At 42.6% G+C, this 142,848-nt stretch overlaps 6 protein-coding genes and 1 long non-coding RNA gene across 13 annotated transcripts in view; 4 read left to right on the forward strand and 3 right to left on the reverse strand.

The window, feature by feature from the left end:
* Positions 1 to 20,419: 20,419 nt before the first annotated feature.
* Positions 20,420 to 26,419, reverse strand: CRYGS (crystallin gamma S). The gene is made up of 3 exons (XM_055308404.1): positions 26,377 to 26,419; positions 21,228 to 21,470; positions 20,420 to 20,787 (listed from the first exon to the last, which is right to left on the reverse strand). Exons 1-3 carry the CDS (start codon positions 26,395 to 26,397, stop codon positions 20,515 to 20,517), a joined length of 537 nt encoding a protein of 178 aa, XP_055164379.1. The 5' UTR covers positions 26,398 to 26,419; the 3' UTR covers positions 20,420 to 20,514.
* Positions 26,420 to 28,136: 1,717 nt separating this feature from the next.
* TBCCD1 (TBCC domain containing 1) lies at positions 28,137 to 47,881 on the reverse strand. Of its 4 annotated transcripts, none has more exons than XM_055308400.1 (8): positions 47,736 to 47,881; positions 42,513 to 42,891; positions 39,377 to 39,532; positions 35,547 to 35,913; positions 33,588 to 33,774; positions 32,934 to 33,431; positions 31,538 to 31,688; positions 28,137 to 29,311 (listed from the first exon to the last, which is right to left on the reverse strand). In XM_055308400.1, the coding sequence occupies exons 2-7, from the start codon at positions 42,846 to 42,848 to the stop codon at positions 31,559 to 31,561; spliced, it is 1,674 nt and encodes a 557-aa protein (XP_055164375.1). In that variant the 5' UTR covers positions 42,849 to 42,891; positions 47,736 to 47,881; the 3' UTR covers positions 28,137 to 29,311; positions 31,538 to 31,558. The 4 variants fall into 4 exon arrangements, with proteins under 4 accessions (XP_055164375.1, XP_055164376.1, XP_055164377.1 ...); XM_055308401.1 differs by lacking the exon at positions 47,736 to 47,881 and adding an exon at positions 45,582 to 45,626; XM_055308402.1 differs by lacking the exon at positions 47,736 to 47,881 and adding an exon at positions 45,557 to 45,575.
* A 424-nt stretch (positions 47,882 to 48,305) lies between these two features.
* Positions 48,306 to 65,233, forward strand: DNAJB11 (DnaJ heat shock protein family (Hsp40) member B11). 2 transcript variants are annotated; one of them, XM_055308443.1, is made up of 10 exons: positions 48,306 to 48,581; positions 51,108 to 51,264; positions 55,092 to 55,189; positions 57,118 to 57,250; positions 60,627 to 60,769; positions 61,540 to 61,627; positions 62,297 to 62,349; positions 63,471 to 63,582; positions 63,872 to 64,031; positions 64,782 to 65,233. In XM_055308443.1, exons 1-10 carry the CDS (start codon positions 48,514 to 48,516, stop codon positions 64,844 to 64,846), a joined length of 1,077 nt encoding a protein of 358 aa, XP_055164418.1. In that variant the 5' UTR covers positions 48,306 to 48,513; the 3' UTR covers positions 64,847 to 65,233. The 2 variants fall into 2 exon arrangements, with proteins under 2 accessions (XP_055164418.1, XP_055164417.1); XM_055308442.1 differs by having other exon boundaries at positions 48,312 to 48,581; positions 61,540 to 61,622; positions 62,292 to 62,349.
* Positions 65,234 to 65,869: 636 nt separating this feature from the next.
* Positions 65,870 to 80,084, reverse strand: LOC129498860 (uncharacterized). Of its 3 annotated transcripts, none has more exons than XR_008662221.1 (4): positions 79,967 to 80,084; positions 79,363 to 79,585; positions 77,983 to 78,063; positions 65,870 to 68,412 (listed from the first exon to the last, which is right to left on the reverse strand). It is a non-coding gene; the product is annotated as an uncharacterized LOC129498860 (long non-coding RNA). The 3 variants fall into 3 exon arrangements; XR_008662219.1 differs by lacking the exon at positions 65,870 to 68,412 and adding an exon at positions 69,653 to 69,930; XR_008662218.1 differs by lacking the exon at positions 65,870 to 68,412 and adding an exon at positions 72,707 to 72,884.
* A 4,017-nt stretch (positions 80,085 to 84,101) lies between these two features.
* On the forward strand, positions 84,102 to 92,099 carry AHSG (alpha 2-HS glycoprotein). The gene is made up of 7 exons (XM_055308437.1): positions 84,102 to 84,409; positions 86,847 to 86,957; positions 87,333 to 87,417; positions 87,796 to 87,959; positions 89,423 to 89,524; positions 90,662 to 90,745; positions 91,378 to 92,099. Exons 1-7 carry the CDS (start codon positions 84,197 to 84,199, stop codon positions 91,714 to 91,716), a joined length of 1,098 nt encoding a protein of 365 aa, XP_055164412.1. The 5' UTR covers positions 84,102 to 84,196; the 3' UTR covers positions 91,717 to 92,099.
* A 28,556-nt stretch (positions 92,100 to 120,655) lies between these two features.
* Positions 120,656 to 135,302, forward strand: FETUB (fetuin B). Its single transcript, XM_055308565.1, has 8 exons — positions 120,656 to 120,707; positions 121,439 to 121,661; positions 122,000 to 122,110; positions 123,402 to 123,489; positions 125,377 to 125,546; positions 126,264 to 126,365; positions 133,707 to 133,790; positions 134,485 to 135,302. Exons 2-8 carry the CDS (start codon positions 121,440 to 121,442, stop codon positions 134,863 to 134,865), a joined length of 1,158 nt encoding a protein of 385 aa, XP_055164540.1. The 5' UTR covers positions 120,656 to 120,707; position 121,439; the 3' UTR covers positions 134,866 to 135,302.
* Positions 135,303 to 138,493: 3,191 nt separating this feature from the next.
* The window catches only part of HRG (histidine rich glycoprotein), a 10,290-nt gene continuing 5,935 nt past the window's right edge, over positions 138,494 to 142,848 (forward strand). Inside the window, exons 1-4 of the mRNA XM_055308566.1 lie at positions 138,494 to 138,733; positions 140,371 to 140,487; positions 141,311 to 141,401; positions 142,571 to 142,737. Of these exons, the coding sequence (XP_055164541.1) occupies positions 138,503 to 138,733; positions 140,371 to 140,487; positions 141,311 to 141,401; positions 142,571 to 142,737 (606 nt within the window). The 5' untranslated portion in view covers positions 138,494 to 138,502. The remainder of the gene's footprint in view (positions 138,734 to 140,370; positions 140,488 to 141,310; positions 141,402 to 142,570; positions 142,738 to 142,848) is intronic.

Here is a 142,848-nt window from a genome sequence, read left to right on the forward strand (position 1 = left end):
TACTCTGTTTGCCATGCTGTCAGGAAGCTCAGTTAGCCAAGTTGGAAAACCACGTAGAGAGAGAGATACCCTGTCAGCCCAGGGTGTTGCAGCCATCTCAGACAAGGTGATAGGCATGTGTGTGATGGAGCCATTTGGGGTGCCTAGACCAGTTGAGCCTTTGAATGGCTCCAGCCCCAGCTGCAACCTGTTACCCCACATGAGACCCCAAGTGAGAGCCTCCCAGGGAGCCCAGCTGACTCACAAAACTATGAGAGAATATAATGAATTGTTTTAAGCCATGAAGGATTGGAGTGGTCGTTACACAATAATAGATTTATGGAATAATTTCTTTCAAATACTCCATCCTCGGTGTAGAGACTGCAGAGCCCTGGGACAGAATGAATTGCCCTCTCCCATGTGCTCACAACATTTTGTGACTATCAAGGACGTATCATAGTCTGACACACAACCAAGGAAGGGCAAGGATTTTGCTCACTCATTTCCCTGGCACTGATGCCAATCACCATTCATGGTCTCGAATAGGTGCTCAGACAGTGTTTGCTGTATTGAACTGATTTGTTTTCCCTGTTCCAATGCCTCAAGGCAGGCAGCTTCAAGATGGCCTAGACACAGAGCATCAAGGAAACCCCAGAGTACATGGTATTGATGAGAGAAGTTGAATATAACAAATCAGTCTTGGCAAAGCTTCCCAAACCACAAGGAAGGAAAACTTTGGAGACAATTTCAAAAACTGAATGGAAGAGAGATGGAAGAGGCTAGAGGTAGCTGTCATTCTCGCTCACTGACAGGAGACAAACAGTTGAGGACTGGAGCCTTCTGTGCCAAGTGCCCACTTTCCCAACAGCCTGGAAGTCTCCCATCCATTCTGGTTCAGGGGGGTGGCCCTGGGTGTCTACCATGGGCCCAGCTGAGACAGCTGCTGCACACACTTTGTTCATTAGGCAATCCCAACCCAGGCCTTTTAACTATTGTGGAGCCTAGAGCCAGAAATCCATCGGAGCCCTCTTGTGGGCTGGGAAGAAATCTTGTAGGTAACCACTCACCCCTTTGAAATCATACTCGCCGACCTCCCTCCATCATCTTAATTCCCTTCCCATCAAATGACCCTTTCATTAATCTTGGCCATATTCTGCAAAACAATTTTAAGTATGTTTTATTCAAATTGCAGCTGTCACACTATGCAGATGGCAAAGTCTCAACTCTGTTACAGGACACGATTCTAATTAATCTACCCTTATCCTCTATGTCACACGTAGTAAGGACTTTTCTAAGGATTTGCCTGTTACACCAGGAGTTCCCTGTCCTGGTTGCGTGTTAAGATCCTGGAAGGCTTTAAAAAAAGTACCTCTGCCTCCATCCCATCCCATTCTAGCCTAGGGGCTCCAGGCAAACTCAGGCAGTTTCCTGCTCAGTCCTATTTCTCATCTTGGCTACCAATGATCTTTTTGTAAAATTGGCCTGTCCCTATAGGATAGGAGGGATACCAGACAGACCCTAACATGTCACCACGGAAATCATAATTAAATGCAGAACAGTCGTATTGCATAGTTCAATTCTGGGTCCTGGAAATTTGATTTATTGTCCAGCTACAGGGTGTGTTTTGTGTGTGTGTGTGTGTGTGTGTGTGTGTGTGTATGACAACACTGAAGACTGCAGCGTGAGGAAAAATCACTCCATTAAATGAGAAAGCAGAATTGTCTGTCCTCTGTGATTGCAGCTCCATAAAAAAACATATATTCTTGAAAGCCTGAACATGAAAGCACAAAATGATCATAATTAGAGTGATTTCATCCTTTTCTTTCAAAACTTCCTTTGTGTTGATCACCATACTTTTAAAAGTTCTTTAAAAAGCAATAAAAAAAAGCAATATAAAGTCTGAACACTTGGATTTATTTATAGAGACAGCTCTCACCGTTGACCAGGATAAAGAGAGGTAAGTGGGCAACTTGGACAAGTCTCTCTCCATCTTAGGCCACGGATTCCTGTCTGCAGATCTCACCAAAGGGGCTGTGAGGCCTCTTGACAGCACCACACTCTGGTTCAGGCTCCCGTGATGCTGTTTCTAGGAGACCAGTGAAGCTAATGCTACCCAGTATGCTTAGTTGGTGAGAAGCAGGGCCAAGCAGACTTGCAGCCAAGCTGTTTCACCTCCCCACCTCTGAGTGCACCTCCCAGCACTGGCCTCGCCTCCACCCACACCACGCCACCCCATTTGCCAACCTCCCTCTGCAGGCCCCGTCACCCACTCACAACGGCAGGGTCCCTTCCAGGCCGCCCAACAGGATGAGCAGTTTGCCAGCTAATATACATCAAGCTGCCACTTTCAAACAGCTCCCCATCTGTTTGGCAGGAGCGCGCCAACTAGAAGGGCCACCCACCACCTACCGCTGTCCCCCTAGTGCTGAGCATGGGGTCTCCTCTGCACCCAGCAGACTTGGTTCAAGGGAGTAAGAGGCAGGAGCATTGGTCAGAGCTGGTCCAAGGGCCCCACGTACCACCTAATAAGGACCTCCTTCTCACTCCTGAAGACTTTAGGGATCCAGGTCCAGCCCGAGCCACCCTGGAGACATCTGAGGGCTGAAGACCACACAACCCTTCATGTCAGCACACAGTGGGAAGAAATGTCACCTGATGTGGATCTGGAATGCTTGTCCTTTACAATAATCATAATTGCTGCCTCCCATTGCTTCCCGTGTGCTGACTGCTCCAGACTCCTTATCCCATGTAATGGTCTCAACAACCTGGAGGTAGGTACTGTTATTATGACCATGTTTGTAGGTAAGGAAATTGAAGCTTAGGCAAGTTGAATAATTTCTCCCAAATGTACTGCTAAGTGGTAAGACAGTGTGAAGTGTTGGCTTTAGATTCCAACTGCTTGAATTTGAATTCTGGCTCTGCCACTTACAAAGTGTGTGACTTTGGGTGAATTATCTCTCTGAATATCTGCTTACTCTTAAAGGGGGTAATAATATTTATTTGTCAGGGTTGATATGTGAGGATTCAAGGACATCATCCATGCCAATGCTTAGCACAGAGTCTGTGCTCTATAAATGCACATTATCATTCTTAGCTGGATCTGAACCCAGATCCCTCTTCCAGGTACTCAAAAATGGCTTTCTGTAAGTGTTGATTTTATCTGCTTTGCCCCTTAACATGGGGCTCTGGGGCACTGGGTTCCATGTGCCAGCAATGCTCTCAAAAGCCCCAGCTTAGGCCTCTGGGTGACTCAGCCGTTTAAGTGTCTGCCTTCAGCTCAGGTCATGATCACAGGGCTCTGGGATCAAATCCTGCTTTAGGCTCCTTGCTCAGTGAGGAGTCTGCTTCTCCCTCTCCCTCTCCTTCTCCCCCTTGCTCATGCTTTCCCTCTCTCTCAAATAAATAATTAAAAAAAAAAGTCCCAGCTTGAAGAAAGTAATAACCAAACACACATTTCATTTTAAAGCCCACCACTTCTGGATGTATCACCTCCTCTCTATTCTCAGAAACATGGTTGTCACATGCAGGGGGATGAGTTGGGGTGAGGGAAGTGAGTGGTATGTTTAAAAGAAATGAAATAAGACCACCCACCCAAGGACACACCCCAAAGAAGAAGAGTAGGATAGTTTCAGAGCCTCTCAAAACAGGTGGTCTTACATCCCACCTCCTTCTGCCCATACCACCCAATCCTTGCTCCAGTCAAACAGAGGTGGGAAGAATTTTTGCAGAGAAAATACAAAAATGCTTGGTGTGTGGATAAGATAAAATGTGAAAACCCAGTCAATCCCTCTGCCTTCGAGGCTGGAAAAATCTAGAAAGTGGATGAGTATTTTTCCTTCTCCAATATTCAGGTAGCACCAAGTAGCAGCAGTGGCCACTGGGAGCATTCCTCCCTTCAGGAACACGTGGATTTGCTCTGCCCAAGTATGGAGAATCATCCAGTAAAGGCATTTGCTTTATTCAGCTGGTGCTACTACAAATGACTTTCTCTAGACACCTCCCACACTAATTACCTTGAGGAAACTACCCACATGGGGAGTCAGGCCTGTGGGAAGTGTCCAGGGAACTGAGGATTTTCCGGTGTGGTTTGAAGGGCCTTAGAAGATGGTCATTCATGCTTCATCCTCAAACTCCTCCTGCAGACCTCTAAGTACCAGCTACTAAGTTGCAGGGGTGGTTGAGATGTGAATAAGACAGAGGCCTGACTCATAAAGCGCACATAGCCTGGAGGAGAAGAGGTGTTCGTAGGGAGAAAAGACAGTACCTTGTCATGGGCGTGGGTGTGCATGCATGTGGTGTTTCTTCACACGTGCACGTGTGTGTGTGTGAGAGATGGAAGTGGTCTTAGTGATCTCAGGATCCAGGCCACAAATAAATTGAGATGTGGGTGAAATCCCCACTGAAGGGGCCTCCCATCCTCTCTTTCTCCAGGCCATCAGCTTAGTGAATCAAAGTCAAGCTCATTTATTTGTCACTAAACGCTGCCGTGCACACCGCTTCCTGGCCCTTGGGAGCTGGGACTGGAATCGGTGAGCTCACTCCCACAGGGGCAGCTCTTGGGACCACTGAGGAAACTCTTTCCATTAATCTTGGACCCCAGAGCCCCTGGGGCCTGGGCTTCGGGGAACACAGACTCTGCGGGTACGGCTTCTACTGGAAAGACTTTCTTTTCTTTGCTGCACTTCACTCTGAGCAAGACTCGCTGGCTGGTGACAAGTGGATGCTCTGGGGAGGGACACACACCTTGTCCTCCTTTTGTTGTTCTGATGCAAGGAAGGCCGTCCTCCCTCCCACTGGGACCCTTCTTCTCCCAGGTGGCCCCTCCGGGGGGAATCCTCTTCCTCCTTTGAGATCAGGCATGTTTCCCTTCCTGCTCCCTCAGAAACAACTGGCCCTCCCTTGGCTGTGACCGATTGTTCTATGTGGCCAGCTGGCCTACTTCTGCCCCCTGGGAAGGCTTATACGGCCTGCCTTCCACAAAGTCCAGTCTTCATGCAGGTGTTCTTAGCTTGGAATTCTGGGCTCTTCCATTAGTCTTAGTCTGGCTCTCCATTCTGTTCTCTCATTCCAGTATCGCCTCCCCCTTCCTCCCTCTACCCTGCCATGTTCCCACATAGTCTTCCATAAGACTAGAGACAGCTGGTTTGGCGAGGAGGAGGTGGTTGAAGAGAGACAGACAGATAGATGGAATCAGAAAGAGATGGAGAGAAGTAAAGATGAGAAATGGAGAGAAGTCTGCTGCATGGGTTGCCTTTGGCCCTCTAAGTCCTGATTCTGGCATTTGCAAAACGCAGGTTTAATTCTGTGATTTTTTTTTTTTACTTGAGTTATCTCAATTTGCATTCTGTGTATTATCCCCCAAAGAGTCCTAATCAAATATCTCATGCCACCCCACCCCACCTCTCTAGGACTCTGCTGTGTGACCCCCTCCTCTCTGAAGTCCTCCCTGGTGGAATCACCTGTCCTTTCCTCTCCTCCTACAGCATTTTCCACACAGTTCTGTCCACAATCCACATGTGGTGATGATCTAAGGTGCCATTTGCCCATTTCCTCCCTCTGGGGCAGGGACTGAGTCCCTTTCCAGGCCAGAGACCAGGTATCATTTACTCAGCAAGGTATCTTCAGAAGCCCAGAACAGTGCCGCCAGGCATGGTGCTTCGTAGTGCTGGACAATGAATCAATGAAAGGATAAATTGTCAGTGCAGCCAAACACAAAAATAAGTATATCAAGCTTTCTAAAATGCCTCTGAAAAGTTTCATTCTAACTTAAGTTTTAAGCGAGCTTTTTGGCCCGAGAAACATTGGACCGCAGGGACATCCACCCAAAGAGTGATTGCAGGGGTCCATGGAACTGTTTGATGGGCCCCATTGCTGTTTGCTGGGAGAACTTCCCCTCCCCCTTTCCTGGGCATGCGTGCCATCCCCCTGGACCAGAGGGTGAGCACGGGACCCTGTCCCGGCCAATAGGAGTCTTGGCCTCACTATAGCACCTAGTTCCCCCAAATGTAAAGGTTCTACTTGCTAAGAGGGCAGAAGGAGACCAACATGCTCATGAACCAGACGTGCAGAGGAGAGGCTTAGAGAGAGTCAGAGGTAACTTTGGATCCTCCAGCTTGTTTTTTTTTTTTTTTTAATCCCCTTTCTACTCTTGGAACTGCCCCCAGCGTCCTTATTGGCTTTAAAAGACAGTAGATCCTCTTTCTGATTTAAGCCATTTTGGGTTCGACTTCTGAAACTGAGAACATCAAGAACTCTGATTAAGGGGCGCCTGGGTGGCTTAATGGTTGAGTGTCTGCCTTTGGCTCAGGTTGTGATCCTGGGGTCCTGGGACCAAGACCTGCATTGAGCCTGTTTCTTCTTCTGCTTGTGTTTCTGTATCTTTGTGTCTCTTGTGAATAAATAAATAAAATCCTAAAAAACAAAACAAAACAAAAAAAAACACCCTGATTAATTCAACAGTAAACCTCCTACAGGAATCTGAACCTGATGACAGGCCTATCCCTCCAAAACAGACCTGTAATGCTTGCACTTCCTTCTCGCCTTTGTCGGGTCAGGAGTTATTTGTGGACTTTACCTTCCTTCTCATGGTAGGTAGGCTAATGTCGGGGCTCAGGTGATTGCAACAGAAAAGCCCTTTGGGCTGGGTTTAAATGTGGCCTTTCTTTTTTTTTAAGTATTTTATTTATTGATTTATTCATGAGAGACACAGATTGAGAGAGAGAGAGGCAGAGACACAGGAGGAGGGAGAAGCAGGCTCCGTGCAGGGAGCCCGATGTGGGACTCGATCCCAGGACTCCAGGATCATGCCCTGGGCCAAAGGCAGGTGCTAAACTGCTGAGCCACCCAGGTATCCCCAAAACGTGGCCTTTCTTAACCTCATAAGTACAGTATTAAATGAAAAAAGCAAGGCACAGAGAAGTGTGTACAAGGAATAGTGACTGATGTACTGAAGCAGAAGCAGACCAGATGGAGAAAGCATAGAACATGTGTGTGAAAGGTAAGCATGGAAGTACCAGCTGGATGGCAGCTCTTTGAGTGCAAGAATTTTCTACTATTTTATCACTACTTATTTCTACTTGTCTTTCTACTGTTCTACTTCCAGAGCCTAGAATAGGTAAATGCTCTGAAATAAGCATTTCAGCGGTAGGAGAACAGAATGAAAAGAATATCCCTGAAGAGTTGCATGGGAACGTGGTATCGGCCGTAGCCTGTTGGTGAGAGAGGAGAGGGTGTCAGCCTGGAGGAGGGACGGGGGACCGAACACCTCTGTGTAGTGTGTGCGACCTTTGCACATGTGTACTCCCTCTAAAAACAAAATGGAGTAAGGATAGGAAAGCAGGACACCTTGGGTCTAAAAACAGGTGGAAAGAACAGAAGATCCGATCAAGAGTCTCTTCAGTGACCCCATGCTCCATTGCCCTGGGGGAGGAAGGGGTGACGTGGAGGCTGAGCAGCCCCCGCTCCCCCTTTGCTCAGCATCCCTGTGGGGCTCATCTGCCCCTGGTTGAAAATATGGCAAACTCTGAGTGTTTCCTGACACAGGCAAATAAGCTCCTATAAATAGCACAGCCTACTTGCTCCGAATACTGATGCAACAGGCTCTCATTTTGACAGCCAGCGCTTGACACTCTGTCAACCTCTTGGGAAGTCGTTTCTGCCTCTTCTCCACGTAGCCGATTTTACTGTCACCCCTGGAACAGGCAGGTGCCCTTAGACGGAAGAGGGGGGGGCGATGTGTTTCATTTGAGCCAAGTCCTGTAACGACACCCATTCTTTGGGTTCTCGCAATATTTCCAGGTGTCCCATTTCAGTGCTCCTTTCAAAAGGCGGGGAGCAGAGGAAAGGTAGAGAATTGGTAGTTTCTAACTTTGACAGAGAATTAAGAATTTTACATAAAATATCTCACTCAAGTGCCATAACAACTTTAGGCAGGAGATGGGGTCGTTGCATTTTGTAGAGATCAGGGCCCAGATAAGCAGGCGGGCAGCAAGGCTGCCCCCCAGGCCTACCTCTGAAACACATGCCTTTTCCACCCGACTCTGCTGCCCTGTGTGATTTCTGCAGCTTACAAAGCAACTCACATGACCTTCCCCCTTTCGTCCTCCCAGCCCTGAAATCCAGGAGTTCTTTTTCATTCCCGTTTGGGGTGGACTGAATGCCTGTGTTCACCCCCCTCCATTCATATGCTGAAAATAATCCTCAATGTGAGGGCATGTGGAAGGGGGGGCTTTGAAAAGTGTCTGGATCGTGAGGGTGGAGCCCTCCTTCCCCGGGATTGGAGACCTCCTCTCCTCTGTTCTCTGCAGCAGGAAGGTAACAAGTAGATGGCCAGCTGCAGGCCAGAGGTGGGCTCTCACCAGAAACTGGATCTTGGACTTGCCAGCCTCCAGAACTGAAAAATAAAGCCACCCAGTCTAAAATAACTTGTTGGGGCAGCCTGAGTGGTTAAGACACCATTGTAAGGGGGAAATTGAGGCTCAGGGATGGACACATGGAGGCCGTGTGGTGTGAGAGAGAGAGCACCAGTCTGGGAGCAAACAGACCTGGCTTCTACCCCTGGCTTTACCCCGGATGACCGGCTCTGGTGAGATATTTGCATTTGTTCCTATGCTGAAGTTCACACCTTCAAGTTTCTACAGTTACAGTGTCTTAATCATAATGACACTGCTTCTAGAGTGCCATCAACATTCCCATGGGAAATGGAAATGCCAAATTGCTAATAGCACCCTGGGGGCTTTGCTCCTCCTGCTACCATCACCTTCGATGATTTTTTTTATCATATTTAAGTTTATTAAAATATCAACCTTTTTTTTTCAATAAATGGACAGGCCTATGCCAGAGTTTTTACAGGGGGGAAATACTGCATGCACCAGAAATAAGCCAGCCCATATGAGCCACACCCCTGGCCCAGCAGGCTGCCCATGGGGCTGGGGCTCCCTTGGGTAGGGGGCATTGCCGGAGTGGTGACAGCAGCAGGAACAGTAGAGGTGGAGGCCAGGGCCCCAGTCTACTGCACGAAACTGGACAGGGGAGCATGGGTGTCTACACCGGGCAGGCCAGCTTTGACTCCAGGCTCTGTCACTTGCAGTCCTGTGCTTGTGCACCTCTCTCAGCTTGACTATCCTGGCCCGTAACTTCCCAGCTTTTCTGGCTGAGGATTGCTTTGAGGATGGAATGGGCTTCAGATGTGGAGAAAATGATGCTAGCTGCATAGCTAGTCTTACTGGTTGCATCCAGTAAATGAGGAAACTGAGGCCCAGAGAGATGAAGTAACTTGCCAGAACGTGAACCTGTGCCATCCAGCCCAAAGAACCTGTCCACTTGACCAGGACACTGCTGCCTGCATAAACAAAACAAGGTTCTCATGAGTAGCTCCGCAGCTACATTGTGTCCCCAGATATTCACAGAGCATCTTTCCTTGCCCGTAAGGAAAGATCTGGCCTCCAGCCCTGCAAGCCCAGAGGCTAGCATCTGTGCACACAGTGTAGATGGGCCCATCTGTGTCAGTAATTTACGGTGAGTACCAACCACCAGATCCAGACCCCTTGAGCCGTTATGACCAATGGTGGTCACGTTATCCTTGGAAGCCAGGTCAAAATCAGATAGATGTTTACCTGAAAGGCCTGGGCTCGGAATGAGGGGCGTTAAAGAATTTCAGTGGCTGGCAGCTGCAGGCTGGTGTCCCCCAGGCTCCACAGTTGTGCCTCTTTCCTGCTTCTGCCCTCGAGATGGTGACATCTGAAGGCCCTCCAAGGCTTCCTCTTCTGGGGACAGCATTTGGACGGACCCACCTTCTTGCCCAACATTTGACCCTAGGACTTGACCTTTCTTAGATTCCAGGGCTGACCATTCCACTCCTATTTATTAACTGATTTCTTCATGTAAAAAGTCTTTCTGCTTTCTGTCAAGGTACGGTAAAATTTGGAGGATGGGAAGCCTTTTTGTCTTTCTGAGATGACTTTGAAGATCTCTGCTGTGATTCTTTTTATTTTTATTTAAATTCAATTAACTAACATAATGTATTATCAGTTTCGGAGGTAGAGGTCAATGATTCATCAGTCTTATATAACAGCCAGTGCTCATGACATCACATGCTCTCCTTAATGTCCATCACCCAGTTACCCCATCCCCCTCCGTGGTGATTCTTAGGAAGTTATGCTTAAATTTAAGTCTTCAAGAGAAATCTTTCTCATAATTTCTAACTCACCAGTATTGGCAACAGAAGGCCCCCACACATAGTAGGGGCATGATAAATACCCATGTAACAATAGACACCTACCCAGACACAGTCCTTGACCTGGGGCAATTTCCCAGTCTAAAGAGGAAGACAAACATGGATAGATAACTCTGACCCAGGATGCTAGAACTGAGACAGAGGCAAGAGGGCGGAGTGTTACAGGAGCAAGGAAGAGCAGTGTGTCACTGTACTGGGAGGGGAGATGCCACAGAAGACTCCCCCAAGGGGACATCTGTTAAAAAGGATGATGAGAAGACTCACAGGCAAAAAGGCAGGGAGGGTTATTCCAGACAGGCTACATCATGGCGCCTTTGAAGAATTACCAGCAATTCACCAGGAGTGCAGTATATTGGGGGGGGGGGGTTGTTAATGGTGGTGGACAGTGTGTGTGAGGATCTGAGGGGGTAGAAAGAGATAAGACTTTGTCCTAGTTGGAAAGAAGGTGTCCCTTTCTCCAGCTGCACTTGAGTACCTCCCCTTGGCTGGATGGCCTTGTGCACACACCGCACAACTGTACGCTGAGGCCATTTTGGCACAGTGTACTCTAACACCAGGGACACGTGTCATGGTTCTAGATGTTTGGATTTTGTTCAGAACACCCAGAACCCAAATGATTAATGAGAAGGGTTTTCTTTTTTTATATAAGATTTTTTTTTATTTGCTAGAGAAAGAGAGCACCCACATGAATTGGGGGAGGAGCAGAGGGAGAAGCAGACTCCCCACAGAGCAGGGAGCCCAATGTGGGGCTTGATCCCAGGACCCTGAGATCAGGACCTGAGCCGAAGTCAGACACTTACCTGACCGAGCCACCCAGGTGTCCCATTAGAAAGGTTTAAATCAAGGAAGTGACACAAACCACAACTGTCCTTTGGAGAGAATACTCTGGAGACAGGGAGGCTGACCCGTTGATGAGGAGTTGAGGAGAAGGCTGAGGGACCTGGGCCAGGGGGACTACGTCAAGGACTCGGATAGAGGCACAGGCAGGGAGGTGGAGCAGAAGGAAGACCTCAGGAAATGCTTGGAGGGTAGACTGGTTCCAAAATCCAAGGGGACACAAGAGAGAGTGGGTGAGGACAGGACGGCAGCTTGCTTCTCAGGCTCAGGGGACACAGATGTGAGAATCCTACAGAGAGAGAGAAGAAATCAACCCATCCAAGAATCAGGAATGAAGAGGACCCGGGACAAGACGTCAGGGAGCCCAGATATATTTCTGGGCCAGAAAGAAGTGTGCTGGGAGCGGGGCTGGGGCTGGGTGCACGCTGGCCCTGTGGTCCTGCTCCTCCGGAGGTGGAGGTGTCTTGTAGACACCAGGGCACGGGGGGGCGGGGGGGGGGTGTTGGGGCCCGAGAGAATCAAACAGCTGCCTTGGGGGCGGTTGTATGAGGTTGTAGACGGAGGATACTGTGAAGAACTGCCAGGCACCAATTGTTTTCTCCTGGCCTGACAGCTGCCATCAGTTAAGGAACCAGATGGAATAATGAGGTAAGATTCTCCGGGCACAGAAGCTACCCTCCGGGAGCCAAGCAGGTGCTTGCAGATACAGAATTTATTCCGTGAACCACTAGAGGGCCACTGGCGCTAACGCTGTCATTTGCTCCCATATGCCCACCCCACTCACAACCAGGAGCCTGCCCTCCACAACCTTCGAAGGCCTGGTGCAAAAGGAGGCGCATATGCCAGATGTCTGAATATTTAGAAACTATAATTTTTTAAAAAGATTTTATTTATTTATTCATGAGAGATCCACAGAGGTAGAGACATAGGCAGAGGGAGAAGCAGGCTCCCTAAGGGGAGCCTGATGCAGGACTCGATCCCAGGACCCTGGGATCACGACCTGAGCCAAAGGCAGACGCTCAGCCATTGAGCCACCCAGGCGCTCCTAGAGACTATAGATTAAGCTATTGTGGGCCTGCATTCCCAGCCAGATCCTTGAAGCCTCTTCCCAAGCATCGCCCTTGCATCCCAGAGGCCCAAGATGCTGAGCCCACCCCTGGGCCAGGCCTGATGCATGACTCAGATCTGCTGGCTCATGACAGCTCTCACCAGACCCTCTGAACTCGGGACAGGGACTGACACAATCAAAGTCCCCAGGAAGCCTAGGCAGGCATGTACCCCTCCCTGTGTGTCATTTTGCCAACTCAGGATTTCCAGGCAGTTCTAAGCACCTCCCAATGCTACATCACCCGAGTAGACAGAAGGGAAAGAACAGAGTTATCCTGTGGAAATTTCTCTGGCTGGATACCACCTTGCATAATTTGAGGCAATTATAAACAAAGCAGGCCTTCTGGAAACAACCCAGTCTCTTTCCGCTGGTAAACGGTAAAACAAAATGTGCTACATCCAGACAATTGAATACTACCCAGTAATGAGAATAAACTACGAATATACGCAACAATGGGTAAAGAGCAACTCCTAAGGCACTCAATATGTTAAGTGAGAGAAGCCAGACCCGCAGAAGGCTACATACTGCATGATTCCACCTGTATGACATTCTGGAAAAGGCAAGCTACAGGGAGGGAAGGTAGACCAGCGGTTGCCAGAGTGGGACATGGGAGGGGATTAACTGCAAAGGGACAGGAGGGAATTTGAGCTATAAAAATGTTCTATGTGAAAAAAAAAATGTTCTATGTGCCGATCGTGTTGGCAGTTTGTCAAAACTCACCAAAACAAACACTTTAAAAAGGGTGAATTTTATAGTTAATAAATTATACCTTAATAAAGCTAACCCCCCAAATATGTATATCATTCAGACCATCTTTCTCTGGTTTCCCAGGACAGAGGCTGCGATTTTCTCCCTCCTCCATGGTCTATGGTCCGTTGCAACTCAAGTGACCCTCTCCTGTATTTACCCTTCACTCAGTTATTTACCAGAGTGACAGATGGACAGAGATTTAGATAGAAAATACTTGCGTATTTTAGAGTCTCTGAGATGTAGGATCCTCCTAAGTGGAGGCCCAAGGCAGAGAAAGGGTCATCTTTCCAGGGCCTAGGAACAGTGTGAGAATGTCACAGACTGAGAACATCTTTGATGAGTCTGGGTATGCCTCAACTTCTGACACCCCATAGATTTTTTTCTCAATTAACACACAACTCTTCAAGTTTATGTACTTATTTATTTTTAGTAATCTCTACACCCAACATGGTGCTCAAACTCATGACCCCAAGATCAAGAGGCACATGCTCTTCCCACTGAGCCAGCCAGGCACACACATACAATTCTTGAATAGTAAACCTCCTGTGAATGTTCAGTTTTGTTGAAATTTTATTTTTTCAAAAATATTTTATGTATTTATTCATGAGAGACACAGAGAGAGAGAGAGAGAGAGGCAGAGACACAGGCAGAGGGAGAAGCAGGCTCCATGCAGGGAGCCCAATGCGGGACTCGATCCCAGGACCCTGGGATCACTTCCTGAGCCAAAGGCAGATGCTCCACCACTGAGCCACCCAGGTGTCCCCAATAACTTCCTTTTCTCGTACCTCTATGGTGAGGGTCAGATCAACATGGGAAAGGGCTTTAAAAACTCTGAAACAATATGTGCCAGTGGGAGCTGCTGCTGAGTGGCTGTAAGCCACAGGCAGCCTGGCATGAAAATGTGATCCCGCCCAATGGCAAGGACCCGCTGGCCTTTAGAGGAGGCCCCAAAAGCTTGTTTGCAGTTGGGATATTTTTATTTCTGGTTTATAAGCAACCCGCAGGCTGTCCCCTTCCCCCTCCTCCTGCTTACAGGAACAGTCTAGAGATTCCTCCTTCTGTCCACATCCTGGGGTTCCCGCATCAGGGTCACCCAGTGTGCCGTGAGCTCGGGGCCACCAGCAGTGAGGCCTGAGAAACGTGGGGGTCAGCACTACAGCCAGGCCCACCATTGTCTGGCCCCGCGGGTCAGTGAACAGGCTAATGAGGCCTGTTCAGGGAGGTGGGGCGCGGACAATGGGAACAAATCTCTGCCGGCTGTGCTCCAGGGAGGCAGAGTGCTGGCAGGATTTCCCCCAGAGCTAATCAATTCCAGAACCACTCAACCAGGGTGCTGAGCCCCGATGGTTGCTGACTCACAAAGGGCCGCACTGGTGCGGGGTGGGGGGAAATGAGAAACCATTTCACCGAAGAGAAAGGAAATAAGATCGCTTAGCGGAGATAAGAGAAGATCAAGGGGAAGGCCCAAGCCCTGGCAGAAATGAGACAGGGAGACTAAGTTCCCTGCGTGGAGCTCTCTGCCTGCCTGTAGCTCCTACCACTGCCGCCCTCCGCCCTCTCCCCTCCTCCCCTCCACCTGCTGCCCAAACGCCTCACTGTTAGCCAGGGGCACCTAAGTCATAGATCTTTTAAGCAGAGAGAGGCTGGAGACACCACTGTCCCACTGATTCCCAAGCTTTTTACCAACCAAGTCTTCTCCAGCCACTTCTACCGGGATCCCATCTTTGGGAAACTTTAAAATAGCTGCCTTTACTGAGCACCTGCTCCTTTGGGTTGTTCGCTGGGCTGAGAATTCTTCCTTAATATTTCATCCAACGCCAACAAAACTACTGGGAAGGGAGGTACAGTTACATCTCTATTTGATGTAGGAGAAGGCTCAACCTAGGAGAGGTGTGTTTGGCTGAAATACTACAACTAGAAAATAGGAGAATCCAAATCAAAACTAGGTCTGTGTGGCTTCAAGGCCCCACAGGCTGCCAGCATTTAAGAAGAAAGAGCCCACGCCCCCAGCAGGTATACTCCTAGCTGTATACTCAAGAAAAAAAGGAGCATTAGGTCTACATGCAAACTTGTGCAAGTGTTTATAGCCATAGTCAAAAGGTAGAAATAACTCAAATGTCCATTGACTGACGAATGGGTAAGCCAAATGTGAAGCATCCATACCATGGAGTAGGATTTGGCCACAAAAAGAAATGAAGCACGATATATGCTACACCATGGATGATCCTTGAAAACATTTTGCTAAATAAAAGAAGCCAGCCACAAAGACCATGTAATATATGATTTCATCTACATGAAATATCTAGAATAAGTATATATATGTAACTACTGATATATAAGTAATTATATATGAATATATACAATACGTGAATTAGTAGAAGTAAGTCCACAGATGCAGAAAGTAGATTTGTGATTGCTCAGGACTGGGGGTGGGGGGAAGGAGGAGATAAGATGGTAATTCCTAAAGGGCATAGGGTTTCTTTTTGAGGTAATGAAAATGTTCTCTAATTGACAGTGGTGATGCTGGCACAGATCTGTGAATATACTAAAGTCTGGTGAGTCCTACACTTTGAACAGGTGCAGCATGTGGATTATATCTCAGAGTAGAGCTATTCAAGAGAAAATCTTTGAGGGGCATAGCATGACTCTCTTTAGCTGGGCCTTCTCTCTCTTTTTTTTTAAGATTTTATTTATTTATTCATGAGAGACACACAGAGAGAGGCAGAGACACAGGCAGAGGGAGAAGCAGGCTCCCTGCAGGGACCCTGATTCAAGACTTGATCCCAGGACCCTGGGATCACAACCTGAGCCAAAAGCAGACACTCAACCACTGAGGCACCCAGGTGCCTCAAACACAGACACTCAACCACTGAGGCACCCAGGTGCCCCTAGGCTGAGCCTTCTCATATGTCAATGTCATATGGTGGTTCTGTCTCATGAAGACTGAGAAGCAAAAGCTGTGTGGGGCTATGGAAGGAGCAAGAGCTTTGGAACCAGTGACCTCGGACAACTCCTCTAGGCTGTCTGGGCCCTGGTTCCCACCTTATCAAGCTACTGCAGTATATACGAAAGCCCCCAGCCCTTCCAATTCTAAAGTTTCCCAATTTTGAAGTGTGAGGCTTGAGGGAAGTGGGAGAGGTGGGTGGTGTCTGTCTGCGAACAGAGAGGTTCACCTTGCTGCCATGGGGCCTTCTCTCCTGTGGGGACCACAGGCTGGTCAGCCAGGGGGTTAGGGAAGTTTGGGGACTCACAGCTCCTGGGCAGATGAGAGCCCCCAAATAAGAGAGATGAGGTCAAAGTTAAGAAAACAGGGGGATTTGTGTGAACCCTAAGGAGAGCCCTGCTGCCCTTGGAAACTGGTGGGAAGTAGAACCAGGAATGAGGCAAATGAGAGAGCGAAGGGGAGGCCGGCCCCTATAGGAATGTAGCTCTTTCTTCAAGGCAATGGGATGGGCTGGATGACTCTGATGTATGCCTTCCCCGCAGTGAAGCATCTGCCAAAAATGCAGAGATGCTTTTCTGAAAACAACTGGAGGATAGAAAGAGATATAAAAAAAGCTAAGCAAGGAAAAAATAAAGCAAAAAACCAACAGTTTGGTAACAGAGGTACTTAAATAACCAGGAAAATGGTGCTAACGCACCAGCCATAGTGGTAAAGTACACGTTCTGTATTTGTGAATTTGCCCACTGGCTAAAATTTACTGGTAATTCCACAATCTCTCCTTCTGGTGCTTTTGAGGGCATTCAAGGGCATGAGTGGAGCAGCAAAAAAATTTGAGTCCCCCAGTGCTTGTGTTCCCAGCTGAGGTCAAATGAAGGCTTTGCCTTCTGGTTGCAGCTCTCGTACTGTAAACAAGTATTTTGTTTTGTTTTGTTGCTATTTAGTGCTGTGTTTTATGCCTTGTTTCCCTTTTGGTTGGTGATTTTGCTAGAGAAAACAACCCCCAGATGTAGTGCTGGAGTGCTGTCTGGTGTTCCTAAGCAAGTTTCCTAAGAAAGCTGCGATGTGCCCTGCAGAGAGAACCTGTTCATCTCATTCAGGCATGGGCTGTCAGTGAACTCAATGTTAACAAATCAACAATATACATTAAATAAGGTGTGAAACTGAAACACACATAAAAAAATAGTTAAGTATTGATCAGTTGACAAAATCTCTGTGACCAGAAATTCACAGGCACCTAACTCTGTATTTCCTTCAGGAACTGTTGGCTGCTATCTAGTGGTCAAGTCTTTTTTTTTTTTTTTAAGATTTTCTTTATTTATTCATGAGAGACACAGAGAAATAGGCAGAGGGGGAAGCAGGCTCCCTGCGGGGAGCCCATGCGGGACTCAATCCCAGGACCCTGCGATCACAACCTGAGCCAAAGGCAGACAGACGCTCAACCACTAAGCCACCCAGGTACCCCTAGTGGTCAAGTCTTTATAGACCACAACTGTGGCATACATGAGCATTGGCCATACATGCTATGTGTTTTTAATGCATGACATCATTTTAACACCCACAAAGTAGATGTCATCTTTGTGCTACAGATAAGGAAGTTGAGGTTGTGTATACTAACGTGACTTAGAGTGCACGTATGGAAGTGGTAGGATTCCATTTCTCTCTCACTCTCCAAAGAGGAAGCCCTGGAGCCGAAATGTGAGTTCTTAGAAAAGGGTGCCCAGGCCCACATCGGGGCTGGTGGGAGGGCACCAGGAAAGCTGAGCATAGTCAAGAACAGGGCATATCTGAGAAAGGAAGGTGAAAGAACTGGACACGATCCTCCAGATGTAGTCTGGTCAGGCTATGGCTGAGCACAGGGGAAAAGACCATCTACAACCAGCACAGAGGAGTTTGGGTGCCAACGACACCAAGAAAGAAGCGATGAAAGGAACAGGAATTGTTCAGCCTAGAGATGAGGGTGTGGAGACCAACAGGAGGGAATCTTCAAATACCTAATGGGCTATCTTGGGAACGAGAACTAGAAGGAAAACAGAACTAGGCTTTCAGGTTCAGAATTACTGTTGACTCAATGTAAGCAGTATTTTCTGATACTCAGAGCTCTCCAACAGGCCCAGAACAGGGACTGGTGGTCCATAGGCTAAATCTGGCTGCAGACACATTTTGTTGGTTCACAGTGCTTTCTGAAAAATTGTATTTAAATGCTCTGCTGTGGGACATGTGTCTTGTTTCCAGAGCCTATGCCAGTCCCTGTGTTTTAGTCCCACGTCATTCATGTGTAATTTGACTTGCCCTTCAGGTATAGGATGGACTGGGTTAGCAAATAAAATACAGGATGCACAGTTAAATTTTGAATTTCAGACAAACGACAAATGCTTATTTAGTGTAACTCTCTCCGATGCAATACCTGGGATGTACTTATACTGTGTCTATAGTTAGTTATATGCCAGTTCTTGTGATTTACTAACACTGTCCCATATTCAATCTGGCAGCCCTACCCCAGAGGCCTGAAATAGGAGCCCTGATGCTGCATTTTGAGGAAGTGGGTTCTATATTTGGGAAATATTCTAAGAGTTTTCTCAGAGGAATGCTAGAGATGAAAACAGGGCTCAAATGTCTAAATATGCCCTTGTCTTATCTTCTAGAGATCCTCCATTTCAGAGAGACAAAACAATAAAAGCTAGAGGGAGATAATTCTAAATAACAGCCCAGGTGCTACTCTGGTGTGCTTGACAGGTGGGATGCTGGCTTGTGCTGGAACAGCAGAATGTTCTACCAAAACGGGGATTGATGGACAGATAAGGACACAAAGTGTTTTTGACCTCTAATATCAATTGCTAGGAAAACTCTTGTTAAGTGCAAGTTGACTGATGTGTCTACAGCTGGGGAAAATGGTGGGCAATCCCTTTCTAGATCAGGGCATGAACCAAGAGGCCTATAACATCCCCAAACGATGATTCTGTCTTATCTGTCAAAAGCCATCTTCTACTTCTCTGAGACTGGGGTAAGTCATCCTGACGCTTAATTTCCTATCCTGAGGCCAGGACTGTGTTTCTGGTTGTTTTGAACAGACCATGTCCGACTCACCAGGGACTGGAACATGGCGGCAGTTGATAGGAGAGCAGAGGCTGGCCCTAATGCACTGCTACCCCAGCCTCAGTTTCTTCTGCAGAAAAGGAGGGGCTAGATCTGAGGTCATTTCCAGAAACTGTGCTGCTGAAAGTATCAGTCTTTGGTCATCAGCTGGCCTTTCTGCATCCTCCTCCTGACCTCCAAGGAATTAAGATGTTTATATTCAGTGGGACTTAAGTGAGCATTTGGTTCAACTCCCTCATTTTAGAGATAATGCAAGTTCGCCTCATGGTAGAGAGATGAGGTCCAGAGCTCATTGTGGCTCAGTGGGTGGCCTCCCATTCTTTGTCTATGGTTCATCTTGTCTCCCTCCCTTACTTTTACTCAAATTTCTCAAAGTCCCTCACTCAAAACGTAGAAATGACAAAAGGCAGGGGATGGTAACAAGTCAAATAAAAAATATTTAGGGGAGAGAATACATTTTGCTATGTACATTTTACATTTACTAGTGTATAGATGGAAGTGCACATGGAGGGAATATCCTTAGCAGTTCTAATTTGTCCTTTTCTGGAAAAGCTCCTACGAGACCTTGACTCTACCCTCTCTTTTAAAGACAAGTGCCTCCAGAACATCCCCAGGTTCACTCAGGTGCTCACCAAGTATCCCTAAAGACACTGGGTTTCCTTCACCATTCTCCTCTTCATCAAAATTAAACAAAGAAAATCTCAGGAGTTACTCAAAGTAAAAATAAACTCCATTTCAACTATTGTATAGTCAGGACTAATTAAATTTTTTTTTTTAACTGAACTTAAGGTTGAGAAGTAACTGACCCAGGAACCTCTGAAATCTTAAAAGCCTTCAGGTTTGGCCTGAAGTCCTCATGGCTCCACCATTTTCAAGCAATGGCTCTGTTTTCACTGTCCATTCTTGATAGCTAGTCTGTCTCTTCCATGAGACCTTCAGGGGACCCTGACCCTTTTCTCCTCTTAAATTCCTCAGGGTCTTGTACTGTCATTATGCACATGGACCCCCACCTGGCAGGTGTTGCATGAACAAGTTGGAAATGAAGGAAAAGAACAGGGGCTGTGGAAATGTAAATATCCTGGGTCAAACCCTGGTTCCTCCAATCACCAGCTGGTGAATTTGGGGAAGTTTTTAGTTTCTCTAAGCCTCTGTTTTCTTATTTGTAAAATGCAAATAAACCACCTCTCTTACAGGGTTGTTGTAGAGAGAAAATGGATTAATGAAGGCTCTCAACAGGCAGTAGCTGTTGTTATTATCGTACCTGTTGAATCAATACCAAACTCAAGCAATGAGAACCACCACATGGCAGTATGATTTTCTAGCTTTCTAATGCAGTCCCATTCAGTTTGGCACAAAGTTATAGATTGGTAATCTGAAGGACGAGTTGCTTTGTGTAACTGCCCCACCACGGGTGGGCATGATTTTACTGGTCCCTAAGAGTGTTTAAGGAGAGGCATTACAGTCAACACTGGAATGTATGCCAATTGTTTTATTTATGATGCCTATTTGTATGACAAGGCCAGCCAGCATGTGGCCCCCAGGGAGAAGCCCATGGCCCCATCCAAATCATTACTCCACAATGCGGCGGAAAGACTGCACAGCTGGGGAAGCTGCACCCCAATCAATGGGCTTCCGGTACTCCTTCTTGTCCAGGAGGTACTGCCTGCCACGGTAGTTGGGTAGCTCGTAGAAAATCCAGACACCATCCAGCACCTTACTGGAGTGGACCTCTCGCATGTGAAACTGCTCCATGATGGAAGGGCAATCTTCGGTGGTTTCGTACATTTGACCATTAAAATCTCCCTTCTCAAAGATCTGAATCTTATATTGGCCTCCACTAGACTGGAAAAACACAGGAGGAAATAAACAGCGACCATCATGAAAATCACCAACAGTTCAACAACTCAGAGAACAGCATGGTTCAGAACCCACCATCTTGAAAGCTAGATGATCTGATCTCCCATCCCCTACGGTGTACTGACTGAAACAGGTGATTTTCAGTAAGAGAAACTTGGTGCCTTAAAGTCCTCAGGAGGTAGAGAGAGTGCTCTGGATATAATTTGTCATTCAGTCTTGGGATGAACTGACATAAAGTTTTATGTAAGCCTCAGCAGCCAACAAAAGAAAACACCCCATTAAGAGTAGAGAAATGTTAAGAAAAGGCTTTCACATAAAAGTAAAAAAAAAAAAAAATGGGGCAGGGAGTAGGGAAAAGAGAGACAGAGAGAACCATAGCTTGGTAGGCAAGCAAACGAGCTAGGAGGGTCGGGCTCCAGACTCACCAGGTGAACAGCTCGGCAGGAGCTGAGGCGGTCGTTGAGGCCCATCCAGTGCTGGTACTCAGGGTACTCGCCCCGAGGTAGGATGTACATGTAGCCAGCGAAGTTGGGCCTTTCGTACACCGCCCAGGTACCTCCTTCCACTCGAATGGAGTTACAGCGACTCAGGTACATGTGGAAATCCGCACAGTCGCAGTCGCAGTCATAGTGGCGGCCTTGGAAATGCTTGTCTTCATAGAAAGTGATCTGAGGTGCAAGGCCGACAAAGAGAGGAACTGGGGAATTGGGTGGCTTTCTTCATAAACAAAATTAAAACCAAGAACACATTCCTCACTTTGGACATTCCTTTCTCTTCAGTTTTGAGGAGGAAATAAGAGAGTTCTACTTCACCTCACAACACCTATCCTCTGGCAGACAACGTTGGTTGTCAGCAACAGGAATGAGAACTTCCTGAAGGCTTAAAATGAAGCAAAACAAAAGATAAGCCAGATCCAAGTTCATTGCTTCTTCCTTTTTGTTCCCATAACTCACTGTACTTATCGCATTAGAAAGTAAATTACCTGCTTACATATCTCTTTCCCATCAGACTCCTATTAGATTTCTTCCATGGGCAAAGGCCCAGCCTTATTTAAGCTATGGACAAACCTTCAATAACTGTGAGATGAAGATGAGTAAGTTCTAAATGCATAAATTCATTCTAGGTGATATGGAAGATACATAGAGAAAAATAAAATGTAGACCTTTGCTGTAAAGAGCTTATTTTAGATGGATATATAGAGCATACACCTGACAATATTTTAAGTTCTGTATTATTTTATTGCCAACAGAGTAGTTACAAAGTAACAAGATGACAAGTCAAGAATGTTCTTTGCCTCAAACTCTTACCAAGTTTCTACCACAACCTTTGGGGTAAACCTGAGGCCTATGATGGCACTGTAGCATGCAGCCCGGAGAAACAGGAAATAATAAACCTGGGCTCTCAAGCTGCATCTCTACACTCAGCCTTACTACTTTAGGCAAGCTACCTTTCTGGGCTCCAGCTTCTCATATTTCAAATCAAAGGACTAGACTGGATTGGAAGCCCCAGCTAGCTATAAAATAAAATTTTTTGGTTTGCAACAGGAGATAAGAGTTCCTAGGCACTCCTGGGGCTTCATAGCGCAGTTTCTGAAAACCACTAGACCAAATGGACTGCAGAGGTTGCCCCTTCTTGTTCTGCAATTCCACAACCCAAGGTCAATGTTGGTTTATAATTTAAACTGAAATCACCAGGGGTAATGGATTCAAGCAGTTGATCTCCTAGCGTTATGCCGCCACCTTGTGGCCAATTTGCTTTATCGGTTTAAAAGAAGAAAATCATGTCAGGTGTTTTCATGCGAAGGGAGGTAGTCTAGAAAGGATCTTTGAGGTGAAAATTGAAGGATAAGGAGGGGGTTTTCAGAAGCAAAGGAAAATGGATTGCCTGTTCAAAGGAATTAAAAAAAAAAAACATGACCCACTATAGGGACAAGTAGTTCACCAAGTTTGGTGCACATAGAGTATGTGGTGAAGTATTCGGAAATAAAGTCACAGATGCCCTGCTAGAATCCGTTGGTGATGATTTGCGAGATGCAATGGAGTGGCCTGTGCGTAGAAGCAGGTGGTTGCTATGGATGTGGTGAGAGATGATGCCGGCCAGCCAAATGGCAACTACTAGATGAATGACACTGAGGAAACAGTCAAAGGAATGGAGGATTTGGTGACTGATTGGATATAAGGGTTGATGGACAGGCAGAAACCAAAAATGACTTGTAAAAGGGCATAAAAACCTCAATGTTTTCTACCGCAGGGGAGCCCTTCTAGATCATAGCGTACTGACTCATGGTTATTTCCTTCCACCTTAATCTACCCTTCCTGTTTCTCTCTCCACTCTTCTGTTTCCTGTTCTCCTACGAGCTCCCTTACCCCTAACTGCTACCCCTAAATCATCTACTTCATTTCCTTCCTTCCCCTCCCAAATCTCTCTTCCAGCTCCATTTCCCATTTTAGCATAGCACAGATTTAGAGATATATGGTGTCCCAGTTTACAGATGAAAACAAAATTGCAGCACTGCTAGTTACCAGCTCTGTGACCATGGAGAGGCCACCGGACCTCTCTCTAGAGCTCAGGCTCTACATTTGTAAAACTGGGTAACAATATCCACTGCAGAGGGTTGTTCTGAGGAGGGATAATGCCAATTAAACACTTATTCTGGTTCATAATTGCCAATAAACTTTTGTTACTATTATTACAGATAAAGAAATTAAATGACTTCCTTAAATAGCTAGTTATGAGTTAGTTGCAGGCAAGTGAGTCTTATCTCCCTTTTGCTGTTTTCCTGCCTACACACCCCATTCACTCTCTTAGTAATGGAACACGACTAAGTCTTAGACGCTTTTCCCAAAGCCTGTGGAAAGATCTTTAGGAAAACCAAGGTAACTTCACTAAGAATTAATTGATTCTAAACTCCTTAATTCAACTTTAATTTAATTTAGCTTTGGTTTTTGGTTAACTATTCACCAAAAAAGAGGCTTTGCAAGAGATATGCTATAGGAAATAACGTTATTATCTTTTTTACTTCAATGTTTCTCACACTTAGTGCCCTCTGCACATTTGCCTGGCTAAAATCTGTATTTGAGAAGTAGAAATATACACGATGTTTATAAAGTCTACCCTTCCAGCAGACTAGCCAACCATCCCAGGGCTGAAACAAAGTACAATGTTGCCATGGAGCCATTACTGAACCAAACTCTCCTGTCAGTGGAGACCTTCCAAATCTCAGAGCCCAGAGAATGTTGTACCTCTACTCAATTTCCATTTGCAAAAGGACCATGAAATCTACTCTATGGTCAGCTGAGATTCTTGGGCAAAAACATTTGTAGAGTAGGCTAAGAAATAGTGCTGGAGATTTCCCTAGAAATTATGACAAAATTTTTCTCATTCTCATTTGGTTTTTGAAAAATAGCCTACTAAACCAATACAGCAGAAAGAAAAATGTTGAGTATTCCAGAGGTAACAAAACCAAATTTAGTAAAATGCATTGTTTCTGCCAAGCCCACACAACTCTGATTAAATTGCTAGTAAACTGGAGGGAAAGGGAGAAGCAATAGACAAAGAGTAAGAGATTAACTTGATCTCTTGGCTCAGCAAGCAGGTGAGTTAACCACGTGAACAGTGCAGCTACAAGAAATAAGAAGGCACACTCTTACTACCTTGGAAATCTTTGAAAGTGGGATTTTTTTTCATCCAAGAGGGTTCTGTTTTCTTAAAAAGATTTTATTTATTCATTCATGAGAGACAGAGAGAGAGAGAGGCAGGCAGAGACACAGGCAGAGGGAGAAGCAGGCTCCATGCAGGGAGCCCGACATGGGACTCGATCCTGGGTCTTTAGGATCAGGCCCGGGCTGAAGGCGGCGCTAAACCACTGAGCCACCCGGGCTGCCCCGAAGAGGGTTCTGTAACAGTCTTCCTTCAAGGCACATGGATATTCCTCTAGGGGCTTACAGTTCTTTCCTACGGGATTTGCATGGCGTCCTTTCAAGAACCTCGGAGCACTAAAGACACTGTCTCATTCTTCTCCCACAATCTTTTAGATAATGAGTATGATGATTAGTTCTATTTTCCAAGTGAAAAAAAAAAATCAGGCACTACCTAATTCTGGAGCAAGTTAACAGGTGCCTCCTGACATGATGCGATGGGGAATACTTGACATTGCCTATGTAACTTTCTGGCCAAAGACAGTTTCGTCTGAATCTAAACACAGAGAAACAATCAGACAAATGCAGATTTCAGGATTTGCTACAAGACATCTGATCTGGACTTTGAAAAATGTCAATGTCTCAACAACAACAAAAAGGTAGGGCTGATTTTTCCATTATAAAAGAAACTAAACGAAGAAAAGCTTAAACCTGGCAACCAAATGCAATGCATGATCCTTGACTGGACCCTGTATCAAGGGAAAAGCCATCCATGAAGCACATTTGGGGGAGCAACAGGAAGGAATTTGAATATAGCCTGAATATTTGGTATTATATTTATGAGAAATTTAGGGGACAAGATAATGATAGTGTGGTTATTTTTGGAGATACATGTCTAAATACTTATGGCAAAAGAATTAAGTCTGCTATTTGTCAAGTGGTTTAGTACAAAGGGAGAGAGACAGACCTAATATAGCAAAATGTTAACAACTGGAGAATATAAGTAAGGGATATTCAAGTATCTGTTCAACATTTCTTTCTTATTAAGATTCAATGGGTTTGAAACTTTTCAAAGTAAAAAGTTAGGGGGGGTGGAAATCAGGCACCAATGGCTTTGCCTTACACTCACTGGTCAATGGAAGAGCTAAAATAAAGAATGAAGATAGATTCCCTCCTTCCTAAAGCCCTGCCTAAGAGATCAATTTCCAGTCCACCAACTGTGAATTAAGTATTTTAGAGGCAATTTTCCTAAGGTAAGTAAGCACTTTATTTTAGGAAATGGATAAGAGTAACCGCTTGAATGAAGGGGATATGTGGGACTTAATTCACTTCATTGGTCTAGAACATTACTGATTGATGCTTTTACAGAGCAGTTTTTTTTTAAAAAAGATTTTATTTTTAAGTAATATCCTACACCCAATGTGGGTCTTGAACTTAAAACCCCGAGATCAAGAATCACATGTTCTACCAACTGAACAAGCCAGGCGCCCCTCACAGAACAGAGTTTTAACCAAATACTAAATGTTTTCTACTCCATGTACTCCTTTTATCAGTATGTACTATTCCTGTGGAAATTCATAATGTATTGGTTGGTGGGAGGTAGAAATCATGATGACATTTGCACGCTATATACCTATACAGTATTGAACGTTCCCCCCCCCCCACAAAGATAAACCCTTAATACAACTGTTGGGTAATTCTGTTACAGTAAAAAACATAAGGAGCATTTCCTAATCTCCTCTCCCAATCCCAGCCTTCAAATCACTCATACTTACCTCCAGGCAAGGAAGCAAAAGTTTTTCTCCACATTTCTTTCAATGTATCTTTAGGTACATTGGAAAAGAGGAAACGTTCCAAACGAAAGAAAATACTGTAAAAGAAAGGCACAAAGGAAAAGAAAGTGGTAGGGTAAAAATCAGCATGACCGCTTACTTACCTTGGTTCCAGATTTAGACATTTTGGTGCATAGATTGGTTTCCCCGGTGCTGGAATCCAGAATAGCTACAGAGAGTTAGAGGCACAGAGACATTTATACTGGGCTGGTTTGAAATCAAACATTTGCTTAGTCATGAGAATAGGATCCAAAAATTGAGTCAGTCATTTAGAGGCTATTGATGGTTTCTAGAAAAACAATTGGGATTATGAAATAAAGGAAAGCTTCAGTACCCCTTCTAATGCTTACCAAGCCTTGCTGCATTATAGACTTTGCTGAGTCAAGGCACCAAAACCCAGCCAAAGTTTTCAAAATTAAAAACAAAAACGTCCCTCTTACCTGGGCAATTTGGTTTTCTAGCAAGCAGCCACCTTGAAATCCCCAATGTCTTCTTTTTTCAACAAGAGCTTATAGGAGAGTCAAAAGACTACCCTCTAATTCTGAATAGAAGTGACACATTCCAAAGGAACAAAACTTAATGACTACTAAACACAATGTGTGGTCTTTTGTTTGGATAATGTCACTACAAAGGATATTTTTGAGAATGATTAGCAAAAATTGTTTACAGGCTGTGTATCATGAAATTGTGTAATTTCCTGAATTTAATCAATTTAATAATTTGTACTATGATTACACAGGAGAATGTCTTTATTTTTAGGAAATACATGCTAACATCTTTAGGAGTAAAGGTTTAAGATGTCAGCAACATACTCTGAGATTGCTGAGCAAAAATACTACTACCGTCCAGAGTGGTCAATGTGGCAACACATTAGCAAGTGGTAAATCTAGACAAGGGATGTGTGGGGATTCAGATTCTTGCAACTGTTAGGTTTGAAATTTTTTCAGGACATACATGCAAGTTCTAATCCACAGAAAGGGCTCTTCAGTATGCAGCCTGAGAGACAGAAAGCAACCATGGGAATTATCCTGCAAAGGTTGAGCTAAGCCCAACTTGCTGCCTGCTTGGTGGCATTTTTCTGCCATGATATCGTAGGATGACCTGTTTAGAGGACACTTCTTGGTACCTACTACACCTCTGACTTTTAGATGAGATTACATTTTAGGTAGATTCTTTTTTTTTTTTTTAAGATTTTATTTTTATTTATTTATTTGAGATAGAGAGGAGAGAGAGCATAAGCAGGGGCTAGGGGAGAAGCAGGCTCTCTGCTCAGCAGGGAGCCTGATGCAGGGCTTCATCCCAAGCACATGCTTAACTGACTGAGCCACCCAGGTGCTCCATTTTAGGTAAATCCAAAGAAATAGCAATCCTTCTCAATTTTCATTTTCCTGGTCAAACATATTCTTAAAAGTCCATCTTCCTCATGTTCACTAATAAAGCTATGCAACAAATGGGATGCCCCAAGATATATTACGGTTGATTCAGAAAATGGGAAACGTGCCTTGATAAGAAGATTATTGAGAAATTATTAAGCTATGCTTAGCTTTGAATTTGATAAACTGGAATATATCTAAGTAATATCATTAATTTCCAAGTAACCAATAGCAATTTCCAAAATACTTGTTACTCCAGTGTTTCTTTATTGAATTCTCTCTTGAATTTCATCTTAAAATAAAAATGATGAAAACCTCAATTAGAATACACATTCTAAGAGTTAATTTTTCACTTTAGAAATAAAAGATCAAGACTTTTTTGATAATAATTACTAATTCAATGACCAGTGAGCATAAGAAACAATGTTCATCACCAGATTCATTTAATAATTTAATAATTATTTAATAATTTAATAATTCTTTTTCATTTATCTTAAAGAATACAGCTTTTCCAATCAAATGTAAACTTTATTTTCATATAACATCACAGGATGACACTGGTAACTAAGAGGGAGCAGAATACATGACCCCAAAAATGTGCTACTGTAGCATGTGGGGATTTTGAGCTGAAAATGATCAAGACCTCTCAGGTTCAAGAAAAACATTTTCCCTCCCTTAACCACCTAAAATAATTCAGATATGGGGCCTGGCTCAGAAGGGGCGCCATTACCAGAGGGAATTTTTAATCTGAATGACCCAACTAACTGTATGACATGGCAAACATCTACCTGCCTCCCATCTGTTCTTCTTAACATCCTGTGAATTACCCTCTTCCTCTTTGAAGCCCTAGGACGATATTCCATTCCTTAGTTCAGGGTGGCATATATGCCAACTGCCTGACTTGTTCCTGGGACTCATGTTCTTATGAGGCACCCAAAGATATGTAATTAAAATTGTTTCCTCCTGTTAATCTGTCTTATGGCCATTTAATTAGTAGATCAAAGCCAAAAGAACCTAGAAGGATAGAGGAAAAATTCTTTCCTCCCTCATAAAACCTTTTCTAAAATTAAAAGTAAAGCTTTATCTTTTTATCAAAAGAAGAAAATTACTGTTCAGAGTTTGCTTATTGAAAAATTGGAGCAGAAAATGAAAAATAGAGATTTTACACAATTTCATTGTTTCATACTTTTAAGGACTAAAATATCTTTGTATAAAACTATTTCTGCTATATTTATACACCAACAAACTATGCTTTCATTCCAATCATTTTTTAAAAGGAACAGCAACTTCCTTTTAAATAGTTACAAAGAACTAGAAAACTCTTACTTAACTCTAGAAAGGATGATACCCTTTCATCATACAAATTGAAATGTGAAGTTTACTTGCAAATCTACACTCAATCACTTTAATAGTAACATACAATGAAACTGCCTTTATCAACTTCATTTTGGTTTTCTGATGTGCTATAAACAATACGTTTATATGACAGTCAGAAGCTCATCTAAAATCCGACCTAAGTAGTAATATATCAGCATGGAATGAAAATCAAGGAACGGTCTTAAACAGGAAGGAAAGAGCACCAATGTCTCTTAAGCAGCAAGAGCATCTTCCCAATGTATCTTCAAGATGTGTACCATCTTCTATCCATCCTCCTGTTACCAGGGCCCTGAAAATAACCAAAGAAAAATATTAATAACTGAATTTTCTACTGTCTTCATGCAAGTAATGAGGAGAAAACTTATATTTATAAAATCACATAAATCAAGGTCAGGTGAGAGTTTAGACTGACAAAATACATAACATTTAAGATTAATTGTATTCCTTTTTTCTGAGGGTCGTATCAGTTCAAAATAGAAAAAAAGACATTCATATATAGACATGAAAAAGTGACAGGCTATCAATATTAGTCTCAACTAAAATTTCACATTCTTATAGTTCCCATTTGTTTTGGATAATCTTTATCAGATTTCTGATTCTTAATCTCAGCATTTATTAAATATTATAAAATTCTTTTTTTTGTAAGAAGTAATATACACTTTAAAATGCGAACAACCTATAATGATAAAGAATAGTTTTTTACAGTTTTGGAAAACAGTTCAACATTTCCTCAACAAGTTAAACCTATAACCTTGCAATTCTACTCCTAGGTATATACCCAGAGAATTGAAAATGTAGGTCTACACCGAAACTTTTACACTAAAGTTACACAACATTATTCACAATAAAAGTGAAAACAACTGAAAAAGGGAAACAACTCCAATCTCAGATCCACTGATGAACAGATAAATTGTGGAATATCCATACAATGGAGTATCAACCAGCCATAAAAAGGAATGACATACTGACACACGCTACACTCATGACCCTAAGATCATGATGTGAAGTGAAGGAAGCCAGGCACAAAGGCCACATATTATAGGATTCCATTTATAGGAAATGTCCAGAGTTGACAAATCAGGGGACAAAGAGTAGATTGGTGGCTGTCAAAAACTGGAGAAAAGAGAAGATACTGAGAGTGGAGGAATGAGGAATGACTATGTGTATGGGGTTTGTTTTTAGGGTGACGAAAATGTTCTGGATTTGTCAATGGTGAAGGTTGCACACACTTTTATTGTCATTGAATCCTTCACTTTAAAAAAGATGAATTTCATGTTATGTGAATTCTGTATCAAAAAAAATTAAAAGTTTTCTTTAACCCTAGACATATTGTATCTTTTCAGAAGTTTTTAAGGCATATAATTAGCATATAAGTATATGTAATAATCCCTCTCCTTTTTCAAACATACAAGGCAATAATTTACCCCTCCTCTTCTGCCTTAACACCTCCAAACCCCCAGCTTCAAGATGATTCATATCAACACCTACAGATATACCTCATTCTTTTTAAAAATGCATCCTTTACCTTGGATGAACCAATGCTTTAGGCACCAGCCCTCTCCTGGGAAGCACTTGGGTTGTTTCTGGGCTACAACTATTTCAAACAATGCTGCAATGAACACATTTTTTAAACAGATCTTTACATACATGAGTGTATCTAGAAGATAAATTCCAAGAAGTAAAATTGCTAAGTCAAAGAATGTGCATTTACAATTTTCGTTTTGTCAAACTATCCTCCAAAGATTTTGCACAAATGTACACTTCTTCCAGCAGAAAATTATATGTCTTACCAGTGTTGTATACCAGCTTTTGAGTCTTGCCAATCTGATGGAAGAAAAATGGTATCTTACATTTCTTTAAGTAAAAGTATCGTTATAAGTATCTTCTGCTAACTATTGATGTCCTTTGTTTTTCTATTGGCTATTGTCTATTAGTCTTTTAAAAAGACTTCAAAATAGAAAAGTAAACTAATTTCTATTTTTTAAGAGAATATTTTACATTTGGATTAAAGAACTTCTAGTAAATTTGTCTGTATCAAGATTCTCTTGTATTGGATCTGTGACCTTCCAGAGTTTAGTATTCAAATCTTCATTTGGATTAATTCTAGTAATTTATTAATGTTTATATGTGCAATTTACAAAGATCAGTTAACTTAATGGATTTGTGTGTGGGTGATGGGAAAGATGAAAGATGTGTTAGAAAGGTGGAAATAAAACTGAAAGCTATGTATGGGGAAAGTAGTATATTTAGACAGTACAACCTGTACTAGGCAAGAAGCAAATAAGGCAAAACTTGGCTTTTATATTTGCCCATTATTCCATAGGTGGAGCCTACCGTTGGTCTTCTCACTATAAAATGCAGTAAAAGTGGGTATGTAAAGTCTGTACATGCTGGTAGGTCTGGTGGAGAAAAAGTGGCAGTGGCCAGTAACATAATATCCTGCACAGCTTGTTTGTATGCTTGTCAGCTTTTCCCAAGAAATATGTTCTAAGAGGCATATGTTATAAATACCCACCAACGTTTCCACGTAGGAGTCTTATCCTGCTGCTTGTTTGGAGCCTGCTGCAGGGGGCACAAGACTGTCCAACTGTTGGCGATGTCCCGTATTAATCAACCACTCATAAAACTTGTTCTCCACAAGTACCTGGAACTGCTTCCTTTGATCCCTAAAAATGCCATTAAGAATAAAAAAAATGTAAGAACGCTAATTCATGTTCATTTTACTCCAGGTGATTATCCCATGAACACTTTCATGGGATAGACATTATTTCTAGTTGTCCATTTGTTCCCTCCAAATAACTGCTCTGTTGAGTTCTGTACATCAGAGCACCGCCACCAAAACAGCAACAACAGAACGATTGGTCAGATACAATAGAAGTACTCTGCTCAGTCTTCAACTCCTATCCAAACGCTGCTAATTCTTCCAGGCCCAACACCAATTCTGCTTCCTCCACAGACCTTCCCTGCCTACCCACACTGATGTTTTCTGAATCTCTAGTAACCATACAGCATGTCCCTGGCTTCTAGAGTTCAGACTAGTACCCTTGAAATAAAATTTTGCAGTGAACTTAATAAACCATGACCATCTACTATCACAAGCATGGAATTTATTTTTTTTTTTTTTTTTTTTTTTTTTTTAAATTTATTTATTTATGATAGTCACACAGAGAGAGAGAGAGAGGCAGAGACACAGGCAGAGGGAGAAGCAGGCTCCATGCACCGGGAGCCCGATATGGGATTCGATCCCGAGTCTCCAGGATCGCGCCCTGAGCCAAAGGCAGGCGCCAAACCGCTGCGCCACCCAGGGATCCCACAAGCATGGAATTTAAAAACAAGATATTTTAGCACCCAAGTTTAGGAAGGATATAATTTCAGAATAAAATACAGTATTTTCAGTGGACTAAATTTAGCTTTGTTTTAAAACACCACACTTATTTTTCACATTTTACCATGGATTAGGAAAAACTTTGACAAAAACTAGCATTAGTCCATGGAGTAGTATTAGGAAGCCACTCTTGGGAGTCTGTCTGTGGTGTGTTGGAGCCAGGAATCTGTATTTCTAACAAGCCCCTTGGATCGCTAATGCAAAACTAAGGTTGAGAACCACCAATATAGTTTAGAGAAATAAATTAAAAATGAAAACCAATTCATCAAGTATTGGATCATGTGGTATATTCTATATATGACCTTTCATAAATATAAGTTGTTTATCAACTAAAGTTTCTGAAAAGAAGGAAGTCTAATTCTTGAGTATCTACTTGTTCCCAACCCCAACCAAACAGCCTGGAATACTGACCTTAACAAAAGACACGTTGTATCTTTTTTATTACTTTAGTACAGCTGTAAACATGGACAGATTAATTTGTTTTCCCACGGAGTTTTATGTGAGACCAATTCTAGAAAACACTCACTTTGTCAAACGAGCCTCCTTCACAGTTTTCTGCCAGATTTGTATCTTCTGTTCTCTTTGAGCCAGTGCTTTCTGATAGGCAGCTGGAAGACCCCCAGGTATCTCTGTTGTGTCCCCTTCCATTTCAAAGGGGATAATAAATACATAGAATTCACAAGGTGGTAAGAGTCGGAAGACACTTGTGTTGCTAGTCTCTCTGCACACAATCATCGGATTATCCCAATAGTTAGGCACCGTAGCAAGGCCAGTCCTGGCCATATGATCCTCTAGCATTGGGTAATGGGTATGAAAAGGGGCAAAAGTTACTGTCTGGTTTCCAGAGAGAATAAGTGGGCGTGTAGGCGTCAGAATGTGAAAGATGCAACCTGCTGTGGAAGAGATGGACAAACGATGGCAAACAGCGATGACTTTAATGTTGTCACAGCTATGGAGGTGAAGAGCAGTCTGTACAGGGCCCAAGACAAAGGTGCTATTCCTACATTTCTCAATTGTCACAGATCTGAAAAATGAAAAAAAAAAAATTAGGCAAATTCTGCTGAATGAGAATTAGATAAAAGAATATTTGACTACAAAATTATTCTCTGATGGCAAAAAAGGATCAATCTAGTCCAAAGAAAATATCAAAATATCAGAACACTGTAAAGACTGTGCTTACCGTAAAGGAGACAGCAAATATATAAAAGATTCGTTGCAACGATGAATCTTTACATGTGCCCCCACCAGAGTATCTGAGCTCTTGGCCAAGGTCTGCTTGTAAACCTGGCTCATTACCACCATGCGGTACATCCTAGGGGCCACATGAGTATTACAAGCAATCTTAGCTCTTTTGGTCGTCCCTTCAACTATTTGAGAAAAATATAAATAAATGAGATTGTTTCAAATCAAAGACACACAATCAACCATATGAGGTTACATATGTCTACATGTCTACATATCTACAATTAGATACATGTAAGATTTGGAAAAATTTTAGATCTAGGCATGGGGTGAAGAGGTGTTTGCTATACCGTTCTCTGTATTTTTCTGTATGTTTGTAATATTTCATAATTGTCTGTCATAAAAGTTTTTTAAGGTCTAAGTTCATTCAAGGTTGTGGCTAAGGTCATATGGCTAGTGACAGAGCTGGCCCAATTCAAATAACTCAAATATCTTCTGCAAGTTTCCTTAATTTATCATCCCAATCCTTAATCTTTTGATATTGCCATAATACCAATTTCATAACCCTCTTAAGCTACTTACCACATCATTCCATGAATTCTATTTGGATTCATGTCTTTAATCCCTACATCATTAGTAAATGAGAGCACATCTTCCTTTCACACACAGTACCTTGCACAAACTGATACTCAAAAAATCTGTGAAGACCCTCCTAGTACAGTCTCACCATTATGATTGGCTTCTTAGTTAGACTATACTTCTCTGAAAGCTATCAGGACACGCTTGTAAAAAATACTAGCCAAATATGAGGTCACATAAGTATGCTATTACATTTTTTTGAAAAAACAATTTTTATTGCTTCCTTTTATAAAATAAGTAATATATGGCTATTGTAGAAAATGTTTAAATACTAGTGCTAAAAGAAGGTACAAATTATTTGTGATCCTATTATCCACTTGTGCTAATATTTCAGTATAATCCTAAGAGGTTAGATAGCCTCTTTTTCCAACTAGTGACTACTGTAACAACATTTAAAAACTTACTGGAGCCTATATTCTTTTATCACCATCAAGAATTATGTAGTATGTCCTACATATTTATGGGACCCTTAGATATCCGGAAGTCTGTGACCTCATCCTAGAGCAATAGCTTGGCTGAATATAGAATTCTTGGATCACAATCTTTTTGCTTGAGATTCTATAGACATTGCTCAATCATCTGATTCAAACTGATTCGAAAATGGGATACAAAACTGATTTAATTACATGGAAACTGTTTTTTCTTTTACCTTGAAATTCAGAGATTGTGGAAGTATATTCTAGGTCTCTCTCTCTCTCTTTTTTTTTCCCCCATTAATTTTACCTGGCATTTGCCTCACCTACTTCTCTTTAAACTTATACCTGGGCCCCAGAAGTCATTCAGCACCCGAACCTATCCTGTTAGCCATTGCTGGACTGTCAGTAAAAAGTATCTCATGCAATCAAAGACAAATTTTCTCTCCTGTAACTTGAAATTTCCAATTTAGAAAAATCTAATTTGCTTGTATCTGTGTACCTAAAAAGGACCCCATTTTTACATCAATTCTCTGAGGTTGTAACTGGGGAATGGCCAAATTTGGCTGTGGTACAGAGAAAACAGGAAAGCCTCAAACAAATGAGCATGTGAGAGGGCGAGGGAGAAAGAAAGGAGAAAAACAGAGCAAAGAGAGAACTGGCTGAAGCTGGAGTTCCATTAACTGTGACCAAAATGACCCAGACTCTTAAATCAACTCTCTCAGACTATTGCTGCCTTGAGGGAAATAGTCATAGACAAAAGAGAGCTGTTGCCTTTTTCTCTTTAAGTAGCAATATTTTTTAGGTCTTCTACAGAAGCTGTGTGATTATTAACACACCAGAAAACACTAGGTTCCTTAACTTGTCATGCAATTTAATACAGATTAAAATACTGAAAAAAATACCTTGGTGAGCCCAAGCCAATTTCTTTCCAGACTTAAGGCAAGCAGATGTACCAAATGGATTCCCAGTCAAACAGGCTCTCAACCAGGCTTCTAGCTTGTAGAAAGAAAAGGTCTTCGAGATCCTTGAGAAGCCACTTTCTGCATGTAGTGGTTGCCACAGTGCGAGTTCATGAAGTGGATATATCTTCCTGGCTCTACTCACTGTACCTTCAATAAGAAAGCTGAGAGCCACGACAGCTTCTCGAGAGACTAGGCTGCTGTGTGTCGAATGAAATGATGCAGTGAGTTGTTCTGGATCTAAAAGTAGCTCAAGGAGATCTGATAGATGATCACAGACAAATGCTTGGTGACTGTAATCATTCCAGTTCTAAAAAATACCAAAATAAAGCACTCTTAACAGAATAGATTTTACAAGACCTGAACGTTTTGTATTTTAATTACTTTGTATTTCCAGTTTGTCTCCTCTCCTAAAAAAGCATTTAAGGCAACAATATAAACCTTACAAAGATTTTTTAATACACGGTGATAGGTATAAACAGATTCTCTCCTTTCTTAACTAATTCAGAAGTAATACTATAGCTAACCCTTCGTGTGTGCCAACATGAAGTGTTACACAAACCTTAACATATTTAATCCTAGCAACCATCTTGTAATGGATGCCATTAACATGCCAATTTTACAAATGAGGAAATGGATATACAGGAAGGTTAAGAAACTTACCCAAGGTCACACAGCTAGTAAATACTCTAAGTCTTGATCTAACATAAAAATAGCTACCTTGGAAAAAGAAATAGCTACCTTGGGACATTCATTTGATGAAGCATTGGGTTTCTTTATTTACCTTCTCATGTTACAGGAGGAGTTTCAAATTCCACCAGATGTAACAATGCAACTGATCTTACAGTAGTTAGATTTAAGAGAAGTTATCACTTTTGGAATAAGCTTTGAGTTGGCAGATGTCTCAATGATTTGGCTCATTCATTTAACAGAGACTTCTTGAATATCTCTTATGTGGTATGAGCAGTGTTAAGTGACGAAATATGCAAACTGAATAGGACATAGTTCTTGTCCTCAAAGGACTCAGGGCCTATGTAGTGAAAAGACAATATAAGCAACTATTACACAGGGGATAAGAACTATAGCAGAGATCTGTAAAGACATGCTATGAGCCTCAGAGGAATAAGGAACCCCTCTTGGGGGAAAAAAAAGTGCTATTTGTACAGATTCTTGATTAATGTTGGTAGTTATGCAAACAGACAAGGAAAAAAGGCATTCTCAGCCTGCAGAATAGCATATGCAAAAATTAATAGCAGTAAAATTACCTGCTGTGTCCAGAAAAATGGAAGTTCTGGGTGAGTTTTAGGAAGAATGCTGGGAAGTGTCAGGTAAAGTAAAAATGGTAGGCAGGGACCAATCATGAAAGGCCTGTATGAAACACTAAAGCATCTGGGCTTTATTTTGTGTGCCAGGGACTTCAAAACTATTTTCTGAATAGCAATACCATTTTTCTTTTTAATAAACTCTCATTTGGATACCAGAGAATATGTCAAAGCAGAGCTGTCGCTCTTCATCTCAGTTACTGCATCCCCCTCACCCACAGTCAGCCTGAGGTGGCTCCATGGAACAGAAGATGAAAACAGTGACAATGATAATCAATGATGGGAGTTTTGACAGGAAACAGACATAATACTTCTGTATTTAGAAAGTTCAGCATAGTAGGTGGAGTGTAGACTTAAAGCTGAGTGACCAGGTATATCTAATTATAGAAATAAAGGCCCCCCTAACATGTCATTATGGCCTATAAAATATTCCTATGAAAGGAAGAAAAGAGGTAGGCTTTTATTTATTTTTATAGATTTTTTTTTAATTAATCTCTACCCCCAATGTGGAGCTTGAACTCACAATCCTGAGATCAAGAGCTGCATGTTCCACTAACTGGGCCAGGTACCCAAAAAGGGACAGACTTTTAAATTAGAATTCTTTTGGAAGGGGGCACCTGGATGGCTCAGTGGTTGAGCATCTGCCTTTGACTCAGGTCCTGGGATCGAGTCCCGTATGGGGCTCCCCACAGCGAGCCTGCTTCTCCCTCTGCCTATGTCTCTGCCTCTCTCTCTCTCTCTCTCTCTCATGAATAAATAAATAAAATCTTAAAAACAAAAATTGTTTTGGAGGCAGAGTAAGTAAGACTTTGATGAAGTACACGGGCCTCATCAGAACTGGAACCGGAAGGCCATCTTGAGCCTGGTTCTCTCTCAGAGGCCAGTGTCTCTACCCATCTGTTCCATTCTATTCTTTTTCTCTGATTACCTCAGAGTTTCGAATCCTTATAAGTCCAGGTCACTCATGAACATGGTGGCTATTCTGGTACCACTGCCACGTAAGCTGCCAGCTCAAGCACCCATCACAAACTGGTAATTTCTTCAGGTCCTGGGGACACTGATTGGGCCAGGTCATCAATTCGAATCAGACCAATTTCAAATACATACCTATGAATGGGTTACTCTAGTCAAGTGTCCATCTCTGGTCTAATCAGTTGTTGGGAGAGGTCATGCTATATATAGCACAAACTAAGAGTCACCATTAACTGATGTTTACTATGCAACAAGCCTTATGATAATGAACTACTGAATTCTCACAGCCATGCAGAAATAGGCATTATCATTCCCATTTACAAAAGAGAAGCCAAGGCTGAGAAAAATTAACCAATGTGCCTAAAATTATGTGACATTAAGTGGCAGAGTTAATGTGAATGCTGACTACCTTAGTTCAAAACACCATCTCTATACAGTACCCATTCAACAGGAAACAATGTGTGGAAATAACAGACAATGATTGGCCTTTTCAATACATCTGGACTTGGACATTCTGAATCTAAGGTATAGCTAGGGCATCTACATGAGGAGGGAAATCCAGGATGGAGACACACTCAGGAGTCACTGAGATATATAAAATCACAGGAAGAAAAGAATTATGTTTAAAGACTATGTCTAGTGAAAAGACAAAATTGCCCCAAGTAGAATCCTGGGGGAAGAGTGGCCTGTAGGGGCCAGTGGAGAGGCTCATGAAGAAGAGTGAAAAAGAAGAATAAGCAGTACGACCAGGAAGGAATTGTATCATGGAATGTAAGGGTGGACAGATTTACTTGAAAAAGGAGATTATAAAAGTACCAACTATCAGAGACACTTTTGTGGTGGTTTTTGTTGCCTCACAACATTTTTAAAGAACCTGCACATGGCAGTAATACTGAGATCCATGTTTTACTTAAAGATTTTTTAGAATATTTTTACCTAAACAGGTAAGAACATTTCAGCCTTCTTTACAAAACCAGAAAGAAGAAATAACACAATCTCTAAAACTCATGTGAGGCAGTTAAGTTGAACTTCTTGATTGTCACATGACATAAGCGTGCTGAACTTAACTATACTGAAGCACATCACTTAAACATGAAAAGATATTTTTATAGAAATTTTTTCAGTAGATTTCAACTGACTTTACAAACACTACATCTTCTTATTTACTCCTAGTCAAATAAGTAGATTCAAATTCATTAACATTTGCAATAATAAGAATGCTAATGAGAACAGTGCATAATCTGCCCCCAAATCATGTGATTTTTGTGTCACTGAAGGAATGGAAATTACTTCTCTATTTAGACTAAGACTGCAAATATTTATTTTGTTTTATAAGGAAAAGAAACAAAATTGCAAAACAAAACACACCAGCAAATGACTGGCTTATATAAGTAATCCCAACACAATTTTTAATGAAGGCAAATCATCTCCCTCATACATTGTTCCTTTCAAAGAAGGAGACCAAAATTTTAATACTACCTTAGGATGACCACTGGATTTTTCAGTCAAGTCAGGAGACTGAGGTCTATTTCTGGGACTAGGCCACTCTTCTCCAATCAAAGATGTCCTCAGGGAGACCTTATTTAACTGCTGTATGTATAAGAAGAGCAGAAATTGTAGGGTGTCCACTGAAAGCTGTCCAAAAAGAAAAGAGATGATGAACACATGTCCTTAACCACACAAAAGTCCCTAGTCTATAACTAATTAGATACAGTAAAATAAATTCACAACAGTTTGCCAATCCTAAAAAGAAAAATGTAGAAACTTGCTAGCCTTTGATATGTATGTCTCTGATGTCCAGATATGGGAGTTTCTAGAACTAATGAAACTGGAGTCACTTACCTTCTCAGAAAGCTAGGTAGCATCTATGGCCATAGACATTCTCTCCCCAAAATCTATGAAGAGGAGAGGATGAAGTACATACTTTTTAAAAGCACATTATTTCAGAAGTTTAAAATTGCAGTTAAAAAAAAAAAAGACAAACTTTAGTCACTTGAATAAATAAATAGATCAAAGATAGGAAGAAGGAGATCTCACCAAAATACGGAGGTTACTCTAACCTAAGTGACTTATCAACAAAGTTTAGGGTATCAATACAAATCAGGAACTGAATGTAATTTTTTGGTGTATGTGCATCTTGTGGGGGAAAAGGACTCAGATTTTTATCAAGTTCTTAAAAGAGTGTTTGATTTAAAAAAATACTATCGTTCTGATAGATGGTTAGAAGTCATTTCTTATTTAAAGGAGGATATGGTTTGAAGCTCAGGATTTGAAGCTCAGGATTATCCTCACATATTCATTCCCATACACATACAGGAGACACAAAAATGTAATAACATCTCCTACAGCTGTATTTTAGCCAACCTGGCTAAAAATGGCTGTATCTAAGGAACTTTAAAAGTACAGATCTTCAGGACTATCTAGAACTACTTAATTAATCAGAACCCTATGATTCTACATATTTTTTTTAAATGCTTGCCTTTTTCATTAAACTTGAGATAGCTGTAGGTTCACATGCAGTTATAAGAACTAATAGAGAGATCCCCTGTCCACTGTATCCAGTTTCCCATCTTACAAAGTTATTAATACAGTAGCACAACCAGGGTGCTGACATTGATGCAGTCAAGTTAACAGAACATTTCCATCAACACAAGAATCTCTCATGTTGTCCTTTGATAGCCACACCTACTTCCCACTTCCCTCCCACCCTCACCCCTTCCTTAAACCTCTGACAATCACTCATCTGTTCTCTATCTCTACAATTTTGTCATTTCAAGGATGTTATATAAGTGTTATCATACAGTATAATAACCTTCGGGAATTGGCTTTTTTAACTCAGCAAAATTCCTTGATTTTATACATACTTCCATTTAACAATTATGTGGTATATTATCGTTATTCATATACCACCTTCTTCACGAGACTGTAAGATTCTCATCTTTTTCATTTTTTTAGTCCTAGTACCTAGCATAGAATCTAGCACATAACAAGCAGTCAAAAAATCTGGAGCTTCTTGAAGGTTTTATTAATCTCTATATCCAGTATACACTACGGTACCTCACACATAGTAGGCACTCAGTATTTAATTAATGAATAATTATAATGTCTTTCCTTTCTTGTTAAACTTTTCAATTTCCAAACCTTGTTTAGATATTACCCCGTGTGGCAGAGAATGGCTAGATACTAACTAAATACCTTTTCTTTTCTTCCTGGGCACACATTTAGATGGCATTCGTCGGCCTCCCTTGAAGTTAGACATGGTATACAACTGGGTTACAGTCAATGGAATGTGGGTGGATTAACATATGCCACTTTCGAGTCTCCCAAAAACAGTCCACAAAAAAAAAAAAAAAAAAAAAAAAAAAAAAAACGGAAGTGAAGGACTCTGAGGCCCTAGTGGGTATGGCTGGGACAAATTGTATGATACCTGTAATCATTCACTTCCACATCCTCTAGGAGGCTTATACAGCTGACCCATGGTCATGGGATTTCCCCACATCCTGAGGTAGTTTACTTCCCCACCTACCTGATTTTAGACAAGGACATAGAACAAAGCTTTAGCCAATGGAATGAAACTAGTTATAGTTTATGTCCCATCAGAACAAAAGTTTTAAGGGGCATCATGAGTTTTCTCCTGCTCTGCTGCTCTTCTCTTCTGTCATAGAATAGGCATGACCTATACAGAATACGTTTCTTCAGCCTGGCTCCCAAAATGAGTAGACACATAGAGCCAAGCCATAACCTTTAGCCCTAGCTAAAGTGTAGCCTGCACGTAAAATAAGCAAGAAATACACCTTTGTTACTGTGAGCCACTGCAATTTCATTTTTGTTTGTTTTTAACTGCAGCAAAGCTAATAATAAAATTATGGTTCCAGAAGACAGAAGATGACTAGATCCCTGAGTCGTTGCTTGGACAACAGCAGCCTAGAGAATCATGCTACCAGATGCCTTGTGTTATACTGCTGCATGAATGTGAAATAAACTGTTACTGTGTTAAGCCACTGAAATGCCAAGATTGCCTGTTACTGTAATGAGCCTCCTCTGATTAATATACTTTCTCTGTGAAGTCTTTCCTGATGTCTCACCTTTCTGGTGAGAACTAACCATTCTCTTCCCTATTCTATTTCTGTACTTTATGCATACTTTTACTATTATACATTCCACATTATCAAATAGCACTCTTTTACACACTAACTTTCCCTACTAGTCTATGAACTCCATGAAGGTAGGGATGCTGCTGCAATCATCTTTGAATCCCAGCACATAGCACATGCTCACTTAAAAATAGTCACGTTCCCAGACTGTAACGTATCAATGGTTCATAACTACTGACTTACCTTAAAATATTTTTAAAGTCAACGAAAGTATTTTCTCTTTCAGTTATAGGGTTCTTGTAACTTTGTGGCTTTGGAAGGAATGAATGAATAGGGATTGCTAAAAGGAGGGCTAACTCATTAAAAACTGCCCACCTGGAACAGTTAAAAAAAAAAATGGCATGTCGGGATCACAACACTCCTTAACCTAAAACCACACACTGCAGAGCTAGTACAAAAATGAAAGATAGTGTATTTCTCAAAATAATTATACACACATACACATACATCTAAATCCATACCTGATTTCTTTGCTTTTCAACTTCATCCTCTGACATGCAGTTGGACAGGATCTCAGACCATTCCAGGCGCTCCTCTGGTGTCTTCACTGCAAGACTATCAAATATTTCAAAGTAAAGCCACGCCAGATCCTTAGCCAACTGCAGCTTCCCACATGCAATGTGCCTCCACGTAGACCAGTACAGGCGTGGGTAAGCCCCTTCCATGGCCCGGGTTCGCACATAGGTGGATATCTTCCTGAGATAGTGAAGACTGAACTTGGATGGAGGGGGGACCTGCAAGGCACCCACTATAAAGGGTTCTGCTTTCACCCAGAGGAGAACTCCGGACTGATCCATATTATCTCGAAGGACATCTGTGTGAAAAGGCTTCTTGGCATACCTAGGAAACAAAGGTTTTTTCACAAACTGATTTGAAACGAAACTCACTTATACATTTTCTTTTTGCTGTTGTTGTTTCCACTTATACATTTTCTTTAAGGTGACCCCCTCCCTTAACTGTTTTAAGATGTACTATGTCAGTTTTTAAAAGCAGATCTAGTTTATTAATCAAGAGCAGAATAAATTTTTGGTCAGATCTCACTATAATCGATTTGAACAAGAAATTTTGAAAAGAACTTATTTTGTGATAAAACAAAATTATCTTACATGAATTGTTTGAAGTGGTTGTTTTAGGAAGAGTGTATAAGTGCATGAAGTATGAGTTGGAATCCTGCTCAGGAAATAAAGAAGAAATGGGAGAGCCGTCTCTTCAGAAGAAATCTTTGCCTACCCTGAGGGACAATGCTAGTCAAAATAAAGGGAATACAATTTCAGGGTCAAATCACTTACACATAGTGGATGGTGGGCTAAAGATCTGGATGTATGAACTGTATGAAGCATTAACATATGTGGCAGACAAATGCTCACATAAGCATGGGCTGCAAAAATCCGTCACCTTTATTCTCTGTAACCGTGAACCTGCTCTGGCATATTCTTTGTGCTTAGTTCAGGTGCAATGCTTTCAGATTTTGTTTGTTGTTTCTTTGTTATAAGAATACATAATTTTTATGGAATGTTCATATCTAAAAATAGAGGGGGAAGAAATCATCTACTGTCCCACCATCAAAGGGAAACTAGTCAATATTGTATTGTACTTCATATCTTTTTCTACAGATTGGATGTTAGTTTTTGAATTTTCAAACTTGTGATAATAGCATATATATAATTCTGTTATTTTAAAAGCTTCATAGCACTCTAAATAAAGGTACCCCAGTTTACTCATCCGTTCTCCTATTTTTGGACAGTAAGTAGGTTTAATACTTTTTACAAAAACAAGATAGGCAAAATACTGCTCATTGTTGAAGTAGGGTGATGAGCACATGGCGGTTTATTTACCTATTCTACTTTTGTATAGGTTAAAATTTTCCACTGTGGAAAATTTAAAGGTAGGTGAAGGATAAAGGGGATTTAGAGGTATAACATTCCAGTTATAAAATAAGTAAGTCACAGGGAAGAAAAGTATAGCATAGGGAATGTAGTCAGTAATACTGTAATAACTTTGTAGGCTAACAGATGGCAGCTACATTTATTGCGTATTTTCTTTGTTTTGTTTTACTAGGCTCCACACCCAGTGTGGAGTCCAACGCGGGGCTTGCACTCTCAACTGAGATCAAGACCTGAGCTGAGACTGAGTTGGAGGCTTAACCTACTGAGCTATCCAGGCACCCCAGTGGTATTTATTTAACTGCCGAATCACTATGTTGTACGAGTGAAACTAATATAATGTATATCAACTATACTTCAATTAAAATAAAATTCAAAGCTTAAATGTCTCATAATTACACAAAATGCTATAATCACCATCTTTCTGCATATTTTCTGTGCTATGATTATTTCCAAGAAAATTTTCAGATGTGCATTGGTGAAATGAAGTAAATGACAATTCTAAAGCTCCTGACATGTATTTCCATTGCTTTCCAAGAGGACTGTGTCAAACTGTACCATCATTTGACCAAGGTACCATTGAGTACCACTTGACCACTGAGCACTCCTCAGCATTAAGTAACATCACTTTAAAATCTTCCTTATGTGACTGGTGGAAAATATTTTATTGCTATTACTATGTTTTGCATTTGATTCCAAAAAGTCATACTTCTTTGGGGGATTATCTGATAGATAGATAGATAGATAGATAGATAGATAGATAGATAGATAAATAAATGGCACCAACTGAATGCTTACTATGTTCCAGGAAGCATGCTAAACATTTTTTGTTCTTCACTTCCTTTCGTCCTCTCAAACACCTGGAAATAATGACTGTCCCCATTTTCAGATGAGCACACTGAGGCTTGGAGAAGTTGAAGTCACAGACTTAAATTGGCACCGCCCTGGATTAGATAGAATTCAAGTCTGTCCAGCCTGGACAACTGTTACCAAGGTACCTTAGGAACCCAAGTTTCGGGAGAATCTCTGAAAAATGGGAGTGGATCCATAAGAGGATCACCAGAACGGGTGGCCTTAGATGTGAGGCCACAGAAGAGCCAGGTAGAGGAACGTGTGAGCATGAACCCCAAGAAGGGTGTCAGAGGGTAAAGGGCGGCTGCCTCGGTGCACGGGAAGGGCTCAGCGTTGCTCTAGGAAGGGAGGGAAGGGAGATGAAAGTGACGTGGGAAGATCTTAGCTTGCCCCAAGATGCAAAGAGGCTGCTCTGTGAGATCCTGAATTCCTGCCCTGGAGTGTGCAACCGAAACCCTGACCCTGGGGGAGGAGCTCCGAGGCTCGGGGTGCAATTCCGTGACCGAACCAGGGCTCTCTCCCTCTCTGAAGCAGCCGCTGGGAGCGCTCGCGGCGGGGTTTTTGGGGCGGGGAGGTGGGCGTGAGACCCAGGCGTCCTGCGGGGCCGCCGCCACCTCCACCTCCACCTCCGCCGCTGTCCGTGTCCGAGTCCGGGCCGCACGAGCCCCCCGGCCGGACTCTGACAACTGGGAGGCCCCAGCCGGCAGGCTCCGTGGCGGACCCGACACCTGGCGACCCAAAGCGCAGCCTCCCCGGCCCGCCCTCCCTACCTGGCGCCGGCCGGCGCGCGGTTACCTGCGAAGGCAGGGCCCCTCCGCCGCACCCTGCGCGCGCCGCCGCGCCCCGCTCGCCCCGCCCCTCGCCGGCGCCGCACCCACTGCGCAGGCGCCAGGCCCCGCACCACCGAGAACCGCAGGCCGACGTTGCTAGAGCGGCCGGCCGCTGCTCCCGCGGGCTTGGGAAATTCCGCGCCGAGGTGCTGGGGTCTGGAGCCCGACCCGGCTGCTCTCTGGTCGGCGCCTTCCACCTCAGGAAAGCAGGCAGTTTTCTATTGCTCTGTGCAGCTACGGTCAGCCAACAGCTGCTGGTAAGGTCAGCACGCTTTGATCAGTAGTAATGACAATGACAGTTCGCCGTGTTTACCACGGGCCGGCCCTGGGTAAAGCACATTTACGTGTTATCATCGCAGTCTCTCCAAGAAAGAGCCCTATAAAGCGAAGTGCATTTGCTGTACCGACAAGTAACCTAAGGCATAGAGAGGTGAAAGGAACACAGCCCTCAGGTCACAGCAGCCGCCGAGAAAGCCAGGTAGCCTAAAGCCAGAGCCCCCAGGGTTATTAGCTCCTTAACAAAAGAACCTGCAGGTAAATTGTTAGCTTTCCCGCCACGTTACCGCTTTCAGGAGCTTCTTGGGATGCCCCCCCCCCCCCCCCCGCAGAAGACACCACGCGTTCCTCGAAGCCTCCATTTAATGATTTTTGGCCATTTCCTGATTTCTTAGTTCGTTTATGGCCTCCACAGGTGTGGGAGTTAACAAAAATAAGTAAGACCGTAAAATGCAATTTAGTTTCTCTTCTAGGTGCCCTCTCTCGTCTGGTAGGCATCTTCCTGAAAGCAGTACCCTTGTCTTCCGCTTACCTCTCTGTAAGAGCCGAGAGTAGATAAGGGCTTTGGATTAAACAGATCCTGGTGAGAATTCAAGCTGCGCCACTAAATAGTTCAGTGACCTTGAGCAGGTTCTGTTACCTCTCTATGCCTTTGTTTTTTGCAAGAGCAATTATCACTGAGCACAGCTGTGTGTCTGGCACAGTGCTAGGCACCAGGATCACAGCAGTGAACAAAATAGGTAAGATCCTTGCTTTCGTAAGTGCATATTTTAATAGGGAGAATAGACAATACATATTAAGAGGGAAAGGGACAATTTCATATTAATAAGTGCTATAAATTTGGGGGGAGGGGGGAGGGCCAATGCTGAATTTGATCTGAGGACTCAAGAATAAAAAGCCAGCATAGTTAGATCACGGTCGAAACAACTTTTATTCTGTGGTAGGCTCCGTTCTAAGATGCTGTTCTATTCAGGTATGACCAGACAGTCTAGACCCCTGCTCTCTTGAAACTGAGGTACAGTCCTGTGAGTGTGGGGTGTAAGAATAAGGGACTCAGCAGGAGCTATTTTCGATTGGCCGGTCAGGGAGGTCTTCTCTGAAGTAGTGACATTTCAACTGATCTGAGTGTAAAAAGCAGTCACCCAAGTTAGAAACTAGGGGAAGAGTGCTTCAGGCAAAGAGAACAGCAAGAATAGAGGCCTTAGGGGGGAATGAATTTTGTGTATTCATAAAAAGAAAAAACCAGGTTTGCTGGAACATTCCAAGGAGTATATACTAGGTGAGGGCACAGATCCTATCAGGCTTTAACTTTTTTTTCCCAGCTTTATGAAAGCACACAGAGTTTTATAAGCTATCATAAAGAGCTGGGGTTTTAAGTGCAATGACAAGCTATTCGAGGCTTTTGAGTAGGGGAATGACATGGTCTGACACGTTTGCAAAAAATCATGCGGTTGGGGGTCAGGAGTGAACAAGAGAGTGTAAAATATTAAGAGTGGAGGCAGGGAGACCACGTAGGAAGGCTTGCCAGGGGAGAGATGACGTAACCTGGCCTAGAGAGGTAGTGGAGATGTACAGCCGCGGACAGATTGAGGATATAGTTTAAAAGCAAAGATCTGGATAGAGGATATAGGGGCGGAATCAAGGAAGATACCTAGAATTCTGTCATGAACAAGTAGGTGGGGGGAATCAAAGAGTTCTCCTACACTGCGTGCCTGCTGTGCTAGACAGTTTACAGCTTTTCTCCCATTAAATTTCACAACACTGCCAGTAAAATGTTTTGCCCTCGGGTTTGTAAATGAAGCTTAGGCTTGACGGGGGCAAGGGAAGGACGATGTTCTCTCACCGCTAAGAAGTGATGGAAGCTGAATCCGAATCTAAGTCTGTCTGCCCCCACGGCCTCTTCGTGAAAACCGAGGCAATTTTCTTCGGGGCTTGTTCCAAGAGGGTAAAGTAAGATCTCTTAAGCCGTGCGTCCGCCCCACGGTTGGCGCTGAGTAGTTGTCCCCGCCCATTTCTCCGGTGACCCTTTGCTCCCGCACCCAGCGTAAAGCTCCAGATGAATGAAATTCCCAGACTCGTAACCAGGTAAGTCCTCCCTCCCGTAATTGGCCAGTGCTGGAGGAGGAGCCTCGTGATTGGTGGAGAGCCCGAGGTGGGCGGGGAGGGGCGGGACTCCTGGACCCCACCGCCTTTTTGCGTAGCTTTCTGCGACTCCTGGCTACCCGGGCCGAGCGGATGCCCGCGGCGGCGCGTCTCTCTGACGTTCCCTCCTCTAATTGGCCCGGAGCTGCGGCTGCAATTCGGAGGCCTAACTGGCCGCCCGCGCCGCCTCGGAGGTGAAGTGTACCGCGCTGGTTGGCTGCGCGGCGCCGGCCGCGTGTGATGTCCCGAGCAGCGATTGGCTCTCGCCGGCTGCGGGGCTTCTCTCCCGGGGACTCGGGACTCCCGGGAAGTGGACTGGCCGAGGAGGGGGCGAGCTCGCCGTCGCTCGGGACCGAGGGGTGACCCCGGGGAGAGGCGGCCTCTGGGCACCGGGCGGGGGGTGGGGGGCCGGTGAGCCGACGCGGCGGCCGGGCGGAGCGGTGGGCGAGGGCCGGCACGGAGGCGGGCACCGAGAGACCATGGCCCCGCAGAACCTGGGCACCCTCTGCCTGTTGCTGCTGTACCTCCTCGGGGCCGCGATCGCCGGGTGAGGACCGGGCGCCCGCGGGCACGGGGCCGGTGGGTCGGTGCGTCTGGGCTGCGGGAGGAGGGCGTGTGAGGGGCGGCGGAGAGGGGCGCAGGGCCGGAGGCCCTTCCAGCGGGATGTGGGTGCGGTGCGGGACGCCCCGTGGCGGGGGGGGGCGGGCGGGGTGCTGCTGAGCCGAAGAGGAGGACCCGGTACGTGGACCGCCCGCAACAAGCCCCTGGGCGGGGGGGGCGGGGGGGTGCTGCGAGGCTGAGCCAGCGAGGGAGAACAGGTAGGGGAGCCATGCTGGGGCCGAAGGAAATGGGATGGAGGCAGCGAGGCGGGCCCTGGAGAGTGCTTGTCCTTCCTGGCTCCTGGCGGTAACGGAGCCTTAGCTGCCCTCCTGCTTCACGGCCTCTCTCCATGGCACGTTCCTGAGAAGCTTCCTAATCTCAGGAACAGGAAGGGCATTTCACCGACCGACAGCGAGCTGGCATTCAAGACCCCGCATCCCCACCCCACCTGCGGGTTTCTTGACCCTGAGGAACCTCTGAGTTCTCATCTGTATCATGAAGATAAAAAGGTGCCCCCCCCCCCGTACGAAGGGAGTAGGAAGGACCACCTGAACCCTCAGGGATGCGTGCAGCCTCTTAGATCTACGATCCGCAGGATATGACGTGCCGGGCTCACATTAGAGTATATGGGGGAACAGTGAAGTCTTCGCTTCTAACAATTCCTAAGTTTCCCTCACTGTAGGGGATGCTACTTAGCAAAGCTTTAAACTTCAAAGCGCTTGTTATTTCTTAAAAGTGTTCTCCCCCCCCCCCCCCCGTGCTTATATGCTTAAACTTTGTCGTCATTTTTTTCTGGTGAAACATTTTAAATCGCTAAATAATAATAATAATGATTTCTTCTAGGTAATGCTTTATTGTTTTTCTTAGTATGTTTTTTGTTAGTACTTCACTTAAAGCAACACATACATACCCTAAGATGTGGGTCAGTCTGAGTATTGTTAATTCTGTAGCTTTAAACGCCAGCCTTTTTATAAAGAAGTCTTTGGGGAACTGTAACATTGATGCTGAACTATGCCAGCTATCTTTTCCCTGATTATTCTGGACTGTTACTGACCCATTTTTATATTAAGTGTATTCTAAGTAAGCCTCATTCTTTAAACAGCTCCTTTATTATTAATTTTGGTGAACCTTTTGATTTATTTAGTCCCTTGTCTCGAGATCTTAGGGGTGTTTGCAGATTGGGGGGGCGGGGGAGGATAAAACATCTAATTAATTCTCATGGACTTCCTTGGGGATGATAATTTTACAGACTTAGACCTGAAATGATTAAATGACTTTCCAAAGTGTGACAAAGAGCTTATGAAATCATTTTTTCCATGTTCTGTCATATATCACTTGGCACCTCAATGCATTTTATCCCCATTGCATTTTAAAGTCACCATCACTACTGTAGTAGTGTGTCCATTGTGGACAACTTTCCCATTCCCTGTGTTGAGAAATGCATTTTCAGAATAATTTTTTTTTCCAGAATAATTTTTGATGGCTAAAATGACTCTGGCAAAAGGAGTAGGTTTTTGTGAGCATGCTTATTTATTCATTTCATTCAGTAAATATTTATTGGTGTCTTCTATGGGCTACAGTCCCTACCCTTGAAGTTTATTATGGTCTGTTTTATGCATTGGCCCTTCTTGCAAATACTCCTTTTATAATTACTTTAGTCTAGCAGAGTCCCTTGCACGGAGGTCAGTGAATCTGTACCTTATCTCCCAGCTCATGCTATATGCATATTTGTAGCTGCTGAGACTTACAGGCTTCTGCATATGGGCTTCAGCAGCTGTCTATAATTAGGACTTGACCAAGACAAACCAGTATAGCCACTAACAATGACTGCAAGATTGTTATTTTCTCTCACTTTTAGCAAAACACACCGCAACTCCTACATCCAGGTAGAGGTTATTCTTTCTCAGGGTTCTTAACTGGATTTTGGCTTAACTTCTGTGTTAACCTCTGAAGTTAATTTCAGTTGCTTCATGTTTAACATTCTAAACACAAAGCTACGGTTAGAACTTTTACATGATGTGATCTCTTTGAATAAAGAAAATCATCCTTTGGTTATTATTTGACCTTTGGACATAGCCAGAAGTCATTTGAAGTCACTAATAGAGGGAAGGAAAAAAGAGAGAGTTAATTCGATTGTACAGTTACTGGTTGAAAATAACATGTGACCATAAATAAGGAAATAGTTCTCTTGTCTGAAAGGGTCTAAGAGAAGTATGCCACAGATGTTTTGAATAATTGTAGTGAAGTTCAAAAATTCATGGCCTCTCATTGTGATTACTTCAATATGTAAGATTCCTTACAAATTCTGACGGGCTCTTTTTAGTCATTCTTTTTTGTGTGTCACATGTATGCCTTCATTTTCCTACCTCTTTGCTCATATACAAACCTAAAAGCAAAGGAAAAAAATTGCACTTTTAAAAACATACTGTAGAACTCTTTAATGAAGTACCCTTTCCCCCTCCCTATTCCCTAGGCGAGATTTCTATAAGATCTTGGGGGTGCCTCGCAGCGCCTCTATAAAAGACATTAAAAAGGCCTACAGGAAACTAGCCCTGCAGCTTCATCCTGACCGGAACCCGGATGACCCACGAGCTCAGGAGAAATTCCAGGACCTAGGTGCTGCTTATGAGGTGAGTCAGGAAAAAGGATGAAGTACGAACAAAATCTACAGATAGAGCAAAGGCCGTGTAACACAGAGTAACACTCCTTTCCTTCAGGTCACTTTTTAAAAAAAATAGGCTACAGATAAAAATAAGAGTAGTGCTTGCTGCTACATTGCATATTAACATTAGCATATGCCATTTCCTAATTTTTTCGTATTAGTTTTTGTTTTTTTAAGGAGAGTAAGGTTGAATAAGATGAAAAAAAGAAAGATTGAAAGATTAATGAGTAGGTTGATCATCAGTCAGTTTGGGAGCTAGAGCCAGAAATAGAAACAAAATCTAAATGAGGATTGCAAATCCACATGCCTGCAATGGACCAGACACAGAACATGCAGGGCAGTTATGAGATAAAACATGACAGTGGATCTTCTACCACCATGTTGGGAATCAACAGGGATTGACAAGGACTGTGGCAAACTGAAGTCTTCTTGCCCTTTCTCAAGGGGACAGCTGTTACTCAACCCCAGCTAGTCTTTGACATGTAGAAATGGAAACACAGTATTGCCAGATCATGTAATTTTTCAAGAGAAGTGGAAATGCAGATTTTTATGTAATTCTTTTGATTGGAAAATGCTGGTAACTAATTCAATTTAAAATTTTCTTTTTTTGTGCAGATCATATAAAACACAGCAACAGTTTACAATTTGCAGCCTCTAATCAGGAGATGAAGACGCTTTCATTAATATCATCTCATTTAATCTGCACTAGGATACCATGAAATATAGTAGAGCTGGACATATTCTTATTCTCAATTTCTTTTTTTTTTTTCATTTTTACTAACACCGAGGAATATTTATTGAATGCTTAATAAATTACTTACTATTTTGAAAACTGTTACACACAGACTCCTTCAACACTATGGGGAAAATTTTTACAAATAAGTTCTGATAATCTTGCATTTGTTAGGAGTTAGCTTTTTTCATGTGTTGCAATTCACTTTTCCTCTAGAAATAGAATAAGAGATCGGGGTGGGGGAGGGGTTCCAGCCTTAGTGAGAGATAATTGACAAAATTATAGAATGTTTAAAGTGTACATCATGATGTGATATATATAGACATTGTGAAAGGACACTGCCCATGTAATTAACACATCTAGCACTTTTCTTGTCTCTTTATGATGTGAACATTTAAGTTCTGCTTTCTTAGCACATTTCAGGTATACATTACAGTGTTAACCACTGTAGTGATAACATTCCATTTTCTGAAAGGGCACAGGTAAAATAATTTAACTCTGAAAGTTTTGGAGCTAAAACTTCTGAATTCAAGTTAAATCCCTGGTTAGTAAGAAGGCTGGAAACAAATCTGAAAAATATTTTTAGTGGGAAAAAGCTGAAAGGAAGGGGTCCCAAAGCCTAGATTAAAGAATCCACCAAACTAAAACAATGATTTATACGAAGCAATCTAGAGCTAATGGAGTCCCCCTTCTATTGATGCCTTCAAAGATCCCATAGGATGGAAATTTCTAACCTGGAGCCCACAAATAAGTTTGAGAGTGTTTGTGGACTCTCTTAAATTATATGTGACATTTTGGTTCTTGTTGATAATATGGAAACCATATTTTGCACTATTTTTCCCATAAATATTCCCATTGTTTGCTAGGAACTGAATAGTCCAAAATATCTTTTAGGGAAGCTGTTGCTTAGAATTTGCCATGTTCTTTAAAGAGTCTACCATGTTGGGGCGCCTTGGTGGCTTAGTCGGTTGAGTATCTAACTATTGATTTTGGCTCACAGGTCATGACCTCAGGGTCATTGGATGGAGCCCTGTATTGGGCTTCAGGCTGAGTGTGGAGCCTACTTGAGATTCTCTCCCTCTGCCCCTCACCCACCACCTACAAATTCACTCACTCTCTCTGTCTCTAAAGAAATAAGTGTCTCCCATGCTGTTTAGCTATGACCTAAGCAGGCTATACATAAATCATTCATGAGATTGCAGTTTATTTAACTCGAAGAACCTTTCTAGTCACTGGTTCAAATTTTCTTTTTTCTTTGTATTACTCACTTCATTGCCTTGGTCCTTAGATAAATTAGTGTTCACGAATCAAAATCCCAGTTGAGTCTTTTGTGAATACAAATCTGTCTTTTCTACTGAGCTGGGATTACTGCTGGCATTTTAATTAGTTGAGACTTTGGGTTGATTGACCAATCAACTAAGAACCTTTATTTCCTTTTGAAAATAAAATAGTTTCTAAGACCATGGAATAAAATTGCATTCCTTGGACAGAAGAAAACTGAAAAGGAAGTGAATTATAATAGATAACTTTAAGGGTAGTTTTGAGAGGGTTACGAGAGAAGCCTCTGCTGCCCATAAAGAGGCTGACTTTAAAATAGTCTTGGTTTAGAGGTTTTGAAGTGGTGTTTCTTATAGACCCAAATGTGGGGTTCATTTCTTTGCAAGACAAGAGCCCAAGAGACTTGAAAGTAAAAATATTGGAAATCCAGATCACATAATAATGAGTTTGAGGCTTTTGTTTTGTTTGTTTTTAAGGTTAACTCTGCCCATTTCTACTTCCCTCAAGTAGCTAATTTTTTTTTTTTTTAGGATATTTACCCAAACACTCCTTTCACATGAACAATTATGCCTTTAGTCAAGTAACCCATTTGTCTTTGCTTTTAAGAATGTTCTCTTTCATATACTCACTTTCTTGTAACATTTAAGATAAATTTAGAAAAATAAAATTTTTTCGTGGCTCTTTACACATTATTCAGCCCCGAGCCAAAAGCGTATCCTGTTTATATATGCCAGGCAAGTCTTCCCTTTCTTTTGCTGAGCAACAAGCCCCATCGTACTTATAACCTCTCTTTTCCTGAGCCAGTGCAAGTATGGGTTTGAAATAACTTGCCTTCAATCTGTTGTCTAAATAGAGTTTTAAAATAACAAATTAGGAATAAAGTTATTTAGTTGTCAAAATTATATGTGTGTATATACTTCAGATTTCTCTAAATAGATGGGAAGCCTTTACCTTTTTTTGGCATGTTGAAAGACTTTAAAGAGTATGGAAGCTTATTTTGTTTCTATATTCTTCAGTATTTTATATGGAATGAGCCCAATTTTTTCAAGCTGTGAAATTGACCTTGAGCAGTATTCATAGAGCAGTGAATTTTTTTTCCCCACTCTCTGCAATTCAGACTCAAAATTACAAACTTAAACATATATATAGTAGATAGCATTCTTCTACAGATGAATTTCTACATACCCCCAAAATGGAGAAGGGAATATGAAAGTATAGTATAGACCTTTCTGAAGGGCCTATCATTTGATTCCCTTGACCTGTCAGTCTCCTAATGTGTATAGGGGATAGGGGTCCATATGGTAGGGACAAGTAGGCCTAAGCAGAAGATTTTACTGCGTCTATCATTAATTATAATCTGTCCTATCATATCATAATCCATTGTTCAGAGAGATACTGTATCATAGAGGTGAACAGCACAAGCACAAGAATCAAACTGCATGGGAAATAAACCTGATGAATTCATCTCACCTCTTCCCTGTTGTTGCCCTCCCCTTGATAGCCACATTGCTAATCTCAGATATGATTTTTATCTGACTAGGTGAATTTTGATAAATTTAAATTAAAGACATGAATTGAGCAACTGGAAGTTCCAAAATCAACAGTGCATTGAAGAATTTAGTCTGCCAAAGCAAATATATACAGCCTTAATACCACACAGAATGAAAACTGCATTTCACAAAAGTCTTATCAGAGTTTTTTTTTAAAAAACCCTTAAATGTGAATGTATCTTAATTGCATAATACCAACTCGTGATCTTTTCTTCCACTGGCTTTTGTCCCCAGGTTCTGTCAGATAGTGAGAAACGAAAACAGTATGATACTTACGGTGAAGAGGGATTAAAAGATGGTCATCAGAGCTCCCATGGAGACATTTTTTCACAGTGAGTAATTTGCCCATCTGTAAAGTGTTAGTGTCTGAGAATAGGTCATTGGATGCTTATTAGAGATTTATCTTTGCTCCCTTGTTGAGAAGCTTTTGATGAAGAGTACAGCTCAACTGATTCTTGACCAAAAGGTTAATCATCCTCTTCCCTGCAGGAATACACTCTTCTATTTTCATAAAGCTCCAAAATAGACAGCACCGAAAATGCTTCCATCCAGCCAATTGTATCAATCAAATTGATCCTGACAATGTTGGGGGCCCTATGTGTTGGAAACTACTATATATTGTCTCTTCACTGTCTTAAAATCTGCAAACTGTTAATGCATAAAATTATTCTTATAAGCAGAGAGAGAGAGAAATTCCTATTCCCATACCCAGAACTGCCTCTTTTTCATTATATCAACAAGAGTGTGGCAAATATGGTAATCAGCATTGGTAGAAGGAATTAGGGTAGAGGTTCTTTTGCTCCAGTTGTGCATGGCTTTCTGGGAGTGCTAAATGACTGGAATAATAATACACACCTTTCCCTCACACTCTTTGAACCCCTCTTTGTTGAGCATTTGAATATCTGTATGCACTGATGAGATCTTAATCTGGGGTTCCAAATCAAGTTATAAACAAAAAATGTTTGTGAGTATGCTTTTGTATGGGTAGAGGGTTTATTGCTTTCTTCAGATTCTTAAAGCGTTTTGTGAATCCTTTCCCAAAGGAAGTAAGAATCACTGTTGCATACAGTAATTTCCCTCATTTAGTATTTGGGGGAGACAGTAGATTTTTTCAGGACTTGTAAAGATTTGTGAATAATATGGTTAGGAAATCCTTCTTTTCCCTAGGATCATTTTGGTTGTTTTAGCCTACTAAGGAAGTGTCCTCTTCCCCTTGGCTATTAGAAGCAATATGTAGGGATACCAGACAGAAAGAAAGCTCCATCTGTACTCTACCCCCACCTCCTGAAAATCCTCCCTCTCTGTTTTTGTTTAAGATTCAGGAAATCCATTCACCAAGATTGGTTGGTGGGTGAGAAGGAGTTACTTAGTTGTCATCATTATGCTAACATCTGAGGTTTCTTTTTTTTTTTTTTAAGATGTTATTTATTTATTCATGAGAGAGGAGAGAGAGAGAGAGAGAGAGAGAGAGAGGCACAGGCAGAGGGAGAAGCAGGCTCCGTGCGGGGAACCTGACATGGGCCTGGATCCTGGGTCTTCAGGATCACGCCCTGGGCTGAAGGCGGGCGCTAAACCGCTGAGCCACCCGGGCTGCCCACATCTGAGGTTTCCTAACATCAAAAATTAACGTCAAGATTAGAATACCTAAACATTTGAAGGGCATTGTTTGTATTAATTCAAAGTGATGCTTTTATAAGTTACAAAAATTGATTTTGATTTTGTAGAGAACAGAACTTCCTTTATCTTAAGGTCCAAAATTCTACTAAGGCTGATGCTTTTTTAGCTTACTCAATTATATAACCAAGAGTTTTTTACAGAACATAGCTTCTTTAACTAAAGCTAGTTTCTGAATATACAAAGTGAATAATACAAATGTTCAAAATTATCATGAAAGTAAGCATTACATGAGTTTACATATGCCCTTTCTCAGTAAGGTCATTATATCCTGATATTCCTTGATATTAAAACAGATTATTATTTCATTGATTAAGCCCAACTTTGAATTCATTGGCACACTGTATATGTGCACTGTAATATGTATCCGGATAATATTTATTAAAAATTTTTTGTGGCAGAGGGCAATATAATTAATGTTGTATAAATGAAAATTGCATATTATGTTTGACTCCAATGTATTAAAAATGTCAGTTTTTATCCAATATATTGGTAGGACATAATATTGTATCCATGTGAAGAAAACTAAATAATTGAAGACGTGAACTCTGCTTTCTTTTCTTGATGATTTTACACTTATTCACAGCTTCTTTGGAGATTTTGGTTTCATGTTTGGAGGAACCCCTCGTCAGCAAGACAGAAATATTCCAAGAGGCAGTGATATTATTGTAGATCTAGAAGTCACTTTGGAAGAAGTATATGCAGGAAATTTTGTGGAAGTAAGTTCGAACAATACAGCTATTCATAATAACTTCCAGAACTTGTTCCTTTGACTAAAAACAAGAAATTTCTGAGTGCCTTCTCTGTCTTTTGGGAGTCGGGAGAGTGATCAGATGTGTCAGATTGAGTTAATCATAGTCCTTGGTTTATGATACAGAGTTCACTGTTTCATGAACTCACCACCCAGTCCAGGGACTACAGTAAAACTACCACTTACATCTACCCACATGCTACTTCTCTGTTCCATTCCTCTGTCTCACTTCAGAGCTAGCTACTGTCCTAAGTTTTGTCTTTACTGTTCCCTTGCCACTGTTCTTTGTTTGTTCTATTACATGTGTACAAATACCTGAATGATATATTGTTGTATTTTTATTGTTTTTGGCTTTGTAAAAATACTATCATACCATACATTATCTTCTGGGACTGGTTTTTTTCACTCACTATTATGTTACCAAGGTGTTGCTGTAGCTAAAATTCTGCTAAATAGAATTTTACTCTGAGCACTTTGTATCAGTAGGCATGTAGGTTATTTCCAGGTTTGTTTGTTGTTTTTCACTTCCTAATAGTGCTTTTTGAACATTCTTGTACATATAACTAGGTACATGTGAGCAAGAGTTTCTCTTGGGTACATATACGAAAGAGTGGAATTCTTGGGTAATGGAAACCAATGTTCATTTGTACAAGATAATTTTATATTGTTTTCTCAATTGATTAGTACTAGCACTTCTACTAGAGATCTTATAGATTGGCTACCTCTCTAAAACTGTGAAATGTGAAACTTCTCAACTTTTGCCTATCAAGTGGGCAGAAATATCATTTCATTGTGGCCTTGATTTGCATTTTCTCAGTTCATAATTAGGATAAACACCTTCATATGTTTAGTGGCCGTATTTATTAACTTTTATTGGCAATAAGTGATACAAATGTAGCCAGTTTATAACTTGTGTTTTCATTATATTGAAGATTTATTTAAAATGAACAGAAGTCATTAATTTTAGCATGGCCAAATATATCAGTCTTTTCTTTTATGCTTAGTTTTTGTGTCTTTTTTTTTTTTTTTTTAAGATTCATTTATTTATTCATGAGAGACACAGAGAGAGAATGTGGCAGAGACCTAGGCAGAGGGAGAAGCAGGCTCCCCACAAGGAGCCTGATACGGGACTGAATCCTGGATCCCAGGATCACGCTTGAGTTGAAGGCAGAAGCTTAACTGCTGAGCCACCCAGGCGCCCCTTGTGTCTTGTTTAAGAAATTTGTTTCTGCCCTAAAATCAGAAAACAAGTCACCTATATTTTCTACTAAAACTTTGGGATCTTTTCATTTGAGGTTATTTCTCTTTTTTTAGTTCTGGAAAATTTATATCCCATTATTTTTGCAAATATATAGTGCTCTTCATTGGCATTTCTCCGTCTATCTGCTCATAACTTTCTTTTAAATATTAAAAACACAGTACAAAACCATTCTAGTTCTTTAGCCTTCCCTGCTTCCTTCTAGGAGAGTGCCTTATTTTGGACTTCTGGCTCACAACAGTTTTCAATTATGTCCATCCCAATAGTCTCCCATTGGCTGTGTTTTTATTTCAACTCATATCTTTGTATATAATATCTCTACTGGATCTTTACATTATTTCTTATATTATTGCTAATGTCCTCCCTTATCTCCTTAAATGTAACTATGCTTATTGGTCTTTCTCCTCTAATACATTTGCTTAAAATATATATTTTATCTATTTGTTGCCTTTTCTGGAAAGTGGGGGACATATATGTAGTTGGACTCCTCAGGTGTCTAGATGTTTCTTTGGACTTTGAGCTCATATTTCCCCCATGGATATCAGCAACTCTCTTTCCAGAGGAGAGCGTTTGGGGGCAAGCCCTTGCATAGTGGTTTTATTTGTGTTCTTGGAGGTTTTTTGGTCTTGTTTGGTGTCTGCAGTCTGTTGTTTTGGAGGAGAGAGGCCAGATAGTGCTTGTCCCAAGGCGATTCAAGAGAGAGATGAGAGCAGAACTTCAACTGCTTTTCTCTAGCATCTCTTCAGTGGCCCCCACTAGCTACAGCTGCCCCATGTTGTAGCTTCCACATTATACACATGCTGGTTCAAAACAGCCTTCTGGTTCTGTGGAGTTTTTCCACAAATTGTGTGTTATAATTATTGCTTCTTGGAATCCATGTTTTCTTTTAGTTTTTCCAGGATTTTGGAGGAGAAAGCCAGTAGCCCATGCATAGCTACCAACTAGACAAGAAGCATTTTCTTTAGTTGTGTTTTTGCTCTGAATAGTTGAACGAAGAAGACTGGACAGTTACAGAAGATGCACTGGCTTCTAATACTGTGCTTTGGTCTGAAGGATGGGGAAAGGGCACTGAAAGTATTCGTTCTGTCTCTCTTTCAAAAGCAAGATAGGTTGTTGAGGTGGGAGAAAAGAGGTGAGCCTAATTAATTCCCACATTCCCTCCAGACCTTGGTCATGTTCCTGAACCTTCTGTTTCTTAATTACTTCCCCTGCAAAATGGAGACTGTAACAGATCTACTTCATGAGGTTGTTAGGAGTATCAGACAAGTTCGTATATGTAAAAGTGATCAGAGCCTTGCTTGGTGCTCAGAGTAAGTGCTATCGAGGGTCTCTTCTACGCTTACTGTCGTCATTTATTCCATTGACCTAGGCTTCCATATATTGGTAGGCTTTAAGGGGTTTCTCTGGCAAGCATTTGCATCATCCTACTGCATGAACACATGCGTTGTGATCAGGTGTTTGACTAATGAAGCAGGCAAAACCAGGAACACATTTCTTCATGCAGATTGGTTCACACGAACCTTGAGGGATCAGCATGTTTGGTTGCAAGCAATTACAAAGAGGTGATCATTGTATCCCTTACGTGTTAGGTGTCTGAATTGAGATAGCAGTGGGAAACAGTCCTGGATCAAGTTGCCCGAAACAAGGAAGTGTTTTCATTAGATTTATCATAGCTAATTGTATGGTGACAGCTAAGACCAGCTTTCAAATGCCGAAGTGGTTCTTCAGGGGTTGTGCTTCGCACAGCTCACATTTCTTAAAAGATAGCAATTCTGTGAACTGCTTTAACTCAGGCATGGTTAGTTGTGCCTTAGAAATGCCGATATCATATGTATTATTTTACAGTTCTCTTCTTACTCCCCTCTCTTCTCCAGCTCCAGAATTTGAGCCATTGAAGTATCTGCTTTATTCTTGTAGAGGCTGATTTGTGACTCCACAAAGGCTTCTGTCAGCTTTAGGTTTTCTGGGGGGTAGCTTGCCAGAGGAGGGAAGTTTCAGCTCCGGCATGTGGGCAGCCCTGATCAATTGAGGAGACTAAAGGCTCTTTTACTGAGAGAGAAGCTGATGTTGTTTATGTACTTCTCAGGTAGTTAGAAACAAACCCGTGGCAAGGCAGGCTCCAGGCAAACGAAAATGCAACTGCCGGCAGGAGATGCGGACTACCCAGCTGGGCCCAGGGCGCTTCCAGATGACCCAGGAGGTGGTCTGTGACGAGTGCCCTAATGTCAAGTAAGTGGAGCACCTTCTCTGTTCTACCAAGAGACACTTTCATCATCTCACTTGTCTGATAAATGCTAATGGTCCATACCGAGATTTACTTCCCCAATCTCCCAACACCTTTCTCTCACTCTCTCATGCTCCACCTCTAGAGGACAGAGCGAAGACATGTACCTTTTTATTTTTCCAGAAGTATTTCTTCTAAATATCTCCTTCTGTGTTTCTGAACTAATAAGCAGTGCCCATTAATTGTGAATATATTTCTCAAATGTCAGTGTTTCATTTTTCCCACTTGGAATATTAGAGCAGTTATATATGTCCAGCTAACATTTCAGATTAGAGAGGTACTATTTGCTGATTATATTATAAACACTACTATTTAATTGAGCCGTATGTTTTATATATATATAAACTAGATCAGTTATTTGTGGGATCAGGAGAAGTATCAGGTAGGATACTTTGCTTCTGATTCCTGTCCTTCCAGGTGCAAATTTACGTAGGTGTTGAGTAGTTTTCTCTGTTATTGATCACTCAGCTCAACGTACTCAGTCTACTACAGGCTTCTTTAGAAGCCACAGTTACAAGATTATAGAATATATAGTAACTTTGCCCTGGCTGTTGGCATGTAGGAGATGTAAATGGATCTCCGATGGCTTTGCCAACCAGAGGTATGGAATAGTCTTTCAAGAAACAACTCTGATAGAACAGAAAAAATTAATTATCTGTATCTGGGATTTGGTTTGTATTTTAATTTTTTTCTTTCTAAATTCTCTTTGTCTCAGACTAGTGAATGAAGAACGAACACTAGAGGTAGAAATAGAACCTGGAGTGAGAGATGGAATGGAGTACCCCTTTATTGGAGAAGGTGAAGTACTGATATTGATGTTTTATTGTCATAATTTTCTGTTCTCCAGGTGCGTGAGAATTCCAGCCACCCCCACCTCACACCATATCCTAATGGCCACTAGTAAACATGTATATCATTTCCAATACTCTTTGGTCAGTTTTAGGGCACAGAAAGCCTTATATGACCTTCATGGATTTTCACATTAAGCCATAGCATTACAGTTTACCTTTTGAACATCACAGTCAAAAGTTACTATCCAGTAACTTAACTGGATATCTAGTAGCCTAAGTTATATCAAAATTTAGAGTGTTCAGACCCTAATGGATTAATTTGAACTCAGTAATGAAAGAAGATATGTAGCTGTGGATGGCATTAATGAGATGCTCTCAGACCTCACTTTTGAGGTTTCTGAAAAAAAAAAAAAAGAAAATTTAAGACTTAGGTTCAAGAAATCAATCTTTCTTTGGTTAGGAAACAGCTCAAGTTACTTATCGCTGTGTCTGAGACACAGATGATCTTCACTAATAATTTGAAACTTGGTATAACCAGTTAGAGACATTGCTCTCACAGGTAGACTTGATAGGCCACACCTAAGGTAGTAGCTTTTAAAAATTCTCCTAAACTACAGGTAGATTTGCAGTGTTCGTCTTGTGTGACTTACGATATACCATCATCTCTTCTGACTAGGTGAGCCTCATGTGGATGGAGAGCCAGGAGACCTGCGGTTCCGAATCAAAGTTGTCAAGTAAGTGATCTGATTTCGGAGGCCTTCTCTTTAGGCCCCGCTTTTCAGATGAGTTGGATTAGAAAGAGATAGATAGCCACCAGGACACTGCTAGGCTTTTCCCTGTGTTTCATGCCCTTCATTACCTAATTGGTCATTTGTAACTACAGCAATACTGAAAATTTGGGGTTGGGGCCCAGGATTGAACTGTTATAATTTACTTGGGACCTACAAATCCAAAAGATGTTGGAAGGAAAGAATTGATAAGACAAGTAAGGAGTTGTAAAAGAGAGACAAACAGGAATGGGACTCAAGGAGAGACCTGAGATTTTGACTGAGCAAGCATGACACCACAAAGGAATGGAAGGCTTTACATAGAAAGAACCTTCTGTTACATAATATGCAGCTTCTTTTTAGCATGAAATGCTGATTATACAAGAATTTTGCCCAGGACTTAAGCTTTCCTGTTTATTATTTCTCTCTTGTTACCACTTTGGAAAGCAGTGATACTTCTGCTTCTAAGGATTCATTGGAACAATTTTCCTATGTAAATATGGAGAAACATTCCCCCACTGCCTAGGACTTTCGCCTCCTACCACTCTTAATCTCAGAGATCTTTTCCCCAAGTTTCCTTACCTACTTTATCTCTCTCACATCTTCCCAGAAAACCTGGAACATGTGCTGTTCCCTGAGTAAACCTGGTACCTTCTCAAGTCCTGGTCTTTGCCAGAATTCCCTCTTACTCCAACCTCACCCTCCCCCATTCCCACCTTACCTGCATCTACAGCTGACCTGGCCTCGAGCCTAGCCCTAGAGACCTTCCCAAATCTTTTCCACTGCCCATCGCCCAGCCCCCACTGCCAGAAGTTGTCTTTCTCTTTTCTATAATATGATTACTTGTAGTTTTAGTTTTACTTATGTGCTTTGCCTTCTGCTGATTTATAAACTCCTTAAGCATAGAATTTAATAAACCTTACACAACTTTTTGGTTTCAATTAATGCTACACACAAAGGAGTGTCTAATAAATGTTCATTGTTTAAAAGAGTGGTATTCATCCTTTACCAAGATTTTTCTTAAAATTTTTGGAACACTTTCCAAAGAAAGATGGGAGTTTTTGATTTTTGCCTTGTTCTATTTTTAGGCACCCAATATTTGAAAGGAGAGGAGATGATTTGTATACAAACGTGACAATCTCACTAGTCGAGTCTCTGGTGGGCTTTGATATGGATATTACTCACTTGGATGGCCACAAGGTAAACAGACCAATTTTCCTGCTTCCCATCCTTTTAAAACCTGTCTTTTTAAAACCTGTCTTTTAAAACCTTTGTGTGGGTGGTTTTAAGATTACGTGTTTTTTCTTTTCCTTTGAAAACCTATTTCTTCAGCTCACAATGTCCTAATGGTGTTTCCCTTGTCCCTTCTTCACCCTTGCTGCTGTGCTGAGCTGTGATACGAGCTCTGGACACCAGTGCATGCTAGCAGCAGTGTGTGGTGTTTCAGGAGTACCAGTCCTAGTCCGGTCCATTGCCTTTTGCTTTCTAGGTACATATTTCCCGGGATAAGATCACAAGACCAGGAGCCAAGCTATGGAAGAAAGGAGAAGGGCTCCCCAACTTTGACAACAACAACATCAAGGGCTCTTTGATAATCACTTTTGATGTGGATTTTCCAAAAGAACAGTTAACAGAGGAAGCAAGAGAAGGTGAGTGGTCTAATGAGAAAGAGTGTGTGTGTGTGTGTGTGTGTGTGTGTGTGTGTGTGTGTGTGTGTGTGTGTCATGTCTGCAGTTTGTGAGTATGAAAACAGTGGTTAGAGATGACAGGCAACAAAAACAAACTCTCTGGTGACCTTGGGCATCAAACACAGGACCAGGAAATGAACTTGCCTTTCTATAAAAGAGATATTGAAAATCTCATCACCATGTTACAAAAGGCTGGGTGAAGAGGCTTTGGCAACAAGGGTATGTGGCTGTGAGCGTGAAGTGGGATCACATAAAACAAATAAGCTGGACCAAACGGTAAAGGGAAGGATATACATTAGAAGGGCTAGAGGACAAGGGGTGGCATCAGCAATGGCTACTTGAGGCAAGGGCCCAGTTGGTGCATCGGAGGAAGGAGAATGGTGAAAGAGGTCAGAACTAAAAAGAGGACAAAGAAGAAGGAACGGAAGACAACTGAAGAGCTTGATTGCCATTTTCTCATTTCTCATTGATAGGGTTTTGTGGGATGTGTGCCTCAGAGACAGAAGGAGATAAGGGGCCATGCCGTCTTGGACATACGTGTGCCCGTGGGGGGGGGGATCCACACGCAATGAACTTGAACATGGTTATTTATCTGTTTAACTTGGATCTGTGGTCGTCATAGGGCCTTTTGTGAGCCTCCCCATGAAATCTCTTTAAACTCTAAGCGAAATCGCGTTTTTTTGTTGATGGAATCACTTATTCTTTCTTCAGGTATCAAACAGCTTCTGAACCAAGGATCAGTGCAGAAGGTATACAATGGACTGCAAGGATATTAAGAGTGAATAAAATTGGACTTTGTTTAAAATAAGTGAATCAGCGATATTTATTATCTACAAGGGTTTTTTTGTGTTTTTGTTCTTACTTTCAATATGCAAGTTTGGCTTAATTTGTTTCTCCTAATGATCGTCATGAGATGAATAAGAGGGCTTAAGAATTTGTCCATTTGTGTTCAGAAAAGAATGACCAGCAAAAGGTTTAATAATACCTCTCCCTTTGGGGATTTAAAGTCTGGTGCTGCTGCCTGAGTTTCAAGAATTAAAGCTGCAAGAGGACTCCAGGAGCAAAAGAAACACAATATAAGGGGTCGGAGTTAATTGTTAGCCATTTCATTCAAAATACCAACTGGAGAAGTCTGTTTTTAAATACATATTGTTGTCATTTTTTTTCTTGACTCCTGTTTCTTGTTGGTTTAGCTACGTTGTTGTCCTTCCATCTCCATCTGGTCACTTTCTCTTGATCCTCCTAGTGCCCCCCTGGCTTCCTATGGGCTAGTTGGGTTGTCCTCCCATCAGGCAAGATGGACACTCAAACCTGCAAAAGGGCTGAGGTGTGACACGTGCTCTGGACACCAGTGCATGCTAGCAGCGGTGTGTTATATTTCAGGAGTACCAGTCCTAGTCTGGTCCATTGCCCTTTGCTTTCTAGGTACATATTTCCCGGGATAAGATCACAAGATCAGGAACCAAGCTATGGAGGAAAGGAGAAGGGCTCCCCAACTTTGGTAATGAACCAGCCCCGTCCCTCCCACCCCCCCACCCAATTAAACACAAATAGTATCTTCTAGAAAGTAGCTTGAAGGAACTGAGTAGATTAGAGATTGGAGTACATGAGTCCAGGTTACACAAAGATCTAACAGTCCCTGAGAAAGTATATCTCCTCTCATTTAATTTGGGAATAATCTGATATGGATACTTTACTGTTTATAAAGCACTTCTCATATATACAATCCCAGTTGACCTCCTGATTAAAAAGCCTTTGGTTTGTGTTAGGAACTAGGATTACCACTGGCCCTAGAAAATGTGAATGTGAAGTAGACCTGCAGATTACTTTTGCCTCCCTGAGGGGCCCCTGATTCAGATGGCGCATGACTTAAGTATGTTTTGTTTGACTTTTGAACCTCCTTCCCTCTTCTCCCAGCCCGTCACACTACTTTTCACATACTCTTGGGCTTCTTGCCTCAGCTAGTGAGTAGTTCAGTAGTGTGGAATAATTTCTGTTGCAGTATGTGTAGAACTACCTTCCTGCCATCTGTAATTCCAGCAGCATTCCTACCTTTGTTCAAGCAGCCAGTACTACTCTTTGCCTTTTTGTTGCATTTTGCCCCTGGTATACAAAAATGAGTGGAAAAAGGAGGAAAAAATGAAAATTTCATCAATTTAGAGCAGTTAAGAACAAGACAAAAAGCAGTGGCACACTTTTAACAGCAATCAGACTTGAGTACAACTGTTCTCTTGTGAAGGAAAAGAACAAAATTAAAAGGCTTATTTGAAATGCTGGAAATCTTAGAATTCAAATGAAATCATGTATATTCATATCTTAGTGGACTTTTTGTACATTTGATGTTCATTATGTACTGAGTTACCTAGTCGAACATTTTTTAGAACTAATCATCATTTCCCTTACATTTCTTAGCCCAAGAGAACTCTTGATCGTTACCTGGACTTGCTCATTCCCCTCTTTCTTAGATTTTTGCAAGACTCAGTCACATACTGAGAGCTAGAGCTACTAGTCTTGGCTAGAAAGACCCTATGGAGATAATGTTCTTGCTACAAGTAAGAATGTTAATGGGGCTTTGTTACTCCTGTTAATCCATGATCCAGATGGCCATGATTTGAGAAGTTAAGAATATTCTTTTCTCATTTGACTGAGCTTCAGTTCACTTTAACTGCTTTATCTGAAGCACACCATAATGTAGAAAGATTTGTATCATAGTTCTATAGATTTTTCTCACCCTAAACTATTGGGGCAGAATAGTGGTGGTAGACATGATGGGGAGATCTTAAAACCAGGTTCCAGAGCCCAAGCTTTTTTGCGCTGTGGTGTAACTCTAACGCCAGAAGTTAGCACCACCCACAGTTGAAGTGCTGGTCCCTGAGACAGCTAGTCCCTACCAAGTAAGCTAAAGAGAGCATCTATCCAGGAACCTTGCAGAGGGTTCTTTAGCTTGGGAGGGTATAGCAGTCATATGGATGTTCTCTTTAAGCCAGAAGGTTATATCTATCACACTTATCAAGTGAGGAACAGTGAAAACGTGCCTTCTTACTGAGTAAAAAATATTTATTGAGTGCTTCTATGGGCCAGGTTCTGTTCAAGTACTTTATACGGATGAACTCAGTTATATGGAAGAGAGGCTGTTACTCTCTGTGTACAGATAAGCAAATTCAGTTCCATCTCCCAGCTCCCAAGTGGTGGGGCCTGCATTTGAACCCAAGCAGTCTGCTCCAGCACGCAGAGGATGTGATCAAAGGGGATGCAAACCCAAACTCAAAATACCACACTGGGTTTTTTATTTCTTCGGTGGCCTTTGAAGCACAAACCTTAGGGTAAGTCTGAAGTTTCAAGCCAAGACTTTATCACTGTGGCTCACTTTCAAGAGGAACTGGCTGAGCTGAGAAGTAGCTACAGGCTATTCCCCATGGGCATGTCCCTGGAATTTCAGTGGCAGCATATGAATCCAGATGGATCATGGCATGTCAGATTCTCCGGCCAAACTTGGGGCAATGCCTGGAGTCCACAGATATCTTTTTTTTAACGCTTGCTGTAGAAACTGAGAGTCTCCTCAGTGATCTAGATGCAGGTCCAGGAAGAAGACAGCCTGCCTGATGTGCCCCAGTTGCAGTCTGTGAACCTGTGGTGTTCTCAGGTGTTTGCTCAGCTTGAGCAAAGCATGAACGTGCATGCTTAGCCCCAAGTCTGCAGTTCTGAGTCCAAGTGTGGACTGTGTGCAGTGAGACTGGATTCAAATCCTGGCTCTGCCAATTATCAACTCTGTGACCCCAGATAAATATGGTAACCTCTCTGAGCTTCAGTGTCCTCCCCTACCTGATTCTGACAAACAACATGATGTATTTGAAACTTACCACAGTACCTGGTGTGTAGCAAGCATTCATTATTTTTTTTTTAGAGAGCGAGAGAATCTTAAGCAGGCTCCATGCTCAGAGCAGAGCCCTGCTCAGGGTCAACCTCATGTCCCTGAGATCGTGACCTGAGCTGAATCAAGAGTCAGACATTTAACCGACTCAGCCACCCAAGCGTGCCCCACAAACACTCTTTAAATATGAGTTGTTGCTATGGAGTGAATGTGCCCCCACTCCAAAACGTCATAGACCTGATCCCTAGTATGATGGTGTTCAGTGGTGATTCAGAGGGCTCTTGGGAGGTAATTAGGTCATGAAGGTGGAGCTCTCCTGAATGCGATGAGTGCCCTTCCAAGAAGACACCTGAGAGAGATGATCCCTCCACGACGTGAGGACACAACGAGAAGATGGCCATCTGTGAGCCAGGAAACAAGCCCTCACTGGACCTGCCAACGCCTTGACCTTGGTCTTCCCAGCCTCTAGAACTGTGAGAAATAAATGTTTGTTGTTTAAAGCATCAGTCATGGTGATTTGTTATAACAGCCTGGACTAAGAGTTATTATTGCTATTACGTAATAAATATGACTGAACTGTTTTTGAAGTGATTTGCATTTCTGGCAAAACATCATATTTTTTGAAACACTGACAGGTTGTCTTTCCCCAATGTCAAACAGGGGAAAACATTCATTGACCTGCCACAGGTGTGGATTTCTGACCTGTGACAACCCTCCCCCACCCCCCATCCGCCACACTCACTAGAAACCAAACAGGAGTATCTGCTGAAGGATTTCTGCCGAACGTACTAGGAGGGATGTGTACTAAATAGTAAACGGCGGGGGGGCGGGGGGGAGAAGCAAGGCACCCGGGAAGCAAGCAAATAAAGGCAGGTGTCTCCAGCACCCATCTGTGATGAGCCAACTGGCAGGGCATTTATACAGCAGGAAGCCTCAGATTTCTCGGGTCTTTGCTCCCGCAGCTGCGAAAGGCAAGACTCACAGTACTTGGTGTGACTCCCACCAGCACGAGGATGACCAACTCCTCCCTCTGTGCCTGGGACGCGTTTCCCGTTTTGGCACTGGAAGTTCCACATCGCAGAAACCCCTTAGTCTTGGGCAAACCGGGAAGGTCGGTCAGCCTAAGGTCCCAGCACTGGAGGGGCCGCTTGCACACAAGCCCCTGCAGCTCATGTCATTGATGTGAGCCAGTGCAGATGGGACAGCAGAAGGGACTGGAGGCGCTAGCGCTAGGCTGAGTCCTGAGAATGTTCCCTGAAGGAGGAGTCCCTGAGAAATGTGCACGGAGGCCCAGGGAAGCACGGCCAAGGTCAACTAGTACAGGGCAAGTGTGTGCAGATGTGGGCCCAGCGCTGGCGTGACACTCCCGGGCCTGTTCAAAGATTGGCATGTCTTGGAAACAACATTCCACTTTGCACGATTCTATAGGGGCAGAGGGAGAAAGTTCTTTTCTTTGGTAAAAGTTCTATATTCACCTGGCTTATTACATTGAAGGAATTATTGCATGTGCTGACTATCTGACTAAATTAAACACTTCATTGCCTTTCATTTCCCAGTCATCCATTTTTTAATGAATAACTGTATCCATTTATGCTAAGAATATATAGGCCCTATACATGGTGCTGGACTTAAAGTCCTCTAAAAGTATCTTTTAAATTCTTTTTTCTTTTTTTTTTTTAATCAGACCAAAAAATCACATTTATTTCAATAGTTCAAAGTGCAAATACAGCAAGTCAGTTCACAACATTTCAAGATACAGTTTTAAGTATAATGAAAACTTGATATACAAAATGAAAGGGTAAATAGCAGAAATAAAGCTCAGGGATCCCTGGGTGGCTCAATGGTTTAGCGCCGCCTTCAGCCCACAGCGTGATCCTGGAGACCCAGGATCGAATCCCACGTTGGGCTCCCTGTATGGAGCCTGCTTCTCTCTCTGCCTGTGTCTCTGCCTCTGTGTGTGTGTCTCTCTCATGAATAAATAAATAAAATCTTAAAAAAAAAAAAGAAAGCTCAATTTAAAAAAAAAATTCAAGTAACCCAAAAACCTTAAGACTAAAATATTCCATTTACGATAATTCGGAAATGCCTTAATTTATAGATACCAGTAGCACATTGCCATCCGAAAGGGCTTCTCAAAGGAGAATCATCCCAAACCTGTCAGCTCAGGACCAGAGTGGAAGTTCTTGGGGCGGGCTATTCCTGACTTGGCAGCCTCACTCTCACTGTCAATTGATATGGTTCCACCCGTGATACTTGGATGTTTAGGCAAATTCTAAAAAATGTTTAAAGTTCAATATGAGGTCAACACCCTGATAAGAGATACTGAAATGGCCACTATATATTTACAAGATTTTAAAGACCAGTCTTAGCTTCAGGCCTCTGGTGTTACCGGGGGAAAGACAGACTGATACTTCTTCCACTACTTAGAACCTTTCCGTAAGGTCAGCAACGTGGCCTTTACAACCTCCTCATGAAAATCATACTTCGTTATATATTTACTTATTTCCACACATACAGAACTTTTACGTAAAGTAGAAAAAGTTCCCACTAGGAAGATAATTAAAGGCTGTTAATGTTCTTTGTATCACTTAGCAGCCAAGACACATGTTTATTTCTGCTCCGCAGAAGCAATGTTAGCCACTCGCTTCAATTCAGGAAAGGCGTGTGCTTTCAGGATGGTGGAGAGGAGATATTTATTGCATCTTTTTCTCAATCTTCTTCATCTTTTCATTTAGGCAGTAAACTGAGAGTCTGTTCTGAAAATTCTATCCCACCATATAAATGTGGAAGCATATTTTTCCGATGACGTTCATGTGGTGGAAATCACATTATTTTTTTCTGATTGTATGTTGGTGCAGGTCTCCAATGTTTGCTTGTTCTCTTTTTGTCTGTTTTTTGTTGTTGTTGTTGTTTGTTTGTTTTTGCTTGTGTGGTTATATGTTTTGTGAGTCTTGAGCCAGGCATCGTCTTAAGACACATACTAAGGGTTTTAATTTTACATCATAATTGCATTAGCCGTTTCCGTGAACAGTAGTACTGCGTTTAGAACAGCAGCCCGGATGGCTCTGCAGTTTAGCGCCGCCTTCAGCCCAGGGCGTGACCTTGGAGACCCTGGATCAAGTCCCACATTAGGCTCCCTGCATGGAGCCTGCTTCTCCCTCTGCTTGTGTTTCTGCCTCTCTCTCTCTCTCTCTCTCTCTCTCTCTCTCTCTCTCTCGTGTGTGTGTGTGTGTGTGTCTCATGAATAAATAAATAAAATCTTAAAAAAAAAAAAAAAAAAGAACACAGCCCGCTCTGAGGACAGCAAGCACCTGCCGGCTGGCTGGTCCCTGGGGCCCCCTCCCGAGGGGGAAGCCCCGCACCCGCACGGTCTCCTTCTTTCCACGGGAGGGCGCTGTCTACCGTGGCGGGGATGGGGCTGTGGCGCCCCCTGAGCACTAGGGAGTCCTGCCTGGAAATTCGGACCCATGGCTGCCAGGTTTCCAGTTTGTTCTAGGGTCATTCCAGCTTCCCCACCCGTCCCGTCCGGCGCAGGCAGGGGCGCGGCGTGCCCTGGTCAAGCCTGAGACAAGCCCACTGGTGTCTGGGGTAGGGAAGGGGTGGGCAGCATCACATCCAAGGGAGGGAGGGAGCTGGACTGTGGAAGACTTCACAGACTTAATTTGATGTAAACCAGGCAGGACGGGGGCGCCTGGGTGGCTCAGTGGTGGAGCATCTCCCTTTGGCTCAGGGCGTGATCCCCGGGATCCAGTCCTGCATCGGGCTCCCTGCAGGGAGCCTGCTTCTCCCTCTGCCTGTGTCTCTCATGAATACATAAATAAAATATTTAAAAAGAAAAAAAGAACACCCAATTAGGACTAACTGCAGACTTTGTCAAAGGCAAACAGGCGAGGAAAACAGTATTGGTTCATCACACCCTTATTAAGCAGCCACTATGCGCATGACCTTTGGTGGCCCTGGGAACCAGGGATGCCCAGGGCCAGCCCCTGGAGGAGGAGCCCAGCCAGGACGGGTGGGGGTGCAGGCTTGTTCCCGCCGCAGGCTCCCCACCAGCCCTTCAGCTCAGACCCCTGCCAATGCAGAGCTTGCTGGGGCGCGGGCCGCCTGCCAGTCCCCTGGGGCACGGGCACACGGGAAGCACCTGGGGCCATCCATCCCTGCCCCTGCACACACCTCCTCTGAGCGGGTCCAAGCGCCTCTCCACGAGCGGCTCACCGCTAGGCCCTGCCCCTGCCTTTCACAGCACAAACTGGGCCGTGGGGGCTGCGGTGGGGAAGTGGCCCCAAGGGTGTTGGTGACACCCTGCAGGAGCAGAGCGGAGGCAGGGTGCAGGCTGGCAGGCACCGGGGGCTTCCACTGCTACTGGTGCTACTGGGCGGGGCCTCAGGGTGGCCTGACTGCAGCGCAGGGAAAGGTGGGGACATGGCCTAGCCTTCACCGTCCTGTCCTGCCCTCCTGCTGTCCTGCCGTCCTGCCGATGGGGCAGCAATAGGTCAAATGGAAGCAAATGGAGTGCAGATGGAGCTCGGGGCTGGGCCCCCCACCCTGCAGCCCACCCTGTCCCAGGCTCCCCCGTCAGTAACGCTTCCCCAGACTTGTCTTTGAGCTCATGGACAGAAGCCACAAGAACAACAAACTGACTTTAGACCTACATTTTATTACATCAGAAAGTAAATCAACCTTGAACTGTTAGTTTTGGATTTTATACAAAGAGATAATGCTGCCATCCACCCCCACCCCCCCACCCCCAGCTCCTGATCACGCGTGGTCTCTGCTGGTTTCAACCTTCCTGGGTAACCAGCTCCTATTCCTTTTTAAATGTGATACGCCCAGATGTCTTTTGTTAAATGTCATCTTCTCTGTTCACTTCTCAAAATTATACCGTATATTAGCGACTTGGAGTGGGAGGGCATCGTTTGCTCTCACGGTGATCAAATCACGGGCTGCAGGAGAGCACTGCTGTCACTCAGGGTTCCTGTCCCCAGGCACCCCGGCCCTTGTCCCCTTGGCTGGCACCGCCCTCCCTGGCCTCGGGGGTGGTCATGGAGCAGCACCCAGGGCCGAAGTGAGCTCCATGTGGACAGTTCAGGAAGATCTCTTTGCTTTTCTATGTTATAGGCTGTCAACAGGCATCAAAACAGAAATGCCTAAACTTCCTGAGGTCTTCTGGGGACAGCCCCTCTTCAGTTCTTTCTCATAATAGGGCTCAGATAATGAGTTCAAAGCAGGGCCAGGCGGGAGACAGAGCTCAGTGACAGACAATATTTTGTTGTTCCCTTTGACCAGGGAGGACGCTTCAGTACCAGGCAGGCCTTTCAGTCCTGGCTCTGCTCCGGGGAGGTGGGTTCTGCCCCAGAAGGGCCCCCACCTCTCCTCCACATGGTGTCCTGGTGTCTATCCCACCCGTCTTCGGACACACGGCAACACAGCCTAGGAGGAAACTGAGGCTCTGGAGCCACACAAAACCTACTAGCTATCTATGTAACTCTGTCCCATTTAATTTAAGAGAGGAAGCTCCAACTTTTAGAAACCATGGGGCATTTATATTGGAAAAGAAAAATCGAAAAATCAAAGAAAAATCAATGCATGTTGATGAAGTGGCCAACTTTAGTACTTATGCAAATCACACTGGCATACAACAGAATCAATACATTCATGATCCATGTGTTCACAGAAAGAAAATTTTAAATGCCAATTTTAGGATAAGGTCGAGGAAGAAACAGATGTTTAAAAGAGAAACTATGTTTTTTCTTTCATGTTGTCCCTTATCTGTGCTGCCAGGGTATGACTCTAGGTAATCTTATAAATGCCAACACCTGCACTGTTTTCTGGGGCACCCCAGGCCTCTGGTTGGGGCAACCCAGTGCCATGGAATAAAATGGGGACCATGGCCATGTGGAGTAGTGGGCAGAGGACAAGACATGGACCCCAGTCAGAATTCTACCTCCACTGTTTGTCTTCTATGCAAATCCCTACACAGAATTTGCATTGAAAGATAGACATAAAAGACAGAGAGAAGACAAGTTAGACCATGGGGATTCCAGATTGAATTTTTCTCTTGGTCTGTATTTGATCTATTATTTTACTTATTTAAGTATTTTTATTTTTTTTATCTCAATAGCCATTCTTTTCAGTTAAGAATTTCTATTTGATTGTTATATCTGCCTCTTCCCATCCCTACCCCATCCCTTGCTTTCTGTTTTTTTTTTTTTTTCTTTCTTTCTGGTTTTAATGAGTAACATGACTAGAATTCACTTACTGGTTGGACAGGCAGCTAGCAGAATTTGGAGGAAAGTCTAAGAAAGTCTAAGAAAGGCCTTGGAAAAAGGCTGCCCTCTGGAAGGTCAGCTGAGCATGGCACTGCCCTTAAAGGAGTCCATGTGAGCCCCTCGGGAACAGGCACTCCACGTTTACAAGGGTTCTAACCATTCCCTAAACACAGCCCACCGTCTCTACCTCTTGACTTGGCCAATACACTTCTTCCAACCAGACAGCCATACCCTCATTTCTACCTGCCTGAAACCTGTCCTTCCTTTCAGGGTCAAACTCAAAATGTGTCCTCAACCATGACTCCCTCTTTCCTCTCCCCTGCCCACACTCAGCTGGGAACGAGTCTCCCCTTCTCCTGTGAATGCTGATTGCACTGGATTCCTCTTATGCACCACTTACGGTTAATAGGGCCGGCTACATGATTTCCTGGCTCGATGCAAGGTGAAGGCACAGGGCTCCCTGTTCAAAACTGACTAAGAATTTTCAGGATGGCTACTGCAGAGCGTTACATCAAGTGCAGGGCCCTTCAAAGTGCGAAGCCCCACACCACTGCACGGGATACTCACCCAGCTAGCTGGCCAGATGACTACACTGGGACACTCTGGGGAAACTGTGATGCCCACTTGACAAATGTGATTGGTTAAATGGCTATTCAAGTCCCCTCCTAGGGAACCTCCTGAGCTGCCCGCCCTGCCTGAGCTGAGTTTGGCTCCCCAGCATCTACATGTCTGGCACTCCACCTCTCTAGCACTTAGTTGAGGGCACTGCTCCCTGAGCCCCCAGCCACTCAGCCTTAGGCTTATTGCCCCTTGTCCTTAGGTCCTGCCTTGTTGATTTTTCTGGATTGGCCACTAGCACCAGGAACAGAGAAGAATCCATTGGTTGTTTTCCACAACACCACTACATCTCCCTTTGTCTTTCTGTTCCTTCCTGTTGCCAGATGTTGCCAACACATGATTCTCTCTGCCAGCATGCTGGTGCAAAAAATGCAGTCACACTCTCCACCTGTTCTATTTCTCTCTTGTGACTAAGTGGTAATATAGATACTTAACTGATGCAGGAATATTAAGTGTACTATCTCATTTAATGCAAGATCAAATCTTAGCAAGATCAAATCATTCGAAGTATGTGTTGCTATTATTGTGCCTTTTTACAGATGAATGAACTAACTCAGAGAGGTTAAGGAATTTGCCAAAGATGATAAAAATAAGGAGTGCTTAGTCTTAGTAACTGGGCTATGCTGCCTCTGTATAGGCTAATTGAAGGCAGAGACCATATCTTGGTCTTGTTGTATTCCCCCACAGGACCACTTTTTGCATTCAGTGCCACTGTGCCATTGGGTTTATTAAGAGCCCCCATCTATTGATAGTTCACTGTGTACTGCCCAAGGCTGAGAATTTGCAAACATTCTCATTAAATCCTTCCCACATCCCTACTAGTCAGGCTTTACTGACTATATTTCACAGATAAAGAAGCTAAGGCTTAGCAAGATCAAATCTCTAGTTAGGTCACACAGCTAGTAAATCATGGCACCAGGGTCAGTCCTTTCTTTAAATGTAGGCTTCCAAACTGTGGGAGGAGCCTTGGTGCCCATCGACAGATGAATGGATAAAGATGTGGTCTATGTATGCAATGTAATATTACTCAGCCATTAGAAACAACGAATACCCACCATTTGCTTCGACGTGGATGGAACTGGAGGGTATTATGGTGAGTGAAATAAGTCAATCGGAGAAGGACAAACATTATATGGTCTCATTCATATGGGGAATATAAAAAACAGTGAAAGGGAATAAGGGAAAAGGAGAAAAAATGAGTGGGAAATATCAGAGAGGGAGGCAGAACATGAGAGACTCCTAACTCTGGGAAACTAGGGCTAGTGGAAGGGGAGATGGGCGGGGGATTGGGGTGACTGGGTGACAGGCACTGAGGGGGGCACTTGATGATGGTATGAGCACTGGGTGATATGCTATATGTTGGCAAATTGAACTCCAATAAAAAATAAAAATAAATATAGGTTTCCTAATCAAGCTACACTGCTCCCATGTCTTCCCTGTCCCTGCCCCACCCCAGCCAATCTGGCCCCTCTCCATCTTACTCAGTTTTACCTTCTTGCTAGTATCCATCCTCACACTGCCTTAGCCTCCATTAGAATCTGAGTCCCGGAGGCTCAATTGTTGCTTAACCTGCTGAATGATTTGGCTGCGTGTTGCACAACCCAACATAGAAAGAGAAAGTTGCCCACATTACCTTCCCTGGCCCTATGATTGGCACTTTCTATGTTTCAAATTGTGGCCTTCTAATGTTCTAACAAGAGCACCAGAAGCAGTGATGTTCCATATCACTACATGACTTCTAGAGATCAGATATCAAGTAGTGAAGACCTGCTATCAACGGAGAGCTTTGTCAGATTCAAGATGAATGGAAACTTCTTCCACTCTGACAGGTCTCCCGCTAACTAGCCTCATAGATTTTCCCTCTCAACTTTCAAGAAGTCCAATCAAAGCAATCTACGGAAAATAATGGCCTCTCTGCTTCTTGGTCTCATTGTAACTCTGGTTGAAAGTCCAGATAAGCCCCTAGAAACCAGGATAAATCCTCCTACTATCCTGAGTGGCAAGCGGCCTATCTCCTCACCTAGGAGTTGCTGAATTATCCTTCACCTGTGCACACAGGTGCATGAACAAGTCCACCTCCACTCAGATCCCTATGAAATTCACTTCACCCCCAATCATAGGATGATTCATCCTATTTTTAACCACTGGTGCCAGACTTCCCTATTCAATAAGGTGATGAGGTCTCAAAACTGAGAAGTACATGATAAAGAGATGATGAAGATCAGAAAAGGGTAGCAGGATACAACGTGGATGTATCTAAATACCTAAAACCCAACATACAGACCAGAGAATTGACTTTTAGCCTATGTAGGTCCTGAAGGGAGAATCTGGGTCCATTGGTGAGGTTACAAGGTAGGCAGGTGTTGACTCAATATGAAGGAAAAGCCTCCTGGAAACTAGAGTGATTCCACAATAGGATGGACTGCCAGTGTGGTGGAGAGATTCTTGTATCTAAATGTCCTCAACCAGACACCACACACTGAAGGGTGCCTCTGAGCTGAGTGGGAACCTGCCCTAGGACCTCTTGGTCAGTGGTCATGGATAAGGGGCACAATCTGTGCTAGGCAGGAGGCAGGTGCTGGGAATATGAGATTAAAAGTGACAAAGACATTGCTATAGTGTAAGAACCCTTCCAACTCAGGGATTGCATTCCTCAGGATTTAACACAGGCCAAGGGCAGGAATAGCTTACACTTCTCTCATGTGTTCATAATAACCAACATAGTGCTGTAGAGCCTGACCCAGTGGTGACCATCTGAGGACAAGAACTGTACCTCCCATCTGTGCATCCTTAGCACCTAGCACAACATAGGTGTCCAAGAAATAGCTTTGAAGTTAATGAATGTGTGTCCAGAGAATACTCAATTCAAGGCAATAAATGGATCTACAGAATCTAAGATATTCATTCGCTGTTGAGAGGAGCCATTCCAACCCCAGGGATCTACATGATAGATAAAGAAGTGCCCCCATTTTCTAAGGTGCAATGAGTTACTTGACTCCAGTGGCCTCCCTAGAATCATTTGACCCTCCAGTGGTAAAGCACAGCTCTTCTGAACATCTCCATGTTCAAGAGCCCCAGAAAGCACAGCAGAGGCCTCATTAGAAGATGATCATTTCGCCTCTCATCTTGCTTCTTGTCTGAAAGTACTACTCACCTTGTTTTGAAGATCTCAAAAGGTGATGACAGAAACCAGTAGAAGAGATGGATGTGATTTTCTGCATTGACCTGCATCCCCCTGGAAAACATTTAACCAGAAATAATGTAATAACTTACCTTTTATTTACCTTCTAAGCCTGAAGTCAAGATAATTTCAACACCAGCTGAGTCATCACTAAAGTCAATAGGTCAAAGTCTCTTCTGCAAAACTGATTTCCAGATATTTTCCACTGACTGAAATTATGAGAATAAACTAATTTATTCTTTTCATTGTTAACCAAAACCAATACATTTTTCTTTTTTTTTTCACATTTCTTAAACTACAACACACAGCCGTGTTTTCTATTATTAAGAATAACGAGTTGCTCACTTATAGGCAACACACACCAGTCAACCTTCTTGGCTTTCTTTGGTTTGGGGTTAATAGGAAAAAAAATGATTGAGCTAAACCCAGGCTTCATCAGTGTCTGATGTGGTCAAGTTGCAAAAACCTCTCTGAGCCCTTGTGTCTTCCTGTAAAGAAGGAAAAGATGAGAATAGAATAGGTCTCATGAAGTTATGACAATAAAAGCACAATGCTTTCCACAGAAAAAGGAGTCCCTAACATTATTTTTAGTGAAGATGATATTTTCCTGAGGAGGAGTTATTCCAGCCTCAGAAAGCCCAATCTCCCCAACTTTTCTTTGACAGTGGTTAACTCTGTCTTTTGTGAGACAGGGAGTTTGCATGGGTGTCAAGGCCACAGTGAACAGTAAGAATATAGGAAGTCTTCCTTCAAACAAAAGAGAATGGAAGGTTCCCCGGGTTTCTTTTGTGATAATGAAAAGCTTACCCCAAGGATTACTGTGTTCTTGAGGCGGACTTCACACATAGCATCACCACCCTGAGTGATAAAAGAACTTTCCCTGAAACAGTAGGAAGATGTGATGAAGTGCAAACTTTTCTTTCTGTGCTGGGTTGAAATCATGCCCCTTCCCCAGTGCTGGGTCTAAAGTGTGAACAGGAGAGGCCTAGGGTATAAAATGCAAAGAGATGCAACCCTGAGGATGAGCACCTCCTTAAATTGTGCACCTTCACCCTCTCCTTTGCCTCACCCTAATCCAGGCCCTACTCTTTCCCCATTGATCCCCTCAGATGCCCTTTCTTTTCAGGGTTTAGATCTACAGAGCCAGGTCGTGGTTTTGTAGGCAGGATTGGGGGAAAGCTTTTAGAATCCTTTCTCCACCCAAAGAAAGGGAGTAGGTAATCACTGCTGGTCTCTACGATTTAATAAATTATGCCATGCTGTACTTAGGCCCACATCCTCCAATTTCGATGGGCTGGCACCAAGTACAAAGGGCTTTTCCAAATCACTCCCAGGGCAACTGGGCTAAGTTACCTTCACAAAAACCCTGATGGGTCCTTGGACAGGGGTAATTTGCATTCCACCGATGTTTTACATTGAAGAAATAAATTCCAGTCTGTCTCCACAAGACAAACGTTATGATACTTTTGTATAATAATTTATACTTCTTGGCTGATCAGACGTTACCGGGCCACATGAGTCAAGGTGAGCTCCTTTAGGGCAGATTGTGTCTTCTCGTCACTCTGCATCCAGGCACCTGATATCACAGATAGTGGGTGTTCGATAAACATTTGTTCAATTGCCCATATGAATGAAGAAACACCAGGCTTATCAGAAACTAATGCTCGGCCTCTCAGGGCCTAGGCTCTTTAAGTATCAAAAAGGGCAGAGCCAGAAATCCAGCCCAGCGATTAAAGCACCAACCACTGTCACCTCCTCCCCTCGAAAACCAATTGTCCCTCTGGCTTCTGCTGACGTACACTTGTCATGCTCTGCTTTGTGAGAGGCTGAGTTTCTGCCTCTCACCTCAGATCTCAAAGCTTGACTTGGTATTGCACCCCTTTCTAGCTCTACCCTTCACCTCTAAGAATCGTGTCTGCCTGCAGGGCCCAGACACAACCAGCCCCCAGGAACTGACCTCAGCTTGCCGTGATCCTTCTTGTCTTGGCTTCTGGTTGGTAATTATAAATGCGGAATCTGCCTTGGAATATCTCAGATGCATCGCTGCCCTGGTGGAGAGCCCTACTGACCACTTCAGAGGACCTGGAGCCATGCTAGCTGCCATCTTGAGAACCCCGCCACCAGCTGCATGGGGACTCCACCCAGCAAGCTCTGCCCAGCGCTCTGCTGCCACGTCCTGCAGGTTGTTGACCCTCTTCTGGCCCTTAGGCCCTTGGGCCTGTTCTTCTTGCTTTAACAAACCTCCGATAACCTCAATACTCTGAGATGCAGTGTAAATGTTAAGAATATTGTTTTAGTACAGTGATGTGGGCCTCACAGATAAGTGCACAGATGAGTAATTAAAATAGTGAGACTGATGACCAGAAAATGGAGTAAACGCCCATCCCCTACTGGCATGCAAAGAAATGGGAGCCAGGTGAGTGAAACTAACCCAAGGTCACCGATAAGTGCATGCATTTAGCATATGAAAATCTTCCCAAGGTTGAAATTGGTGCCAACAGGCACAGTAAGTACCTGTAGCCTCCCTTTGACACCCTTTGCTATAAGTCTCTTGGAAAACATACCAAAACATCGTCTCTTTTCTTCTTCATTGTCAGTAGGTAAATGATGACATTTATATCTAAGGAAACTGAAAAAAAAAATTCAAGGGACAATTTTATTCAGCTTGGCTCTAAAGGTATTTCAGTTTGTAAGTATTAGACATATGGAATAGTCGAGATATAACCACAGATAGTCATAAAATACATTTAAAAAGAGTTCTGATGATTTTCCCATATCTGAATTCTCACAAAAGTCAGAATGGAAACAGTAGCAGAAGAAAAGAGAGAATACTCAAGCTGACCTACACCGGTTGAATGGTAGAGACATAAATCAGCATAGTCTTCCCCATAGACAATTTGGCCAGAAAAACTGAGAGCTTTAAACATTTCCAAACTATTAGTGAATCACTGATTTCACTAGAAAGAATCATTCTTGCAAAAAGAACTAGAAAGCCAAAGATTTTTAAATACAAAAGTTCATTGCTGCTCATACACGACAATGATCAGCTGAGAACAAGCTAAATGCCCGATAGTAAGCAAGTGGTTACATACATTATGACACACGCGAGAGAATCACAGGCAGTCATTATGTTCTCTACGTCCGTTTAATGACGTGGGAATATACTCATGTTACAATGTTAAATGAAAAAAGAAGACAAAGTTGTGTATGCAGTATGGTCTAAATTATATTATACATAAAATAATTCTTTGTATAGAAAAAAACACCCAAGATGGAGATAACATCTGTATGACAAACCACTGGCACTGTTCAAAAAGAAGGAAAGAAAAAGAGACATTGGCACTGTTGACCTCTGGGTAATGAGATTGTGGATGAGTTTTGACAGGATGATAGATGAGGTATCAATTGCTCTTTTACCACAGGCTTTGTTTTTCTAGCATCAGTGAAACAAAACAATACCTCGTGCTTCAGAAATTGTCACCGATGGAAGATCTAAGAACGAAGATGCCAAAAGAAGTGCTCCAAGTGCAAGAAAAGATGATCAAAACGAATGATCCAACAGGACTTTTTTCCTACCCACCCCCCTCTGCACCGTGAGGCGGGGATGGCTGCAGAATCACCCCCAGAAGAGTTTGAGAATCCCAAGGCATAGGAAACCCGAACCTCCCTTCAGGCGTGGGGGGCAGGAGGGGGCTCATGGGCAGCACAGGGAGACATCACATCATAGGGAAAAGTCTCCTGCAAAGCGGGATGGCACCAGAGCAGTGGCAGAGCCATCACGACTGCAGTGTCTGGGCAGATGGGCTTAGATGCAGCTTCATGAAGCCCCCCATACCCGGGGTGGACAAAATAGCCAAGTTTCCCCAAGCTTAACCAAGAGGGCAGTGCTTAGCTAAGAAAAAGGCCTTTGGTCTAGAAAGGGTCCCAGAGCTGAGACAAAGGGACCCCTGATCAGAGGATGCAGGAGGGATGTCTTGCTACGGACCAAATGGGGGCAGGCAGGATCTTAGCTTGTGGGTGGACATGCAGGTGGGTGCACCTGGGCGCCAGAGGAGATGGGTTACCCGGCAGAAGGGGCCAGTGCACACCCTAGCTGCAAAGGCAGACATCAGTCTCTGCCCTACTATAAAGGAAAGTGGTATTTGCGGAAGTCTTCCCCTCCCCACTCAGGCTTCCTTCTAACCCCAGGGGGGCAGAAGAAGCATAAGGGGCAAACCTAAATGGGACTGGATTGCAATGAAGCACCTGGGAAATCAGGTTACCTATAAGTGACTAGATTAAATTTCACAAAAGAGGGCTCAGACTCATGTGTGTGTGGCCAATAAAGTAGTATTTTGTACACCTGAGCTTATGACATATGAAGTGTGTACTCACTGCACACATTTTCGTGACTTTTCAAATTTTTAGTAATGACCATATTTTGTATCTTAAAACATTATTTAAAAGAAAAGCATTGCATCCACACAAAGTTGCATAAGAGGGGTGGGAAGTCACCCTTGGTCCTGAGGATCATATTGCTAGATGACCAGAGCTTGTTGTGGGTCCCTAAGAGCAAGGACTTCACTCTCAGAGAGAACCTGGAATCCCGACCACAGCTTCTGAGCCTCTGTCATTAAGATTCCATGGGATCAGGGCACCTGGGTGGGTCAGGGGTTGAGCATCTGCCTTTGGTTCAGGTCGTGATCCAGGGTCCTGGGATGGAGCCCCGCATCAAAATCCTCGTGGGGAGCCTGCATCTCCCTCTGCTATGCCTCTGCCTCTCTCTGTGTCTCTTGTGAATAAATAAAATCTTAAAAATAAAAAAAAAGATTCCATAGGACCATATGAGCACCTGGGCATAACTAGGAAAATACCCTTACATCTACCTTCTTGGCCCTATATCTCACTTCACCCTTGCTTACCTTTCAACTCCCAGCAGATCCATATGATTAAGTTTCCTTGTAGAAAGTGTCTCCTTTTTAAAGATGAAATGTCATTCTCAATATCAGAGAACATAACAGATCCATCCACACACAGTGGTGAACTCTAAATATTTGAAGAACATGTGGGATCTTCGTGTTAGGGCTTCTTTGCTCTGGGCTAAACCAAGCCATGTCTTTCTATGATTTTTTCCAAGCCTCTCACTGTCCTGCCCACCCTCCTGTAGGTCACTCCAGGGTTTGTCAAGAGCCACTTACAAGCACTGCCTGGAACCAACACCATGACCCTGTGCTCTGGCCATCAAGACTCACTCTAATTCTGCTAAGGCTGTGAAGGGCATTATAGAGGCATTTATATTCTTAGCTGCCCCCAAAGCATCTCAGCCTGCAGTGAAGGCCTCAAACCCAGAGCTTTGCCAGAGGAGTGGCTGTTGGACTGGGGCTCCCCTTTGTGGCACTTGTGCACTGGCTGGGGGCCCCAGTTACACCCAGCCACCCAGGAGACCCAGGTCAGTGCCCATCTGTGCAAGGCCTTGGCAATGTGGTCTGAGGGGGTAGAGAGCCCCACCCAGCCCTGCCACAGGAAGCCCCTTCTCTCACCCCTGTTCCACACTGCAGGCAGTAATCTCTCCCTTCCTTCCCTCTTTTCTTCAAGGCTCTTACCCAAGACCTTAGCACCTCCCATAACTCTTCCTGGTCACTCTAGATCATCTCCATCTTTGCTACAGCTCTAAGCCTTGTTTTCCCTCCAGGAGGAGATCATTCTTGCTGACATTAGAGGATTTTATCACATTGCTGCCTATCCCCACTTTCCCCTCACAGCCACCCACCACCCCCACCCTCCCCCCTTCCACATGCTCTGCTCCAGTAGGGGGTGCTCCCTCTGCTGCTGAACTCAGAGCACAATGGGGCTGGTGGTGCGGGCCCCTCCTCGCCATGGTGCAAATCTCATCTCTTCCATGTTCCAAGCCGACTTTGGAGCATCTCCACCCCCTTCCGCCCACCCCCAGCAGCATTGACTTTGGCAGATTTCTTGGGGACCAGTGATGTCCTAACCTGTTTGCTTTTCCAGAGCTGATGTTTGCAGGGGTTTACTTGGAACCAGAACAGAAATCATCCCACGTCCTTATGCAATTCCTCCAGCGGGCTCCGGCAGATAAATAAAGCCCTCGGCCCTCCATCGGCCTACTTTTTGGAGCAAGAGCACCTGGGCTTGTCCTGAAGCTTCCAGCCATCTGCCTACCTGCTAGGGCCTCTCTGGAGCAGCCATGAAGTCCCTCGCCCTGTTCCTTTGCCTTGCTCAGCTCTGGGGCTGCCATTCTGTCCCAGTGGGGCCAGCTCTGGTTTATAGGGAACTGGACTGTGATGACCCAGAAACAGAGCAAGCAGCCCTGGTGGCTGTGGACTACATCAATAACCATGTTCTTCGAGGCTACAAGCACACCTTGAACCAGATTGACAAAGTGAAGGTGTGGCCTCGGGTAAGTGAACCTGCTGGGTATGAGCTGAGAAAACCTGTGTGTGGAGCTCAACTGCATGTCTCAAAGATCACATCTCTGAGCACAATGAAACTGCAGGGGGAGCCAAATTCTCTGGTTTCTTCCCAAGAGTGAGGGAGGGGGCAAGTGGGGAAACAAAGAGGCATTCTGGGCTGTAGTCCTGGATCTCCAGAGGGTGCTGGATGGGGGCGGGGAGGTGTGTGAGACAAGAAAAGTCTTCAAATGACACTGAACATTACAGGGAGAAAGTGGAGTTTGCTAGAAAAACTATATGCACAAAATACAGGATTCTAGTTGACTGGAAATCACTTCTCTCTCTTTGCTTTCTCTGGATGGAGACTGAGAATGAATGAAACTAGCATTTGACAATCATCTACTAGGTGGCCAGGCCCCTCCACATACACCATCTCCTTACCTCTCCTGTCCCCCAGTCCCATGGGCTGTGTATGGACCTTGCCTTACATGAGGGGAAACCAAGCCTCTGACATATTAGGGCGTTTTGTTGTTGTTCAGGATCATATAATCTGGAAGCATCCAGCTGGGATTTGATTCTAGAACCATGCTCTTTCCTCTACACAAGTTACCTCCCAAAGACAGGTACCCACCTCCCAGAAGGAAATGTCGAACCAATGGGGTTTACCTCTTCATATACTAGACAAGTAACCAGTATAGTCTGAAGCCAGTGATAATAAAGATTAAGCTGGGAAATATGCCTTGGGGTCAGCTGAGAGATTTGGAGCAGTGGGGAAAAGGTGTATGTCTACTGTCTATTTTGAAATTAGATTTTATATCCGAGGAGAGTTAATTCTTTCAGCAAACATTGATTTTAAACCTTCCATGAGTAAGAACCATGGCAGGTGCCATGAGATATTAAGTGGAACCCTAGAAAATTGCTCTTTTTGTATATTAAAAGCAGTCAAATATTGGCATTTTAATGGTTCAACCTAACACAAAAGTGAGAAAGACACAGTGCCCACAAGAAATTTACAGTCCAGGGATCCCTGGGTGGCGCAGCGGTTTGGCGCCTGCCTTTGGCCCAGGGCGCGATCCTGGAGACCCGGGATCGAATCCCACATCAGGCTCCCGGTGCATGGAGCCTGCTTCTCCCTCTGCCTGTGTCTCTGCCTCTCTCTCTCTCTCTCTCTCTCTCTCTCTGCGACTATCATAAATAAATAAATTTTTTTTTAAAAAAAGAAATTTACAGTCCAGAGGGGAGGATAGGCAGAATGTCTGCCCTAACACCTGATCTCACAATGGGACAAAATATTTGAAATCAGGATGCATTTTAGGATTGCTGCAACCATACTGTAGCACAGTGGGGGTTTGGAGGAAACACCAATGACTTCAGGGGGAAAACAAACACACGACATGTATATTCGAGGGAAAGTAATGAACGGACATTGCAATTTTCACTAACGGCAGAGCTTGAGAGGGGCTTCGCTAGAGCAACCAGAGAGCACCAGGCTCCTGTTCACTGCAGCCCTGCGTGTTGTCAAGGAAGTTCAACTTGGGCATGTCTGCACATCATAAAACACAGCTTCCTCCCGGAGAGGAGGTTTGGATACTAGTGACTCAGCCAGAACCCATGTGAGAGGCAAGCAGAGCTGAACTAAAATTTTTTAAAAAGCATACTTGTACTTTCTGGATTTTCCAGGGTTTGGAGAAAGGATGCAGAAACAGACGAAACGCCAGGAACAGCTACAAGGACTTACCAAGCTGCCCCAGCTCTCTCTGCCTTCCCTGCTACTCCTTCCGAGTTTCCTAGGGGTCAGAGGGCGGCTCGCTGTGCCCCCTCATCCCCAGCAGGGGACAGTAGAGAGCAGCACCTTGGCGCCCAGGCCTCAACAATCCCCAGAACAAAAAGCCAAGGACAACTTTTCCTTTAGGAAGGAAAGGAAAAATGGGGCAGAGGGGGAAGTTGATGGTGAGAGGGAAGGCAGAAAGAAGTAGAGGGAGGAGAGAGGGATGGAGAAGAGAAAGAGGAGACAGTAAGGTATTAGCCTACGCCACCTTACTTTGCCACTTGATTGAAAAAAAATTCCAAAGCTGATTTTTGCAAAGCATCGCTTGAAGGGTGAAATTTTAAAAATTAAATAAGTATCAATGCTCAGTTTTAGCTTCCAAAGAGAGCTCAGAATGATGACTGTGGTTCCAGCAACCTGCCCAAGCCCATGGTCCCTTCCTCCTTGCAAACACCATCTAGAGCCTGCCCAGCCAACAGGGAGGACCTGAGAAGCCCTGGCTGTCGTCCTGTCCACAGGCCAGGGCAGCACTGGGTGGAGGTGCCGACTAACAGGAGTGACTTCCCCCCCACCTGTCCAACAGAGCTGACTTCAAGCCCAATGGGGGCTCGTACTTTGGCTCACTCCATGGGATCAGAGGAATAGGCTGCTCACGGCTTCATTCTGTGTCTCCACAGCGGCCAATGGGAGAGGTGTTTGAGCTCGAAATAGACACCCTGGAAACCACCTGCCATGTACTGGACCCCACGCCCCTGGCCAACTGCACCGTGAGGCCGCAGATGCAGCATGTGAGTGCCCCTCTTCGGGTGACTGTGGATGGTGCCCCAGCCATCCAGGGTCCCCGGTGGTTCTGCAAAGTGCAGACCCGTCTCACCCAGCTTCCCAGCCCGTCTTCATGGCTAGCCAGTGTGAGGCTGCTAGAATTACTGTTTGAGGCTGCCTTCCCTCGGGCTGGTTTTTACAGCAGTTCAACCTTCTTGTTGTGGCCCTTTCCGAAACCAGGGAGCATCATGTTTCAATACCACTCAGTCAAGGTGACTTCATGAGGCTTGTCTTGGACAACCACGTCTGAGGAACCCCCCACCCACCACCCCCAGGGCTCCCAGCCACAAAGGAAAGGCCAGCCCTCCTCCTGAGCCCTCACCATGGGTTTATTTCTCCAGGCTGTGGAAGGGGACTGTGATTTCCGGCTGCTGAAACAGGATGGCCAGTTTACCGTGTTATTTGCAAAATGCGATTCCAGCCCAGGTAGAGATGATGATGAGTTTTTCTTATTTGTACCTTGCGGAGAGAGTGGGGAAGGGGCCTGAATTGTTTTCAACGTAAGCAAGTTTTAGCCACTTTGTTGGTGGGGAAAAGAAGGAGTCCGATTTCCTGGGAGCTGGCATTGTGAACCTGTTCTTTTTAAGGAACGGTTGTCATTGGAGGTGAAAATTGCCCTTGTTGAGAGGGGCTCCTGCACTAAAGTCAGCAGGGCGGGAGCCACCTGAAGATTTAGTGAGCAGCAGAGAAAGCACCTGGAGCCTTTTGGAGCCTGTCCCAGGCCTTTCAAAATAAGCAGGGCGTGGGGAGAATGCCCCCGGAGAACAGAAGGACAACCCAGATTTGGTTCTCCTGTGTGCGTAGACTCAGCCGAGGACGTGCGCAAGGTGTGCCCACAGTGTCCCCTGCTGGCGCCGCTGAACGACACCAGGGTGGTGCACGCCGTGGACGCTGCGCTGACCGCCTTCAACGCTCAGAGCAACGGCTCCTATTTTCGGCTTGTGGAAGTCTCCAGGGCTCAACTGACGGTAGGGCTGAGACCTCGGGACAGACCTCTGGGCAGCTTGGTGGCACCTGGGGAATGTGGGCGCTAAAACAGCTGGGAGGGACACAGCAGGTGCAGGGGCAGCGGGTGGTGGGAGACCGGGGAAAGATAGGATCCGTAGGGGTATGAGGGTGTGAGGACACCGGGGGTCACCAGGGTCCCAGGAACTGTCAGCCTGTCACCCGTGCGGAGCCACCCTACAGCATTGGTCACCCCCGTGGGGCTGGGTTATGCTGGGCCTTCCTCCGCGGTGTCACCCTAACATGAAAGAGCCTGCCTCTGCCTGGCCTGGCTCTCTCAGGCCTAGTTGGCTTGCGGTGCAGTGGGGACCGTCCCTGCGTTATCCAGAAGCACTCGCTATACATCCACGGGGTTCCAAGTCCTTACCCCACAGCATTGATGCGGATCCTCAGTAACTGATACTTACTGAGGTGGGAGCCTGCTTACACAAGTGGGCGTGTAGCAGCAAGGTCCTAAAGGGCCTCCTGAGCTGTTGAAAAAAAAAATCTCATTGTACAGTGGATTATTTAGCACATTTGACTGCAACAGAATTCTAATATTTAAGAAAATTGGTCTTCTGGATGCCAGGATGGCATCCTTGGAAATGCATTCTAGGTGTAGGTGGTGATTCTAATTAACCGGAATACATGATTCTCAGAAACCCCCACCCCAGACTACGCCAAATGGCACTGGTTATGTTATTATACCAAATACAACATTTGTAATATGTATTATGCCAAAGGCAACATTACTGTTGTAAGCATCAACATGAATGGTGATTCTAATTAACCAGAATACATGATTCTCAGAAACCCTCACCCCAGACTCTGCCAAATAACATTGGTTATGTTATTATACCAAACACAACATTTGTAACAGGTATTATACCAAACACAACATTATCGTTGTAAGCACCCATACAGTACAAGAGAGAAAAGCACAGGAGTCTTCTCTCCTTTTCTTTAGATTTTCCATTGGATCATGCTCTATATGATAGGATAGGTGGGAGAGGTGTTCATCTCCACTTTCCCGCCCCATCGTGGAGTAACCTGAACTTTAGGACTCCAAGTGCAGCCCCTAGAGGGAAGGCTGTGAATCACTGTATTGTACTAAAACTAATATATTGAACCTGAAATTAATATTAAGGTGGGCCCTCTGGGTTCCTGCTTCCTCTCTGAAAGCTCAGCTCTGCCCTGAATGATGGGCAGTGGATACCTGTACCTCCTTCACCTCTGTATACACGGGCTTCGGAACACAGTGCCACAATGACTGACCTGTGGCAGCCACTGGGGCTGTGTTTCCTGGCTGCTCAGAGTGGTCCATACGAGTGGCACTCCCTGGAGCGTGCAGCATTGGTGCCCTCGCTGCTGCCTTCCAGCCTCAGCTTCCCTGCCTTTTCAGGTCAAGTCATGTTGCCTCATAAACATTTTCATGTATTCTCCTCAGCCTCTTCCACCTTCCACATATGTGGAGTTTGCAGTGGCTGCCACAGACTGTGTTGCTGCAGAGGTCACAGATCCAGCCAAGTGCAACCTGCTGGCAGAAAAGGTGAGCAGGCCAAGCCATGGAGATGGCAAAACCGGCTGTAGAACAGGGCGTTCTTAGAGCTAGTGTCTTGGGGCCGTGGAAGACAGATGACAGTGAAAAATACTCCCTCCCCGTGGGGCTGGGTTATGCTGGGCCTTCCTTGGTGGTGTCACCTCCTCGCTTAGGAACTGTCACCAAGTCATCTCCCCCACTGGGCGTCCATGGAGTCAGGAGAGAGATAGAGGCTGTTTCCTCACTAGGCCAAGTCATATCCGGTTGCCAGAAGCGTGTTGTAGATTTTCTAGGTACACCTCCAATATGAAATCTTTTAAGTCCCTTGATGCTGTAATGTCCACTTCTAGGGATTTAGCCTAAAGAGATCATCAGAGATGTTTGACAGAAATGTATCTAATAAGATGATTTATTATTGATTCAAAATGACCCAAAAGAGACCCGAATGTCCAACAGGAGGGGGTCATTGGATAAAATAGAAAATTATACAGACCCTAAAAATTAAGTTTTGAAAGAAAAATGAGTGATATAAGAAAATGTTATATTACAGTGAGTGAAAAACACAGGATACAAAATGAAATAGTCACCATGATCCCGATTTCTAAATGATTTTTAATATATTTTTTTTAAAAAAGAATACATGTATGTTAACAGAAGTTCTCCTGGGTCACCACAATTTCTGCGATGATGGGTGATATCTCTCTCTCTCTCTCTCTCTCTCTCTCTCTCTCTCTGTCTCTCTCTCTGAGAGAGAACACAAGCAGAAAGAGCAGAAGGAGAGGGAGAGAATCTGAATCTTGAGCAGACCCCTCACTGAGCTTGGAGTCTAATGAGGGGCTCAACCTCATGACCCTGAGATCACAACCTGAGCCAAAACCCAGAGTCTGCCACTTAACCAACTGTGCCACCCAGGCGCCTCTTATGGGTGATCTCTTAGAATCTCAAAGCATATCTGTATTTTTCTACCTTCTATTTAGAATTATATACATTGCATATCTTCTACAAGCAGAAACTAGAAACTTTAGGGGAAAAATTTAGGGAATTAAGAATTTAAGTTTTTTCCTTTGACTTGGAGTGTCAGTGAAACTGGGGGAGAGAATCCACTTTTGAAACCAGTTCAGATAACTCTTCTCTTTCTGTGGGCAGCAATATGGCTTCTGTAAGGCAACACTCACAGAGAAGGTTGGTGGGGAAGATGTTGCAGTGACCTGCACCGTGTTCCAAACACAGGTAAGGACATCATGGATATACCTGCCCTCATCTTCAGAATACAATGATCCCTTAACATTTATGAAGTGTTAGTAATTATGGGGCATTTGCTGCCCTGTCCTTCTGAGTCCCACAATATAAATTGCCCTGGGTATATGGAATCATCCACAAATGAAAGGATATTTCAGCCATGCCTTCCCCTGCCACGAGCTAGTGGCTTCAGGACAGAGCCAAATCTAGTGTGAGGTTGACAAGTCCATATTTCTATTTGCAGGGGGTTGGGTGTGGTATTCTGAGTTACACAGGTAGCCAGATGCTACTGGTGCCCAACAACTCCCAGTGCCTGCAGTCGTAGATGACAAGCAGGGTGATGCTGCTGGTCAAAGCTATAAGGCAGGGTGCTCGTCTTGTGGGATATACATGTAAGTCCACTGATACCAAGACAGTTGGTAAGAAAGGGGCTATTATAGGCCAGTTACCTCTCCCTCATGGCTCTGCAGGCAATCCTTTGTACCTTGGTAGTTCTTTTTTGCTAGATTCCTTACAAATAAAAATTATTACTGTGAGAGAATTGGGTAGGGGCCCTCCAGAAACATGAGTGGCCTTGCTTATGAGGAGAAAGGTAGCTAACCTAGAAATGGTTCTCTCTCCAGCCTTTGATACCGCAGCCCCAACCAGACGGCACCGAAGCAGTGGGCCCTACCGTTGTGGCAGACCCAGGTGTGACTGTGCCTGAAGTTTCACCTGACCTGCCTGCAGCTGCCCTGGTGGTAGGACCCGTGGTGGTAGCAATTCCCGAGGCACCCCTACCAGAGCACCGGGCACACTATGACCTGCGTCATGCCTTCATGGGTGTGGCCTCAGTGGAGTCAGCCTCAGGAGAAGCATTCCATGTGGGGAAAGTACCCAAGGTGGTGCACCCTGACGTTGCTGTTGCTGCTGGTCCAGTGGTCCATCCTTGCCCAGGGAGAATCAGACACTTCAAGATCTAGATGTAGGTCAGAGATGAGGAGATTTGGCCCAGGAACATAGCCGCCATTTTGTCCAAGTCTGGGTATGGGTGGGGGCCTTGTTTGCTATCGAAGCAGGTGCTATGCAGGTCTAGATTAATATCAAGTCTGCAATCCCAACTTCTCTTCCTTCTTCAGAGAATGGAAGCAGAGGGGTAATGTTATGTTTCATGGAAGGTATAAGGCTGGCAACTTGATGGTCATTGTTTTGATGCTAAGCCACCACCATTGTGTTCTCTCCCTTCTTTGACCTCACAAAAACAATTGGAACTGTGACTTTGAGAGGTGCTCTTGCCAACTTCATATTTTCTTGTTAATGAAAGTGACTGAAGACCTTCCTTAATAAAGAAGGTTCTAAGCTGAAATGTGGTCATGATTGTTGCTTCTTCCCTCCAAGCTCACATGTGATCTGTCTTCAAAATAACCATATCACAGAAGTCCCTAAGCAAAATCTAAGTGAAAACAAAAATAAAATGAAACAAAAATCCACTGTATTACTATGCCCAGGAAAAAATTAGACCAAGACCTGCTCACAAGCCATTGGACGTGCCCATTTCCTTATGACAAAATAATCCTTTTCATTTCATGAGGGTCAGAAAATATTGCTAAAGGAGGACACAGTGCCTGAACTTTGTACAAGCCAACCATTGGTTTTCCCCAATATCCAGGTAAGGGGAGATTGGTAATTAACACAGAAGCCTCATTTTAATTATATCTCTTCATTATTTATGTTGATTATACTGTATACACTTCATGTCATGATAGAGGATTGGTCTTTTTAGCCAATCCATTTTAAGACCTCAAGTTAAAGCTCTGGTTTGTAGTATGAATAGAGGAGGGATACTTGGGCAGGTAAATCCAGTGGACATTTGTAGGTACTATCCAAGTACTCAGCATAAAGAAATAAACAGTTCCTATTACAGAATGGTGTCTAGACAATTTCACTGTCTACTAGCATTAGGTTATTCTGAGTAACCTTAATGATAAGCCCTTTCAGATGGAATTTTAAGGAGGTGAGGCCAACAATCACTTGAGTGAGTTCAATTGAATCAAGGAAACCAGATCAAGCCTTGATATCTTATTACTGTTGCTTAGAGGTTTTGCCAATACTCCAGTAACCAGAAGGAATGGCCAGGAAGGTAGGAAAACCACTGGGTATCTCAGAAGCCCAGGGAAGATGAGGAAGGTATGATCAGCTGGACTAAATGCTACAGAAAGAGCAATGAGATTGAGGGCTGAGAAAAATCCACGGGTTAGTTGACTGGAGGTCATAGTGACCACTGGCAGATGCCGTTTCACCAAAAGGATGAGAGTGAAGGCCTACTTGCAGAGGGTTGACTGGTGGTATATGAAGAGGAAATGGAGGGAGGGGCTCATGCGTTCTCTTTTAAGCAGTTTGTTGGTTAAGAGTGGGAGAGATAGGATGTAATTCAAAAGGGTAACTAGGTTGAGGGAAGATTTCCTTTTCTGGAAAGAGGATTTTAAAGCATATTTAGGGCAAAAGATGGGGAGAGAGAGAAGAAGAAGAAGAGAAGAGATGGTGGGGCAAGATGCTGGGAGAGAGAATTTAGAAGAAAGTTGGGAACAGGAGGGTTTGAGCACGTCTGGTCCTTGCTTAAGGGAGCTCGCAAGAGCACCCTGAAAAAGCAACTTGTACCCAGCACTAAAAAAGACTCAGGCGCTTTCCACCATGGCTACACACAGGTGTTGCTGTGAGGGAGCACGTGGAGGGCAGGTGGTAGATACCCAACCCAAGAGAAATAAAAGGGAAATGTTACTGCTTTGTGTATTGGCAATTCAAATGGATGAGTCCCACCTAAGACACAGCTGGATCTGGGGGTTCAAAAGATATCGTCTGTTCCCTGCCTCCATCTCTCAGCAAAGCCTCCCTTCAATCTTAGCTAGAATGGTCACTGGCAGCCTCACACCTACAGCAGCACTAATGCCTAAGACTGAAGAGAGAAGAGCCAATCAAGGAGAGCCCAAGGATGAGCTAGCTATTCCAGGGGACTAGTAGGCGCAAAGGTCTAGAGGCAGGACATAGGTTGATGTGGCCAAGGATGAGAGAGGCAACTGGACCGTGCAGGTAAGAGGAGAAGGAGGTGGGCTCTAGGAGATGAGGTTGAAGAAGTAGATGAGGGGCAGGTCATGAACAGCTCTGCTGTCCCCAGAAGGAATTGGAGTGTTAGTCTCAGTGCCATGGGAAACCACAAAAGTTTTTAACCAGGTCAGTGACATAATCTGATTTATGTTAGAAGATTACCCAGCCACCATGGATCTCAACCTGGGGATGGGTGAGGTGGGGCTGAGCAATATCGCCTTTCCGCCAGAGGGATGTTTGGAAGTCAGTGGAGGCACTTGGGGTGCTACTGGCCAGAGGCCAAGGATACACACTCTGAAATGGACAGGTCAGCCCCAGTAATGAAGCTCCAACAATGAATAATGATTAGCTAATGCCCCGAATATCAATAGCATTCATTTGTTGTTTGCTGTAGGGAAAAGAGGTTGTAGCTGGGTAAAAACAGCCACAGGATAGAAAGAGACTGGAGCTTTCTAGGGAGAGATAATGTATAACTTAGGGTAAGGTGGTGGGCAGGAGATGTGGTGAAGCTATGATGTAGTTTTCAGGTAGAAATCCTAGGAGTTCCTGATGAATTTGATGTGGGGGTGAGAAAGAGGAAAGTGAAAGATGACTCCTGGATTTGTAGCTTTGCAAACTGGGTAGATGGTGATGCCATTCACCGAGGCAGAGGACACTGGTTCATTTCACTTGAGTTACCTCAACGCCTCTCCTCTCTGTCTTGAAAACGTGAAGTTGATTTTTCTTTTCTTCTTCATTTTGTTTTTTAAGATTTATTTTTTTTATTTTAGAGAGACAGAGTGTGTGTGCTCATGAGCAGGGGAGGGGCAGAGGGAGAAGGAGAGAGGGAATCTCTAGCAGACTCCCCACTGAGTTTGGAGCCTGACATGGGGCTCCATCCCACGACTCTGAGATCATGACCTGAGCCGAAATCAAAAGTTGGCCACTTAACTGACTGAGCCACCAGGCGCCACTGCAGTTGATTTTTCGATGTCAGGCTAACCCATGCCTTGATCTCATGCCTCTCAAGAAAGCAGTGAATCTGACAGACCTGAGTGACCTGGGCTAAGCTGCTTCACGTCTCACTTCTCATTGCCCTCATTCTACAAGCAGGTGTACACAGTAGCCTGGCAGGGGGCAACAGCGAGGACTCAATAAGATGCTAGAAGTATATGCTTGGAACCTTCTTGACACATGCCAGGTTCTTAAGGGTCCTTCCTCCCTACTTTTCTTCCTGTCCTCTGAACTTCATGAGTTCAGAAGATTATGTCTTGACCTTCTCTTAAATGTGTACTCTCTCCTTAGCAAGTCTCATGATTTAAACTCTCAGTCTCGCAAATAACTTTACAGCTCCAGTTTGGGTCTTATTTTTTAATTTCAGCATTGCATTTCCAAATGTCACCAGGATTTCCTCACTTATATTCACCTAGAACAATTTCCTATGTGATTTATTTTATCTAATAGATGCATACCTAAAGACTCAGCATTATTCAAAATGTGCGTATTTGAGAAAATTGTCTTCATAGAAATAAACATAAATTAGAGAGGATGAGTTATGGAGCTGTTAAATCTCCTGCCCTTACAGCATGTATTTTTGTATGAATACTCTATATTTTCTCAGCATCCTCTTTAACATTTTTCAGACTGTTCTCTCCTAAATTAATAGCATTGCATGTATCTCATTTACTTGCCTTCTTAGTGGCTTTTTAATCACATCTATCTCATGTTCCAAGGTTATTTCATTTCAGATGTATTTTCCAGTACTTGTACCACCGTCACCAATTAACAATATTTGGTGAATGTTAGGATGATACTAATATTTGCAAACTATAATAACATCAAACAGACTAACTGAATAGCAGTCATCAAAATCACTCATCAAAATTTTGCTGTTTATGAAAAAAATGTGGTTCCCATGCTACTGACAAAGGGTGCTGGGTATTTCTCTTTTATGGGACAGTCATATGGCAATGCCATAAACAAGGCTTACCATGTACTTACTTAAAACATATTCCATCTTTGGCTAATTTTTTAAATTTGGAGAATTCAAGTTGTTTTCAATTTTGTGTGTAAGGTGAGACTTTATTGCTATTTTACTAACCCACTATTTAAAATTTGCATGATTCAAAATCATGCAATTTACCTATTGTAAAATACAACTATTTTCTATGTGCAATCCTCAGCTGCTTCTCTTGCAAACTGACTCCCATCCCTGGCATCTTCCCCATTTTGGTCCATAATGCCCAGTCACCCAAAAATTAAAATTTCATTCATCACAAGGTAAATTCTATTTTTTTAGTCTTTAAGATTTAAAGCAAGATTATGTAACCTATATAATATAGCACTCTTAACACTGTTTCCCAGTTAATTGTTTTCATAAAATATTGCTGGTGCTAGAGTATACTGCTCCTCCTGCCTCTGGCTCTTTCCCTACCCCCTACCCAGGTCCCCAAACCCAAACCCCCATGCACCACCAGGAATATGTGAAATACAATGCTGACTTACTAGAATTTGTATATGTATGTATAATAAATATACAAAATATTTATATATTTATATGATATATAAATATATGTATATATATAGAGAGAGAACACAAAAATCTCCATTCAGTAGGTAGTGACTCTAACCCTTTTCTCGTGGCCTTCCAGAGCTTAAAATGTTCACATAAAACACATAAAATATTTATCACAGCATTATCTGAAAGAGCAAAAATTGTAAACAACATAGATTTTCTGTAACGATGACTGACTAAATTTTGTTACGTCCATTTCATGGATGGACTACTACACAGAAATTTAAAATCATATTACAAAAATGTAACAATTCACGTAGGAAAATATTCATCATATATTTTGAAATGACAAGGCGGGTTTTACAATCATATGATTCTAATTTTGTATGTAGGCATATTCATATGTGCACGCACTCAGGCATGAAAACCATGTGGCATGACTCTCAAAGAAACAGGTTTTATGCAAGCACCGCGGCCTAACCCTCCCAGAAATAGCACTGGGAAATGGAGACGGTGCCAATGTTAACCAGATGTAAGCAGCTATTCCACAGTTTTTATGAAGCAGCTGTTCCTTGGGTTGAACCTGGGAAATGACGAGGCTAGTAACATATGGAGGTTTATTTACTAAGGGAAGGGTCTTTCAGAAGGCACAGTGGAAAGAAAGATTTGGGCAAAACAGGGATGCTTGATGGTATGTCTGTTTGCAAAAGAGGACACGAGAGCACAGAGACGATGACACAGCCAAAGGGGTTCTGTTGGGGGCACGCGGGGCCTGCAAGGATTAGTGCCGGGAATGAGCAAGCAGTAGTTTGGTGATTCAAGGGCAGGCAATGGGATGATACAAGAAACAGCAGCAATCTCTGGAGGAAACGAGGCCTCTTCCTCACTAGGTCACTGCCATCCTTTCCCCCAGTCTCACCTTACCCAAAGTCCATACAGGACTCTGTGGCCTTTGGTCCTCACTGAGACAAGCTCTGCTATAACTGGAATGGGCAACAATGTGTTCATCACCTCTATTGTTTCCTCCATTATATTCCTTTTTATCAACTTCACCCCCTCTTGAGCCATTGCCTAGAAGAACTCAATGAGGAAGTAAAAAAAGATTGACCTCCTAAGGGATCTTGCCAGCTCCAGCCCGCCTCCTTCCAGCGGTCTCATAGTGGGCTGACAGGGACACATGCACAAAGACAGATTACAGCCCATCTCCTGCAAAAGGAGGATTCATACGTCACACGGGCTCCAGAACAGAAGGTGCAAATCCCCTGAGAATGCACAAGATAAGTTGCTGGCTTGTGTGGGGGAGTTAGTATCAGAAATCTATTTCTCTAATTTTTTATTTTTTTTACCATATTTATTGGCTGTATACATTTGGTCATATGACAGTGACTTTTCCTTTTATTTATTTTTTTTTAATTTTTTTTTATTTTTTTATTTATGATAGTCACAGAGAGAGAGAGAGAGAGAGAGAGAGGCAGAGACATAGGCAGAGGGAGAAGCAGGCTCCATGCACCGGGAGCCCGATATGGGATTCGATCCCGGGTCTCCAGGATCGCGCCCTGAGCCAAAGGCAGGCGCCAAACCGCTGCGCCACCCAGGGATCCCTGACTTTTCCTTTTAAACAGATTTTAATTTTTAGAGTAGTTTTAGGGTCACAAGAAAACCTAAGTAAAAGGTACAGAGAATACCCATATGCCTCTGTCCCCACATGGGCACAGCCTTCCCCACTATCAGCATCCCTGACTACAGTGTTACATTTGCTGTAATCGATGAACCTATGTCGACACATGATTTTCACCCTAAGTCCACAGTTCCTATTAGGATTTACTCTTGGCGTCACACATTCCATAGGCTAGGACGTGTGCATAATGACATGTATCTACCACTAGAGTATCGTACATACATTTCACTGCCCTGAAAGTCCTTTCGCCCCTCCATCCCTCCACAACCACTGATCTTTTTACTGTCTCCACAGTTTCCCTTTTTCTGGAATGTCATATAGTTGGAAGCATACAGTATGTAGCCCTTTCACATTGGCTTTTTTCACTTAACAACGTGCAGGTACAATTTCTTCATGTGTTTTCACGGCTTGATAGCTCATTTCCTTTTAGCTCTGAGTAATATTCTATTTTCTGGATGGACCAGTTTATCTGTCCATTCCCCTTTGGAAAGACATCTTGGTTGCTTCCAAGTGTTGGAAATTATGAATAAAGCTGTTGTAAACATCCATGTGCAGGGTCTCATGTGGACATAAGTTTTTGTTTCACTTGGGTAAATACCAAAGAACCTAGCTGCTGCATAGTTTTTATGGTAAGAGTATGTTTAGTTTTGTAAGAAACCACCAAAGTGTCTTCCAAAGTGGCTGTACCATTTTGCATTCCCACCAGCAATGATGAGCATTCCTGTTGCTGCAAACCCTCACCAGTATTTGGTGTTGCCAGTACTTTGGATTTTGGCATTCTAGAAGGTATATAGTGGTATCTCATCTTTTTTTTTTTTCCGGTATCTCATCATTGTTTTAGTTTGCATTCCCTGATGACATATGATGGAAAGCATCATTTTATATGCTTATTTGCCATCTGTATATCTTCTTTGTTGAGGCTCAGGCCTTTTGCCTTTTTTTATTTTTATTTTTTTGTTTATATTTTTAAAATGATTTATTTATTTACTTGAGAGAGACAGTGTGTGTGTGTGTGTGGACACACCCAGCAGGAGTGGGAGAGCAAAAGGGAGAGAAGCAGACTCCCTGCTGGGATGGAACTTGACCGGGCTCACTGAGGGGCTCAATCTCACAACCCTGAGATCATGAACTGGGCCAAAATCAAGAGTCTGACTCTCAACTGACTGAGCCACCCAGTTGCCCCTGCCATTTTTAAATCAGGTTGTTTATTTTACTGTTGAGGTTTTTTTTTTTAAGATTTTATTTATTTATTCATGAGAGACACACAGAGAGAGGCAGAGACATAGGCAGAAGGAAATGCAGGCTCCCCGTGAGGAACCTGATGTGGGGACTCGATCGCAGGACCCCGGGGCCACACCCTGAGCCGAAGGCAGATGCTCAACCACTGAGCCACCCAGGCATCCCTACTGTTGAGTTTTAAGGGTTCTTTGAATGTTTTGGATAAAGTCCTTTATTAGATTTATCTTTTGCAAATATTTTCTCCCAGTATGTGATTGCTTCCTTATTCTCTTAAAGGAATCTCTTTTTATTTGTTTTTTACTTACAAAGAAAGAAATTAAGCTTTGCTAATATTTAATATATTAATTATTGACATAAACACATATAATAAATAGTCATACATATATCAGGGATGCATATTCTAACATTTTATTACTAATAGGATGCATGATTAAAAAATTTAGAAACCGCTAATGCATGAACTAAAGTCTAGATTCCTTACCTGGGCATTCAAGTCCTTACAAATTCAGCTCCCTCCCCTTCTATATCTTATTCCCTGTATATATTATGTTGTAACCAAATTCATCTACTAGATCTCATCTGAACAGACCCTGGAATTTCTCGTTCCTGTATCACCTCATGCTACTCCCTGTCTTCTCCCAACGCCCCCAAACCATATGTCTAAGTGCTATTCCAAGACCTATCTCAAATACCTTCTTCTTCACAAAGCCTTCTCCCTAAGTCCCAGCTGAAAAACCCCACCCTTTTCTGGACTATTTTCTGGCACAGAGCCCTTTCTAGTCTATTTTGTGGCTATTTCTTTGCATGTCTCCAATTGTCTAGTTCATTTTAATTCACTTATTCGTCAGCCTGCATAGAACATTGCCTTGTCCTTAGAAAGGCTCAAATAAAATCTTTGTTGAGATGGTACATGGTAAATGACACTACTTCCCTCCCACAGCTTGACCCTGAACAGATTGAGATTCCTAGTTTCCAAATAAAATAAATGTTCCCCAGTGAAAAATCCTTCCACTTCCCTCCAGTACTTCTCCAGAGTTGCCCATTCTTACCTCCTCTCTTGCATAAGACAAATCCCTTTTCGCCTTCTCTCAAGCTACTCTCCCAACCTGACCACCACCTCCCCCATACTGTCCCTAGTTACTGCGTCCTTCCTGGCATCTTTTCTCTCCTAAATCAGCCTCATCCTTTCCCCAGACCACAACTGCTTTCAGCTAATCCCCATCCTAAAACCCACTTCCCTCCCTCAAGCCACTCCCCTATCCTCCCCTTCCCTTTACCACCAAACCTCCTTTAAAAAAAATGCATATTTAAAATTTTTTTAATGTTCACTAAGGAAAATTTGGAACATACTGAAAACTGAAAGAATAAAAATAGAGATTTCCTATGTATAGTTCTGTATCTTTGATACGGGCATTGTAACATTTTCTTGTACTCCTGCTATAGAGATGCTTTACAAATACCATGCAACTACCCTGTAGTTTCAGTGGTCTATCCAGCTTTGTAATTTAACATTATAACATAAACATCTTTCTATGTTATAGAGCTCACAAATGTAATTTGTAATAGCTAGTCAGGACTTCAGCCAATGAACACACCATAGTTTACTTAACTCTTCTCTCTTATCAGACATTTAGGTGGTTCCTACCTTTTTGCAGTTGTAAGTGGCTGGACAGTAAATATTATTAGGCGTAAGATTTTTCAATATTTACAAATACCTTCTAAGGGTAGAGTCTTAGAAATAGAATACTCCAAAATATTAATACTTTAAGGTTATGGACATTTAGTGTCCAATTGTTTTCCAAACATTTTACCAGACTGCACTGCCATGACACAAGAATGCCCACTTACTGAACTTTGGCCATCGTGCCCACAAAGTGCTAATTTATGTCTGCCTTAAAAAATAGAAGACAATTTGTTATATTTCTATCACATCTCAATCCACTATACTTCGGCTGAGGTTCACACCAATATGATGAAATTACTCTGGGAAAAGGTTGCCAGTAACCTCCCTATTTGCCAAAACCACTGATGCACTGGTTTGTTTTTCCTTCTTATATGATTTACTCTTTCTGTGAGGCTGTGGTCCACCTGCCCTTTGGAGCTCGTTCTCTTTCTCCTCCAGCCATCTCCAAAGCGTCCCTGGGCTTTTCCTCTCCACTCTTCTCATTTTGAATGTTCCTCCTGACAAGTTGACCCATGACATCAATTGACTGAGTGGTCTTCTTCCATCATTTTCCCCTTCTGTTCTCTTTCTAATCTCCCCCCATCAATTGGGCCTATATTCTCAGCAAACATACTCAAATCTTTTCTGTTCCTAAAAAGGTCCTTCCTCAGTCTGGTATTCCTCTTACTCATGTGTTGCTTTCTTCCTACTTCCTTTAAAGACAGTGGTCCTGACTCAACTTCGTGAGCTCCCATCTACTTTTTTTTTTACTGTAATTTGGCTTCCACCCCCACCCAGTGCCTCACTGAAGCTGCTAACAACAATAGTAACCAGGGCCCTCTCCAGGTGATTAATCCAGTGGACCCATATTTAGCCCCCTTTTTTTTTTGGTTTAAGCTCTTAATGGCATCTGACCCCTGACCCCCTTTCTTTTCTGAATTCAATCCTCCTTTGTCCATGGAGTCTGGCTTTTTCCTCTGCAGCCTCTGAATCTCAGATATTTTTTTTTTTAGTGCTGCTTCTCCCTTAACCTAAATTCTTTCCAGAGTTCCACCTAAATTCTTATTACCTTACCTGCCTTCCCAGAGGGAGCTCATTCACTCCCATGGTTTTAGCTCTGTGTGGTACTGATGATGGTCCTGCTCATCCCCCACAAGCTGCAGGTCCATGTATCCAACACTTATTACAAATCACTTAAGAGATTTGTCAAGATTTTCTGATTAACAGTCTCAAACATATGTTTCCAGCTCTCCCTACCACCCCTGCCCCTGCATCCAAAATCCCTCCACCCAGTCAGCTCACCTGAAACCTCTGAGCTCATTCTTGACCCCTCCCTCCTCCTCACGGCTATATTTGATGGGTCACCAAGTTTTGACTTGCTACATCTTTAATATATCTCAGATCCATCCCTTTCTCTGTATGCACCATCACTTCTGTCTCTGCAGCAGCATCACTTCCAATAGGTCTCTTTTGTTCATGACTGTATCAGTCAGGGCTCAACCAGAGAAGCAGAACGAGTACGAGGTATTACAGGTAACTGGCTTATGCCCCCCTCCTTATTGTGGGAGCTGAATAAACAGTCCCTCTAAAACAGTGTTCATATCCACTACTGGAGCCTCAAGTCCATGGCGCAGGTGTTTAAGAATAGAAGTTCAATTGTGAGGTAAGGGGATGGGAAGCAGGTGGAACCCACAAACCTGAGCTGGATCCCATTAGGATGGATGACACACAAGTCCATTCTTTTGCCTCTGACTTTGGTGACCTAGGTATCTGAAGAAGCTAGGGTCTTTCACCACTGCTACCTTGGATGAGTTTTATGAGAACCAAGTTCTTAAAACCCTTTCACATTAGGAAATGCCTTAATCTAGTAATTCCATTTCTAGGCATTTGTACCAAGAAAATAATTAAAGGTGTGAATGGGAATTACACACAAGAATGTTAATTGTAGCATGTTCATAACATATAATTGGAAACACTCTGCATATCTGTCACAGAGAATTGGTTTGGATAACTGAATCCCCTGTCAATGGACTACTGTGTAGTAACTAAAAATTAAGACATGCAAGCAGGTTTATTTATATGTTAAGATGTTCAAAATCTATTATTGGACTTTATTTCTTTTTATTATTGGACTTTAAAAACAAGTTACAATATAGCAACTCAGCATTATGTTATCTGTATATAACATGTATATGTGCATAGAAGAAAGTCTAGAAAGATATCTATCAACTATTAACATGCAGTGGGATATTGTCATCTTTTTCACTTTCTGTCTTTTTGATTTTTCTATAATGCACATGAATTGCTTTCATCGTATTCTTTAAATGAGAAAAAAGTTTAACCCGCAGTGAGTTCTCTAAGCCTTTCACCCAACACCATTAATAGGCATAAATGCTTTTGAATCAAAAAGAAAAAGAAGGAGGAGGAGGAAAATATTACCAAGTACTAAGACTTAAAATCGACAGAACATGCATCACATGCATGATCTCATTTAGTCCTAGAAAACATACATATTGTCCCCATTTTTATTGAAAAGAACTGAGTGTTGGAGAAAATAAATTCTCCTGTGCCTGAAATCACACAGCTAGTGACAGATTGCATTCAACAGGCCTATCCGACTAGAAGTCTTGGGCCTTTCTACTTACTCGCCAGCACAGCAGAGGCCCTGAGGCCAGTGCCCTCACTGAAAAGGGTAGAAACAAATTAGCTCCTGAGGTCATTGTCCTCTGATGTAAGCCTACAGAGGCCAGGGACCCTTGCAGTAGTAGAAGTTGGTTCAAAGCTATGGGGGTGTATATTGGTTTTTCCCTGTAGTTAATGTATTATTATTTGTCTATCTATCTGAGTATTTACCCAGTCAGATCCATGATAAAGGAGAACAACAAACACTACCCACTCACTGAGGAAAGCACTGGTGTGGAGGATTTGGGGTTCAATCCCTGGCTGGATGCCTGGTCTTGGGCAAGTCACCTAAGTTCTCAGGATTGTGGTAGATCATTTGAAGAAAGTGAAGGATGGCTTGCTTGATCTCTAAGGACAGACACTTCTATACTGTGATAAAATGTGTATCACACAACATGTAGGAAAGGCATCTTCTTGCAGGAAGGAGAACAGGAGCAAACATTTCCAGGGTCTCAAAGACCCTAGTTTCACCAAACCTCAGAGGGAGATTTTCCAATTCTTATTTTCTTCTTTTTCCTAAGATTTATTAATTTATTAGAGAGAGAGAGAGCATGTGCATGCTCCCCAAGTGGGGAAAGGGCAGAAGGAGCAGGGGCTGGGGGGGAGAGAAAGAGAGAGAGAAGTAGACTCCCCTCTAAGCATAGAGCCCAACTCAGGGCTCCATCTCATGACCCTGATATCATGACCTGAGCTGAAGCCCAGAGTTTGACGTTTAATCAACTGAGCCACCCAAATGCCCCTCCTATTCTTATTTTCAAGATGAGAAAACTGGTTCTTTAAAAAATTACAGGGACAATTCCTCAAGCTTTTGAGCATCTTCCCCTATAGAACTTCATAGTCTTTCTTCCTCCCCCCACCCTTCCTTTTTCTTTTTAAGAATCTCTGATTGTGACAACTTCCAAGTGTTCTAGAAAATGTGAAGGACACGTTAACACTTTTGCCAACAAGTAGCGAAGGGCCGACACATCTTTTTCCTCTAATGGTCCCACGAAGTCTCTGCCCAGCCCAGCAGCTCATCCTTTGGCCTGGCTCAGGGCATGTAAGACCAAATCTTCAAAGAGACATTCTTCAAAGCTGATTTATCATTTATTTATTTATTTATTTCCCAGAAATAAACTCTGAGTGCTGCAGACTATTGTCTCCACCCAGGAATATCTAACAGCCTCATTTTCTCTGAATGCTTTGAGGACCTGGATCCCAGGAACTCACATCCAGTACTACCAATGGCACCGCTCAGAATCTCCCAAGACTTCATGACTGCATTTTGAAGGTGAAGGAAATTTAACAAAGTTTTTGACCACTAAACAGTGGCAAGGTAACGCTCATAACTCAGAGAAAAGAAAATGATTTCAGAACTTTTGTCTGTTCACTTCCTTTTTTAAAAAACAAGATTTTATTTGTTTATTCATGAGAGACACACAGAGAGAGGCAGAGACACAGGCAGAGGGAGAAGCAGGCTCCCTGCGGGGGGCCCCATCTGTGACTCCATCCCAGGACTCTGGGATCACAACTTGAGCCAAAGGCAGACACTCAACCACTGAGCCACCCAGGCGCCCCCTCTGTTCACTTCCTAACTGGAAGATACTGGGGCTGTGGGAAAGGGGCAGGAAATGCAGAAAGTTCACCCACTGTCTCCAGATCCAGGGTCGGAGTTTTCAGTCTTCCCTCCTCTGCTAGCCCACCCTTGTATTCTCATCCCTCTTCACACTTCTCCACTCTATCCCCCACCCCCTTACTCTTCCAGCACCAACAGGAACTGCTCAGTTCAGCAAGTACAGGCCTAACTGACGTGTTCCATCCTGGAGGACATAACCTTCCTCCTGCCTCCAAAGCAGTGCAGACAGGGTTTACTGCCTTCTCTCCTCTGTGCTCCCATAACATTGTGTCAGTGTGTGTGTGTGTGTGAGAGAGAGAAAGAGACAGAGACAGAGACAGAGAGAGTGAGAGTGAGAGAGGGAGTCTTCATTAGCTGAGGATTTTGTATTTGTGAGTTCACCTACTTGCTAATACTCCTTTGTAACTACCAAATCCATATCCTTATTATTTTTGCAGTCATTCCTAGATGTGTGCACATGGCCAACCTGTTGAGTCCCCTGAGGCAGCCGGAGTTCCCGGCTGAAGTCAAACAAGGTGACCTGCTCCTTGGTTCAACTCTCATGCTATAAGCAAGTGTACTTTTCACCGTCTGTTTAGTGCCACATTTTTCACAGTTTTGTGCTTGTTGTTGATTTTGCTGCTTGAAATGCCCCCCTGCCAAGCACTGTGCCAAAGTGCTGTGTAGTGTTTCTAAGAACAAGAAGGCTGAAAATGTGTGTGTTTAGAGACGTGCCATTCGGACATGAGTTACAGTGTCGGTGAGTACAGTGTTAAAGAACTAATGGTGTAGATTAAATATATCTTTGAATATAAACACATAAAACGAGGTTATGTATTATTGATCAGTTGATGAAAATGTGATCAGATTGGTCTCACACACACACACACACACACACACACACACACTCACACACACATATAACAAGGTACCATCTTTTCTCCCTACAAATACCTCTTCTCTTTAAGAGAGTCAGGCCTCTGTCTTATTCACATCTCAACCACCCCTGCAACTTAGTAGTGGTACTTAGAGGTCTGCAGGAGGAGTTTGAGGAATGAAGCATGAACGACCATCTTCTAAAGCTATGTAACCACACCAGAAAATCCCCAGTTCCCTGAACACTTCCCACAGGCCTGACTCGCCATGTGGGTAGTTTCCTCAAGGTGACTAGTGTGGGAGGTGTCTAGAGAAAGTCATTTGTAATGACACGGACTGAATAAAACCAAAGGCAGCTTCATTGCTTTAATGTTATTCCCTGTGCACTGCCATAAAACATACTAGTTATAATATGACAAAGCCCTGGGTCTCTTGGGCTTACTGGTCCTGGGAGATAGATGATAGATGATAGATAGATGATAGATAGATAGATAGATAGATAGATAATGGATAGATAATGATGATGATGATGATGATAGATATAGATATAGATATAGATATAGATATGATGGAATGGCATATTGTAAAGGACACGTCCATCTTATAAAAGAATGAGTCTTTTTCCTTAGAAAATTACGGAAATGAATAGAACTCTGACATCCAGTCTGGAAAATCCAGACAAGGGTAGTATAAAAGTTTTGTCCTTGACTCTTGCCCTAAACTCTGCCCTGGTAGCCTTATCGATCCTTGTGGCTTCTACTATTAACTCCAAGGGGTTATCTTTCAGCCCTCCCACTCGGTCTGCAAACACTGAGCAGCTGCTGTCTGGTAAACATCACCTGGATATCCTGCTGCAATATTTAACCCAATACTTATTCCAAAATTCAGCTCCTCATTGCCTTCCTGTCTTTCCCACTGAGCTATTCCCGCTCTGGTACATCTCTTCCATGGTACTCCTTCCCCATGTTCTCTCCAGATCTCAACTCTGCAGCCATTTCTGGCCCTTCTCTCTTGTTCCCCATCGGCTGCTTGCCGAGGCCCTTCCCAGGGCCCGAGTGCTGAATGAATGCACAAACTAATGAGATCAGTGACTCAGTCCTGGGTGCAAACTGTTGAAACATTTCCTCCTTGATGGTATCAGTATCTAAAGAGCATTAGGCAGAGAAGATCAGATGTAATGGTAAGGAAGGAGGCTCAGGGCTTCCTGACCCAGGGCTCCAGGGACGGTGTGGGATCCTCTGTGCAGTGAGTCTCTTTGTAGAAAAGTGGATGCATGAACACATGCAGTGCTGGTGGGAGCGGGAATTGGGCACTTTGGGAAGCCATGTGTAATGCTGTTGGAAATTTTGTCTCAAGGGATAAGACTATATCTTCCCTTTGGGAGACCACTTGGGTTTCCTGCTATTTAGTGCTTAGTCAGCTAGGGTTGCTAGAACAAATATCATAGACTCACTGTCTTAAACAGTGGGAATTTATTTCTTACAGTCCTACATGCTACAGGTCCAAGATCAGTGTGCCAGTATGGTTGGATTCTTTTTTTTAATTTAAATTCAATTAGCCAACATATTCCATCATTGGTTTCATATGTAGTGTTCAATAATTCATCAGTTGCGTATAGCACCCAGTGCTAATCACACCACTGTCCTCCTTAATGCATAGTTGGATTCTTGATGAGGACTCTCTTTGGCTTGTAGACAGTCACCTCTATGTTGCATCCTCCCATAACTGAGAGAGTGAGAGAGCTCTGGTCTCTTAATCCTTTAGAAGGGCACCAATCCCATCTTGAGGGCTCTACCCAATGATGTCATCCAAACCCAATCACCTCCACAGTTCCTGCCTCCAAATATCAACACATCGAGGAATATGGTCTCAGGATATGGATTTTGAAGGACATACACCTTCAGTCCATAGCATTTGGGGATTTATGGTAAATAATGACATTAATAATTTCCTGCTTTTTTTTTTAAATTTCCTGCTTCTTAATCAATACTTGGTATTTACGTAACTAGCACACTTTAATCTTTATAGTATTCCCAATTTTTTTATTTTGGTTATCTTCAAAACTGCAGAAGAGTTACAAAGAACCATATGCCCTTTGTCCAGATTCACCAACTATTGATATTTTGTTACTTTGATATTTTCTGATTTCTCTCTCTCCCTCCCTGCCTACACACACACACACACACACACACACACACACACACACAATCTTAAAACCTCATGTCTGTTTCATAAGAACAAACACAGTTTCTCACATAAGCACATTGTAGTTCTCAAATTCAGAAAACTTAACTCATGTGGTATGATATAATTTACATTTCATATGAAAAATTTGCTGTCTCAATGGAGTTCTATAAAGCAATCTTTCCTCCTTATCCCACGATCCAGTCCAGAGTCACAGTGGAATCACACATTGCATTTCGTTATAAATTCTTTTTATTACTATTTTTAAAATTTTTATTAAGTAACCTCTATGCCTAACATGGGGCTTGAACTCATGACCCCAAGATCAAGAGTTTCATGCTTCACCAACTGAGCCAGACAGGCACTCCAGTTATAAGTTCTTTTTAATGTCCTTCAGAACAGTTCTTGAGGCTTTCCTTGTCTTTCACAAATCTCCATTTTGGAAGAGTATTAAGTTAGTTGTTCTATAGAATGCCCTTCTAATTTGGGTTTGTCTAATCTTTGCTCATGATAAATTTAGTTCATGTTTTCCGCCTTTCCCCAGGAATACCACAGAGGGGACACTGTGTCCTCGGTGTATCACATCATGGAAACACATGGTATCTGTTTGTCCCATTATTGGGGATGTCAATTCTGATCCCTTAGTTAAGGTGATGTCTTCCAGGTTTCTCTGTTATATACTTTGCCCCTTATAATTAATAAGTAGCTTATGTTAATTAGTTACAATTAATTATTAAGTAGTCTGTAGAGAGATACTTTAAGAGTATACAGATAACCTATTCCATATAAAATTTTCACTCACTAGTTAATATACATTGATGATTCTTGCCTCAGTTCATTATTACAACAATGGTTACAAGGTTGATTTTCTAACTATTGTTTCATCTATATTCTTAGTCATTGGCATTTTATTGTGTGAAAATTTTTGCCTTTTTCCTTCTTTAGTTAGTACTAGTATGGGATCTCTATTTTATTCAACAGATGGTAATTCACTATTCTCATTATTTGTTGTAATGCCCAGGTTGTGCCAGGTTTCCAAATGTCTTTTTTTTGGCAGCCGCTCATCATTCTTTGAGTGGCACAAGGTCATGTTGTACTTCCCTATCCTTGGGATCAACCATTTCTTCCAGGAGCTCTGGCTGCTTGTAGGAGGGAATACTACCTAGAAAGTGAGACCTGGGTGCTAGATGAGCTAAGAGCTCTCTGGCCTCTAAGCCTCCACAGTGGACGAAGTTGGAAAGAATAGTCATTTCACGTGGCACCACTCTCATTCCTGCCATCTATGTAAAATTACGAATTCATACTGCTCCCTCAAGCACCAATCCGAAGTCAGAACTTTCCTTGTCTTTCCCTGTTCCCATTCTCCTCTTTGGTGAGAACCCTGGTTCCCAAAGGACAATACAACAGTATCATTTGTTCAATATTGCAACACAAAAATAGTTTCATGACTGCTGCATCCATTCCACTACAAAAAAACAAACCTAGTAGGTAGAGTTCAACATTTGTTTGTGTTTCTTTTTTCTTTAGACTGAGGTTATACAATCAAAAAATTGTATTCAAAAATTACTTGGATTAGCCCACTTTTCCCCCTTTCACTGTGTCTGATACTCATTTAGAAACACAGGCTCATTTGTTTCTGTAATCAATTTTCATTTTCTTTCCCCAGCTTTATTGAATTAATTTTATTGTTCTGAATAATTAAAACATTAGCATGATTCCAAAAGTCAAAATTCTATAAGAAGGATGATTTAGAAAATAGTACTGGCAATTTTGAGTAATTTATTTGCCTCTTATTTATATTTAAAATTCTCTTTTAATTATTACCAATTATGTCTCCTTTCAATAGGATTTAGTGAGAGATTCCCCTTTGAACATGCCTCCTCCTTGCTCCATTCACCCTTGGCTGTCCCATATCTCTTTTCTTTCCAGCTTTATGGAAATATAATGACATGTAACATTATGTAAGTTTAAGGTGTACAGTGTGATGACTTGATACTCGTATATATTTAGAAATAATTATCACAATAAGGTTAGTTAACACACTTATCACCTCACATACTTACCATTTATTTCCTTTTTGGGGAGGCAGGTATTGTGTTGGTGAGAACATTCTAGATCTACCCTCTTTATTTGGAAGTATACAATTCAGTATTGTTGGCTGTAGTCACCATGCTGTACATTAGATCCTCAGACTTTACTCATCTCACAGCTGCAAGTTTGTACCCTTTGACCACCATCACCCATCTGGCCCACCTTCAAGGCCATCTCCTTTTATTTCTTCATCAGAATCTCCTTAACCTCCAACAAGCCAAATCCAGAAGAAAAGTAACTGAATCATAGCTGGGCTTCCACTAAAAGAAAATGTGCCAGAGATGCCAGCCCTCCATAAGAATATGTCCTGCAGTCGAGTTCTGTGAATCTGCCAGAAGTTAGCACACATGGGGTATTGGAAAGGGCACACGCTTTGGGGTGACATAGTCATCAGATAGGGCTGAAAACATCATCCAACAAAGTCTGAGGCCTGAGTGTAAGACCTTCCACTTGGCAGTGCTGGCAAGCAGTAGGCACTCAGTAGTGTACTTACCCTTCCTTTCTTTGGTCAGTGTGTGGGCAGCCTGGGTGAGCGTGGAATACTGCAATAGAGCCATCCCCTGGGAGTGATGGCCACAAGCACCAGCGCTTCTGGGCCAGTGGAGCTATTGGCAGAGCAGCACCCTCCAAGTTGGCTTGTACAGGTGTGAGTGAGGTAACTTGGGAAGTCCCGGGTCTGAGCAAGATGCTGGGCGGATCCTCAGAAAGAAACTGCACCTAATGAAAGATTAGCCTTCTGCCACCAGCTCTAATTTGGGAACCAGTGGAAACCAGCTAGTGAAGGCTGCAGCTCAGCCAAGTGCATTGTTGCCTGGCATTCTAAAGTGACAATACAGTCTGTTTGCAGGATATAAAAGGGTGCTCAGAGGGGAAGAACTTGTCAGTATTTGTCCAGCTTGCTGGGGAGATGCTGGCATCCTGCTCCGGTGTAAATTAACCAGCAGGATTCCAGGTTATACATCATTTGCTTGTGTATAGGGTCACCGTGAGTCCGCCCCCCAGGGCTCAGTGACTCTGGGTCCTTAGGAAAGCCTGAATGTGTGACCTGCACAGCTGACACAGGCTTGACATCTCTCCATAGACCAGCACTTCTCCCTCCAACCTCATTCACAATGGTGAGTAGGAGATGTGGGTTTGGAGATTCTAATCCCTTTCCCTTAGGGCGCCTTCTTACCCTTTAGAATCTCTTTGGTGAGGTATTGAGGGAAAGCTGTGTGCCAGGCCCTTTATTTGTGTGTGGGAACCCACCTGACCCTTACATCCATCCGTGGATTAACTGCAGCCTCAGTTTATCAATGAGGAAGCTAAGATTCAGAGACGGTGAGGACCCATCTTTGGTCACACAACTGATAAATGGTAGAGCTGGGATTCCGACCCAGGCTTGTTTGAGCCCAGAGTCTGTTCTCTGGGCTATGACACCATAGGGGTTCTTAGAAGAAATCCCACTCGTGATACTGTCAGGGAGTTTTGCCCTAAGAATTTTTGATACTGAAAAATATGCCCTAAACCATCTGAATTTTCTCAAACATTGCCTAAATATGATTGATAAAAGTAAGGGAGAGAAAAGGGCTCCAGATGTAGGGTACTTTAGGAGATAGACTGTCAAAGGTAACCCAAGCCCACTGGGTAGGACAAACACCATTCAGTTTATAGAGAAGACAGCTTGAAGGACATGGAAGACAAACTATGTAATTCACATTTTTAAATGTTTACTGATTCCTGCTCCCACTTCCTTGGGCTTGCCTATCAGGAATACTTTTACTCAGCCTTCAAGCTCCAGGCATAATGTCACCTCCTCCGAGGAGCCTTTCTTGACTTCCCCAGCAGAGCTAGTTTCTCCTCTGGTGGCTTTCCTAGTACCCACTGAAGAGGGCCTTCCTTTCTGAAGCCATATAGGCTAGATGCAAACCCCAGCTGTAAGACTTCAGGCAACATACTTCACCTCTCTGTTCCTCAGTTTCCCTTGTCTGGACAATGAGGATAATAGTAGCACCTACATCCCTGGGTTGGTTGTGGACTTTATTTTATTTATTTATTTATGATAGTCACAGAGAGAGAGAGAGAGAGAGAGAGAGAGAGAGAGAGGCAGAGACACAGGCAGAGGGAGAAGCAGGCTCCATGCACCGGGAGCCCGACGTGGGATTCGATCCCGGGTCTCCAGGATCGCGCCCTGGGCCAAAGGCAGGCGCCAAACCGCTGCGCCACCCAGGGATCCCATGGTTGTGGACTTTAAATGAGAAAAGGAACACGCAGCCTTTAGCACAGGGCAGGACACATACTAGGAACTCCTTAGAGTTGTTTATTATTTATAATGCTGGGCGTTGGCAGCATATGAAATAAATGCTCATTCAGTATTTGTGGAAGGAAGAAAATATACAAGGAAGGAAAGAGAAGAGAGAGAAGAAACCAAGAAGCCACAGAGGCTCTCTTCAACCAGGGCTGTGCCAGCCTGGCATTTGGAGCTGCAAGTGCCACCTAATTCCTCTCTGTATGCACCCTACCCTCGCAGGTCAAAATTTGGTACCTGCATCTCTAACTCCCCAGAGACCTAATCCCATGCACTGCGCCTCTCCCAGCTTTGCAGCAACAATGCCTCACCTGTCTGACCGGTTCCTACTCTAGAACAATCACCAATCACACCTGTGTTGGGGTGGGCAGATGGGAAGTCCTGGGACCAGCCCCTCTGGCTCAGGGAAAACCAGCCTTGTTTCTCCTAACCTGGCTCACCTGTTTCTTCTAACTTCACCTACTTGGTGGTGACTGCATTCAAGTGGACCTGGAAAAGGTGACCAGCAGAGTGGCACGAGATCTGCAGTATTTGTGACAAGGTGAGAACCACAAGGAACAGCACAGCACTAACAGCAGACACTGTCTCTGTGCTTCCGATGCACCAGGGCTGTGCCAAGCACCCTGCGTGCACTGCCCCTGCATCCGGTCCTGACCACGGCCTCAGGAGGTGGGTGCTCCTGCCACCTTCCTTTGCCAGGGAGAAGCCCAAACGGCCTAGTCAAGCAGCCACATCTGACCGTTGAGCACCTTAACCGAAGTCTGCTGCAATGTGAAACAGAGTGGAAACGTGCCCATTCCCAGCTTCTAGATGAATCACAGATTGAAATGATAGTGTTTTGAGTACATTGGGCTGACCAAATACCCACCATTTGCTTCGACGTGGATGGAACTGGAGGGTATTATGCAATCAGAGAAGGACAAACTTTATCTGGTCTCAATCACTTGGGGAATATAAAAAATAGTGAAAGGAAGAAAGGGGAAAGGAGAGAAGATGAGTGAAAATATCAGTGAGGGTGACAAAACAGTGAGAGTTTCCCATAACTCTAGGAAACGAACAAGGGGTAGTGGAAAGGGAGGTGGGCAGGGGGTTGGGGTGACTGGGTGACGGGCACTGAGGGGGGCACTTGATGGGATGAGCACTGGGTGTTATTGTTATGCAATATGTTGGCAAATTGAACTCCAATTAAAAAAATTCATTTAGTTGATAATCAAAAGAGTTACATTAGACTATTGCTATGTTTGGTATGATGAAAAGGATTCTAAACTAGAAGGTTTCTTACTGGTTCTACCACCAATTCGTTTATGATTTTTCTTTCGGCACTCCACCTTCCTAATCCTCAGTTGTCTCACCTGAGAAACATGCTGGTTAGATTCACTCAATTTCCGTTAGGGGCACTTTTCAATGAGGCTGTACACTACCACCAGGTGACCTACAGTGCCATGATTTAGCTAAGAGCATGGTTATCAAATAAGAAAAAAAAACTATTTTCTACTCAACTTTTAAATCAACATTTAGATTTTTTTATCACAATAGCTAATTTTTACAATAATCTTAACCAGCAACACAAATCATTATATTTAAGATTTGTGCGAAATTAAACCTAGATCAGTTGCCTTGCTCACATTTAGTTTGCTGTTATCAGCCATGACTGACCATATCCTGAATTTTGGTTCAGGTCAGAGGGACATTCTATCAATCCATTTGATATATCTCCCCTTCCACTCAAAATCTTCACACCTCTCACCAGTTTCTTATCAGAAAACCTCAGAGATAGCTATCCTTACCACTTGTACAGCAATTCCAAAAGTATTTTTTTGTGACTTAATACTAAGGACTACAAATACCTCTCTTCTAGTCATGTAAGTATAGGAAATTGTGGTATAAATACGTTTCTACTTTGGAGAGGTTTTCAGAGTCCAATGTGTGTTGAGACCCTACAAGATTGAGCTGCTGTGGATGTAGCGGTTCCTAAAGATGTCTGAGCACAGAACACTGAGGACAAGGGTCAGGGGTGGGGACACATTTCACAGGGACTAGCGAACTACGGAATAGCTTCTTGTGAAATCCTAATCTAGAAGCTTCCTTCCAGTTTTTCCTATTTTCTCCTAGAGCAAACTACCTCTGATGTGCATGGTAGGTTTTTCTAATGGAAAGTTTAAAATGATATTTGTGTTTTGTACACTTTCAATCAGTAGAACCTTCCTGAACTTCCTGAACCCCAAGCAGAAGCTGCAAGAAACAAAATAAGAAAGAGTATTACTGGCTTTCTAGCCCATCTATCAATAACTAGCTTTCTCTTTTTTATTGTTTTATGCTTGTACACATAAGTTTATTTTTTTCTTTGGTTTTTATTTTAATTCCAGTTAGTTGACATATAGTGTTATATTAGTTTTAGGTGTACAGTATAGTGATTCAATAATTCCATACATCACCTGGTGCTCATCCGGACAAGTGCACTCCTTAATCCTTGTCACCTATTTCACCCATCCCCTGATCCACATCCCCTCTGGGAACCACCAGTTTGTTCTCTGTAATTAAGAGTCTGTTTCTTGGTTGATCTCTTTCTCTTATTTTTTCCCCCATTGCTTGTTTGTTTTGTTTCTTAAGTTCCACATGTGAATGAAATCATATGGTATTTGTCTTTCTCTGACTGACTTATTTCACTTAGCATTATATTACCTAGCTCCATCCATGTTGCAAATGGCAAGATTTCATTCTTTTTTATGGCTGAATAATATTCCACTGTGTGTGCTTATATATATAATCTTTTTCCTTTTTTTAAGATTTATTTATTTATTTATGATAGAGAGAGAGGCAGAGACATAGGCAGAAGGAGAAGCAGGCTCCATGCAGAGAGCCCAACGCGGGACTCGATCCCGGGACTCCAGGATTGCGCCCTGGGCCAAAGGCAGGCGCCAAACCGCTGAGCCACCCAGGGATCCCCTCCTTTTATATATATATATAATCTTTTTCCATTCAGTAGTCCATGGATACTTAGGCTGCTTCCATATCTTGGCTGGCTGTGAATAATGCTGCTATAAACACAGTGGAGCATGTATTTCTTTGAATTAGTGTTCTTGTATTCTCTGGGTAAACATCCAGTAGTGTGATTGCTGGATCACAAGGTACTTCTACTATTAAAATTTTTTTAATATTTTATTTATTTATTTATTCATGAGAGACAGAGAGTGAAGGCAGGAGACATAGGCAGAGGGAGAAGCAGACTCCCCGCAGGAGCCTGACGTGGGACTTGATCCCGGAACTCCAGGATCACACCCTGGGCCAAAGGCAAGATGCTCAACCGCTGAGCCACCCAGGCGTCCCTACTATTAACTTTTTGAGGAAACTCCATACTGCTTTCCACAGTGGCTGCACAAGTTTGCATTGCCAGCAACAGTGCAAGAGGGTTCCTTTTGCTCCACAGCCTCGCCAACACCTGTTGTTTCTTGTGTTATTGATTTTAGCCATTCTGACAGATGTGAGATGATATGTCATTGTAGTTTTGATTTTCATTTCCCTGGTGATAAGTGATATTGAGCATCTTTTCATGAGTCTGCTGACCCTCCGTATGTCTTCTTTGGAGAAACGTCTGTTCGTGTCTTCTGCCCGCTTTTTAATTGGATTATTTTTGGGGTGTTGAGTTTTTTAAGCTCTTTATTTTGGATACTTAGCCTTCATTATCCAATGATACTGATAGGTCATTGCAAGTATCTCCCCCCACACTGTAGGTTGCCTTTTAGTTTTGTTGATTATTTCCTTTGCCCTGCAGAAGCTTTGTATTTTGATGAAGGTTCAATAGCTTAGTTTTGCTTTTGTTTCCCTTGCCTCAGGAGACATATGTGGAAAGAAGTTGCTATGGCCGGTGTCAAAGAAGTTACTGCCTCTGCTCTCTTCTAGAATTTTTATGGTTTCAGGTGTCACATTTAGCTCTTACATCCATTTTGAATTTATATTTGCATGTAGTGTAAGAAAGTTGTCCAGTTTCATTCTTTTGCACGTTGTTGTCCAGTTTTCCCAACACCATTTGTTGAAGAGGTTGTCCTTTTCTCATTAAATATTCTTTCCTGATTTTTTGAAGGTTAATTGACCATATAATTGTGGGTTTGTTTCTAGGTTTTCTATTCTGCTCCATTGATCTGTGTCTATTTTTGTGCCAGTATCCTACTGTTTTGATTGCTACAGTTTTAGCTTTGTAATAGAACTTGAAGTCCAGAATTGTGATGCCTCCAGCCTCACTTTTCTTTTTAAGATTGCTTTGACTGTTCAGTCTTTTGTGGTTCCATACAAATTTCAGGATTGTTCTAGCTCTGTGAAAAATGTTGTTGGTATTTTAACAGAGATTGCATTAAATGTGTAGATTGGTGTGAGTGGTAGGGAAGTTTTAACAAATTTTTCTCTTCCAATCCAGAAACCAGTGAAATAGAAACCAAAAGAACAGTAGAACAGATCAGCAAGGGATGCCTGGGTGGCTCAGTGGTTGAGCATCTACCTTCAGCTCAGGGCTTGATCCCAGCATCCGGGATTGAGTCCCACATCAGATTCCCCACAGGGAACCTGCTTCTCTCTCTGCCTGTGTCTCTGCTTTTGTCTCTGTGTCTCTCATGAATAAATAAAACTTTTTTAAAAAAGAACAGATCAACAAAACTAAGAGCTGGTTCTTTGAAAGAATTAAGAGTGATAAAGCCCTAGCCGGACTTACCAAAAAGAAAAGAGAAAGGACCCAAATAAATAAAATCATGAATGAAAGAGGAGAGATCACAACCAACACCAAAGAAATATAATTATAAGAACATATTATGAGCAACTATATGCCAACAAATTAGGCAATCTGGAAAAAATCCCTAAAGATGTATAAACTACCAATACTGAAGCAGGAAGAAATAGGAAATCTGAACAGACCCATAATCAGCAAGGAAACTGAAGCAGTAATTAAAAATCTCCCAACAAACAAGAGTCTGAGGCCTGATAGCTTCACAGGGGAATTCTATCGAACATTTAAAGAATTAATACTTATTCTTCTGAAGCTGTTTCAAAAAATAGAATGGGGGGATCCCTGGTTGGTGCAGCGGTTTGGCGCCTGCCTTTGGCCCAGGGCGTGATCAAATCCCACATTGGGCTCCTGGAGCATGGAGCCTGCTTCTCCCTCTGCCTGTGTCTCTGCCTCTCTCTCTCTGTCTCTGTGTGACTATCATAAATAAATAAAAATTGGGATCCCTGGGTGGCGCAGCGGTTTGGCGCCTGCCTTTGGCCCAGGGCGTGATCCTGGAGACCCGGGATCAAATCCCACATCGGGCTCCTGGAGCATGGAGCCTGCTTCTCCCTCTGCCTGTGTCTCTGCCTCTCTCTCTCTGTCTCTGTGTGACTATCATAAATAAATAAAAATTAAAAAAAAATATTTAAAAAAATAGAATGGAAGGAAAACTTCCAAACCCCTCCAAGAGGCCAGTATTACCTTGATCCCAAAACCAGACAAAGACACCACCAAAAAGGAGAATTATGGACCAATATCCCTGATGAACATGGATGCCAAAATTGTCACCTAACGACTAGCCAATAGGATCAAACAGTACATTAAAACATTATTCACCATGACCACGTGGGATTTATTCCTGGGCTATTAATAAAAGAAAGGACAAGAACCATATGATCCTCTCAATAGATGCAGAAAAAGCATTTAACACTTTCTTGATTAAAACTCTTCATAGTATAGGATAGAGGGACCATATCCTGATATCATAGAAGCATTCTACAAAAAGCCCATAGCAAATATCATTCTCAATGGGGAAAAATTGAGAGCTTTTCCCCTCAGGTCAGGAACACAGGATGTCCACTATCACCACTGCTTTCAACTTAGTACCAGAAGTCCTAGCCTGAGCAATCAGAAAACAAAAAGAAACAAAAGGCATCCAGTCGGCAAAGAAGTCAAACTCTCACTCTTTGCAGATGACATGATCCTCTATATGGAAAACCCCAAAGACTCGACCCCACAATTGCTAGACCTCATACAGGAATTCAGCAAAGTGGCAGGATACAAAATCCATACACAGAAATCAGTTGCAGTTCTATACACTAACAATGAGACAGAAGAAAGAGAAATTAGGGACTCGATCCCATTTATAATTCCACCCAAAACCATAAGATACCTAGGAATAAGCCTAACCAAAGACGTAAAAGATCTGTAGTCAGAAAGCTAAAGAACACTCATGAAAGAAATCGAGGAAACACAAAGAAATGGAAAAATATTCCATGCTCATGGATTAGGAGAACAAACATTATTAAATCGTCTAGCTACCTAGAGCAATCTATACATTCAATGCAATCCCTATCAAAATAGCATCAACTTATTTCTGAGTTGGAACAAATAATCCTAAAGTTTGTATGGAACCAGAAAAGACCCCCAAATAGCTAAAGGATCATTGAAAAAGGAAACCAAAACTGGTGACATCACAATTCCAGACTTCAAGCTCTATTACAAAGCTGTAATCATCAAGACAATATGATACCAGCAATGTCCACAATAGCCAAACTATGGAAAGAGCCCAGATGTCCATCAACAGATGAATGGATAAGGAAGATGTAACATATATATATACAATGGACTACCATTCAGCTATCAAAAAAATGAAATCTTGCCTTTTGCAACAAAGTAGATGGAACCAGAGGATATTATGCTAAGTGAAATAAGTCAGAGAAAGACAATTATCATATGATCTCACTCATATGTGGAATTTAAGAAACAAAACAGAGGATCATAGGGAAATAGAGGAAAAAATAAAACAAGACAAAATCAGAGAGAGAGACAAACCATAAGAGACTCTTAATCATAGGAAACAAACTGAGGGTCGTTGGAGGGGAGGGGTTGGGGGCAGATGGGGTAACTGGGTGATGGACATTATGGAGGGCACCTGATGTAATGAGCACTGGGTATTATATAAGACTGATGAATCACTGAGCTCTACCTCTGAAATCAATAATATATTACGTGTTAACTGAATTTAAATAAAATTTTTTAAAATAAGAAATAAGGTCCATTTTATCTAATGTCAGTATTGCTACCCCAGCTTTCTTTTGACAAACATCTATTTGCATGATAAATGTTTCTCCATCCCCTCGCTTTCATCCTGCATGTCTTTAGCTCTAAAATGAGTCTGTTAGGCAGCATATAGATGGGTCTTGTTTTTTTAATCCATTCTGTCATCCAATTTATTTTGATTAGAGCATTTAACACATTTACATTCAAAACTCTTATTGATAGATATGTATTTATTGCCATTTTATTACTTGTTTTGTGGTTGTTTCTGAAGATTTTTACTGATCCCTTCTTGTCTTTCTCTCACATCTTGCTGATTTTATTTAGTGATGTATTTGGATTTCATTCTCTCTATTTTTGCGTGTTTATTGGTAGTTTTTAATATGTGGTTACCATTATGTTTGTATATAATCTCTTCTGCAAATAGTAGTCTATATTAAGTTGATGGTTGTTCAGGTTTAAACCCATTCTTTTCTCCTCCTCAATTTTAGGCATACATTATTATATTTTATATCCTTTTTGTAGGGTGAGTTCTTTTATTTTTTTTTACAGAAATACTCATTTTACTGCTTTTGTGTTTCCTACTTTTATACTGTCATTTTAAAGCTCTCCTTTACACTCAAAGGGTCCCCTTTAATATTTCTTCCAGGGGATCCCTGGGTGGCTCAGCGGTTTAGCGCCTGCTTTTGGCCCAGGGTGTGATCCTGGAGTCCCGGGATCGAATCCCACATCAGGCTCCCTGCATGGAGCCTGCTTCTCCCTCTGCCTGTGTCTCTCATGAATAAATAAAATCTTTAAAAAATAAAATCTTAAAAAAATAATATTTATTTCAGGGCTGGTTTAGTGGTCACGAACTCCTTCAGTTTTGTTTTTTCTTTTTTTTTTTTTTTGTCTGAGAAACCCTTTTTCTCTCCTATTCTGCATGATTAGCTTTCTTAACCATAGTGTTTAATGAGTTTGCTTCCATATAGATCCACAGAAAGAGGATTGAAGAGACTTGAAGAGTCTTGAGACTTGAAGAGACTTGAAGAGACTCTTCAAGAGACTTGAAGTATGATGCAAGAACTATTGATGTACCATTCACTTCTTTTTTTTTCTTTTTTTCTTTATTTAAATGATGTCTTAGTTTTAAGAAACTTAAATAAGGCTAAATAAACACTTTCTAGCCACATCCCAAAGTGTGTTAGGCATGACACTGGTGCTTTATGTAGGTAATGTGGGTGGGGATAGAGCCATTTTCCTGATCTAACAAGAATGGTAAACACGGGAGGTCAGGCAGGAAATCTGAACTCACTGAGCACCATTGGGACTGAACCCGGGGTTACATGCCTGGAATAACTATTTGTGTGGACCAGGACATTGACTGGAGGGCAGGTGCCCCGGGGAGAAGGGAGAAAGTGACAGCCCACATATTCTGATTCAAGTGGAGCCCTGGACATAAACCAGAATCCAGTCATGACCTGCTAGGAACCTTGACCCAGTGTTTATTATGGTTTCTTAGGAAAAGGTTAGGAAACAAATTTGTTTGCATGACACTTGAATATAAGATTGCTCAGGGGTCCAAGGTTAGAAACATTGGCAAATCCCATCCAAAGTACTGACCTTGGGAAATCCATACTTAGAATTCAAGGAGCTAAAATGGGACATTGTATTTCAAATCCTGGTTACTGTTTAGATTGTGATTGCAAAACTGCTCAAACTGGCTTTACAGAGAGAATGCTGTAAGCAGCCCCATCCTTGTAGCTCTACATCCTGACCCATCCTGGGCCTTGTTCCTCACAGAATGGATCTGCTCCTATCCCTCGTGCTCTGCACGCTGGCGGCATGCTGCTGGGCTACATCTGTACCCATGCCAGTCCTCCCCTTACCTGTCCTCTCCCGTGACTGCAATAACTCGGGTATTCTGGAAGTCGCAGGCTTTGCCCTGCAGGACATTAACAGAGACCGAAAGGATGGCTATGTACTGAGCCTCAACCGAGTGAGCGATGTCCGTGAACACAGACAGGCAAGTAATGGTCCCCTATCCAGGACAGGTGCTTGCTGAAGTTGAGGAGGCCAACCAGGGGATGGGAACCCAAAGACACATGTTGGCAGGTGCTTTCCAAATCGGAAACCCTGCTAAGAACGTTCCTCTATTCTCTTCCAGGGTGTTCTATGTGTTTTTACTGTTTTTGTGCTAATAGTTCTCCTACTCTGACACTTGTCTAGTATCCCACAGGTTATCAAAAATCTTCACAAACATCACAGAGTTTGGCTTTGTCATAAAAGAGAGACTTTTTGGCCAGTCTTTAAGGGTTTCTGCTTCATGTGGGATGCGATGCATTTCTCAACCCCCTTCCACAGGTTGCTATGGGATCTCTGTTCTATCTCACACTGGATGTGTTAGAGACTGGCTGCCATGTACTCAGCAGGAAGCCGTGGAAGGACTGTGGGGTGAGGCACCTACATGAATCGGTAAGTGCTTATGTCTAGGTGCTCCAGAAAAGCTAGGTGTGTTCTGGGTTGGGTGAGGATTGCTCAATATGTGCCATTTCTTTAATGTCCTTCATTATAATCTCGGCCCAGGTGGTTATTCCAAGGCTGTAGATCAGAGTTTAATCAAAGGAGTTTCTGAGAGTCCCACTGGGAGTCATAACCCCAGAAGTGAAAAGTTGCTCCCAAATTATTTCCTACCTTTAAGACCCTCTTGTAGGCTCTGAGCTAGTGTTTGAATTATGAGAAAAAAAGATTTGAGATGTAATGCTCTTGCTGTGTATCTAAGGAAGACTGTAGAAGCAATGGAGGGAGAGCTGCTTTATTGGTTTTATTTTGCCTTATTTTGTTTCAGTGAACACTGATACAAGATGTGAGGCTGGGGAGAAGGTAGGCTTACAGTATGGGAGCTCCCAGAGGTGCCATGGAAGGATTTCCTGGAATCATAGAACCTAAGGGGCTCAGCATTCAACCTTTTAAAGGCAACTATTAAAGAAGCTTGAAAATAACCTAGCTTTCTATTGCATCTCAATTATCCTGAGGTTATTTCCATTAATTGATATGCAACTTTATATTTTGAGTGGAGGATTATGTTTAGAAGTTAAGTATTTGATTAAGATATCTTTTCTAATCATTTAACTGAATTTGTCAAATTGCACCTATCTAGTTTTGAAGAGCAAAGAATGTTCTTACCCTGTTGTGAATTATATTTGTTAAGGTGATACTAGCTGCTATAATACATACCCTAAAAAGTGTATACTAATTCCAACGTGGTAGAAGTTTATTTCTCACTCATGTAAAGTTCAAAAGAGAAATTCCAATCAAGAGGGGGCTTTCTTCCAGGAGTGACTTAGAGACCCAATTCCTTCCATGCTGTGGTTCTAGACTCTGTCCCCCTCAAGCCATGGTGTCTATGACCACCGTGCTCATCTGCATCAGGCTATGGAAAGAGAAAAAGCATGGTAGACAGGTGACATGTGGGAGAACTTCATGGGCCACATGGAAACGGTTCCAATCACTTCTCACATTCCTGTGGTTGCAATTCAATTATACACAGTCACATCTGATCTGGAAGGAGGCTGGGAAATGTGACTAGCTGGGTCTCAGAAGAAAGTTGAACTGTTTAATTTGCTTGCAATTTCTCACACCCCAAACTGCCAAAATTGGCCTTAGCTTTTCATTATTTAAAAATAAAATGTCTAGTCTAACTTCGGGGGTATTTTTAAAAGCCAGAGTTGGTTCCATCCTTTCATAAAATGTGTGTTTCTTCCAGGTTTATGGTCAATGCAAAGCACTATTTTATGTTAATAAGCCAGGAAGAGTTCTCTATCTACCTGCTTATAATTGTACTCTTCGCCCAGGTAAGAAGGCACTCTGATTTTGTTCCTTTTAATAAAAGATGGAAAAAGAGCATTAAATAGGGCTATGCCTAGAGTATACAGTGTTCTCCCATCCTATTCATACCAAGGCCATGTTCTTATATCTAGCATTTGCCTCTCCTGTGAAGTTTAACTTGCACCATTCCTTTTCCCCAGAAGGAATCTTCTTAAATCACTGCTTAAATCATTTATGATAGAGGGTTGCATTAAATCCTAAATTTTCAGTCTGATAGAAATGGCTTAATCTCTGGTCCCTAGGCTCCCTTTCTAGCTCTCTCTAACGTTATTTTCCTGACTATACCAACACTCCACTTCCTACAACTGGATGGATACTTCACTATTTTCCAGACACACATTGCACTTTCCAATCTCCACATCTACTTGTGTGCCTCCTTCTCCACTTAGAATGCCCTCACCTGACACCCTCTGCCCTTAGAACTTACATTCCTTGAGGACCCCCCAATGTTGCTGTTTCTACCATGTTCTCTATTCCAGAAAGGAAAGGTGCTCTCCTGTGCTCATCCCTATAAAGCTTAAGCCTAACCACTCATGGAACAACAGAGACAATATGCTGCCTTGATTTGGCTCCCCCAGCTTATATCGTGTAGAACATGTATTCCTTCCTCCCTGTCAAAAGCCCTCCCTCTGTTCCTATTAAGTGTGAGGAGGCCATAGTATTGTTGAATAAGTGAACTAAGAATGCGCTGAAACTAATGACACTTCAAATATGCACGTGTATTTGTTCTGGATCCTTCTTTGGAAAGCAAGCATCCAAGGCATGGGGAAACAGGATATGGCTACTTGTCAAACTGTTATGTGCATGTGACTCCCCTAGTGGAACTTGTTCAAGTGCAGATTCTGAATCTAGAGATGTGGGGTTTGGCCTAAAAGTCTGCATATCTAATAAGCTTCAGGAGATAACAATACTTTGGGAGATAAAGCAACAGAGCAAGTATTTTAATAGCCACAGTTTAAGCTTCCTGGTTGTGAAGAGGAGTCTTACTTTAAAAATCAGAGAACAACCAACAAGATAGACTGGGATTGTTGTTAGTGGTACCAGAGGTATAGAAGGTCAGGAAGTGACCCTTGGGGGCAACGGTGCAGGAGTGACAACCTATGGAAACTGCCTCATGATATGCCCAAATTCGTGCAAATAGACTTGCAGTTGATCAAAACAATGCATTTGCTCTATAAAAAGAACTTCTGGAAATGCTCCCTGGCCTGACGTTCACACAAGTTTTGCCACCCCCAGCTCCTCCCAATCAGAAATCCTCGCTATATATTTGGCATAATTATTCTATCCAGTAACACAGTGATTTGACCAATATTTGTTTTCTGGCTCACTTATATGGTGTGCAGTGACCTTCCATAGGTCATTCACACATCCGTCATTCACACATCTGTTCACTCAACAAGCATTTGCTAAGCACTTATAATGCATTAAACATTATATTAGGTGTTGGGGGCTAAAAGGTGAATAAGACACGACACTAATGAAATCCCAACATTTTAAGACATTCAGTCTGCCTGACAGAGGCAATGATGGTGAAAAGTATTGAGCTAACTGGAAAAAGTTTTTTAAATCAATATAAACACACATATTATGTATTTTTGAGCAAAATTCCTCAGGTAAATAACTTTGTGTGAGGTATAACAAAAATCTTGCTTTTTTGGAATATGAAAATAGTACACACTCACTGCAGAAAGCTTGCTGCTGACAGTTTTCTTTCCAGATAATGCCTTTTTCACTCCATCCTTGCTGAAATGATTTTTTTTTTAAATTTCTGCCTCTGCTGCGGTCATATGATTTATGGGATTAAAAATCATTAAGGAGTTTTATTTTTAAACTTCTCTCTTTGGTGTCAACAGTTTCTCGAAGAAAGATTCACAATATGTGCCCTGATTGTCCCAGCCCCAGAGCCACTGACTTGTCAGATCCCAGGGTTCTAGAAGCTGCCCTGGAATCTCTCGCAAAATACAACAATGAGAGCACCTCAAAGCAGTATTCTCTCGTCCAAGTCACCAGGGCTTCTAGTCAGGTGAGGCTGAAGTGTCGTTATACCAACAGTGTGTCTCATAACTGTTACTGTCAATTCCTAAACTGAGAGGAGTTTTGATTCCAACTGAAAAGCCTTTTCTTTGTTCCCTACTCGGGTAGACCTCATGTACATTCAATCATGTTTCAGTTTCTGAGTTATGCCATGGGATTTCCATCAGAGTTGTGGGACTCCATTTTACTTCATTGGCCTTAAGGTGAGAAGGGAAATAGACTCATAGTCTCCTTGGTTATTCTACTTAGGTTCACTATTTGCTGCTACAGTCTCATATTTGATTGACCAAGGATCATTTAGCAAGCCAATTTCTGCTTCATCTTAAAGTGTGGAGTAGATTACAGAGGTTTACAGATTAGGGAAAATGGAGGCTCACTTTTATTTGGATTATGTTGAATCTATTTATATAGAGAAAGACTAAGCTAAAAACAAATCTGCAGGAGAAAAAAGCAGCTCACCCAAGGGAAGGTTTTTAGAGCCCTTTCAAATCCTTAAGAAGGGAAGAAAAGTATGATGATTATATTTTTAAATAACAGAATCACAATATATGCTTTGATCTTGGGGGAGTACAAGGACAGCAGGAGACCTGTGTTGACAATGACTCTGAGGACATTTGGTTCTCGAAAATAAAATGCTGTCAAACCTGAATCATTTCTCCACATGGTAAGATTTAATTTTTATTTCTCAACTTCCCTCTCATACCAGTGGGTGTATGGCCCTGCCTACTTCGTGGAATACTTAATCAAAGAGTCACCATGTACCAAATCCCAGGTCAGCAGCTGCGCACTTCAGCCCCCTGACTCTGAGGTAAGTATTCGTGAATGTCTTCATAATTTAAGATTTGTGTTCACGAGTCATCTATACATACTTATGATCATAAATTATTACATGAGGTGTTATAATGCATGAGATGCTTTTCTTCCCCTCAAGGAACAACTAAGTAGAGATTGTGTTGGCTCAGATGCAATAATAAAGGATTTTATTTTATTGTAATTGCAATTTTCATCAGCAATATGATGCCTTCACACACACAAAAAAAAATGATCATAGGGCACTATAAAACACAGATTTTCTCAGTGGTTTGTAATACTCCTGCTTCTATCTAAACAAATCCAGTTATATTTGGAATACAGCATGGTGTTCCATTCCTTGGACCACTCCGTAAGAAGGAAAAGAAGTCAAATAGGGTTTTTTTCAAAGAATGTGGCCAAGATAGGCAGGGCACCTTGAAACCATCCGAAACATACCTGGTGGGAAATGTTGATTGACACAATGTGTTATAGCACAATTGGGTAAAATGAGTCAAAAGGCTTTTTCCTCCTTATTTACTTATACTAACAACTTTATTATGATATAATTTACACATCATAAAATTCACCCTTTAAGGTGTATTCACAGAGTTGTGCCACTATCACTACTATCTAATATTAAAATATTTTCATCATCCCATAAAGAAACACCATACCCATTAGCAACTGTTTCCTTTACCCCTCACCCAACCAAGCCCTTGCTTGGCTACTTGTTATCTCTATGACTTAGTCTTTTTCTGAACATTGTGTATAATGGAATCATGTTGCGTATAACCTTTTGTGTCTGCTTTTTTTCGCTTAACATAATGTTTTCAAGGTTTATCTGTGTTGTAGCATGTATCAGCACTTCATCCCTTTTTATGGCCAAATAACATTTCATTGCATGGATGCACCATGTACTGTTTATTCATTCATTAGTCTATGGATATTTGGGTTGCTTCCCCACTTGAGCTATTATAAGTAATGGTGCTATGAGCATTTGTATACAAGTTTTCACGCATACTATGTTTTGTTTCTCCTGAGTATGTAGTTTGAAGTGGGATTGCTGGGTCACACTTTATGTTTCACCTTTTGACTAACTGCTGAACTGTTTTCCAAGGTGACTGCACCAGTTTCACAATCCCATCTGCAATGTAGGAGGGATTCAATTTCTCCATATATTTGCTCATACTAATCATTACCTGTCTTTTTTATTGTAGCTATCTTATTGAGTATGAAGTGATATCTCATTTTGGTTGTTACCTCCATTTTCCTCATGGCTAACGATATTAAGCATCTTTTAATGTACTTATTGGCCATTATTATATATATGTTCCTTGGACATTTCTCCAATTTAAAATTGGATTCTTTATTTTCTTATTGATGAATTGTAAGAGTTTTTTACATATTCTAGATACAATCCCTTTATCACATACATGATTTCAAATATTTTCACTCATTCTCTGGGTTGTCTATTCATTTTTTTAAAGATTTTATTTATTTATTTATTCACAAGAGACACAGAGAGAGGCAGAGACATGGGCAGAGGGAGAAGCAAGCTCCCTGTGGGGAGCCCAACATGGGACTTGATCCCAGGACCCCGGGATCATGCCTGAGCCAAAGGCAGACAACCACTGAGACACCCAGGTGTCCTGGTTTTCTTTTCTTTCTTTTCTTTTCTTTTCTTTTCTTTCTTTGTGTGTGTGTGTGTGTGTGTGTGTGTGTCCTTGTTTTCTTGATGATATTCTTTGAAGCGTAAAAGTTTTTAATTTCCATGGAGTCCTATTTATTTATTTTTATTGTCACTGAATGTTCTTTTGGAGTCATCTTTAAGAAATCATTGCCTGATCCAAGATCACTAAAATTTTCTCCTATGCATTTTTCAAAAATTCTTGTAGTTTTAGTTCTGATGTATAGGTTTGTGACCCATATTAAGTTAATTTTTGTATATTGCATAAGGTAGGTGATTCAACTTCATTCTTTTGCATGCAAATGTCCATTTGTCCTAGAATTTTTTTTGAATAGACAATCATTGCCTCCCATTTAAGTGTCTTGGCATACTTCTTGAAAATCACTTGGCCATCAATGTCAAGGTTTATTTCCACACTCTCAATTTTATTCTATGGATCTATATAGCAATCCTTATACCAGTGCCTCACTATCTTGAATACGATAGCTTTGTAGCAAATTTTGAAATTGGGAAGTGTGAGTCCTCCTATTTTGTTCTTCTTATTCAAGATTACTTGGGTATTCCAGATCCCTTGCATTTTCATAATAATTTTAGGATCAGGGGATCCCTGGGTGGCGCAGCTGTTTAGCGCCTGCCTTTGGCCCAGGGCGCAATCCTAGAGACCCGGGATCGAATCCCACATCAGGCTCCTGGTGCATGGAGCCTGCTTCTCCCTCTGCCTGTGTCTCTGCCTCTCTCTCTGTGTGTGACTGTCATAAATAAATAAAAATTAAAAAAAAAAGAACTTTCAAAAAAATATTAAAAAAAAAATAATAATTTTAGGATCAGCTTGTCATTTTCTATTTTAAAAAGGCAATTAGAAATGTGATAAGAATTGCCCTGAATCTGTAGACCAATATAGGACATACTGTCATCTTAACAATATTAAGTCTTTCAAGCCGTGAATATGGATTGTCCTTCCTTTTGTTTAGGACTCATTTGATTTCCTTCAACAGTGTTTTATAGTTTTCAATGTTTGATATTCACTTATTTGTATATCTAAATATTTTATTCTCATTGATGCTAACATAATGTATTTGTTTCTTTAATTTTGTTTTTGAATTGTTTACTGCAAGTAAATAGAAATACAATTGATTTGGGTATACTGACCTTGTATTCTGTAACCTTGCTGGATTCATTTAGTAGTTTAATAGTGATCTAGTACATTCGTTAGGATTTTCTACACGCAAGATCATGTCATTTGCACTTAGAGATAGTTTTACTTCTTTCTTTCCAATGTGCATGCTTTTTAATTCTTTTTCTTACCTAATTTCTTTGAACTTCCAGTACAAATCAGACAGAAATGGGAAGAGTAGACATTCTTATCTTATTCCTGTGGAAAGCATTCAGTATTTTATCATTGAATATGATGTTAACTCTAGTTTTTTCATGGATGTCCCCTATTAAATTGAAAAAGTTCTATTCCTAACTTCTAAATATTTTTTCTTAATAATAAAAAAAGCAGTATTAGAGTTTATTAAATGTTTTTACTGAGTTAATGAGATAATCATGGGTTTTTTTCTCCTTTAATCTATCATTATTGTATGTAACAATGACTATTGTATGTTAAAACAATTTTACACTTAAGGGATGAATTCCAATTGATCATGATATTTAATCCTTTTTATGTTTTGCTAAATACAGTTTGCCAGTAATTTTTTTACAAGATTTTCCACTTATAAGCATAAGAGTATTAATCTCTAGTTTCCTTGGATTGTCTCTGCCTGATTTTCATGGGTTTAACATTAGCCTCACAGAATGAGTTTGGAAAAATTCCCTCTTCTTCTATTTTATTTTGAAAGAGCTTGTTAAGTATTGGTGTTCAGTCTTCTTTAAATGTTTGGTAGAATTCACCAGTGGGCCTGAGCATTTCTTTGTGAGAAGTTTGGGGCTTTTTTTTTTTTTTTTACTATTATTAATAATTCAACCTCTTTACTTGTTAGAGGTCTATTCAGATTTTCTATTTCTTCTTGGGTAACTTTTGGTAGTTTGTGTCTTCCTAGGAATCTGTGTATTTCATCCAAGTTAACCTAATTTCTCAGCACCATAGGAAAATGTTCATTGTATTCCCTTATTTCTGAAAGATTGGAAGTAATGTTCCCTCTTTAATTCCAGAGTTAGTAATTTGAGTTATTTTTTCTTGGTCAGTCTACCTGAAGTTTTATCAATTTTGTTGATCTTTTCAAATAATCAACCTTCAGTTTTATTTTTCTGGGTTTTTAAAATCATCTAGTTCATTTATTTTCTCTCTGTTCTTTATTATGGCCTTCTTTTTTATTGCTTTGGGATGAGTTCTTTTTTTCCCCTAGGTTATATAAACAGTTTGCTATCCTTTTTTTTTTCTTTTAAAGGTTTTATTTATTTGAGAGAGAGTGTGTGTGAGTGAGAGAGAGCACAAGCAGGGGGAGGGGAAGGAGGAGAAGGAGAAGCAGACTCCCCTCTGCAGGGAGCCCCAATTTGGAGCTCGATCCCAGAATCCTGGGATCACTACCTGAGCCAAAAGCAGATGCTTAACTGACTGAGTCACCTAGGTGCCCCCGCTCTTTTTCTCCTTTAACAATAGTATTTACATCTACAGATTTCCTTCTAAGCAATGTTTTAGCTGCATCTCGTAAGTTGTGCATGTTTTGTTTTGGTTTCCATTCATCTCAAAATATTTTCTAATTTTCTTTGTGATTTTTTTCTTTGACCAATTGGTTATATAGGCATATGTCATCTAATATTTGCAGAATTCCCCAATTTTTTCTCTTATCCATTTCTAATTTCATTCTATTGTGATTGGACAATATGTTCCATATTATCTCAATTCTTTTAAATTTATTGAAGTTTGTTTTATAATTTAACATAATGTTCTATGCACACTTGAGAAGATTGTGTATTCTACTGTCTTTAGGTGGAGTGTTCTGTAATGATTCGTTTACAGTGTTGTTTAAGTCTTGTATTTCCTTGATGTTCTGCATAGTCGTTCTAACCATTACTGAAAGTGAGGTTTCTATCTATTATTGTTGACTTGTCTTTATTTTCCTCAAATTCTGTCAGTTCTGCTTATGTTCTTTGGGGCTCTGTTGTTAAGTACATATATATTTATAGTTGTTGTGTCTTCCTAATAAATTGAACTTTTTATCATTATAAAGTGTTTTCCTTGTCTCTACTAACAATTTTTGTCTTAAAGTCAACTTTGTTTCATATCTGTTTCATTGCAGCTCTCTTTTGGTTATGTGTATATAAATGTATATATAAATATATAATATTTTTACTTTTAGCCTCTGTCTTTGGATCTAAAGTGTGTGTCTCAAAAACCTTGTATAATTAGTCAAGTGAATTTTCTCAAGGAATAATTGGGAAAACATTTTCATCCTATTCTGTAGGATCACTCCTCACTTCTCAATAACATTCTGGGCAGATCCACAGCTTTCTGGTCATTTTCAATAATAAGCTCAACTTCACTTAGGTAATTCAGATTCACTTGCAGTTCTGAAAAAATTATACTCAATCAATTCTGAAACAACACTTTTATCTTATATCCAATGCAAAGCTTTTCTTTCTCTCTGTAGCTCCAGCCTGACTCAGAGCTTAGGACCTGCTGTGAGAAAGGAAGTCAAGGTCTATTCTTTCATTTCTTTCTCCCCCTTCTGTAATTTTTTGTTTAATTCTGGCTCTTCCAAGTTCCAAGAAGAATGAGAGAGGGGAAGAGTGAACAGTACAAAGTCTTTTTTTATATAACTGCAGTTGTAGTTTTCTCTTGGTCTACACTCGCCCTCCATAAGACAGGTTCCAGTACTGGTTCTCTAGAGTAATACCGGTGTGGATTCATCCAGAGATCCTTTCCTGGCAGTATGGTGTATTCTCTAGTTGACTCCTTGGAGCCACTCCTCCTCAGATTCAGCCCTCACAGATTTTTACTATCATATGCCCCTTGTCTGGAAGATTGTCCCTTCAGTAGATACTTTCAAAAAAGACCTACCAATGGCATTTGCTTGTCCCATGGAATTCACTCATTTTTACTCTTCCAAACAATTGAAACAGTCTTCCCTTTCCTGCCCTTTCTCCTTACCCTACCATAGTAGGCTGCTTTAGCCAAGATCCTGCTTTCAGAATGCTCTGAAAGAAAAGCTAATATTAATCTTCATAGCCCATATGTCCTCACACTTCACATGTTAAGCATGACCACAAACTCCCTCTTTGTGGTTCACTCTAGATTCATCAGGAACTAGAGTAGCTCAGCAAATCCTACTCAGAATAGGAGTAGACAGGCTCTACTTGGTACAGGTAACTGCAGTGTCTCCAGAAGGTTCTCTTAAAGAGTGTCTCCTATATGATTTGGTGATGAATTGGAGAAGGAAAGAGGCTAAAGCACAATTCTCCAAGGACTTTCTACATTAATAAATTTTCCCATCCTAAGGAATTTCTAATCTTCTCTTTCTATAGTCTGGACATGGGTGATCGAGTAATATTCAGGCAATCCATTTAGACACATTTTAGTAAATTCCATGTGAATATTCTTAAGAGTTCTTCTTTAGAAATTGAGGCAACATTTTATTACAACATTCTATTTGTACTTGAATATACGTATACTCTATGACTCTAAAATTCCTCTTCTAGGAATTTACTCTGAGAAAGTAACTAAGAACTTATTAAATAATGCAGAGGAATATTAGCTAGTGATTATAAAGAAGATCACAGAAAACTATTTAATGCCATTAAAGGATTTTCACAATATATTATTAAGTGACAAGAGAGAGTTATAAAATAATATATGTAACAATCCTATTTATCTAGAAGAAAAATATATATGCATAGGAAAAAGGGTTACAGGAAAATAAATCAAATCATTGTGGGAAACAGGTATCTTTCATGCAGTTACAGGTCTTTTTATTTCTTTTTGTTTATTCATATTCTAAATAAGTATTTATTATATTTGTATTAAGAAAAAAATTACTTTATGTCTAAATAAAGAGATGTTGAAGGAGCTGAGAAGGATTCTGTCTGAGGAAACACAGGTGGAATATACATAAAAGGCACTACTATGTGAGAGATGAGAACAGGTTTTCAAAATGACCCAAGGATAGAAGTAAGACCAAGAGGTAGATGTTCTGTAGAGACAGATTTCTACTCAATACAAAGAATTTTCTAATGGTTTGTCCTCAAGAAATCCTGGGTTTAGAAACACCTGGGTGGCTCAGTCGGTTAAGCATCCGACTCTTGATCTCAGCTCAGGTCTTGATCTCAGGGTCATGAGTCGAAGCCTCTCATGCTTAGCATGGAGCCTACTTTTTACAAAAAGGAAAGGTGGGGGTCCCTGAGTGGCTCAGCTGGTTAAGCACCCAACTCTTGATCTCAGCTCAGGTCTTGATTTCATAGTCATCAGTGGAGCCTACTTAAAAAAATTAAAATAAATTTAAAAAATAATTCCTGAGTTTCACATCATTGGAGGATATTTAGCCTAGTTTGGGTGATTATTTGGTAAAAATGATCTAGAGAGAATTGACTCAGAGCCTGCCCATAACATGGTAGGAACATAAAAATGTCGATTGGTTGTGTGTCTACAAAAGCAGAAAGCAAGTTGATTTCTATTTATAATCATTGATAATCATTAATACTCACAGGACATTGTGTTTTCTCTTTCTTTAGCCTGTTGGTATTTGCAGTGGTTCTCTGGGTCAAAGAGGATTAGAAAAGTTTGTCTCCGTGACTTGTCACTTCTTTGAACCACAGGTATTTTTCAATCTAATTGTTTGTCTTCTTGTGAAGAAGGGAACAGATAAGCTAAATTCTAACTGCCCCCACCCCACCCTCTCCTTTTTATTTCCTAAAATCCATGATCATCACTTTATTCATCCTGGCCCAACGTCATACCCACAGCATGGCAGGTTAAAGACCAGTCAGTCATACTTTGTTCACTATGAGGCAGAGAACTATAGTTGAGAGGGTGATTGAGACAGGCCACCCTGTCCCAGTGTGACTCTGGGAACATTCTTCCCTCTCTGAGTCTTGGTTGCCTCGTCTGTAGAATGGGATTGCAACATCCACCTGGTTCAGATCCCTGTGGGAAACAAAGAGAGGAACTGGATGAAGGGCCCTGTATTGGGCCTTGGCAATGAATAAGCAATCAATAAAAGTAGCTGTGGCTGCACTACTGCAAACAGGGTGACAGTTCCCCGGGGGACTTGAAAGAAGCCATTTAACCTCTCCAAACCACTGTTCAGCTCTGAATTTGTAAGACTTGCAGCCAAGCTTCTGTTGTCTGGTTTTGCTTCTTAACCCTTTAACCAGAGGTTCATCCCTCTAGTTGGTTTCCCTTTGAAACATTCCACCGGAAAGTCCCAGAACAGCTTAGCTTGGTAGTAGCCATGGCAGGCAGAAGTTTTTCCTGGGAATATTCCCTTATTTGAAAATGTTCATATTTCAGGTTCCTGTACCTGGAGAGGAAAATGCTTCTGCTAGCCAGAGACCTGTGGACCTCCCTGGGGTGGGAGAGTCCCAGCAGAAAAACACAGCTCCTACCAACTCACCCTCCAAAGCTGTGCCTAAGGGATCTGTCCAATATCTCCCTGACTTGGATGATGAGAAGAAGCCTGAGGGTGCTCAGGAAAACAGCCCTGTCGAGGCCTTCCCTGTGAAGCTAGATCTCACCACAGATCCTCAGGGAGAAAGCCTGGATGTTTCCTTCCTTTTCCTGGGACCTATGGAGCGGAAGCTGGTTGTCCTGCCTTTCCCCAACAAAGAACAACGCTCTGCTGAGTGCCCAGGACCAGCACAGCAGGGCAACTTTCTTATTCTCCCACCATGAGAACCACATAAAGGATTCCATGGGGGTACAGTGCCTTGTGGGAGAAGGGAGGTGCTGGAGAATGGGGACAGGGAGACAGAGAACTCAAATGTAGAAAGTGACTAATAAAGTGTATCATTTGACTCTTTGTGGTCTCATCATGTTATCTGGAAGTGTAAATAATGAGACTACACCGTCGACTTATACACACGGCTGCATCCCTTCTGAACCATCCAAGGCCTCACACACCATGGACAGATGCCTCTCTTCCTCTCCTGTCTTCAGCCTCTCCCTCTGTAATCTTACTGCCTGTTTGCTAAGTCTCTGACATAGGGCCTGCCATATTCAGAAATGTCCTCTTCTTTCTGGGCAAAAGCACATTGTGAGTCATTTGATCAAAATGAGATAAAAATGGAAGGATATCAAGAAACTGGGGAGACGCCTGGGTGGCTCAGCGGTTGAGCGTCTGTCTTTGGCTCAGGGCATTATCCTAGATTCCTGGGTTCAAGTCCCACATCAGGTTCCTTGCATGGAACCTGCTTCTCCTTCTCTCTGTGTCTCTGCTTCTCTTTCTCTGTCTCTCATGAATAAACAAAATCTTAAAAAAAAAAAGAAACTGGGATTCATTGGAGTGTCATTCTACGTATATTCCATAATTATTTCAACAGAGATTATTGGTCAAATATTTGCACAGCCTTCAACCTAAAGGCAGAATTTTGGTTTTTTTTTTTATGACCTGTATGAATAGTCCCCAAGCCCCAGAGCTTGATAAACTCATCTGTCAATAGGAGTAGTTGGAAGCGACAGGTGCCTGTGGCCTGCGATTGAGCCTGGGGAGAACCAAACAATGCTCCAAGTTGGAGAGCTTTTTGACACCTATAATAGTTTTGTTTAGAATAGAAATTAAGGTTCTGGTGACATTCATTCCCAATGTTTTCACTTAATAATATATATGTATATAATACAGTATATTATGTGTGTATAATTTATCCAAATATATGTAATAGCTGCATATACATATACACACATATCTTTTGAAATCTGACAAGTGTTAGGTGTTGAATTGTTTCCCCAAAATTCATATACTGAAGTCCTAACCCCCAGTACCTCAGAATCTGGTTGTATTTGCATATAGGTCTTTAAAAATGTAATTAAATTAGAATGAGATCATTAGCATGGGCCCTAATCCAACATGACTGGCATCCTTATAGTAAGAGATCAGGACACAGATTAGCACAGAAGCAAGGCCATGTGGGGACACAGAGAAAAGGTGGCCAAGGAAAGAGGCCTCAGAAGAAACTCACTTGCCAACACCTTAATCTTGGCCTTCTAGCCACCAGGATTGTAGGCAATCACTTTCTGCCATTTCAACCACTCAGTTTATGGTACTTTTTTATGGCAGCCCTAACAAGCTAATACAACAGGGAAATCACAGGTGTAACAATTGTCCTCCAACCTAGTAGCTGTTTTTTAAAAGAAGCACATAGGCCTTGATAGCATTTGTTTAAAAGCAGTAAACAATAGCCATGTGCTGTTAACTCTTAGCTGCTTCCTTTAGGAAGGAAAAATGATGAAGTAGGGGCATCATGCAGAGTCTTGGGGCCTGTCGCAATCCAGGTCTAGTAAGAAACTCAATGCATCACTAGGACTGTATTGGCCCTGAGGGTTCAGTGAAGGAAGGGGAGGAGAGTGCATGAGCACATCTAAATCTCAGCCAAACTGTAGGAAAAGGTTATCCTCATCCTGGGAGCCTTTCCATCCCCTGCCTTTCCCTCCACCAGCCTTTAGCTCCCTGAAAGGCACTCTGTATTGGGTGTGGCCAGTAGAGCAAGAATAGAAGGCGTAATTAAGGAGCTCAGCTCATCAAAACATAGTAAGTTTTCATGTTTGTCTATAGTTTTCTCCCTGCCTCACCTCAGGTTAGAGCCCATTAGTGACATCTTGGCCAGATTCATACATACTACTCCTGTCATTTAAATTTCATTGAAGAGGTCCCGTTTCGCTAAGTAAAAGCTAGTGTCGTTAACACTACAGGTTCAATATCGAGCATAATTCAAAACATGTGTCTTCCATGTTTAGCACTTGCTAAGCCAGCCTGTGACTCTGGGAAGTGGGGCCTGCTTTTCATATACCCTCCCCTTTCCCTCTCTCTTCCAACAATGTCCCTCCCTTCAGGGTCTGTTTAGAGTCCAGTGGTTCTCAACTATGAATGTACATTGGAATCACCTGTAGGCTTTCAAAGTACCAAGACCTAGGTCCACCCTCAGAGATCCTTATTGCTCTGGGGAGAGCCTAGACAAGGATTTTTAGAAGTCCCTCAGGTGATTCTAGAATGAGAAACACTCAGACACTCACTGCAGAGAGAACAGGAAGTGGGGAGCTGCTATTTAAGGAACCTGTCAGGGTCCCAGGAGGGAACCTGGGCAGATTCCTTCAGGAAATATACAGGCAGGTAGATTGTTTCTCTAGAAGGGTGGGGGTGGGGTATCAGCCTAATGCCAGGCCTGCCACCCAGGTCAAGCCCTTCCTAGGTATAGAGTTCCTAACCCCTTCTCTGGGATGGGCATCAAATTGCTTGATTCCTACCCTCACCACCATTCTCATCCATATAAACCAGTTCTCTTTAGTGCGCTTTAGGGGCCACAGAGAACCAGATAAGAGGTGCCAACTTCTTCTCAGAAACATTAGTGATAATAATGATAACAAAAATACATCGCATCATTTACTCAATACCCAAATCTGTGCCAAGAATTATACTAGTTACTTTATATGTTTCCAATTTAAGTATCACACAATCCTGCCAAGAGGTATGAATCTCCATTTTATAAATGAGAAAATTAAGAATCAGAGAAGTTTAATGGCTTACCCGGCATCACACTGTAAGAGAACAGGGCAGGTTTGAAATTCGGATCTGACTCCCAAGTAATAGCTTTTTAATCCTCTTTAACTCAGAACTCCGTTCCTTTTATGGTGTTAACCATTTAATGTGTTACCTCCCTTAAATACTGCAATTACTTTTCTTTTTTGTTCTTTGTTGTTGTTTCTTTTGTTTTTTTTTCTTTTAAGATTTTATTTATTTATTCATGAGACACACAGAAAGAGGCAGAGACACAGGCAGAGGGAGAAGCAGACTCCCCATGGGGAACCAGATGTGGGACTCAGTCCCAGGACCCCGGGATCACACCCTGAGCCGAAGGCAGACACTCAAACACTGAGCCTCCCAGGCGTCCCTGTAACGCAGCTACCTTCTGCTGAGGATGTTGAGTGCCATAATCCAGAGTAGGGAGTGATGGTGGAGCTTTCTGGCAGAAACAGGGAGGCAGATGGAGGGAAACTGCTTCACTTCTAACCCTACCCCACACACCAATGTGGGCAGTGCTTGTGGTCAAAAACATACACTGGATCTGCTACTACTAGAAAAATCCAGATTTTGTGCAGATCACGGGTCTACCACTCACCAGCGGCATGCCTTGACTTTCTGTCCCCAGGACCCACTAATCATTTACAGCATGTTGATAGATATTTTAACCAGGGGTCAAGGTGACTCTCCCCGGTTACACAACAGAAATGTATGAAGACTGTGTTTAATCAATTATGCATGTGTGTGTGTGTGTGTGTGTGTGTGTTTTAGAAAGTCTTTATAAAATTCCCTGCTGTGATGTTCTATAGCAAGGGTTGGTTTTCCCATTTTCACAAAATGAGAGCCTTCCCTGCAGCACTGCTTCTCCTCCCTTTAGTCGTGCTGCCGAGCTCCTGTGCTGTGATTCCCACAGACTGCGATGCTACTGAATCCTTTGCTGAGAAAGCCCTAGACCTGATCAATAAGGGACGGCGGCATGGTTACCTTTTCCAGTTGCTGCGGGTCGCTGATGCGCATGTGGACAAATCGGTGAGGAATCAGCAGCGCTAGAGCTGAGCTGGGCAATGTGGTTCCGGCCTGTAGGCTTACTGCTTTGCATGATGCAATGGCTTAGGCTAGGGTTTCCAGTTTAGATTCTGCTGCTGCTCTACACTGTTCTTTTTTCCTTCAGACTAACATTTGCTATTCAGAGCGCTTAATTATGAATCAATCTCTAAGTACTTATAAGCGTGTATGCTGAGCCAAGTCCAATAGTGAGCACTGTCAGAGAAGAATTAGAATCAGCCGTAGGCAGGGACCTCAAGGAAATAATCATTGGCTCACATACAGGCACAGGCACACTGTGTAAGCTGGGACACATTCTCGGAGCCAAGTGAGCGGTATAGATGCTGAAGCAACCCCAGGAAAGGGAATCTATTAAAATTGGATGGGAGAAGGATGTGAGTAGGGAATCAGGAAGGAGGGTATCAGGGAGTAATTTAACATAAGCAGAGGGGTGGGGGTGGGGGTTCCAGAAGTTTTATATGGGCTTTGGAGCAGCTATCAGGTTGGAAGAGAAACTAGGCTTATCTTGAAGCAGGGAGAGCCTACCGCTTTCATTTAATGATAAGATTATATGCTTGTTTGGCGTGGATTTGAGGGCTTGATAGAGATTATGGAAGGAAGCCTCCCTCCCCGCCCCACTCCCCAAATAACCTACCCTTTGCTGAAACCACTGAAATCAAGGAGGCCAGACCATGGAGCACCACAGAAGACAAGCAGAGAAATTCCTACTTGTTACAAGTATTAGAGACAGAGGCACTGCCGGTTGCAGAAAGCAAGAGGGATTGCAGGAATTTGGGATTCGGCCAGCAATTTAGTGATCGTTAGTGTCATTCCTGGCTGTTGGCCGCATGTGTAGGGCACAGTGCTACCTCTGAGTGGTGACAAGAAGGTATGTGGGTGGGTGAGGCAGGGGCACGGGGTGTCTGGGGAGATGGAGGCAGGTGAGGTGAACTAGGAAGCTATTTCCTGTATTCAAGAGGGAGGAAATGAGGACCAGCCCCAGGCAGTGGGGATTAGAGCAGGGAGGATGAGGAACAGACACGAGACATTTCAAGGGAAGACCATGGAAAGCCTGGCTTCTGGATAGTAAAAGCAAAGGAAAGAAACCACAGTTGACCTTCCGATTCTAAGCTGGAGACTAAGACAACAAATAATTAATGATGCCTCCCACAAAAGACAAGGGAGGTTGAGAGAGAGCTGGTTTGTAAGAGAAGAAAGCGGTTTCAGCTTTGGGCCAGTTGAAATCAAGGCAAGCGATCCAAGTTCAGGAATAGAGCTGGATGAGAGGACACAACTGCACGTACAGATTGGAGGCTGTCATCACTCATAATTCTGGGCTTGCACCTCCGACACCTCCGCCCAAACCCGCGCTGCTATTCAATGCTTGCTTTTTAAAGCTTGTGGGCGGAAGCAACATCATGACCGGTTAAAAAGAACATTTGGAAGTAACTCTTTGAGGCTATTTATTCAAAATAAGTAGATCAAATGACACAAAGGTAGGACATCTGTGATGCTTTGGAGAGGAGCAGGAATTCTGTTTCAGAAATAAAGAGCCTGCTTTTACTGAAAAAGCACTAGGCTCCCACAAGCTATTCACCTGTTGCTCTTTTGGCATTCCTCAGGAGTCTGTGGCTGTCTATTATTTAGTCTTGGACGTGAAAGAATCGGACTGTTCAGTCCTATCCAGGAAACACTGGAATGACTGCAAGCCAGCTCTTTCTGCACATTTATCCGATATAGTAAGTAAGCAGGGTACCATCCTCTTCCTTTTATCCGCCTTGACCTCTGTTTACTCTGCTTACTCAGGGTGGCTGCCTGCCTGTGCTCATGCAGTGAAAAAGGAAGAGCAGATTTTGCCTCTTGACTCATGAAGACTATGTGTCTCTTGAGAGCCATACCTGGGATCCCAGTTCAAGATGAGTCCATGGGGATTGCGGTCCCATGGGATAACATGCCCAGCTGTGAGACCTTGGGCAAATTACCTAAGTTGCTAGACTTTTCCTCCTCAACTGTAAAATAACAGAAGGGGCTCTAAGATCCACTCAGGCCCTGACAGTCTATGGGCCTAAGAACCTATGAATTTGTGACTGTGTCCTACGAAGACTGACCCCTATGGCAGGAATAGCCAAAGGGATTAATGCAGTTACCTTGAGAACTAGGGTCTTGTTCTACATTGCATGTGGGCACTCAGATGGCAGACCCTCCACCACAGGAAAAGAACACAAAGGTCAATAAGCACATATATAAGATTTCAGTTCTAGAGAATAAGACATTTACATACCTAGGAGTCTTAGCACTTTTTTCCCTCAAAAATGTTTGGGATATGGTCATGATCTGTTTAAACCATTTCTCCCCAGCTCTCATGAGGCTTTTGGATGCCTATAGTACCCAGCTCACGGGAACAGACTAAGAAAATACAGGTTTTGAGAGAGGACTGGGTGAGAAAAAACAAAAATGAATCCTCAGTGGATAGTAGGAGTATGTGACATCACTTTTTGTCCCCTCCCCACATTCAACCCGAGGAAAGCAGTATGCAATGACATGAACCCTTTTCTCTTACAGGTGATCGGACAGTGTAAGGTAATAGCTACAAAGTGTTTGAATGAATCTCAGTATCTTAGAGTGAATGACTTTAACTGCACCACAAGTTCTGGTAAGGTCATCTGTTAAAATGCTAATTAATTCTAGATTAATGTAGAATTCAGTCGTACTGTGGTATCCATCATTTGATGCTAAGATATACATATCAGAAATGGTCCCTGCCTTCATGGATTCAATTATTTGATCTCTTCAGAAGAAAAGGGGGAGAGTTTCCTTCTGTTACAGATATACCTTCCTTTAAAGAAATTCAAGATACAAGAATAGAAATCTATGAGAGGCAGTGCAGCATAATTGTAGAGAATGTAGGCTCGGAGGTCAGATTTGAGTTTGAATTACAACTTCATCACTTATTAGTTGTATAGTCTTGAGGGCAACTTACTTAACCTCTTTAAACTTTCCTCCTTTGTAAAAGAAGGATAATCATAGTATTAGCCTTCTGGATCCTTCTTAGAATTAAGTAAGATGCTCTATGTAGTACACTTTGCAGAAGTGTACTACTCAGCCCTCAATTATTGATTTCAACATCTAACTGTTAGCTATAACTGTATAGTTCACAAAGCGGTTACACAGATGTTATCCCATTTCATCTTACAAGACTACGTGAGGTAAAGATTATGATACTTTCTATTTTAGAGATAAAATAACTGAAGCTCAAAGAGGTTCAATGACTTGGCCTTGGGAACACAGCCAAAATGTAATAAAGACATGATCCTATCACACCAGTGTTGACTCTAAATGCCATGCTCTTTTTATTTCTTTTTTCAAAAAGAATTACCACAAAGTTCCTTTTAAAAATGTCCATTTCAACATGATTCAATATATAAAAATTCAGCAACCAAGCAACTCCTTCAAGAAGTCACCTTGAAAAAAGGTTGACCTGTATCTTCTCTCTCTGGGCAAAACTGTGTTAATGATGCCTCTCCCTCCTTGGAGAGACAGGAGGAGTTTAGTGAAATAGTAACACTTTGTGAGTGACAGGAGGAGGGGTGTCTAAATGGGGTTACAGCAGAAACATAAGCATTGGAAGGATCTGGGTTTAAGTTTAGCTCTGCTGCTGATTGGCTGATTTGATCTCAGACAAATTACTTAACTTCTCCAACCCTCAATTTGAAAAATGGAAGCTATCATTACTCTTGCCACCATGCTTATGTATATTAAGTCCCGACATGGACAATGCTGGTTCCAACCAGGTACTACAAAGATGCCATCTTCTTTCTCCAGTCTCTTCAGCACTGGCCAATACTAAAGACAGTCCCATCCTATTTGACTTCTTCGAAGATACTCAGCCTTACAGAACACAAGCTGACAAAGCCCTTGAGAAGTACAAACAGGAGAATGGAGATTTTGCCTCTTTCAAAGTGGACCGGTTGGAGAGAGTTGTCAGAGCGGTGAGTCACTACTCACATCAGCTGGTGTCTGAGGGCCCAGCTCCAACCTGGCAGGTGCAGGACCCATGGCACTGGCCCTCTCCACTGGCCTCACACGTCCGGCTCCTTTCA

The sequence above is a fragment of the Nyctereutes procyonoides genome, unplaced genomic scaffold (genome assembly GCF_905146905.1).
Source record: "Nyctereutes procyonoides isolate TBG_1078 unplaced genomic scaffold, NYPRO_anot_genome, whole genome shotgun sequence".
NCBI lineage: Eukaryota > Metazoa > Chordata > Mammalia > Carnivora > Canidae > Nyctereutes > Nyctereutes procyonoides.

Bases quoted from the DNA above. Each gene is read 5' to 3' on its own strand.
- CRYGS (XM_055308404.1), bottom strand. From the start codon at position 26,397: ATGTCTAAATCTGGAACCAAG. The intron at 21,471-26,376 runs GTAAGTAAGCGG...CTTGCACCTCAG, and splicing joins TGTCTAAATCTGGAACCAAG to ATCACTTTCTATGAAGACAA. The intron at 20,788-21,227 runs GTGAGTCTGGAG...GTGTTTTTCCAG, and splicing joins CCTGCCGAGCTGTTCACCTG to TCTAGTGGAGGCCAATATAA.
- TBCCD1 (XM_055308400.1), bottom strand. From the start codon at position 42,848: ATGGATCAGTCCGGAGTTCTCCTCTGGGTGAAAGCAGAACCCTTTATA. The intron at 39,533-42,512 runs GTATGGATTTAG...CTTTTTGGACAG, and splicing joins TTGAAAAGCAAAGAAATCAG to CTTTCAGTGGACACCCTACA. The intron at 35,914-39,376 runs GTAGTATTAAAA...GGTATTTTTTAG, and splicing joins AATCCAGTGGTCATCCTAAG to AACTGGAATGATTACAGTCA.
- DNAJB11 (XM_055308443.1), top strand. From the start codon at position 48,514: ATGGCCCCGCAGAACCTGGGCACCCTCTGCCTGTTGCTGCTGTACCTC. The intron at 48,582-51,107 runs GTGAGGACCGGG...CCTATTCCCTAG, and splicing joins CTCGGGGCCGCGATCGCCGG to GCGAGATTTCTATAAGATCT. The intron at 57,251-60,626 runs GTAAGTTCGAAC...TGTACTTCTCAG, and splicing joins ATGCAGGAAATTTTGTGGAA to GTAGTTAGAAACAAACCCGT.
- AHSG (XM_055308437.1), top strand. From the start codon at position 84,197: ATGAAGTCCCTCGCCCTGTTCCTTTGCCTTGCTCAGCTCTGGGGCTGC. The intron at 86,958-87,332 runs GTGAGTGCCCCT...TTATTTCTCCAG, and splicing joins TGAGGCCGCAGATGCAGCAT to GCTGTGGAAGGGGACTGTGA. The intron at 90,746-91,377 runs GTAAGGACATCA...TTCTCTCTCCAG, and splicing joins GCACCGTGTTCCAAACACAG to CCTTTGATACCGCAGCCCCA.
- FETUB (XM_055308565.1), top strand. From the start codon at position 121,440: ATGGATCTGCTCCTATCCCTCGTGCTCTGCACGCTGGCGGCATGCTGC. The intron at 121,662-121,999 runs GCAAGTAATGGT...CCCCTTCCACAG, and splicing joins ATGTCCGTGAACACAGACAG to GTTGCTATGGGATCTCTGTT. The intron at 122,111-123,401 runs GTAAGTGCTTAT...TGTTTCTTCCAG, and splicing joins TGAGGCACCTACATGAATCG to GTTTATGGTCAATGCAAAGC.